Source organism: Labrus mixtus, chromosome 11 (genome assembly GCF_963584025.1).
Source record: "Labrus mixtus chromosome 11, fLabMix1.1, whole genome shotgun sequence".
Lineage (NCBI taxonomy): Eukaryota > Metazoa > Chordata > Actinopteri > Labriformes > Labridae > Labrus > Labrus mixtus.
Window position 1 is genome coordinate 25,818,220 of NC_083622.1, and position 125,529 is coordinate 25,943,748.

The 125,529-nt window shown below is 39.0% G+C and overlaps 2 protein-coding genes across 3 annotated transcripts; one reads left to right on the forward strand and one right to left on the reverse strand.

Annotated features, from left to right (window-relative positions):
- The first annotated feature begins 28,358 nt into the window (after positions 1–28,358).
- ctnnb1 (catenin (cadherin-associated protein), beta 1) lies at positions 28,359–41,588 on the forward strand. 2 transcript variants are annotated; one of them, XM_061051088.1, is made up of 17 exons: positions 28,359–28,528; positions 34,561–34,611; positions 35,246–35,470; positions 35,590–35,843; positions 35,924–36,162; positions 36,489–36,690; positions 36,801–36,945; positions 37,191–37,294; positions 37,442–37,576; positions 37,665–37,868; positions 38,300–38,458; positions 38,687–38,806; positions 38,913–39,063; positions 39,252–39,373; positions 39,500–39,560; positions 40,238–40,488; positions 40,785–41,588. In XM_061051088.1, exons 2-16 carry the CDS (start codon positions 34,599–34,601, stop codon positions 40,450–40,452), a joined length of 2,349 nt encoding a protein of 782 aa, XP_060907071.1. In that variant the 5' UTR covers positions 28,359–28,528; positions 34,561–34,598; the 3' UTR covers positions 40,453–40,488; positions 40,785–41,588. The 2 variants fall into 2 exon arrangements, with proteins under 2 accessions (XP_060907071.1, XP_060907072.1); XM_061051089.1 differs by lacking the exon at positions 40,238–40,488.
- Positions 41,589–42,447: 859 nt separating this feature from the next.
- ulk4 (unc-51 like kinase 4) lies at positions 42,448–116,347 on the reverse strand. Its single transcript, XM_061051090.1, has 37 exons — positions 116,287–116,347; positions 115,224–115,364; positions 114,779–114,878; positions 114,194–114,333; positions 113,944–114,106; positions 113,249–113,350; positions 112,810–112,893; positions 112,558–112,633; positions 112,054–112,209; positions 111,406–111,740; positions 110,491–110,560; positions 109,460–109,526; positions 109,132–109,224; positions 108,722–108,782; positions 108,374–108,585; positions 107,036–107,082; positions 106,832–106,910; positions 100,601–100,708; positions 96,577–96,660; positions 88,897–89,058; positions 88,341–88,526; positions 86,625–86,752; positions 77,773–77,906; positions 77,340–77,461; positions 76,992–77,048; positions 76,395–76,446; positions 76,161–76,255; positions 73,394–73,445; positions 72,564–72,741; positions 70,292–70,384; positions 66,181–66,229; positions 63,800–63,890; positions 57,132–57,298; positions 54,321–54,422; positions 52,156–52,350; positions 46,277–46,365; positions 42,448–42,557 (listed from the first exon to the last, which is right to left on the reverse strand). Exons 2-37 carry the CDS (start codon positions 115,359–115,361, stop codon positions 42,485–42,487), a joined length of 4,140 nt encoding a protein of 1,379 aa, XP_060907073.1. The 5' UTR covers positions 115,362–115,364; positions 116,287–116,347; the 3' UTR covers positions 42,448–42,484.
- Positions 116,348–125,529: the final 9,182 nt, after the last annotated feature.

A 125,529-nucleotide genomic window follows, 5' to 3' on the forward strand; every position in this document is an offset into this window, starting at 1 on the left:
GTACTCTGCAGCAAATTGATATCTGAATTATTAATAGAAAATAATGATTAATTATAGAATGACATTAAACAACATTAAAAAGTGAAATAATAACTGATCCATACAATTATAAGGCATTCATCCTGACAAAGCAAATGAAAAATCTTGTTGGACAGATAAGATGTATGTTTTCAGTGACCCATGATGAAGGCCAGACATATACTATGTGGCCTTCTGACTGATTTACATTTTGCACTATTTAATAATGTACATTTAATTGTGAAAAAATGGGCTGCATGAAGATTTTCAACGGTCAAATTTGACAGAAATAACAGAAATGGCACCAGCTGGATGCACACCAATATTTCCCTTCTTTTTATAAGTTTCCTGTAATTATTATATACATTCTGATGCAAGCTCATTTTCACCAGTGAGAATGATGCATATTACATACAGTTCATTATCAGAAAAAAAAATACATATGAACTTTGATAAATGCCTGCCAAATGTTAAATATTACTGCTTTAACAGTATTGGCACAACAGGTACAGATTCAGTGTGTTACCTTTAAATAGACAAACAAGACTCAATGACAAAAATGACTACTCACTGTTCAGTTGTTTTAATGCGTCTACATTTATAAATCAAACACGCACAAACTGCACTGTCTCAGTATTCTGACATCGTGCACAAATCTCACATATAAAGCGACAAAGAGCCTGCAATTAATCATCAGACTGCTCCAAACAGGCAGAAAAAGAGAAGTAACAGTGTTCAATGTTTCTCTGCTTTTTATAACTTTCCTCTCTTCCTCACTTTCATTTCGTCCCATAAAGCAGAGTTTTCAATTGGCTTCAAAGCTCTGAGCCGAGCTCGGTTGGGGGCCTTCAAAGCCCCCTGTCTGTCGGCAGGTTTAGGCACGGAGAAAGCTTCTTGTTCTTTAAGGTTTTGGCTCACAAATAACGCCAAGCCAGGGCCAAGGCAACGAGCGTGCACCCTGACAGGATAGTAGACTGACTCGTGCATTTTAGTGATGTATTTTGGGGTTATTCCTGCATCTATCTGAGTGAGTACCTGCTCTGTTTGGTTTCTTCCTCTCTGTTCTGATGTTTTCACTGCTGTCTTCTTCTGGTTTCTGCTAAAATATTTGTCTGTGATTGTTAAAAGTTACTGTGAATGATTTCATTCGACTGATACATCTGAAATAGATTTTATATTTGAATTTTTCGCTATGCTTTATTATTTCATATATTTACAAAATCAGCAATAAAACAAGCTATAGTGCATTTTAAATACATTAATACAAGAGGTATGATAAATATTATATTTATTACACTGTGAAAACATCTATTTAATTTGTCTATTAATGCAATGTGGAGGGCAGTGAGTTGCATGGATTTTTGTTAAATTTTTTAGAGCGATGTTGAAAAATGATAGTTTGTTAGACATGAAGTTTTGGTCACAAAGTAATTATGTAGCTCGTTATAACAGTTTCCAATAAGATGTTCCTTTTTACACTCAAGAGATTTTATCAATACTCTTGTAGTGTTTTGATAAACATCCGGATTAGATTTCTGACAGCAGAAAAGTTCAAATAAAACATCAAATACAATGATACTTTAATCGAGCTTGGATCACTGTGTTTCCATTGTTTCTGTCAATCTTCTGTCATGTCTCAAGTGCCAGTAAATTGGAAACTTAAGTAGAAACAAAATCATCAGGTCCCCTAGTTGTATACGGTGAAAAAAAGGGAGGAGACAAAAAACTTCCTCTATCCAATCATTGTCGGATTTAAAGTTGGTTAAACATTAGTTCCGGCACAGTGTGTTACTGCCAGCGAACAGGTGAATGATACTGATGACGTCCAAACAGAGAAAATCTAAATACTCTTTTTCTATACTTGAGTCATTTTGCCTAGAAATGTATTTGCAGTTGTGATGCTAGTATTATTGAGATGCAGTGACATGCTACTTGGTACATTCTGTGGAATTTGATGGAAAAAATGTCATGTTCCTCATGTGGTAAAAAAAAAGCACAAGTCATGGTCATTTTACTGATTTACTGGTTTCTGCATGGTGTTTACTGGTGTGTGTGTGTGTGTGTGTGTGTGTGTGTGTGCGTGTGCGTGTGTGTGTGTGTGGGGGGGGGGGGGTGCATATAAATATACTGCATATACTTGTAATTTTAAACTTAATAATAATCACAACACGCACACACGCACACACACACACACACACACACGCACACACGCACACACACACACAGGCCAACATCTGTTTTAATAAGCAGAATGATATCAGTTTTGACTGAGACTCTAGTGCAAAGAATCTTTTTTTAACAGCAACTGAAATTGAAAACTGGTTGTATTCCTGATGTTTAAAGATGGAGCTCATAATTAAAACAAGTACTCTGTATTAAAGAAACCTGACCATGGAACATGACAGTATTCTCTTATTTCTTGTTTTAGAAAAATGGAGGTTGTATACCAGTTTGTGAACTACCCAATGTTCATATGTTCATGTTGTTTTGTTTACATCCTATCTGTGGTCATACATGGGAAATATGAATAAAAAAAAAGGTATTTATGGTAAGAAATAATATAAGAACACAGAACAGGACACTGCTAATCTGTGCTATCAGACTACTCTATCCTGGCTGCAGTATTTAGGGTCATTTTATTTGAAGTTAAAATCAAGCAGCTGTATTATCACAGTGTTTAAACAGATCCGTTTGGTTCTTTTATATTCATGGGACAAGCATAGTTTTCTTTTTACTGCACCTGTTCTGGAGTTCATCTTATTGAAGCATCAGTCTTGCTCTTTAGGCCTCTAAGGATCACAGGATTCACAGATACCATAGCCTTTTCTAAAGCTGCTTTTATTGTTGGTCCCTTTAGATGACTGCGTCAGCTAAATGCCTAAATTGTTATTGTAAATGGTAGGCCTGCCCACATGTTAGCCCAATAGTCACAGGACTCTTAAGAAGCAGTGCTGCGAAGCTGACCAGATGAGATTGAAACAGGCAGCCATTATAATCAGTCTTTCAGCCTTTTGGAGTAGACATTCTCTGTTTGTGGTTTGTTCTTAATTCAAAGGGAACCTATGTGACCTGCTGGCTTTCACATCAGCCTAAAACCACTGCGCTCCCCCGCTCTCTCCCCCCCCTCCCCCTCTTCCTTTTCTTCATCCCCTCAATCTCAAAATCTCAAAGTTTCTTCCCTTCACTCCCTGCCAGTCTTTGTGTTCTTTTTTCTTTTCTTTTATTTAGAAAATACTCTTCTTTTAAAGATGCAACTAAAAACAGACTCTCAAAAGTTGCATTGAAGTTATGACCTGTGATTGCATCATTGGTTAAAAATTGTGATTGTCAGTAATTGTTTTCTTTCATTTCTCATACTGTTTCTGACTTTTGCTTTGTGATATATTCAATATCATCATTAGCAAACCTCCAATAAGTTTCTGATTTACTGTCAGTCTCAGTAGTCACTGATCTGTTGATTACATTTCTGGTCTATTTTCAATCACTCATAGTTTAGTGCTTCTTCCTCGTGGGGAGGGTATACCTTTGAAAGTCTCCTACGTATTGTATCGTTGTTTGTGTTGCTCTTATTTTTGCTGCATTGTGTGATGAGATCGAGATGGGAGTTGTGCTCACAGTGTTCCCCTGCTCAAATTTAAATATGGAAGGGGTTATGTGAGGAGAACTGCAAGAGCACAGCATGAGTGCAAACCGATGAATGATGGCTGGAGCTACTTTCACAGTATTTAAGGCGGAGTCCTAAAAAAAAGCAAAACCAAGAAGTCGTGACGAAATATTCTTGCATTTTTTAATTTTCATATTAAGCATTTACTGCAGAGGAAAAAAAAAAACATGAATAGCATTTTTGTCCCCTTCCTTATCTCCAAAATGTCTAACTCTTCAGGTCTTGCTGCATAACAGATTTCTCTTCACATTTGGTGAATTATTATGTTAAGTGACTTAAAAGCTTATTCCTTTTCATTTTCACAGTGGAGGGGGGCAGGGAGGAGAGTCTTTCACAGCACGACGAAACTCTGAAAGCTGATGGCCAGTTGTATCATAGTAGGCCAGTAAGACTCTCCAATCCTCCTGCAATGTGTATGTTTTGGCTGTGGGAGAAAACTTGGTTGAACACTAGGTGGGATCATGCAAACAGCACATTGAAATGTACTGAATTAGCTAACCACTGAGTCGCTGTGCTGCCCTGGTATTATTGTAGTCACACCCTGTGTTTCTGTCTCACCTTTTCCCCCTCCCCCATGTCTTTCCTTCCTCAGGACTGTGCTGTTTGAAAGTATAGCCTGTGTGTGCGTGCATGCATGAGTGTGTGTGTGTCACTCTTGCAAACTGTGGCTCTCAGCTCTCCACTGTGCTAATCATATTCTCGCAAGTTGTTAGCAGGAGAGAGGGAGGCAGGGAGGGAGGGAGGGGAGAGAGAGGAGATGAGGATGTGGTGGAATAGAAACAGTAGAAGGGAATGAGGAGGGAGCACAGGGAAAATGAAGAAAGACTGACAGAAGGAGGGATGGGAGGGTAGCGAGCACGCTGTAATTAGCCAAGTTTTGCAGTGGTTTATAACTCAGACACATCGTAAAGGTATGTTGTTGAAGGATACCTGAATTTCTCTCCCTCCCGTTCTCTCTTTTGGTCCCCTCACCCTCCCCTCCCGCCTGCGTCTCCCGCTCTACCTTTAAATAATGCAGTGCGAGAGATGGTTCTTACATACTGAGGAGGTGTCAGCAGACAGTTACCAAACCGTCAGCGCCATTGCACCTACCCAAATGACACATGAGCACAACACACTCCTGTCATCTCTGGTTAGTGTGCAGGTAAAACTCTGCCACACAGAGTAGATAATTAGGCGGACTCATCCTGGTAACGTATAGAAATAAGGCCCAAGAGCTTCAAATAAAAGGTACTGCCACACATTTATACACAAACACATGCAGAAAAGAAACTGGAAATGCCAAATACATTCTGATTTATTGCATCAAATCTAGGCCATTACATCAACGTGTTTTCATTATTTCTCAATTTAAATATTTACTGTAAAAAAAAATCTATTGTGATCTATGGCACAAAACAGTGATCAGAGTGGAAAATATTTCAACATCAAAACTGTTTTTATTAACTTAAACTATGTTTTTAATGAATAGAATATGCAGGTCGACCACCTTTAGCATCCTGTAAATAACACCTTATAAAGAAAAAAAAACAGAACAGATATGATTCAAATGTTTTTTGTCGTTTGCTGTGAAATTATTTGTATTTTCCAGCCATCTATTTTCAAGCAGCATCAATTACTCTGAAAATCTTTAACACAGATTTCAGATTTTTATTTTCCACAGGACAATAATTTGAAGGTATGACCATACTGTAGTGTTATAATCCATCTTCAACCGTTACCTGTCAGCCATGTACAGCTGTGCATCTCTCTTTAAATGTCCTATGTTCTCAGCCACATAGATATGATGGTGCAGTGAGGCAGTTTGTAAATGTCAAGGTGTGATAAACTGTTCAGCTTATAGTAGATAAATTCACATTCAGGAAAACCGTTTTCCAGATGGATGTAGCTTTTTAAAATTTCAAAGTTTACTCTCATTCAAAGTAGAACTGGAGAACTGCGGGAAAATGACTGAAACAAAAATGTCAGCAGGGCTTCATTATTCATCTTTCAACTTTTGAAAAAGTATCACAAGCTGCAAAACATTTGTATAATATTTGCTTGACGACAGTGACACAAAATATTAGAAAAATCGTTTGAAATATCATTACTCATATTTGAATATAGGAATTAATTAGAGCCAAGCAGAAAATATTAATTTCCCTTTGTTTCATAAGCACAGATATTTTCAGAGTATTATGGTCATTTTTCTCTGCCTCCAGGGGGGCCTGGGATGGGAATGTTAGCGTCAGCCAAAATTCAATGTGATTTATTTTATACCATTAAAGCATGGCTGGATGCTGCCAAATCAAACACAACAGCTTTTGTTAAGTCATTGTGTGATACAGACATTTATTTATACAATGTTGTCTCACAGACTGCTCTACCCATTGGGTCACCTAATACATATTATTATATAGAAACTTAATGAGGCCATAATATAACCTTCCAGTCATCTTTGTTTAACCTAGCCTGTCATACAGTACAGATTCCTCGTGTGTCAGAGCCTCTCTGGGCCTCTTCAGTCTTACTTTCACTTTCAGTGACTGCTTTATTTCTCGGCAAAATACAGCCAGACACTTTTTTTTGTCTGGCTGTCAACACTGGATCTGTTGCTACTTCAATAATCTCAATGTCAAATTTGTATTAGGGAAACATCTAATAATAGCCAGTGTGTTAGATGGATGCTCTTGCCAGGGTTAAGATGCAGAGCTGTCACACTGACAGGATCCCTTGAATACAGAGCTGATGAAATGACTGCCTGTAATACAATTTTGGACTCAATTTAATAAACAATAGACGGCATAGTGACTTTGTATTATATTAACGCATGCCTATGCCCTGTCTCTGTGAGGCTGTTTAATTGCAGTGTGACCTTGGGAGTGACACAATGAGGAATATTAAGAAAAGCAAAGTCAGCAAATCATAATTACATTTGGCCCCTTTGCTGTAACAGTTTATGAAAGGGCCGAACTGGAATTCCATCTGTGTACCTGTGATAAGGGCTGAAATAGGAATATAATGTTTAATCTTTCATGTTAATTTAAAAAAAAATAACACAACGCTAAAATGTTTTTTTGGATTAGATTTGTTAATAATTCCAAGTTCAGTGTATGTAGGTGTTTCAAAGTGTAGAACACCTGATAAAGCACAAACGTATGAAACAGTAATAAAGCAGAGCATAATGCGTTGGAATAGATTATTTTATTATTAATACTAAGGGGATATTTCCCGTATCATTTGAACGTAGAATATCACCCACACAGCTTTGTACCCACAGCCGAGGCAGGGCTGCCTTTATGCATAATTCATATTTCCATATCGTCATGGTGATCATGTGCGATGAGTGTTTGCTCTCACAGCAGGGGAGCTGGTTGGTGGTGGTTGTAGAGAGATTGTGTGTGTGTATGTGTGTGTGTGTGGGTGTGTGTGTGTTTGGGAATGTGCATGTGCTAGGTGTGTATGTGTGTGGTGGGCTGCAGGGGTGTGTGTGTGTATTGGGGGGGAGCAAGGTAACAGGAGGGACAGAAAAAGCCCTGAACGAGAGAGGGAGTAGAGAATGGAGAGGAAAAGTGTGACTGGTTAAAACCACTAGTTCGGTATTCTCCTTAATTATCTCCCATCTCCGAGCGGCCCATTTCCTGATTTGTCAAACTCCAGTTATTTTTGCACAGTACAAATAGAAAGCAGGGCTGGGATGGAGAGGCTTGGAAGCAGTTTGTAAATAGATTGTGAGTCAGATTTATTCTCACAAACTACACACCTCTCCACTCTGCTCCCCCCAGGATTTTTTGTAGGCATCTTAATTGATTGCAACCCACTGCTTTCTAATAATATCTAGATAGTCAGGTCATAATTTTAACTCCATCTTCAGCAATATTAGCTTAAGCCAACAGTAAAGCACATACATTACAATAAAATAAAACAAATGATAAAAAAAATAACTTAATAAAGAGAGTAACATTTTATTTAAACAGGTTTATCTACATGCACATCTATACTACAGGTGTATTTAGTACATGCACTTACATTTAGCATTTGCATACATTTTACTGTTTTAAAGTCTAACTTTTTGTGAAACTGAAACTAGTGCATTTATATTTTCTATTGTTGTAAAACATATTTTGTTGTATGCTGCTTCACTGCTAAAACACTCCTACAGAAAAAAAAAGTGGAGGCAACAGTCTTTTAAAAATGACAATTAACAACTTAACAACAGTATAAAAAAACAATATGACACATACAATATTTCCAAACCAAAAACATCCATCAAAGCCCTAGATGATAATAAACCACAACCCTAAAATAAAAACAAACAGACAAGAGGAAGCATAAGTAGTGGTAAGCATTTACTTCCCTCCTCCCTAACTGTCTTGTGATACTTGCTCTGACACTGTACAAATAGCCAGAAAAATCCTCCAAGTAGAACTACTGAAAACTACTCTTCATTGAACACAACTCACAATGACCTGTGAGTCCTATGAACCTCAGAGTCACAATCAGAATTGGGTTTTTATTGCTAAGAATATTTACACATACAAGGAACTAAACTCCAATGATGACCCTGATGACTGACAGTGGGTTTTTATTCTGTTTTTTTTATGATGGTTTTATGGATCTTTTTATACATTCTCAGTTTCCTGTTGTTACCTGATGAACTCTTGTATTTATGAAGGCTTATTTAATGTCGTACACGGTGTTTGTTGTTTCTATTTTCTGAGTCTATGTGCCTGTGTTTCTATATGTTTTTGGGTTTTTTTTTCATATTGTTCTCACATGGCTGCGAAACAAATTTCCCCTTGGGGTCAATAAAGTTGAAAGTTGAAGTTGAAAGTTGAAGTTGACTTGTATGGTGAATATGAATTGTGGTTTGGTTCAAAAACGATAAAGAGAAGTAGATGTAATTTCTGTCCCAAGAATGGATGAGAATATGTTGGAGGAAAGGGTGAATTAAGAAACGACTGCCATGTGACTTCAAACAAAGTGTTTTACCTTCAGGGGCGCGAGTTAGAGAGCAGGTTAAGTGCAACCCCTCGGTCTGTTAACCCTGAAATGAGGGGAAACTCAGAGTTCCCCATCTGAGGGTAAATCAACTCAGAGTTCAGGATTAGACTCAGTGTTTGTTAAACCTTTTTCCGGAAAAAGGGCCCCAGCTATTCAAACAAAGCTACTCCATAAAGAGCGGGCTACTTTTCTTGACTGTGGTCTCTAAACGTCTGTTCAATAAAAACATGTGGAAATGAAATAATCAAGATAACACAAACAATTAAATGTGAAAAGACTGGATTAACACAAGATTTTAAATATTAAAATCCATCCATCCTTGGTGAACTTGAATAGATCTTGTTGCTGCTCTCAATCCTCTTGAGAAGCTTTCCTATACACACACACACACACACACACACACACACACAACTCGTGCTCAATCTTGATATCACACTCTCCCGGTGGACAAGATGGACTAGAATTAATTAGCCCCGCCCGTTATGGACACACACATACACATAAAAGGCAAAGCACACAAATAACCCACACGTTCACCCTTTATGTGTGTTAGTGTGTGCGCTCTGTTTATACACCAAGAAGGAATGAGAAGTTACTCATACTTGGTATTCCCTTGGTGTATCAGAGAAAGATAGCAAGGTGTGTGTGTGTTTGTGTGTTTGTGTTTGTGTGTGTGTGTGTGTGTGTGTGTGCAAGTGTGTATTGGTGTGTGAGTGCATCTGTCCGTGCACATGTGAAGGTTGAAATTCAGAATGGTATTGATTAAACACAGCAGGGGGTGAGTGTGTGAGCACTGCAGATAGCTCACTCACCTGCCTCACTGCAGACACACACACAAACACACACAAACATCAAACTGTCCACTGGCGTCATTAGAAAGAAGCGGCCTGGCTTTCGATATGATGGATAAAATATATCAAGGAATTTTTATTCAGCTTTGAGGGACAAAATATCACATTTGTATTGAAAATGTTTTAAAGAACCATTTCCATCCTTCCTTTAGTCCTGCTGTTGCGTTTGAATTTGACACTGAATACGACGAGTATGTTTTCACTCAGACAGTCATAACCAGAGCCTTTGTCTTTTTATTTTTTACTTCACTTGAAGGACTAAACGCTCCATGTTCAGGGTCAAGCAACTGCTCCATCCCTAAAATCTTCCAAATACAAACTCATGAATACAATGAAGGCGTGTTGAAAATAAATGATGACTCACTGTGTTTCAACACTTTCTGACATGTGACCAGGAAGTGTGTGTTAACCTTATGTGTCACTCTTTGGAGGATCCTTCACTTTGTGTTGATCTTAGCGACCCATAACAGCATGTTTTGTCTCTTTTCTGATCATAATGAGTAAATAGTATTCTAGTACAAAAACATTTCTCTGCTGTCCTTAAACTGTCAAACTTAAAACTCAATGTGAATCTTTCAATGGAAAATAGGCACTTCAGATCTGTTGTACATCACCTTATCTAATCCCTTGGCCTGATTCCAGTGGCAGCAGTTACACACTTATAGAAGCGTAGGAACATCCTTTTTAAATTCAGTTGGCTTCAATACTAGTAAAAAAAACTATACAGTAGGTTTAATACTGTATACTTGTTCTATATTGAACAGGGTTTTTTTTTTGTCAATTTGGAATCCACCATACACTATATTCAAACAATAGTAGATTACATGGTTTTATGGCAACACAGGTTTTTAATTTGTTATTCTAAGGGATTTGTAAACTCACCTAATATCATGTCTCTAGCATGTACGTGCACCAGGAGGCTGACATAAATGTTTTCTCGCAGCAGGGAGCTCATGTTTATGGTAAATCTGACACAACACAAATGCAGCACATCGCTGTAAAAATGTAGGATCCAACCCTGAGCAGAGATGACTTCCATTTAAGTTACCAGCATCTGTCAATGTTACACCGCAGTGTTTAGAGGTTGTTTAGCTGGCAGCAGGAATGTTTGGAGTAGCCTTTGCCACTTTAGTTTGAACAACACAGATAAATAATAATAATAATAAGAAGAAGAAGAATAATAAGAATAACTTTATTTATTTAGCACCTTTTAAAAACACAGGTTTACAAAGTGCTTTGACAAACAGCAAAAACAAGAACAAACTAAAGCAAACACAGAAGAACATAAACAACAGTAAGAACATAACAAATTCAAAATACTAAAAATAATTAAATACAATTCAACAGAAAAGAACCCATAGTGCACGATACCCAACAGACATATATAACCCGACCATCATAAGAACCATCATAAGAACCATCATAAGAACCATCATAAGAACCCATACAACACAAGAACCCAACAACACGAGCTGAGACCAAGAGGAACCAAAGATTTAAAAAGATGTAAGAAACTAAAAGTCATCTCTGTCACTCTGTGTAAATCAGCTCCAACTCTTGACATATCCCTGTGATATTGGTTAGAAAAGCCTCACTATAATATTCCCACTGGTAATGAATAAGGCGCCATGTTTGGAACGTGTGTGTAAAAATGTCTAATATTGATACTAATAAAGGTTCTGACAAAACTTGTGCACACATAGGCTTACACATAGTGATATATTGATGTTTATTTCTACATTTACCATGATACACCTTTTTAAGCACCTGTAATAACTGAAGCATAATACTACCTCTGCCTCTGCTCAAGCTCTTCTTCACTTTCACTCTACCCTTTCACGTATATATTATATTTAAATCGTTTCCTCTTCATTCCTTCTCACCTCAACCGTCTTCACTCATTTGCACCTACACACCTCCCCTCTGCTCGCAGCCACAGGCGATAGATTATGTGGTGAAGGAAAACAGTTTATAAACTCACAGATGCAGCTTCCTCTGCATCTTAATGCAAACAGTGAAACAGCTCAGCAATCAAAGTGTCCTGTGAATGTGCAGGTGAATTGATGTCATTCCCTTGTTTGTCATATTGCCTCCTTCTCTTTATTTTCTCATCATTCACATCTTCTCCTGATGTTTTGTCAAAGATTTGAGCCTGTCATGAGCCATGCCAAACTTATTTTTTCTCAAGGCTGATGAGGAGACCTGCTAAGAGAGGGAAGTAGAGTTTCAATATGAGAGCTGTAATTTCACATCATATTCATGTCATGCCGTTCTCTCTCTCTCTTCTAAGCTTCACATTCAAAATGTATGTTGTTGCACAACTTTTGGCTGGTTTAGCTTATGTGGCATTCAGTTGACATCATTTCTGAGGAAATTTACTTTTGTTATAACCATCTGGTTTTCTACTGCTTTTAGTATTTAGGCTAATTTCTATCAGTTTTACTGGGATGTTATTTGGGTAAAAAAGGCCAGCCCATTTACTGAACTTTTAATTCAGACTGGCCACAAAAGACAACTAGGCCTGCAATTCTGTAGCATTTATGGAGCAGGCTGCCTGTGTTGAAACACATTTCTGTCCTGTTTCATTGTAGCTCTGTCTGTCTGTCTGACTCTATGTACTCCTTTCCTTTTTTTTTCCATTCCCCCCTCCCTCTCTCTCCCTCTTTTTCCTTCTCTCTCGCTCTCTCTTTTCACAGTACTGGGTTTTAATCACTGCTGTAATTGGCAACTCCCTGCTGTGAAGACACACACACACGCTCTGCGTAGCTGCTGCAAATCCCTCTGGCAATGTATATGTGTGTGTGTGTGTGTATGTGTGCGCGTGTGTGTTTGAGTTGTGGGGGCAGGAGAGAGAGATACGGAGAGATAAGGATAATGAAAGAAGGAGAGTTTCAGAACTGCAGGCCAACTCACCAACTCACCAATCTGTCTGCTGTGAGGCACAGTGAGGAAGAGGAGCTGTGCAGCCAAATTGTAATTATCTGAGAGAAAAAAGACATGGCTCAAGATTTATTAGAGAACACAACATTGTGTCAGAGCTACTGTCGAATCTGATGCTGCCTCAACTAAGTCAAATTAATAATTGGCCACATGCTGTGTATGCATGAGCTGTTACTTCCATCGATATATCCATACAAGGACACGTGTCTATCAGCTTGTTGGCACAAAGTGACATGTCTGAAGCACTTCTAAATTACCCTCATGGAATAAAATACATGTAATTATGTGCTATAACAAATAGACTCAACTTGCAAAAAGAAAACAGACCTATTTAAAAAATGTCATGGCTGTTTAAACATAAGCAGATCTTCAACCCATGGTTTGTCGCAAACATGGACATTTGGTTCATGTGTTATCATTAACATCAGTAGCATTGGAGGTATTATTTGTGGTACTACAACTGTTTGGTAAATTCTTATCGAATCAGTGTCTATAGCTCCAGATCACAACAAACGTATCCCTGGACACTGTACAGTAGAGTGGGTCCAGACCTTGCTCTTAGTAATATTATTTACAGAGACCAGTATAAATCGATCATGAGCCAGCACTTGGCAACAGCAGCAAGGAAAGCCTTCCTTTAAAGTTCCATCTTTTATAGTATTGGCATTATATCTGACATGGTGTGCACTGTCAGAACCCTCCCCATTTGGATCTACTCAGAATAATAGTAGGTAAAATCAGGGTGAAAATTCTCAGGAAGTTTTCGGTAGTTTCTTGCAAGTGTGAAAGCGTCATGTGACTGTGTCAGTCAGACTGACTGACAGAAGTAAAGCATAATTACACCTAATACACAGATGGTAACACAGCATTTGAAGTACAGCAGGACACGCAGAAAGAATGTTCTTCATTAATGAAAAGGGTTTGTTGTAATTGCACAGAATATATTGAGGCTTATTGGAGCAGCCGTTGCTGACCAAATCCTGCACAGGGGAACCATGTGACAATAGCTATGCTAAACCCAATGCTAAAGAATGCCCGCTTTATGGTTATCATGGCACATTGGCCGCAAAAAGGAAACTTTCAAGGTTTTGTCTGTGTGTGTGTGAGTGTGTGTTTTTGTGTGTGTCTGTGTCTTTTATGTGGGTCACCCCACCATGTCTAATGGCCCCTTGCTGCGTGTAGCGTCCTGCGCTGAGCTGCTCCCTGCTGTCACACTCTCACACACAAACAAATGCATACACTCGGTGGGGGAGATTCTGGGGTGTCCCTCACCCTAATACCCTCGACAATACACCACCAGTGCATCTGTTGCTCCTGTTTTTAAAGTTGAAAGTTGATCAGTGAGGTGCTAGCACGTCTCTTCACTCTCTTTAGATACTTTTTCTCCTCTTTCCTCTTTATCTCCTCTCTCTGTGTCTACTCTGTGTAACTTTTTTAATTTCATCCCAGACCAAAATGGGTGACTTTTTTAAAACATTTATTGTTTAGCTTTATTAGATTTTTCTCTTACCTTAGTTGACTTGGAGTGGATTTCAACAGTTAGCTGATGTCTTTTCCTCTTTTTTTTTTATCTGTGTGAAATAGAAATGGAGGCTTGGGCCTCTGCAGGCCTCCATCAACCACACACCTGCTAGCAACTGCCTGAAACAGGTGAGCATCTGCACCACACATTTAAAACATCTTTGGGATTTGAGTTGTGTGTACTTAACTAAGGACTCAAGTATTCTAATGCAACAATGGATGAATTATATCAGGATCGTTTCTTACATTTTTGATGTTGTGTGTCAAATCTATTGCTGCTGGGGGAACGTTTATCAGTATTAGTGGCTACTCTATCATGTAACAGATCATTAGCAATGTCAGACATGAAGAAAGAGCGAACACAAAGTGAATCAATGAAATCATTGGGTCTCATAAAAAGCTGAATCTAAAGGCTTATACGGTATCTTGTAAAGGTATTGTTGTTATGTATTATTAATAGCATCATTATTAACAGTAGGTCTTGTGGAGGTTTTATGTGCACGTCTGAATATATTCTTTATAAATGTATTGTTCCCCTCCGAAGAGGCAGTGTTTTTAGTTTTCTTCTGCGTGTCTAACCAGACAGTAGGAAAGTAGTCATTTAAATTCTAGCTCTGCAATTTTATTTACACCAGCATTATGGAATAATCTTAGGAGAGGAGAGGACAGGAGGGGAGGGGACAAGAGAGGAGACGGGAGGAGAAGAGAGGTAGAGAGCGAGAAGGGGGAGGAAAGAAGAGCGAGCGTTGAAATGCTGAGAATTCAGATTAATACAGCGAGAACCTGTCCGTCTCACTCGACCTGTAAAACAGACACAAAAACAGAGAAACTACCGACACGGCATATAAAGAACACGGACTGCGTTAATAAAAAATACATTGACCATTTATGTAGGCTAACTTTGTGTATGCCACAAGTCAAATAAGACAAACCTTTTACATCATACAGACACAACAAAAACATAGCGTGCATATTATTTTGAGCCATTGAGCATTGAAATCATCTCACACACACACAAACACACACAGGCTGAATGTGAGCCACAGAGAAGCCAGCTACGTCAGTATATTTTCACACTGCGGTAGTGTCTCTTTGTCTGCCTGTCGACCAGCCAGCTGTAAGATGGAGGGTGAGAAATATGCTTTTAGCGGACGGCTTCGTAAGACAGGAGACACGGATTTGTCATTTCTGTTTCTATTGGCCTTTGTTGTTCTATTGATTTCTGTCACGCCATTCTTTTACTGGAGTGGTTTGTGTGGTGTTTTTCATTGTTGTGCGTATGTCTGATTATTTGTACCTGAGTCAGGAGGGCGTAAGCATGTGTGTATGTGTGTGTGTGTGTGTGTGTGTGTGTGTGTGTGTGTGTGTGTGTGTGTGTGTGTGTGTGGGTGTGTGTGTGTGTGTGTGTTTATATCAAACATGTATGTATTAATTACATTGACTGCTTCTGCACTTCCTAGCTTTGTAAGCTTAGTATGTGAAATCTGTGAGAGTCCAAACAAAGATGCTAACACATACTAGGTATGTGTTAAAACTTGTACATGCACAGTAGTGGGGGAGGGTGACCTTCTGTCCACCTGTCCATAGCATCAGCTGTTGTTTGTGTGGCCCCATGCACACACACATAGTGTATATACACACTTACACACAGAGCATGTTGAGGTATCTCGAAAAATAGGGTGGCAAGTAGCTCTGTTGTTTCTAGACTGGGAAAACACACACAGACTCACACATACACCAGATATATGCAGAATAACAGACGAGATTACAATGTGATACATTCTTATACCACGGCCCTTTGTGAAACAAATACCACATGCTCAAACTTACAATATAACGAATATTTGTCTCTCAATTCTTTTTTTAAATGTCCCTTATTTTGGTATAAAAAAGAGGTGGCATAAGAGCTGTTAATCATGTATAATGATTAACTTATAATACATTTAGTTGATCATCAGTTTACTCTGTCATTTTCATTTTAAAGCCAGCTTAACCAAATTGGCCCACCTCAAAAAAAAAAAAAACATACAGCAATGTCACAACACTGTTACACATCCAAATACAATAAGCATTTCCCTCTAACCCTTTTTCTAAAGCCAGCACAGCAGTTTAATGCACAAGCCTGACAGTCATTTCATGCAGTTGACAGTGATGCAGCACCTAAAAAGAAAGCCGTTTCAAGGGGAAACCATCGATATGTAACACACACGGCATAAAATAAAACCCTAGAAATGCATGGCGAGGCAGAGAAAGGCACAGAGCCGGAGAGAATGATTCAGATGTATAGAAGGCCTCCGTGAGAGAAGGTTTGCCATTGTGTGATAAACACAAACACAGATGCATTTAGGCTTTGATTCCAGGTTGCTTTTCTCTGCCCGCTGTGGGAGCCGTCCTAAAGAAACAACCCTCACACACACACACACACACACATACTCACACATACACACACACATAAACAAACCATGGACCGGACTGATAGGATTAGAGACTGGTGCTATATTCACTCTCTCTCTCTCTTTCTGTTCCTCTCTCACCCCCTCTCCCTCTCGAGCCTGCCAAGCCTTGATTATTCACAAGGTTAGTTCCTGATTGCCTATAGCAGTAGCAGACTCAGGTTCATTATCTCTCCACCTCTTTTCCTCCTGCTCTCGCTCTCCGTCCTCATGCAGTATTTTTATGCACAATGGTTGAGTGAAAAGGCTTGACTCATACAAAAAAAAAAGAAATTGCACCTGCTCACAAAAAGATTCACTGAAACTCAGTGTGGCTGAAATGTTACATGTGAAATCATCTTTGCTTTTTTTTTTTTAAATCAAAAATGCTCCAAATAATAATAGTCCCATCTCTATCAGTTTATTGTCTTTCCACTCCGGCAGTCCCCCCTATATCTTTATATTTTAACTCTAAATTACCTTTTTGATGTGATAATAAGGAAACTTGATTGTGGTTGAAGAGAACATTTTTTTCTTGTTAAAATAAATAAAACAGTATTCCCTGTACTTTAGAATAGTGAGTTTCTATTTGTCTTTATTATCAGTGGTCTGCACTCAGGCCAAATTCAAAGAATATTGTTGATGCATTTGAGGGCAATATCAACTGCCTCTTATTATTTCAGAAATGCAACACCACTGAAGACAGGCCACTCATGAAAGTATGTTTATGTGTGGTGGAGGATATCAGTGCTGCTGCAGCAGGCTTCAAAAGGTAGCCGTCGGCCAGTCCTCCGCTGTTTTTACAGAACCTCCATAGCTCCGATGAAAACACAGAATATGAAGAATCATTTTGTTATGAGATTCCTAAAATCTCATTTCATTCGTTTGAGTTCCAAGAAGTATATTTGCTTTTTGAGAGTAATTGTTGGGACATTTGTCACAGATTATTCTAACAATGACTAAAGCTTTATTTTTTTGTTCCTGGTTTGTTGTCTGGACATCGAAAGAGTGTTGGTTTTTCCTTCTGTCTGCAGGACAATGTCCCCATTCTGAGCAGAGTGCAAGTGTAGTGTTGACACATGTTAGTGCTGGCTGATTAGTCCACACATAAAGGAACACGCAGCTCCTCCATCAGTATTCAGCCATTTTGTCTCCCTGTCTGTCACACTGGTGGAGTGGATCTGTGTGTGTGTGTGTGTGTGTGTGTGTGTGTGTGTGTGTGTGTGTGTGTGTGTGTGTGTGTGTGTGTGTGTTGGGCTTTTGTTAAGGTAATACAGAGAAGAGAGAGAAGAGCGAGGGAGAAGACACCGTGAAAAATTACATCGACCACGGCGAAGTACCGATGACCCACAGATGCATTTTTCCTTTAATGTAGGCACATCAGAAAACAGTTTCCCTCACTCCACCTCAAAAGTCATGATTTTATAAAAGCAGGAAAACCCCGAAAAAACAAAATGTTTAAAGTGGAATATTGTGAGGAATGTGTGGAGAAGATCTGCTGTCTGCTGTGTCTTAAGTGGATTAACGACGCGGTCAGTGAGACACAGCCAAAGTGGCAACCAGAACCGTTGTTTACAAGCTTGTGTCGCCCCTGTCACCTCCAATTTTCAGACGATACTGATTTGTTTTCTCAGACTTTTTGTCACAATAGTGGGGTGGAGTTTGTGGAAAATTTTTTGTGTAATCTTTTTTGTAAAAAGCATGAAAATTGGCAGACTCAGATCTCACGTATTTACATTCTTTTTATTCAATTAAAGTTTCCAGAGTATTTCTGCTTAGGGTCAGCTGTAAGGGTACAATTTTCATCGTTGTCTACAATTATTGAAAAAAAAGATTTAAACTAAAATACGGCCAAATTTACAGTTCAGTATATGTGTTCCTCAATGAGGCCTTAAACACAATGCAGCATGCTATGATGAAAATAGAGCACTGCATACATTTTCAAATGACATGGATATCGTCAAATCTTGTGAATTCTTACTTTGCAATGGTTTAGATTTATAAAACATGATTACAAATATAAAGAAGATTTGAAATCTCGGATCAAATCAACAAAAAACAAAAAGAAAAAAATCCTCTATTGTACATTTTTGACAAATATGTCATTTTGTCATTTTGTCTAAAGATATCATAGGACAGTGTTTAAAACCATAAACATTTAATTCATCTTATATTACGTACAAGAAAAACCCATTCTACTGTCCATCATACACTAACAAATAACTCTAAGAAATCATGTCAGTTTATTCAAATCATTTATCTCAATGTCATATCATTTTTAATCCACTAAATGTCAATGTTCTATTACAACAAATTAAAGAACCAACAACAGAAATCAAACCCTTTTCTGATCAGATCATGCAACTTAAACATGCTTTAATAATAAAACATATAGATGCTAACAATGGATCACAAGTGATTTATGTAGTTTTTATCGTTTTTATTTCATAGGTGTGTTAGCTAGGGCATTCATCTCCAATTACTTAGACAATGTAAACAAATAAATAGTAATTATTATACTTCACTTGTCTGAACAACGTAGCTCCCCCTCTGGATTTCAGGTGGCTTAACATCTTAAAAGCATCACATTTGATTGATCCATTTTGAATGTTGAAGTACGAGTTGTTCTTGTTTTTATTTTAAAGTTTTAATTGCAGAAAAGTGTTATTTCTTCAGTCATATACAGTGTACAATAATGTGTCAAATGTGACATGCCTTGTATTCTTTTCATCGCTTGAATGAATTAAGTTTCTATCTTAAAAATAGTCCCAGATGTTTGAAGATGATACATATTATCTGCACGATGATTTGATTATGTGATCCAATCAAAAGATGAGGTGAAAAGTCAAAAGGTTAAATAGTTCATCTTGTGGCCTGGCTTATTGTTTACGTCTGTGTTTATTTTGCTGGGTTATTGCTCTACTCTTGATATATTAACAACCACAGAGCCACATATTGACACCATACTATGAAGACAACATATTCTTCAGCTTTTGATCAGACTGTTCACAGAGATTCAAGTCATTTTAAGTGAAGCGTCTTTTATATTTATCAGTACGCTGCGTGTTTCTAATCTCCACAGATAATAAATACATCTTCAGATTTATAAGCATGCTTCATTATTGTTATCTCTACAGGTGATACATATATATATATATATACCTCTATACGTACACACTTAACCCTGCCTACAATAGACCTGATAAGATTTCTTTAGTTTGTCAAGTACTGTGAGTTAGATAATGGTGCTTTGCTTTCATGGCCTTGAAGTCACATCGAGTCAAACAGCAGGATTTGTTATTCTTATTTCTCTCGATTTCTCAGCTTTTCTCTGTTTTTATTTCTTTTGAAAATCATTTCAAAACCAAGCTGCTAAATGCTGAGTGTGATGGCCAATTCTGTAGTTAATGTCTATGTTTTAAATCGTGGTGCCTCTGTTCTCGTACTAATGAAATAATGAACTGCGTGATACATCTTCATGCATCTTAAATCAAACTTCAGCACTTAATTATTATTTGAATGTACACTCAATCAGAGAGAATAAAGTCACTTTCTGGATGGATGATTAAAGGGTAGACTCGCTGATCATTTAGATGATTTTTACTTTTGGCCTTCCTCACATTTTTGTTTAGTGGATCATCATATTTTAAATAAATTGAAATATAGAATGCCTTTGTAAACAGTCAAACAGAAGGTAATTGGTATAATCCAACTTTCCACCTGTGTTTGTCTTTCTTGTCTCCTCCTTTTTCTCGAGTCATCAACAGGAACATAAACAACACCCGCTTCTGTTTGTCTTGCTGCAATAGCAGTGAATGAGTTGTAGATTAAGAGCTTAGCTTGAAGGTGCACAGAGTCTATGATAGCATTCAGACGTCTGTGTGTTAAGCCAAATTATCTTTTACCATTTTAAAAGGAGCGTCTTCTCCTCACCATTCAATCTATCAGCTCCATTCAGTCCTGTTAGCTTTGATTGAGGCCTGTGCTACGGGCTGCTATTCATGTCCAACCGTAAACAGAAAAGGGTTGCCGTGTGTGGTGTGTGTGTGTGTGTGTGTGTGTGTGTGTGTGTGTGTGTGTGTGTGTGTGTGTGTGTGTGTGTGTGTGTGTGTGTGTGACTGTGTGTGTCTATGCTGCAGCCTTTTAAAAAGAGGTGTAGAATCCACAATACTCTTTTTTTTTAACTTTTTTTTTCTGTCCATGTCAGGCTTTTCCTGCATTATGAACACACACTCTCTCACACACACACACACACACACACATAGTGAAGCCGACCTACAGAGGATCAGTCATGCTAGAGGTCGTCTATGGGCCAACTTGACATTGTTGTCCATAAGCTGCTTTGAAGCAAGAAAAGAAGTTTAAAGGACAATTCCGAATAGTTTGTACAAGAAAAGGCGTTCTCCCGTCACTTTAAGGTCGGTGTCGGTGAGCCGGGCTTTGTGAGGGAGGAGGGAGGGCGTCGACACAATGTGAATAGAAACTGCAATTGATTTGCTAATGATAGCGTATTCAGTTTTAATACGATGGATCTAACAACCTTATCCTTCTCCGTATTGGAACGTTTGGAAGCAAATTGGCTTCGTAAATTGATTCAAGTGAAGGTGAACTGGAGCCAGCCGTGCCTGATGTCGTCTCACACTGCGGAGAGATGATTTGAGATAAACCTGATACAGTTGTTCATGTGTGTTTTGTTTCTTGGAATTTCTGAAGCTAACCAAACTATAATGTTTCAATACTTGGTAATATATCTTTGATTACGGTTCATCAAATGATTAAAATGTAATCAATGCACTCCCCTTATGTCAGCAGCGAAGGATTTCTACCTGCCAATATGTTCATATCTAGATTTTTACAGGCAGACTCTCTCTCTGATAAAATAATATTGTATTTACCTGCTTCAGTTTGTATGTTTATTATATTCATCTGATTTATACATCATTTATTTATTTGTAAAAAAAAAAAAAAAGAAGGAGTGTTTTATTGTTTTGTGAGGATGTTCTCGGCTCACATGCTTCTTCTGTTGTTGAAAAGGATAATGAATAATTCAGCTGTGGTTATCTGGTGAAATTAAATAAATCAGTTATCTTCTCAAGAATGCACAATAATGAAGTCAATGAGTTTCTTTTTACATTTGACTTTTTTTTTCCCACATTCAGTCCATCCAAAAACTGCTTTAGCGTGCAGAACAGGTTATCTTAATACTGGTAACATAACTAATTCTTAATAAATAATAAAACTAAAAGAAACACACATCAGCCATTTCATAGGTAAAAATCACTGAAGCACTATTATGATATCCTCTGGTGTTATTTCCAATCAAGCTAACATTCACACTCTATCATAGCTTGTTGTTAGTATTTTAAAGTTCATTATGATATGGAAATAATAAAAACAGTCATTGGGACATGCTGCGTATGTGACACAAATGGCACATAAATCCAGATGTGACTGGCTCTAATGAGCATCTGTTGACGATAATCCAGCTGATAAATGACTTTTAGAAGCTTTAAACCCTTCAGCTAAAATATCTCTGCATGTGGAGTTTAATTTCAACATGACATCATGAGATGTAATGAAGTATCAGGGAGCAGTGTGGTAGCTTAGTGCGGCAGCATCGTACTCCCAGTGTCATGTTGATTGAAATCCAGAGCACGGCCTTCCTCTCTGTCTGTCTTCTGTTTAAGAAAAACAGAGAAATGATCAAACAAACAGACTGGTGCAGGTACTGTTAAGAGTGATAAAGCTGGAGACAGCTGTGAACACAATCAGTGGCCTTCCTCTCTGTCTGTCTTCTGGTTTGAGTCGCCATGTTGTTGCTCTGCAGTAACAGTGGGAATCTCAGCATGAATGTACAGGTAGATCTCAGTGATCGCACATCACACAGCTGCTCCCTGTTACTGTGAATGGATGTCATTGGGTTTCAGCTGTTTCTGACTCTCAGACCCTCAATTTCCTCCAGCAGAAATCGGTATGAGTGTTGTCTGTCTGTCTGCGCAGGATGGATGCGGGTTGGAGGACTTTTTACCATGGCAACGACTAATGCAGTATGGATGCAGGGACTGAGCCGTGCCTATTGTTGTAATAATGCAGGATTCATGGAGGGCAGGTGAAATGCCATGCAGGCTTTTCTTTAAAATGAGTAAGGAGTGCTTTTGATGTCGAGGGTGGACAACAATAAATCCCACTCGGCTCTGCGATCAAATGGGATTCCTGTATTAGTTCAGCACCACAGCTTCCTTTCTGTTCAGCTCTCTCTCAACAGTTTTAGGCGACAAAAAAAAAAAACCTCTCCGTCATGGCTTCCTATATATTTCATTATAGCCCCAATTCACTTCTCCTGCACATTGTTTCCTATATCGGCTTATACTGCCCAATCCTCATAATCCCACTGTAGTCTGAGTCAAATATCTAGTCCCTGCAGTGTCCTCCCCTCACCTTCTTCAAGGATGGGATTTCTGTTTCCTCCTCTTCACACGCTGGATTACAACCAAGCAACTTTGAAAAGTGACACCTAACAGGTTAATGCAGGGTTTTGATTAGTCCCTTTCTGGTTTACACTGTGTTCTGGTCATGTTTTTGGCCCTAAAAATGTGTTATATTCCACGGTGATGCAATGTTTGCGTGTCATGTGTGAAAAGACATCCAGACGGTGCTGAAATATGCAGTATATAGCAAACTACAAAAGTATAGACATCAAGAGTAGGGCTTCTTGGTAGTTGATTTTAAAGCTAATTCATCCATGTTCTGCAGATCATTGCAGGCCTCATTTTCTATCTTTATCATGACATCTTACATACACAACTCAAGTTGTGGATTATGCATTCAAATAAATACAGTATACGTTGTGACACTGTAAACACATCGAGGCGTCTGCAGCTCTACAGTTTCTTCAGATGTAATTACTTGTTTGGTTTGAAGACTGTGTGAGAGTCAAGAAGGCCATAAGTCACAACCCTCTTCATGAGAGCTTCAGTTCCAAACAAACATTCCTACAATGTGGCTCTGTCTTTTGCGCCTCCCTGACCTGTGCTGCTGTCGTGTGTGTGTGTCCCTGTGTGAGGGGGTGTTTGTTTTGTCTGCCCCTATCTATAGCTCTGTCCTGCCCCTTTCTTTCACAGTTAGAGAAAGGAGCCACACCCCTCAGGCCTTGGCCTAGTGCGTGTGTGTGTGGCGTTTCGCTCTCTTGGGATTTGGGGATTTGTTCTGCAGTCTCTGTTTCTCAACAAGAGCGGCTGCTGCACAACAAGCAAACACATCGACTTCTTCATTAAATGAACACAGGAAGTTTGACAAAAAGATGTTATTTACATTAAAGGTAAACACGCATACACATATTGGCTTTTGTACGTTTATTCTTGTAAAAGAAAACAATCCTCATCATGAGGCACTCTGCCTACTCAGTCCTATTTTAACATCAAGCCTGCACACATCTTATAGGAAATAAATGCATTTACAGATAGAGGCATGTTAATGAAAATATGCAGTATAAGGAGCATTGCACATGTATATGTTAATGCAAACAAACACATGAGATTGTACATAAACACATATGAAAACAATGTGCCCTTGCCCTGGAAATATTAACCCCCAGGGTGGCCGACACCTTGGGAGACAAAACCCCTGTTTTTTAAGCACTTGTGTTTGTTATTTCTGTTATCCTGCATGGGCTCTGTGTTATTATGGACTCGCCCACTGTTCAGTGTGAGCAGAAGTCACATACAAACCTGTACTCACGTCTGCAGTTTCCTTACAAACATGCTTTACAGTGAGCCAGATGAGTGTAACAGAATAACAGTCAGTTTAGGTTTGTTTTGGATGCACACAAGAAAAACAGTGAAGGGGGGCGTTTATTCGGTCAAAGGCTACAGGGATATTTTGTTAATAATATAAACCTGACAGTTTTATTATGGGAATGTTTTTTTTTTTTTTTACCAGCGTCATTCATTTTAAAAGATGATGGGTTCATTTTTATCAGTGAAGAGATTTATACTGTAAGCTCTTACTTAAAGTGAAGTGACCCTGAATTGGTGCAGTACATGATGTTGGATAGCAGCTAAATATCATCAGCGAATTCAATTGTTGTATAACGTACTTGTTGAGATATTTCCTGCATTGTGAGCTTTCGTCACATTTTTTCTGACTACTTAGAACAAATATTTATTGAATCCTATCTGTTGTACCCATAGACTGTGAATATATTCTTGTACGTCTCAAATTTGCTTTATATCTGACACCATATTTGTGCACATACAACAAATTAATCTTTAAAGTCACATTATGTTTCATCTAGAAAAGTGCTGTCTCCATGTTTATACCAATCTGCATTTATCAATAAATTGCAGGTGTGAATTCTCATCCAGTGAACTCCTCGTACGCCTCAGTGGAGCTTGAAACGGCCTCTCCAGCTGGAAGAACGAGTGCCGTGTGGGCTCCCTGAAGTGGTGCAACACCGGGTCATTGGAGAGCCACAGCGTGTTTGGGAACAGAACAGTCTGTGTTTTTTTTCCCCCAGCCTGTTGGCTGAAGGGCCGTTTCACAGGGAACGTGGATTAATCTTTGGCGGGATTTCTCTGGGATCAAACTAAAATTGGATGTTTAACCTCACGTGTCCTACAGCTGAGTGTTTTCTGCTGATAGACCAGAATAGAGAGGATTGAATTTGACCCACATTGGGTTAAACATCACATTCTCTCAAATGTACTTAAACTAACTCCATAATGAAAGGATAAAATTAATGTGAGTACACACATACTTTCTCCAGAACCTTCAAAAAAATATGGAAGTCATTTCATAATGTTCCATTAATGTTTCCCTCTATGTAAAAAATACGCTGTTGCTGGGCCTCTGTTGTTTCCCAATAAACCACTTTATTATGTGTTATAAATAAAATATTTTCAACCCAACAGGACTGATGAAGTCTCTGCATGTTTCCCCGTTCACTTGATGTATGCTTAAAAAACGAAACATACTTTTAAAAATCCATGTTACATTTTGAAGGAAAAAAAACTGAGCCATTACCTGAGACCTCCTGACTTAAAGGCTAATAAACTGCATTATCCTTATATTGGGCTGAATGTGGATTCACTTGACGTTGCATTTCACACACACAAATAAGCAGTGCATGTGGTTTTAATAAAAATGCATCAATGTGATCTGTTTTCTTATTATCAGAAAATCTTTATTCAAAATAAGATGCTGCTTTCAGTGAGATCTTTGTCATAGATAAACTTGATGCGTTGAGAGTTTGGAGAATCATTTCCACATATCACAGTTTAGACTTGAGGATAGTTTGAAGTCACGGTAAAAAAGAATTTGAACCTTCAGTTCATAGTCTTGATCAAGTTACCACAGCAGAAAGTTTACAGTCTGGTCTGATTAATGCTTCACTGCAACCTCTCTTAAAGAAACAGTCATCTCCTGATGTCATCATTGAAAGAGGACATCATGTTATCACTGGGATTGAGCTACATGTGAGGGCATTGTATGATAAATAATAATATTATAATAAATACATCACAGAGATGTTTTCATAAACCGTGGAGAGAAACACAATGATTCAGGATGAGTTAACAGCTCTGGTCCACAGTTCAGTGCAACAATACAAAATGTACAATATTCATACATGAAAATATGAAAAGCATTCTTCTTTAATACTTACATAAGATATAAATCATGATATAAACATCTATGATTTCAGAATAGTTTTGTTAATCTTACTTTCCTTATTCAGTCAACTGAAGTTTTATTTATCAGTTTGAAAAGTGGGAACACTTTTATTATTCAGAAAATTATTTTTACACTCTATTTTTTAAGAGATTGTCTTTATGATGAACTGATTTAAGGGTTACCATCTTAACTAAGCATGACTTTCTATCTTTCTTTCTGTTTAGAAATCAAATCTACAATGATATTTTAAAATGTATTTAATGTAGAATCCTTTTCCTAATATTTGCACCCACAACTACTGGCTTTAGTGTTTAATGTTGAGGAAATAAAGGGACATGTAGGAGAACAAGTGCCAATTTGAAAGAGGAAAAAAACATGTCATATTTAAACAATTTTTAGAAGAATCCATCGAGTTATTGGTCATTGGACTTTTTCATCACACTAACACTTTACCTTTGGACTGATATATGTTAATAATCATACAAAATGCAACCCAGAATATGATGTTTTCCTGTTTTCTGGAGTTACTCACTGTGCTGTGATTTCATACCTGCCTGGTTATACCAGCATGTTCCTGTGAAATCACGTGACTGCATGAGCCGCGCCATTCGACTTCACAAACCACGGCTGTATATTTCACTGACTGACAGCAGTAATTCTCACCGTGGTTTGAAAGCCATTCAAAAATCAAATCCATCACGCTCAGTTACGGTAATTTTCCATGTTGCAATCTTATGACACAGGGTGGACACATTCTAGGTAGTGTGCTCACATGTTGTGCATACTCACTGTGTTGATATAATTCATGTTTGTCCCATCCTGGGACTGCTGCACAGACTGTTTTGAATTAGAGTTTGGCTTTCAGTCACCTCTTCCACCCACATACTGTAAATAATGGTGAATGAAACAGCCTGCAGGCAGATGACAAGAGAGGATTTTACCTTTGTTTCCCAGGATATTGTTAGCTGTTGAATGAAGGGACAGTGTGTGGGTATCACATTACCTGCCTCCATCTTTTATAACAGAGAGATTAAGGGGCCTAATTATTAAGGATCTGCTATGTATATAAATCTCCTATGTATCCATCCTCTAGCTTTTGTTGAGCCATAGAAAGTGGCTGAAAGTCATCAGAAAAGGAATAGCCAACACTGTGATCTTATGATGAAGTGCAGATCACACTGTTCACTCAGCTGTGCCAGTAGATCACACATCAAGTGAATGTGGACTTTAGGACTTGAGAAACATGAATCTCATTCTATATACTTCTAAATAATTACCCCTTCTTTAATGCGTGCGATGTTTCATCAATAAAGCCTGTAACACAATTGCTTGAACTCAGATTCTCTAACATTATAAAACGGTGATAATGCACTTCCTTGACTATTAGCTTGTGAGACTCAGTATAAATCAAAACACTTTATGTTGGAAACAGACAAGTCTGCATGACTCATTAATTCATCCATTCCTTCATCTAAAAAAATGCAGAAGTGCCCAAACCTGAAGACTGACTTTAGCTTCATTCCTTGTAATGACAAAAATGTTAATAAAGGCTGATGGTTAATGAATAATTTACTTGCATGCAATTTCATTCCCTGTGTTTATTTACTTCCACTTTACTATTATAACAATAATCTGTGTCCGGTTAAACTTTTTATGTTTGCAAGGTTTATTGTGTAATTTAACATTTGATCGCCTAGATTTTAAAATTGCAAATACATAGAGTGTGTACAAGCTCAAATTAAAATAACATTTTGTTGCTTGGAATTGACTTTCCATGTTTCAGATCAGTATTTATGTCCATTATTGTGGAGTAACTTGCTTTTAAACAAGTGATTGTAATTGTTCCTTCTCTTTGGTTAGGGAATACTAGTGCCCTTTTTCTTTTGAAACGCTCACTCTGAATAGGTAGAAATATATAGGCCTATATATATATATACATATATATATATATATACTATATAGTCTTTTTTCCAACTTCAATAAGTGTAAAATGGGGAAAGGAATCGGATTTCCCCTTTCTAGTCCGCCGGAACTTCATTCAATTGTGTATTCATACTCATGATGTAGACAATGATTTATGCCTGATTTTTGTTCTAAAAATAAATTAAAAATCACATCCAATATATGTCATTTTGAGATTAATAAAATTCACGCATCGACTCGTGAGATTGGTGCGTTTGTGACTTTTATTCAGATGTTTGTGTCTATTTTATTGTAGCGCACGGCAGGATATGTGACTGCTAGAGGTGTTCTACGGTCTATATAAAAGAGCCGCCATCTTACATTTTTCAGTCTCTGCTGTTCCGGCCAAGTCAACATTTACTGACTAACGGAGGGAGTGGACGAGGGCTCCCGGCTACACTCGTCCTCACATATTCCTCGACTTTTACATTTCTGAGTGGTTTTTACTCACCGGGATCCGAGTGGACGGACTTTCTGTGTTAACTGGGGTAGGCTTCATCATTTAAACTATTGGCTTCACCTAGTTTCTCCATCTTTTATGACCGGGCTGAACGTCAGCAGGAATGGATCCGCTGGTAGTGTGCGGGCCGACCGGGGATGCTGCCGCCGCCGCAGCTGCCTTCATGGCAGATAATTTGGATGAGTCTGCCGCCGTTTAGTAGGAAAATACGCATTTTAAACGCTACATTAATTTAATTTATAATAACACATCCTATGTTTGGGTTATATAGACCGTAGTTACCAAGTAACGTTAGCTTAATGCAGCGGACGGACTCACAGCTGGCCACATACCACCAGTCTGACTCATTCTGCTCGGCGTGTTTGCAGCTGGTTTAATTGAACAAAGTCGAGTTATTGGATAAAGATTTACCCCCGACATCGTGGGCATGTTTACAGGTTTATGTTGAAAAGTCAAAGCGATCAAAGCAAAGTTGAGCCAAGACGACCATGAAGGGCCACGAAAACAATCAGTCCGAAGTTTAGTTTCAACTTCGTTAAAGGTTGTTAGAAACTTTAAAGGACAGTAAAGTGAGTTGATAACATAACCGCACTAAACTTTTACTTATGATGGTTTTTATTGTATTTTGGCTTTAAGGTTATTGAGAGGGTGTTTTACAACAGTCCATTTAAACAAAGACCTAAATATCCTCCCAGTCGTTTTGCTTGGAGAGGAAGACGAGGAGGAGCCACAGCGTGAAATCTGAGTCAAGAAAGTCGGGGCCAACAAGCAGCTATGGGGAACAGGGAGGGGGGGCAGCACTGTTATCTAGTGTGTGTTGTTGGTCTCTTTTACATTTTATTAAGTGTTATTTCCTATGTTTACTTTCTCATACAGTACTTTCGCACATCCAGAGCTGTGTTTGGGGGAACCACGGGGTTAAAGTTGAATTACATGACCTTCATGAAGATGGAGAAAACAGCAGAAACGATGGTTTCGTTAAAGAAGACGTGGTGGAGGGACTTTTAGATGTTTTTACACATCTAATTACATTTTAGTGTCATTGGAATGATGTTTCCGTATGAAATGGAGAGATTGGGGGAGGATGATGTTGACTTTTGATATGTTTTAGTTTTCAAAGCTTTGCAGTACATCCGTTTTTTTTTTAACAGACTTGAGTGCAGGGTGGATTTTGTTAAAATAAAAACTAAATTAGTTTAACCAGTCTGGTGTTTCATGTCCCAGAAATCGCTGCATATTCATTGTCTCTCTGTTAGTTGTAGAATTGCTTATTCGTAACAAACCTCGTCAGCAAAATGTTCTTTGTGCATTAAAATGTTTTAACGGAAGCGTAGGTGTAGGTTTCCTCTGAGACAGGTAGTGGTTTGTTGTGAAATCATTTACCTGAAAAACGGATGCCGAGAACCTCTACTGTGGTATCTTGAGTCCACATGAACAGGATTTTATTTTTTTATATCCACGCTAATACCATCATGGTGATGGTAATTTATATAATTACAAAATGACGTTTTCTTATTTAATCAATTTTCCCATGTTACAAGGTAATGAAGATATTTGTTTAATAAAGGTTAAAACGACAAATAAGTTAAAAAAAATATATGATTTTTTGTTTTTGAGAATACGTCTTGAAGAAGTTTTATGTCCATATATTTTTAGATTGGTAAAATGAAAAGTTGCTGGGGTTTTCCTGGAGCGTCCTGTGTCTCAGTGGGCACCCATCATTTTGCAGTGGAGATGGAGCAAACACTGCAGCGGCTGCAGGCATTGAGCTCATTGTTTTGTTGGCAGCCAGCAGTGAGTGCTGCTGACCCTGCACATTATGTGGCAAGCACTGAAAGCTGTGGCAGCTCCCGTCTCACTGCCGGGGCCAATAATGCAGCTTGTTTGGGTCATTTACTCATATGGATGTATTGAACTCTGTGTTTTTTCACTTGAGAGGAAGTCGGCTGTGCTAGAGTCTGAGATGGATTTAACTCTTTTGAAGTCTTATTATCAATACACCCCCCCCCCCCCCCCCCAACTCAATCACTGCACATTTCCTCTTATCAATTCATTTTGTGGCAAAGTGTTTTGAGAAGAGACTTTAAAACTAGACAACAAATGTCTGCAGTTGAAGATTAAACTGCTGTTTAAAAGAAATGTTTCATACTCTAAAATGTTGTTTTGTTGACATGGCAACAAGAAACTTTGTCGTTTCTACATGTGGTAAACCTTGAGTCTCAGCTTGCTCTAATTTGATGACAGAGGGCTATTTTCTTTTTCATAGAGAGTAAATAGGTTTGAGAGTTCATTTTTAGTTCATTCAAATTCTAATTATAAATAGATATAATTTGCAACAATTATTTTGTCTTTTTTTCACCCACATTAAATATGAAAGAGAAGATACTCGTTTAGCAGAGAGCCCTTCAGCCAGAAGGTGCGTTTAGCGGCACGATATCTCCTATACAGATTACTTCCACACGTGCTCAGCTAGCTGCTGATGTGTTTTAGATAATTGGTTAAACTTTGGCACTTAAACTATGTGTCCGCGGTCTCAACCGGAAGGTTAGGGGTTTGATCCCCAGCTCCTGCAGCAACATGTCCGATGTGTCCTTGGGCAACACACTCAACCCTTAATTATTCCCGCTGCTTTGTCAGTGGCGTATTCATGTGTATGAATGGGATTAGTTACTTTACATAGCAATCTCTGCCCTCGGTGTGTGAATGGGTAGGTGTGACATGCGGTGTAAAAATGCTTTGAGTAGTCAGAAGACAGCTATACAAGCTCACCATTTATCATTTACCATATGCATGATCTCCAGCGATCTCTTGAGTCCATTTATTTACAAGGTGTTACGTGTAATTATTTTGGTTGATAGTTCAATTTATCGCAACACAACAATCTGGGCAATAAATAACTTTCTAACTAATTTTAACTATTAAGTGTAGTATCAAGAAAACCCCCAGCGTGTATAACATGAAAAAACACAGGTTTCAGCAGAATGACATGTGTATTTTAAACAGTCCTCTTTACATCCGTCATCAAACCACTCGTTTTTGTGCTTTCACCGGTGAAATACAATAATAATCTTCGTCCATGCCGTGCTTTTGATAATTGAGACAGTACCACATTGTGGTATTTAATAAATATTTTCTAACTGCCCTTCTCGATATGAAGTGCATGTTTTTCTTGACTTTGTTGAAAACAGGCTGAAGCTCTCTATTCTTGGCCTTCCTGCTTCGTGCTGGAACAGTTATCCTGTCATTTGAGTTTTGTCCTGGGACTACAGTCCTGTGGTTCTACTTAACCTCATAGTTCTGTGTGTCTGTGCCCAGGCACAAAACAGCTCCATTTACACAAGGGTGTAAAGAGAATAAAATGTTTTAAATATTTTTAAATACTCCTTTGTATAAATATTGTGACTTCCTTCTGTTACATATACCTTGACTCACCACATACCCCAGCCAGGAGAGCTATCTAACTCTGACTGTTTTGTCATGACTGTTGGTCGTTCATTAGTCATCTGGTTTCAGTTAAGGCTTTTAGATGGACTCTGCACAGCTCTACATATGGGGCTTCAAAGAAACCTGTCTTTGAGTTTGTTGTGGCCAGGCCGGGTCCTGTCATCTAGGAACTTTCACCGAAATGTTTTGTTTGTTTTAACGGTCAGAGTCTGACTGTATTGAAAAACTATCATTTGTGTGCCTCAATTGGAGACCAGACTTTGCCTGTTTGCCCATCAAAAACCGATCGTTGGCTCCGTTTTCAAAGCCAGATGAACAGCCTACATTTTCCACAAGTGCAAATGATAAATGGTTCCAGTGTGTGCTTTGATTGAATGTTTGATTTTGTATGCTGCTTTGTATGGTACAAAGCATTTTGTATGGGGCATGTGGCTCCCATTAGGGCAGGGCTAGGTTATGCGAGGGCAGGCCTGCAAATGTTGGAGGATGGTGTGTGAACAGTAAATTTCTGTTGGTGCCTTTGTGGTTAGGAGACGCAGTCTTGGAGCCTGACTCAAGATTGAGCTTTAATGACAAAGCTGAGCTGGGGCATTGTGGGTGCCAGAGGAGGAAGTAATCCAGAGCAAAAGTTTAGAATCTTTGGGTGCTTCAGCCCATCTCCACTCTCTAAATACTCCAACATATTTACAGGCTCTCACAATGTCTGCCCATCTCTCTCTTTTTTTTAAAACAATTTCATTTAATTCAAATCTATTTCCATCTTCCATAAATATCCTGTATTTGTACATGAAATTGAAAAATGTGAGGATATTGAAAAACACCTAAGAGTAACTGCAGAGTCGATCTGACTCAGACAAGCCACACTCTGTGCAGCTTGAGCTTGGCAAAGAAATAGGAAAGCAAAAGAAACCTTTTGAGAGTTGAAAACATGGCTGACTGGTTTCTCTAAGCAGCAAAAACAAATAAGTAGGTTTCTCTAGAGGAACAGTACAGAGATTCACATGGACACATTGACACAGCCTTATGAAAGAAATGTTATTTTTTGAAGAAGATTATTCAGTTTTGAAGTAATGTCTCTGGTTAGTATGTGAGGCAAAAGTTACACACAGCTGCTTGAAAGAGAAGAATTACCTGATGCCCGTAGTTATCGTTGCTTAGAACCTTATTTAATATGAACTCTACATCTGTGGCTGAATTAATGATTTGTCTGGCACAACTGTGTTTCATGCAGTCTTTCTAAGTTAATTGGCTATTTCACTGACGAGAGGTGATTTCACATTTTGTTTCATCCTTCACAACCTCCAAAATCAAAATAATGTCATTACCCTCAAAACGCAGTGCGCCCTTTTCAAAAATCTTACAGATACAAGATAAATCAAATGATAATTCTGGTGGTCATTTTTTTTATATTTCTGTCATCGACATCAAACCTCCCCTTGTTGCTACATCTGACCTTACTTCAGTGACAAAGCCTCACACCTGTTGGATCGAGCCTCGCAGCAAAGAAGTGTCTGTTCTGAATTTGAATCTAACACGTTGACTGTGTACAAATGAAAAGTAACCTTCCCCATAAAACCCTTTGTGTTTGGTATTTGTCATTTAGTTTAGAGTTTACCAACACAAGGCTGGAGTCATATTTACACTTGAACTATTTACTTGTTGCTGATGTCAAATGAAGGCCAGAGGAAAGCATAAACAATGTGTAGTTTGGTATATTTCATGTGTAATGTAAATTGTTTTTGTACCAGTGTGTCTGCAGGTCTGTGGTTTGATCTTAGTCTAGTGCTTTTTGATGAGGGTTAGTGGGTTGTTAGTCACCTCTGCTATCACGAGTAAGGTATGAATGAAACCATGACTCTTCTTTTCCTCTGGTAAGCCTCACTAGTATTTAAACATGTCCAGACTGGTGTGCTGTAAGTGAAAGGGATTTAGTCTGTACTTCACTTCAGAATTCATTAAGGACTAACCACGGATTTATTTGGAAAGGGTTTGACAAAAGGATTTCTGAATCTGTGGATAAACAACTCCTGTTTACTGTCTCTTTTTAGCTGGGATTTTCTTTTACATTTTTCCAATTTCCTGCTTTGGGTTGTTACTGTCTTAACATTTGTCTCTGACTATGAATTGAAAACTCCTCTGTCTAAATTTCCTTGTTTTTCTCTGAATTAATCCCCTCTCCCTTGCTCTACCCCTCCTGCCATAGCCTGTGTTTATTTTCCTGCAGAGTGTGGGTTCAGCTTCAAAGCCAGCTCAGGAATGTCTATGCCCTCCTCCCTCCTTTTCTCTCCACCCAGTTCTCCACTTCCCCCGTCCTTCCTCACCTAAATAGTTGCTAGCTGCTACACTTAATGGTGGCTTTGTGTGTGTGAACTGCTGTTGTTTGCACGCCTAGCTTCAACAGAGGAGGAAATCCAAGAGTGGGAGGGGGCAGGAAAGGAAAGCAGGCGCTTGACATTTTCTCTCAAACTAATTCTGATACTTCTGCTTTGGTTCATTTGTGTTTAATATATATACCTGATGTTTAAGTGAAGGAAAGAGGACTAGAAGTAAGCAGTAGAGGGCAGGAACAATGGAGGGTGAGACTTACTAATTTAATTTTCCTTTTTGTTGTTACAGATCAGGAAGCTGTGTTGGCCGCAGTTTGAGAAAGGAACATGGCTTCCCAAGGTGAGTTAACTGTTTGAAGTTAACCGTGTGTCACACATACTCCTGCTTTATAGGCATTGATCTAATGATTTGGACTTTTCAACAATGTGTTAAACTTTGCTGCAGTTTAAAACGGCCCCTTCCCCTGCTGCAGATTTATGTTCTCATTACAGCAAAGTGAAATTGTTATTGATTTGAATTTGGAGAAGCAGATCCCCTCAATGATGCATCACACATGGAAGAAAATGGGTTAAAACAACAGCCTGAAAAGCAGATCAAAAATCGATCTGTTCCGGTCCCACTCATAGAACGTATAACAACGCCAACTTCAATTAACAATGTAGAAATGACAACGTTCAAAGGCTTGTGTTTTTTTAATTACTTGTGGGCTTTTTGCCTTTTATGAGTTAGGACTGCTTTGAGAGTACAAAGAAATAAAGGAAGAGAGTGACGAATGACATGGACTAAAACACATCGGGACCAGGAGTTGAACCTGGGACCAGTGCGACAGGACTGCCACCCAGCAGTCAAAAGTTTTTACATACATTTTGACACAAATAATTGTGGATTCTGAGACAACATTAAAAACTGCTTCTAGCTGATTTTTTCCTTGCTTCCTTTCCTTCCTTCCTTAAATCTTTGTTTCTCTTTCCAGCTGATCTGATGGAGCTGGACATGGCCATGGAGCCAGACCGTAAGGCTGCAGTCAGTCACTGGCAGCAACAGTCTTACCTGGATTCAGGCATCCACTCAGGAGCCACCACAACCGCCCCCTCTCTCAGCGGGAAGGGCAACCCTGAAGAAGACGATGTGGACAACCAGGTCATGTATGAGTGGGAGCAGGGCTTCAACCAGAACTTCGCCCAGGAAACGGTGCAAGGTTGGTCAACTTGCCTAGAATTAATTGTTTTAAGCAAGATCAAATATTTGACACTTTCCAAAATAAGCAGCTTGCATACCAAAGTGTGAAACCAAACAACCTGCTTCTGTCTCTTGTAGACATAGATGGTCAGTACGCCATGACGCGTGCACAGCGGGTGCGTGCAGCAATGTTTCCAGAGACTCTTGAGGAGGGCATGCAGATCCCCTCGACACAGTATGACGCAGCAAACCCAACCAATGTCCAGAGGCTGGCAGAGCCCTCGCAAATGCTCAAACACGCTGTGGTCAATCTAATTAACTACCAAGACGACGCTGAGCTGGCAACCAGAGCCATACCAGAACTCACCAAACTTCTCAATGATGAAGACCAGGTGACTATCCATGAAACGCTTGTCTAAGTTTGTATTCCATTTTCTTTTCTTCTGAACTAACACGTGTCCATCTTCCACAGGTTGTTGTAAACAAAGCGGCCGTGATGGTCCACCAACTTTCAAAAAAAGAAGCTTCTCGCCACGCCATCATGCGCTCCCCTCAGATGGTGTCTGCTATCGTGAGGACCATGCAGAACACAAACGATGTGGAAACAGCTCGCTGCACCGCAGGGACACTCCACAACCTGTCCCACCACAGAGAGGGCCTGCTGGCTATTTTTAAGTCTGGAGGAATACCAGCCCTTGTTAAAATGCTGGGGTATGTGTGTGTGTGTGTGTGTGTGTGTGGGGGGGGGGGGTGTACTTGATTCAGGGGCTTTTTTATCATTAATTTCCTCTTTTTGATGTTGTACAGTTACCCGTTACAAAAAAGCAGAAGCATCATTGTTATGCTCTTATTAATAAAAATGGCTTTGTTTCATGTTACCTACCACAAGAGAAACATACCTTTTTTTTAATTGACTCTAAACTCATCAAAGGCAGAGGATATTTGAGGATGGAGCTCAGAGAATCCCTAATCTTATATCCAATTGTGGTTATTTTCTAGAGGAGCAGTAATGTAATAAGCCTCTGTTTGTTCTTCAGTTCACCAGTGGACTCTGTCCTCTTCTACGCCATCACCACACTCCACAACCTCCTCCTGCACCAGGAAGGAGCCAAGATGGCCGTCCGTTTAGCCGGGGGTCTACAGAAAATGGTTGCTCTGCTCAACAAAACTAATGTCAAATTCCTGGCCATCACCACCGACTGCCTCCAGATTCTGGCCTACGGAAACCAGGAGAGCAAGGTAAGGGGTTAGGGGGAGGAGTGAGGTCAGATGGTAAAAGTTACTTCTTTGAGATTCGACATTGGCCCTCGGGACATTACCTCACATGTTTTGTTTTTCTTTCCTTGTAGTTAATAATACTGGCCAGTGGTGGCCCCCAGGCGTTGGTCAACATCATGAGGACTTACACCTATGAGAAACTGCTCTGGACCACGAGTAGAGTCCTCAAAGTTCTGTCGGTCTGCTCCAGTAACAAGCCGGCCATCGTAGAAGCTGGTATGTTTACTATTCTATCATTAGAGATGGCAACATGAGCTTATATTATTAAAAGCATTGTAAACAAGCTGTGTATGCATTGAGGATTTGTATTCCTTCTTGATTTAAACGCATGTACAACAGGGACACAAACAATCAGAAAATACAGTTCTTCAGTTAACAGTTCAGATATGAAATGTGTTGTGGTGTTGGGACTTATCATGTACGATAAATCACAAGTTCTCCATCTTTGTTGTTTTGTTCAGGAGGCATGCAAGCTCTTGGACTCCACCTTACAGACCCCAGCCAGAGACTGGTCCAGAACTGTCTCTGGACTCTCAGGAACTTATCAGATGCTGCCACCAAACAGGTGATAAGAATTTCCCCTTTTCCCTTGTTAAAATATGTAAGGAAAGATGGTGATAAGTGACCTAATAGTTCCCACTTCATCTGAGCACTAAACATTCACAATGCCCTTTATATTGTGTGCTCACCTTTCCTCTGTGTTTCTCTGCAGGAGGGAATGGAGGGTCTGTTAGGAACTCTTGTCCAGCTGCTTGGCAGTGATGACATTAACGTGGTGACATGTGCTGCTGGCATCCTGTCTAACCTGACCTGCAACAACTACAAGAACAAGATGATGGTCTGCCAGGTGAGCACCCACATGTACACTTCATGTACTCTCAAACTGAAACTAAATCTCTGGTGTTTCCATTAATCTGTGATTCATCTCTCTGTAGGTTGGAGGAATTGAGGCGTTGGTTCGCACGGTGCTGCGGGCTGGAGACAGAGAAGACATCACAGAACCGGCTATTTGTGCTCTTCGTCACCTCACATCCAGACACCAGGACGCTGAGATGGCACAGAATGCAGTCAGACTGCACTACGGACTGCCTGTTGTCGTCAAATTACTGCACCCACCATCACACTGGCCACTCATTAAGGTACAGACACATGTATACACACACACACACAACAGCCAGCCGCAATCTGCCACGTTTGCAAGCTTTCATACTGACGGCTACCCATGTTTCTAGTAAAAATTAGTTTACACTTGACCTCACATTTTTTCTTCCCCAGTCCAATGTAGAAGCAGAATGTGTCTGAGTCCTGGCCTCTAGTGTATTGTAATGTTTATTGATGGGCATGTAAAAAAGCATTTGTTGAGTTCTGGTCTTATTGTTGCAGAATAGAAAAAAAAGCTTGTTCCAAATTACAAATGGGGTCATTAGTAACAAGTTAACTTTTCAAATGAAAATAATAAATACATTATGTAATTTAAAAAAAAAAACTGTGTATGCAACTCAGAAAATAACTTGAAGCTTTTTTTCTTGATCACATTTTACTGACTGAAGTTGAAATGTTTCTTCATCAGGCTACTGTTGGCCTCATCCGTAACCTGGCTCTGTGCCCTGCAAACCACGCTCCTCTGAGGGAGCAGGGAGCCATCCCCAGACTGGTTCAGCTGCTGGTCAGAGCACACCAAGACACGCAGAGACGCACCAGCATGGGAGGCACACAGCAGCAGTTTGTGGTAGGTACACACACACACACACACACACACACACACAAAGACCTCAACAACAAACCACATTGTGATACAATTAATGGGATGTGCAGCTCAGTATTGCCCTGCTATCATTCAACCCAGGAGAACCCAGAGATCAATAATTGAACCCACTCACTGCATGTTTATTTTGGAAGGGTTCCTGACGGCGCCACACATTTAAACTCAACTGAGCTTTTTTTTTTTTTATATCAGGAGGGAGTTCGTATGGAAGAGATTGTGGAGGGCTGTACAGGAGCACTTCACATCCTCGCCAGAGACGTGCACAATAGAATAGTCATCAGAGGACTCAACACCATTCCACTGTTTGTACAGGTAAAAACCAACTTCAGATATCTGTTACTGCTTGCTGCGTTCATGAGTGAGCACTGTGAGTCTGAAGAATTATTGAATGTAATTCTGTTTGTGTTTGTGTGTGCAGCTGTTGTATTCTCCCATTGAGAACATCCAGCGTGTGGCAGCGGGAGTCCTGTGTGAGCTGGCCCAGGACAAAGAAGCTGCTGAGGCCATTGAGGCTGAGGGAGCCACGGCCCCTCTCACAGAGCTGCTACACAGCCGCAACGAAGGAGTTGGTATGTTCACAACACTTAATTTGAATAATGCAGCAATGTCGATTTGGGGAAAGCCAGTACAACTCTGAGATTAGTGCTTATGATTAGATAAAACCACCAATGTAACTAATGTAGGGATTAGATTTTTGTGATCTGTGAGAGAGGTTGTTTATTTGTATGACTCACCTGTCATCTGTCCCCCTCTTCAGCCACCTACGCTGCTGCAGTTTTGTTCCGTATGTCAGAGGACAAACCCCAGGACTACAAGAAACGCCTCTCAGTAGAACTCACTAGCTCGCTCTTCAGGACAGAACCAATGGCCTGGAATGAGGTATAAAGCTCTTTAAATTCAACCATGTGTTTTTTAAATGACTTGCCAGTCTATTTTCATAGAAGTCAGGTGCTTGTGCATTCTGAGGTGTAAATAAAGGCCTCTCTTCTGTGTGTTTCTCTGCAGACTGGAGACCTAGGTTTGGACATTGGAGCTCAGGGAGAGCCTCTAGGCTACAGACAGGAAGGTAGGTGACCTCTGGCTGGCTTGGGGTGGGGGGGGGCTCCCAGGGAAAAACGCAGGAGGCGATGAAGAAGTTACAAACACACAAACGGGAAGGCTGCACCAAAAATTGTTTTATTTGATTTTTCTTTCACTAATTGGCATACAGTCTCAGTTCTAGGTGGTTGTGTCTCTCCTGTTGTGTTTTTTTCCTGATAACATGGGCCTCCATTGCCTCCCCTCAAGTAGACACAACAGATCTGTCACAGTCCAATGTCTAAGCCCCATTTTTCCATCTTTGTTACTGCTCATGAAAACTTGAGTCATTTGTGGAGGGCATTCATACTTTTTATTGAAGACTGAGATAGGAGGAAACCTAATACTGCAGGACCTTTGGACTGTGTACTGATCAGTAGGCTGAGGGTCTGACCGTCTTCTGTTCCTCCAGCACTAACTGCTTTAATTGCCAAATAAAAATCAACTCTTGAATTTGTAGATAAATCAGACACAACAAGAGTGAAACTCCAGGTGTCAGTTAAACGCACCACGACTCACAGAGCGCAGAGTGTGCTGGAGGCTGGACAGTGTGCTGTGTTGTGTTTGAATGATCGTACTACTGTGTGACCGCTTGGTTTGTTAACATGCTTCTAACAACTGCTCTGCTTCCCCCGCCTCTCCTTCACCTACTCCTTCCACAACCAGACCCCAGCTACCGTTCCTTCCACTCAGGGGGTTACGGAGGGGACCCGATGGGTATGGAGCCCATGATGGACCACGATCTAGGTGGGGTCCACCACCCTGGCCAGGACTACCCTCCTGTAGAGGGTCTGCCTGACCTGGGACATGCCCAGGAACTGATAGAGGGCCTGCCACCGGGTGACTCCAACCAACTGGCCTGGTTTGATACCGACTTGTAAATACCAAGACCATCATTACACTACACTTTCTACTAGGTAAGAATCCTTCACACGCATGGGTCATGTGTTAGCTGTTATAACAGCGGACCAGATGTAAAAATAGGTGCAGACTGTAGAGGTTTTCTGTCTGGATTAAATGTTGGGGAGGGGGAGGGGTAGGTTTACTCACTGTGGCTGCTGCATGTTCAGACTGCTCCTAATTACAAAGCTGTGTGATGTGGTGTGTGTGATGTTGCACTGCGTTTGCTCTGTGTGTGTGGTCTTAAACAACGCCTGTGTCCTGTCTCCTTCCTCTCACCTCCCTGTTTTTCTCTTATTTCCTTCCATTGCAGCTGTATCATGTGATCTGGATGAACCTGCATCGTGATTCGCCCATATGGAGGAGGCGGGGTTTCAGAAAGTGCCTGAAGACGACTCAACAACAACAAGCAGAGTTTCCTGTCTATGGGAACTCCATTGGGACAAACTAGATTGAAATGCGGTTCTGGTCTCTCAGCCTGGAAGAGGGCTGATTTTAAATCCTGACATAACACATGGATTCTGATCTCAACAGTTAATATTTTTGAAATTCCCTTTTATGTATTTTGTTTAACATTCTTACTTCTTTTGGTTGTTATACTTTTTTTTTTATTCTGTTTTCCTCAAGTCTGTAATGGTACCAACTGATTTTAGCTTGCTTTTTCTTTTCATTTTTCTGAATTATTATACTCATCTCTTGTTTTTGCAGTCCCTTGTATTTTAAGTCTCTGGTAGTGTTGAGTTTTTTTTTAGTGGTAATGCTCCATTAAAATAAAGAATCTGATCACATTTTAAATGGTGTCCAAACACTAAAGTTAATCAGTTGAACTGTATTCTGATGATCAAGTGTAACATTGTGTAGCTTTTGTATAAAAAAACATGAATTGGAAATCATGGTCCAAATATCAAGCTATTTTCTTGCTTTAAAGGTGGACACTGATGTGTCTCTGCTGTTCCAAAGGGGGTGTAGCTGACCTAGCTGGAGGGGTGTTGCTGTAGAAGGACCAGGTGGAGAAGGGATCTTATTGGTCTGCTGTTACTTAAGGGAGGGGGTAGCGTGACGAGCTGGTTGCTGTAGCCTGCTGTGTTCTGAAACAATAAAATGGACTGTCATTTCACCTGGATGACTCTTTATTATTTCACTTACACCTGACCCGAGTTTTGATTTACACTTAATTTCTAAATACTTCAGCCTCATCACATGTTTTCATGCAGACAGCTCCTCTAATTTTAAATAACCCTTAAACTATACTTCCTATGCTAAAAATGACCACAGTCTTAAACTTTTGGTCTGTGCTACCATGCACAACATCCTTATCTGTGGGCATCAGAAGTCCTGATAACGGACGGTTCACAGTAAGTGATGGTTATATAAAAGCAGAGAGTGACCATTGTAGTAATTTAAAATTCTGTGATTATGTCACATAGAAAGATATATAAGATGTCAGACTCGCGAATTAAAGTCCAATGGTGCATGATGGTTTTTATTAATGGTCTAGTGTAAAGATGAATCAAGCAGTCTGCTCTGTGACAGCCTGAATTAACTCTGGGGCTGTAATACTGTGTGCTCGGATGGACACTGCATGGATGTTATGATTGAGCTGTCAAATTATTTAAGTGACACAATATTTATTTCTGTCACTGATCCAATTTGTAAATCTGTTGAGTCATAAAGAGGCCTGAAGTGAGCACTCAGCACAGAGTCAGATCCACTCGTGTCAATACTGTGAGGTGTCAGTCTCTGGAACAGCTCAAACTGATTCATATGAAGAAAACATGAATTCAAACAGTCACAAGAGTCAATAACAAAGAACATTGATGTGTTCACATCCAGTACAATTAATAATAGAATTAAATCAATAAATAGAATCTGCAAATAACTAATGACAATTTATTTCAAAACTGACATGTATTGACAAAACACACCTGTTTGTTGTACAGGCTTGTAGAAAAGATTCCTGAAATCTTAGTGAAAAAAAAAAACAGTTTCTTGAACATTTGAAGATGAGAAGCTTTAGGATCCAGAGGATGGAGGTGGACAGAGGTGGAGGATTTCAGCAGCAAGCGGAACAACATCAACATGACAACTAAAAGAGAGAGAGAGAAAAAAAAAGTAATGTAAACTGTTATTTCACTTCAGATTTCAAAGAGCTAATGTTTGGGAACTCTGTTTGCCTGATTATTGAGCCTCAAATAACATCTCTCCAAAAATGGTGCAAATGGAAATATAATCACTTTTTTACTGAATTTGATACAATTCTGTATTTCGCTCACATTCTTCTTACATAGTTCCTACTTTAAAACACAGACTAGACTTCTGAATACAAATTCATCTTTTAGTATTTTGGGAACACCAACTTCTAATGTATTCAACAAGGTGACCAGGTACCTCAACTATTACTACGGTACTATCTGCACTCCTGATCACAAATAAAAACCAGTCCTTCAACATATTTAAAACACTAACACACTAGTTGATGTGCAGCTTTCCGAGTGGAATCTATTTTTATTTTTATTAAATATGTGCCTAACATGCTGGATGACCAACAACAAGCTGGTCTACTTATAAGCCCACTGTTAAAGGTCTCAGTGACAAACTGCATGGTAAGCAACAATCTGTTTACTTGAGTTTTTATTTTTTGTTCTAGTTGGTATGAAGTATAAAGTGATATTATGAAAGTCATCACGGCTCACTTCTTAATAGAAAATTGGTCAAAATGTGGACACTAAATTGAGCCACTTGTTGTTTGTGCCAGTTGAAGCACGCGCCATGACGAAGCTGTCGCCTGTAATCTACTGAAGGAGGAGTTGTTTTTTCAGGGGGCCTGGCTGTTCAGAGTGACAGTCAAACATATTGAGGTTATTTCTAAGTGTGGCAGCTGAGAGCTCTGGAGCAGCTGTGTTCATGCAGCATGGTGCTAAACATACAGAATGGATAAAAGCCCTGCAGCCCTGTTCTCCAAACATTTCATTTCTTATACATGTCGTTTTTTTCTTAATTTCTTCTTTATGCTGTTGACACGGCGATAGTCAAATTGCTAATGCCATTATAAGGCATTCTAACACTGTTGTACTTAAATACAAACATTATAGTAGGGTAGATTCAGACTTTGTTTACATATGGTATCATAATGACATTTTCATCATATAGGCCTGTGTAAAGCTGGCTTTATGAGAAAAACATTTGAGTCTATATTCTATACTCGCATACAAACATGTATTTAATTCTGTCTGTTAAAGCATCCAGTCTGCTCGGACCCTATCTCCTCTCCTACCTTCCTCTCTTATCTCCCTCCTCCCCTCCTCTCTTCCTCCCAGCTGTCTTTGAGGGCAGCCTGACAGCCAGGCCGACAGAAGTCCACCCTCTTACTTGATTAAAACTTCCATAATTAAGCTAATTAACACAGCTCCCGGAGGCCTGAGAAAACCTTGGAAGTTTGTAAATTTGAGGAGCATAAATTGAGTCCATAAAAGTTTCAGGAGGAAACTTTACATTCTCACCCAGCAGCTGGAGTGGAGGATAGCTGAAAATGAAGACTAGTTTTAGATGACAGTTAACGGCCATTACAGGACCGTGCCAGCCTCACACAAACAGACTGTGTACTTTGTGAGATGGAGCCAGAACTAAACAGAGAAGCAGACTCCTCACTCGGGTTTCTTCCTCCCACAGGCACACAGTAGGATTTATCGTCATCTCTATAAAACACTGTCCTCAATACTTGGACCATGATCTGCTCTCAGCGAACATGTTTGTCTGACCTTACATGAACAGAAATACAGTAAGACGACTAAATATCTGACCAGGTGAGGTCAGATATTTCAAAAAAAAATTAACATGTGGTACAAAAAAAGACTGCAAAGGATAAAATACATTTTATAAACACATGCCATAATCTCAGATTAGCATGCGATAGTTTCACTTCTCATATGGAGCCCCATCGTTTGGCCAATAAGATGAAACATGCCTCTGGGAGCGATGGTCAACTTTTCAGGTATCAAGCCAAGACTTCCTTTTCTGTAATTTGTTTATCAGTACTCTAATACTTCTGTCAATAAATCAACTCTATAGCTGTAACAATAGCTTTAATTCACTGTGCATGTACTGAATGCAAACTGTCTAAACAGCAACTTCAGAGGCAAGAATGGATTTGAGAAGCCACGTCAGAGAGCATAGCTGCACATGCATGAGATGACCTGTTCTCAAAACTGTTTTTTTATTGTCTGATTCACAAACCGAGCTGAGCTTCATTTAGTTCTTTATCTACTCATGCACTAAATGTGTCTTTTGAATGGATGGAATTAAAGACTACTGAATGAAATGCATTTGCACTCCTACAAACTCAAGCGGCTTTCTACCTACTAATCAGAATTCATAGTATTTAAGAGGTATTTGGGTATCTTCAAAAATGTTCCGTAGAAACTGCTGAACTCCCTTTACAATGTGTCATCACATAAGTTTAAAAACCACAAACAGAGGGCTATGTTTTTGTTAAGCAGCACTCAGCGTCCTACTCTCTCTGTACAGTTTAAGTTGTTAATGTAAGCGTATAAATCTGGGGTAAAAAATCCTTCTTAAAATGTAGCTGAGTGACGAGTCCTTGTAGTTTTCTGAGCTCTCTTTGTTGTCTGAGCAGACATAAGTGGGCTGAAGTGCTGATGGCTTCATGTTTGACTGAACACAGATCAGGTTTTGGGCCTCAAGGCCTTTCTTCAGTATGGAGGTCTATGAGTGAAGCTCCTCCCTCCCCCTACACTCGTCAGGCATCAGGTTTTAAAAAGGCATTCCTCAGGTTGCCATGGTGAAGGCTGAATGACATCATTTTAGGATCTCAGCACAGACCTCCTCTCTCCTACCCACTTTCCTTCCGTCTCCTCTCTCTGGCCCAACTCATCTCTTCCTCACAATTAGACCCCCCCCCCTTCTTTTTACTCCTCTTCTCTCTCCTCATAACTCCTTTCATCTCCTGCCCTTTCTCCTAAAACCTCTGCTCCCCTCCTCCTGCCGCTAAACCAGTGGGTGTGTGCCAGTCTCCGCCACTTCAAAGGCTAGTGCTGATCTCTGCTTTCATCTGCTGGAGAGGGAGAGGAGAGAGAGGAGACTAGAGTGAGGAGAGGAGAGAAGAGTAGAGGAAAAGTGGGAGACAGAAAGAAAGAGGTGGAAAAGAAAGTGAGATGAGGATAAGGAAAAGAGATTGAAGGGAGAGAGAGGAGGAGAAATTTGTATGGAGGGTGACAAAAGTGGATGAAAAGGGGCGACCAAGGAGAAAAGAGGGGGAGAGGGAGGGGAGAGTAGGAGAGGCCTCTATAGCAGGACAACAAGACACCTTTATTATTGATCTTACAGGATGTGTGTGTGTGTGTGTGTGTGATTGGGAGAGTTTGTATATAGAGCGAGTGAAAGCTATTATTTGTGTGTACTCGTCTGTTTGTGTTTGTGTGTGTGCACTCAGTGTGTGTGCGACAGGTCTCTTTGTCTCACACAACTAGAGATCAAACAAATCCTGGTCACCACAGAAACAAAGCTCGTATCTAAAAGAGGGAACACACATACTCATGAAAGAGTAAGATTTAAAGATACAGGTGCACACATGCACTATATTTTAGATTTTTATTTTCATTAAAAAAGATGATGATTTTGATTTTGCATATTTTCTTTCACACTTTGCAGAACTGCATGTACACACTGCTGACAGAAAAGACTGCCTTGCTGTGCATGTACTGCAATGAACAGCTGAATATACAAGTGTTCCTAACATACACACACACAGTACATACATACATAGAGTGACATTTTAAAAACACAAACCTGTTGGATGTAGTTATATCCCTCAGCAGACTGATGAGCTCCGTCCCTTCTGGACATTCAAACCAATCAGATCGCTCAGTGGTCTGCACCTGAAGGACAGAGGGAGACATGCTGAACAGAGTGAGGGAGGCATACTAAAGTTACATTCACCTACCCCCCCCAACCAAAGTTAATACTTAACAAAGGAAATGTTAAAATGAGTCCGAGATAGGTGATAAAAAATATTGAGCAGTTATTTTTTGTACTGATGAAATAAGACAAGACGCTCTAACCAATGTACAGCATTAATAATCAATAACAAGACACCCACTCACAATACATGTCTGCCTCAGAAAAAATAATTTTCACATTCTCGATCCCAAAGTGTTATGAACACAACATTAAAAGAGTCACTGACACATTTTATTGTCACTGAATCAATTTGAAATTTACCACCACCAACTGCAGTAACATCACACTCATTTGTCAATGTCAGTACAAAGAACACTGATCAAAGGGTTAATTTGCACACACACACCCCTCTATTTTTCTTTTGTTGTACAGATTTTGTATTTGATCCTTGCACTCCTTGTCAGTAGTGGTCACAGGTTTTTCTCACCCTATGAATGTATTCTCTTATTCTAGTGTTAATCTTGTGAAGCACTGTTAGCTAAAGATGAATCTGTCTTCTCTCTGCATTTCCTCAATGTATTTATTGTTTAAATGTTACCATTATTTGACCAGGTAAAAAAAACTCCATGAGATTCCAAATCTCTATTCCAAGAGTGTCCTGGACAAAGACAGGCAGTAACACAGCTAACACATTTTATGAGGAACAAAGAGCAGCCAATAAACACAATTTAATATAAGGGTCATTACTATGATACATCCAGATGAACCTGCCCCCCGAGTCATATAAAATCACCTGAAACGCATCCAGGGAAACCAGCACATTAAATTATAGGTATTTTGTCATTAGTTTCCAAGTAAAGAGGGCAGCAAATAGAAATGTCTTTTTACCCAGTACCTTTAGAAAATACAGTAAGAATAGATCCTGTCCCGACATGTCTCCCCACACCCACACAGCAACAACTGCTCCACAGACTGATGAGTATGTGTGTCTGTGTGTGTGCGTGTACACACTGTATTCAGTTTGTTGTGAATAATAAAAACAGTGTTAAGCTAGTGCCAGGTGTGTGAGTTAGTTTTATTCATGCGTGTTTTTGTGCATGTGTGACTGAGTGGATCTGCACTTGAGTACAGTCACTGTACTCTCTCTGATCTTTGGTGACATCATCACCTCTGTCTCTGGGGTGACACAGCATTGTTGTTGCTAGGAAACAAGGTTAGGAGGAGACAGAGTTACTTTCCAGTCAAAACACACCCATGCTATTGACTTCCCCATAATGGTGATGGGACATTTACGTGTTCTTTCCAACCATCTACTAAACACATACACCTACTTATCATCCCTGCTCTCCACCTCGTCCTCGTCCTCCCCCTTCATTCTCCTCTCTTCTTATCTCTACCTGAGCAACACTCTGACTCAAAAGTACTGATTCAAAGTTATAGGAGACAGAGACACATAGACGGACAGAGAAGACAGACAGACAGAAACCCTCAGTCATCAGTTTCATTGACGACCCTTTTATGTCATTAAGGACAAAAATGTCCACTAAATATCAGATTTTAACCCTTTAAATGCCAGTTTGATTACATAATGCTAATATTTTTTACGAGAAAACACAATTAGTATTTAATATTTGATAGTTTTGATCAGGACTGAAGTTGATCAAAATATTCATGCAGAAAAAAGTAGAAAAAAACATGAACCTGTACTATTTTTAGAGCAGTTTTTGGAAGTGGAAATTTTTGTCCATAATGACTTTAGAGGGTAGTAATTGTTTTAATCTGATGCTACACAAAAACTAATAAATCATCAAATTCAATATTTAGGCTAATCTGACATATCCAAGACTGATTTAAAAAATCCCCCAGCCCCCTAACATTTGTTATATGGAAAATAACTATTTTTTGTGTGTTTTTTTTCCCATAAATACACAATGACATCAAGTAAGCATCAAGTAAGAAAACTTGATTGACTGGTTGGTAGTTTTCCAACCAGTCAATCCTAAAAATGATTGACTGGTTGGTAGTTTTATGCAGGGTTGAAGTTGTTTAGGAGATTTATGCAGAAAAGGGCTGAAAAAAATATGAATCTGTACTACTTTTATAGCAGGTTTTTTTTGTGCCATTGCACTAACACAGCCAAAATGATGGCCAGATTGAGTGGACAAAAATGTCCTTAATGATGCATGAGGGGTTGTTGCCTCCAAAGATTGTATAAAACGTGGACGTATAGTCTCAGTGACATCACCTTTTGGTTTCTGAAGAAGAGTTTTTAAGCCCAGTGACGGCCGTCGCCATGTCAGAAATATTATCTCAACATAACTCTCAAGCAATCTAGAAACAGGCAAGGTTGTGCAGAGGTGTGCCGCAAACCTCCCAGGAAACAGCTACAAACACTTAACAGGCTTCATGGAGTCAGAATGTGTGGGTTACCTGACAATAGTGAAGGAAAGAATAGTACGTACATAAGGCATAATACAGATATGGAGTAAAAAAGAAAATAAATACATCTGCACAATACACATATAATAAGGGATAAAGTCACTTACTACTTCTTCATTTTAGAGATCTGACTTATATGATAGGATTAATGTGATGATTTATGTATAAATTATTTTTTATTTTCTGTGATTCTTTAGTCCAAGCAGTGAACCTAAACAATGCAGCACAATGTCTCTCACAGCATCACAGACACACCACAGTCCCTCGCTTTAGGTTTTTCTGTTTTTTAATGAACACCTGCCCACACGAGGGATTGAATCTGGTCTGAAAATCACAATAAGAAACAACATCACTGTAAAACCAGCATGAATCAAGACAAATGGTTGCATTAGCCAACCTTTTCATTTGCATTCCAAACATACATCTGTTTGTTACAAGGGTAACAGAGTATGTTGAATTCGGATCCAGTGTTATATGAGTGTGTGAGTTTATAAAATCCAAAGTCCAAAGTCAAAGAAACCCGACCTGAGTAGTCACGTCGGCACACGTCACAAACTTGATTACATTTTGCTGTCCTAAATCTCGTCCATATATTTTCTTCATATGTCGTAATGTGTTCTTTTTTAATGATTTTGTATCCAAAACGTTCTTCTTATTATTATTATTTTTAAGGTTACAAAGAAAGTAGAACATCTGAATGTGGTTTCCGACTCTCACATTGACCCACACAAACAAAAGGTCTCCATTGGGGTGGTGTTTACATGTTTCTTGTCATCCTGGTTTTGCTGCACTTTAAGAAAGAGTCAGATTATGTCAGTGATATTGTCCAGCTTGTCAGAGCTGCCCTTTTTCTCATCATTGAATGGTGCATGACGGATTGAAGTGTTTCGGGCTCAAACATGTAAAAGGTTACAATAATTGGATATAATATCTTTTGACATTTTGAAGACGGCGCTGAGACATTTTGTCCTCTGGAGATGAGACAAGGAAGCTTGCTTAAAATAACCAGGTTAGTGTGTGAATTATAGAAAAATATAAAATAATAATAAACATAATATCTTCTAGACAAGATGACAGTACAGTTTAATTTGTGGATGGTGCTAAAAGGTTAATCTGAACACAATTCTATAATACGAGAGTTACAAAAAAACATTAAACACCTGTAAATAAAACTGCCTTAAAAGAAAGAATACATCTTTTTTTTCCCTCGACACCTTCTTTTCATCTTATTAGCAGCCCCTTTACGTCTTTCAGAGTTGTGTATGTTGAAAAGAGTCGAACATTTCAGTAACTCAGACTTGATTCATTCCCCCTCTCACCTCCTTTGCAGTTTCCAAGCTATTAGCAGGATCTTTGATTGAGATTAGCAGAGCCCAGAAATCAATGAAAGATAATTAAAAAGCCTTTGTTAAAGGGCAGGCACTTGTCTGAGTGTGTAGGAGTGTGTTTGAGAGTGAGTGTGTGAGTCATTGTGTTTCTGTATGTGTGAAAATGTTTTGGATTTGAGGATAATGAACGTCTGATGCATTCTTTCAAAGGTGTGCATTGCTCTCTGCATACTGATGGATGATTGTTAAGTTGAAAAAAACAACTTAGCAAGCAGCTATAAGCATCTGTTTCAGTTTTCCTCTAAAACTTTAGATACTGGACTTTACTAGAATATATAGGCACAATATTAGGGGGAAGTATTTACGCAGTACATCAAAGGTACTTTACTCAAACAATTCAAATCTAATGAGCAAGAAGTTGAGTGAGAAAAGGTGGGAGATGTTTTTTTACTTCTTCTGGGAAATAAATAATTTCTGTTCCCGGCCTTGAGCTGCTTAGTGACTCATCTGTTAGGCACACATAAATAGCGTGAAACACACACACACGGACGTGTACACACACACACACACACACACACACACACACACACACACACACACACACACACACACACACACACACACACACACACACACTGTTTAGTGAGTGTCGCTCAGGGTGGTGTGCAGGACATCGAATACACATCTCAGTGGTACTATAGCTGTTGGCACACAGAGTAATGAGGGAGTTTTACAAGGGGATACATTTGCTACACGAGACAGTCAGGAGAAAAAAAAGAGGAAGAACTGTGAGTGTTTGTGTGACGAGTGTTGAGTTTTTGTCTTGGTGGTTCAGGTGGGTGGAACTAATTAGTCAAAATATAAATAATACACACACACTGCACTCACTCATGAGGTAGTGTTCAGGAACAGCCTTCTGTCAGACATTATGAGCTCAAGGTGACGTCTGACCTCGTTATATGTGTAGAAACTATTCTAACCATACCCCCACAGCCAAGTCAAAAATTAGAATTAGAAATACAATGTAAAGAGTTCATAGAGGTCTGAATCAACCTCTTTCTAAACTGTTCAGTTTGACTTTTTACATCACTGGACCCCGCTGACAACCCCAAGTTGTTATTGGACGATTCTGCAAAGCCCTGGGTTGAATTTAAACAGAACAATATTATACTTTTTGAATAGGTTATTTAACTATGACACCTTTACAACTAAAGTGCTGTTACATTTTGGCAACCAATCTCCTTGTTTTAAGTTTTTAGAAAATCACTGGGTGCAAATTTTCTGCAGCAGAAACTTGAATTTATCTCCTCAGAGAGTTAAGCTGTATGACACATCGGACTTGTGTTGTTTGAACTTCTCTTTGTCTTTTCATTTAAGTGAATGGGCGGCCAGTTCAAATTTTCAGCCAGATAACAGCACTCCTTTATCTACATTTCTACCTGTAGAGGAGGAATTGTTGCAGCAAAATTAAACTGTTGAGTGTCTACTGCGATATGTTAGCTGCAGCTGCTTCAGCTTGTCCACCTGACGTCATGTAGCTAATGTTAAAGGGAGGTAAAAGCTACACTTAATCCTACAATTCTGCAGTGTGCTCTCTCATATGAGTAAGACATCTCCGTCCTTTACTACAAATCATCTCCAAATTTAACAATCAGACACTGTTGGACAGACACTGAAACTGAGAATGACAGGCAGGTACAAACCAACACTTTTTCTCCCTGACTGTCTCTATCCCTCTGTCATTCTGGTTCTGGTGAAACTTCACTCTTTTTTTCAGAATAGCAGCCCAGCAGGGCTGTCTCTGTGAGTATGATCCTCTGTACTGATTCTGTTTGTATTACTCCAGAGCTTCAGTAGGCAGTGTTTGTATTTTAGAGGTCAATATTTAAACCCCTGAAATAAAAATAGACACAGAATTAGATCTATTCCAACGCACATTAGAGCTGTGATATGACCAGAGCTGACACCTAATAAGACACACACATACAACATGACACTTACCAGTCGTTTGATGATTCTAAGTGTTGTACGTTGGATTCTCGGGGTCTCTGTGTGCATGCGTGTGCGCAGCTCAAGTGAAAAGTTCTGCAAACAGGACGGTGACAAGCAGTCATGACCCTCTCCACCATAGAGCTGGATCAGAAGGTACAGACACTGAAGAGACTCATCCCACACCTCCTGGTTCTCAGTGGACAGCTACAAGAGGAGAAGGTCACTTAATAGAAGGCAGTACTTACAGTACTTATCATAAATGAACCATGAAGTGAATAAAACAATAAACTCATACTCCAACATATGAGTTTGAAAATTAATAATAAAAACATTATGTGCAAAATGTATACATTTAAAGTGACTTGTAAGCATAAAATCTTGCTTTAATAATAATAATAAAAATAGATAAAATGCTTGATATAATCACTGCCAAATGAATTAACTTAATGTGTTGAATGAATAGAACTAACAATGCATCAATAAAAAGCCCACTACTCCTCATAAATGTATTTTATTGACAGAAACAAGTTTTACTGTTTTAATATTCAGGGATCATATTGACGCTTCTGCCGTCTCTATTGCACTAATCTCCCACGGGGCAAAGGGGCTGCCTCGAGGCTGGGGGTGTGTCAGCTGCCCTCTTAACCCTCTCATACACAGCCCCACACAGACGCCCACCCAACACTCAATGTGTCAAGTATAAGTAAAAACCTCTATTGTGTCCCTTGAGACCTCCTCTTCTCCTCCTCCCACTTTCCTAACCCCTCTCCTTTACATCCTCAACTTCCCATGATGCCTCACAGCACCATCGTTCCCCTCGATTCCCGTTGCCTATGAGTCTCATTCTATCCTCTCATCTCTATTTTATTCCTTCAACAAACAAGAGTCCCCAATCCTTCTCTTCTCCAACTCTTGACGAGTTTCAGTTTTGTTCTGATACATTTTTATCTCACATGTTACAATGTGAAGAAAGAAGACAAGAGACATAGTCCATCATTAAACAGCAACTTATCTAGATTGTGACACAAAAATAAAAGTATTTGAGTCAACTATTGTGAGATTCTGAGTGCAGACAAAAGCTGTAGTTTTGCATCAAAATATATTTTTTAATTCAAACAATATTCAGTCATAATAATTTCAGATTTTAAATGATTCTCAGAAGACGTATTAGTGCCAGTAGGTGTGTTGTATGACTGGCTGTTGAGATAACATTTCCCTGAGTGGAGAAGCCATCATTGTACCCGTTCTTATCTTCCTCTTTGTCAGATTGCATCACTTTCTGCGCGGGCTTTTGCAGAAATAAGAGCCTTTTCTGCAGATTTTGTGGGATTAATATTTGCAATAACTTTATTATAATTACTTCGGTAAACCAGAATAATCATATTCACTAAAACAGACAAGAACTTTCTTATGAACATTCTGCTCTTAGTAACCAGGGACATTAGCAGAACACAAAACTGGAGAAGAATGAGTCAGGAAGGATAAGGAGATAAAACTTGTCTGTGGTCACAACATGCACAACTATTTCTCTTTTTTGGGGGCTGTCTTGCTTTTACCTCTCCATGTCACCTGTTGTAAATTTCATTTGAAGCAAAGCGACTGATTTCTATTCACAATCACTTGTGTCTCCTAAATGGACCGGTGGATTTCCCTGAAGTTTAACTGACTTTGTGATATAATGTGACAAATAAAAGTACCTTTATTTTATTTGAGCAGTGTACGCTTTACATGCACAATACATATGGACTTAATCTTTGCAAAATATAAAGTAACAAATAAATGTTTTCTCCTTCCTCTCTCTCTCTCTTTCTGTAATAGACACGCACACACAAAAACACTTCCTCACCTAAATAAGCATATATACGCAGTTTGTCCTACATACATTAAGACATAAGTACAGTACACAAGCATACATGCAGGGGCAACAGAAAATATTTATGTATGTATGCATGCAAAGCATTAACGCAGGCACACGCACACACACACACACACACACACACACACACACACACACACACACACACACACACACACACACACACACACACACACACACACACACACACACACACAGACACACACACAGACACACACACACACACACACACACACACACACACACACACACACAGACACACAGACACACACACAGGCTGTGTGAGTGTTGGTCTCACCATGTGGATGAGGAGTGTGCTGAGTTGGCTCAGGGGTCGGTTCTCTAGGAGCAGCTTCTCTGCTGCCTCCATCTCCACTGCTGGACAAGATAGCCTCTGGCTCTATACGCTCACACACATGCACACACACAAACACAGACACACAGACATATACACACACACACACACACACACACACACACACACACACACACACACACACAGGTGCTAAATCATTTATACAGATTTGACAGTCAATAATGATGGATCCAGAGACCTGCCAGGACAGATTCTGTCAAATTGAGACAGACAGAGAGAGACACACCGATTCATAGACTAAGAGAGGAAGTCGTTATTTGAACAGGTTGAACACTTTTGTGTATGGGTCGCATCCAGTCGTTTTTTTTTAACTCATTAAGACACTCCCTCATTAGCACCTCTGTCTCTCACTTTGGCTTATTTTAGTTCAGTTCATGCCTACAGTAGAACTTCAGGCCAATTAGTGCTGCAATAATGTGATTAATACTGGCACATATTTTCTCTCCCTCTCATCCAAAGTCATTTCTTCTCTGTTCTGCTCCCTCTCTCCTTCCATTTTTTTTCCTCTGTAGGATATATATAATCTCTGACTCTCTCTCCCTTGACCAATGGAGTAATAGTTTGGGGAGAGCGCTCTAGTCACGTCCTCCGTCCTTTATCAGACCTTATTACCCAAATGAATTTGGTTTGGGCTGAAGTTTTCTTTTTAATGAGCTTTGCATTTCTCACAGAATTGATTTCCGCTGCACATTCTGCTCGCTCCAGTTTCTGTCTCTGTCTCTCCTTCTAATCTCTCCATCCTTCTCTTTCCCTCGTCTGTCCTTCTCTTTTCCACCCAGTTTTCTACCCGGCCTCCCTTCTGCTCCCCCCCACCCCCCTGTCCAGGCATTAATATGTATGCGTTGGGCTGGGGTGCACACTATGGGGAGATGGGGGCTTGTGTGTATGTGTATAGTGAGCCTATGTCAGTGTGTGAGTGTGTCTGTGTGTATGGAGGCAAGCTGAGGACAAAGCCAGTGGTGATAATGAGGCCGCAGGGACATAGCCAGACAGGTCCCTCTGTGTATGCCTGTAAGTGTGTGCGTGTGGATGTGCGTGTGCATGTGTGTGTGTGTCATGGACTCAGGACCTTATCCACTTTCTCCTGAGTCCACAGCTTCAATATTGCGGTTGCTTAAACCTGCTAGCTTCCACTGCACACATCAATGGATACTCACATACACACATTCATTCATTCAAGCACACACACATGCACACACCTTTAGGGACATGATGCAAGGGCAACATTTTGAGGGAGTTGACTTTGTGAATCTGTGCTCAACACAGATGGACCTGGTAAATAATGGTGAATCAATGTGGGGAATGCAGCCGTATATACGAACTTACCAAACATGATGCAGCAAAACACATGACACATGGCTAACAACCATTTAAAGAATATCAAAATATAGTTAGTTACAGATGGCCAATGTCAAACTTTTCTCCACAGCCTTGACTGCTGAAGCTGAACGTGGTTCCATTTTAACTTCTCATTATTTTTTGATACAACTAATGGATATTTAGGAGCCTTATCAATAAGTATTAGTCTATTAGTACATGAAATGCTTATATACCTAACACAGAGTTGTGGAGGCTTGCATGTGTTTGTTGGAGGCTCAAAGATCATGTTTTGTTTCCTTTTTTTCTTTTCTTACAGCACCCTATAAAACTGTCAGTGTGGTAGCAACTGCTATCCACCTTCCCTAAGCTATGTCACTGGGCTATACTTTAAAATACACTGCTTAAACATGGAAGAAATGAAAGATAAAGCTGGAGGTTAGGTTTCATGTTTTTCAGTGCAATGTGTGATCTCATTCATTGATCAAAGGTAGCTTACATACTGTTGTTTGAAAAGGGGCAGTGCATTAATTATGAAGTTTTTAAATGTTGACAGCTTTTCTTTCAGGGAGCACATTCAGTGGGTTACTAAAAGCTGTTTTACTTAATATAGAAACAAACCTGTTTCTCATTTAATGTAAAACAAGATAACAGTGGTGTCTGTCTTATTATTACCTGTCCTTGATTATGGTGATGTGCTGTGAACACAGACTGTAAATAAACATGGACAAAGCCTCAGTGGTGCCGACCATTGGTTAGTGAACCATTGGTCAATGGCGGAGGCCATATTGGAAATGCTCTCTCAAAGGGGTTAAAGCCTCCTGAAAAAAAGCTTCACCACGACCACATGTCAGTCAGGCCAGAAGGAGTGAGGAACTGCAGGTATCGTGATGCTCTAAGATGTATTACAAACTGTTGTTTACTTACTCACAAATGTACTTCATATTCTAAAGTTAATTTAAAGTAAGTAAGTAAAGTAAGACTGCTTAAAGTAATGCACTGGTATATCTCCATGTATAAAGCCATTTTGGGCAAAAATCCAGACTAACTTTCCTATCTTTTAAACTTGAAGGACGGACTCAAAACCTCTGCTTGATGGACACAGTTTGTCATTCCCAAAGTCGGAAAGAAGTTTTAGGGTTTTCTGCACCTTTTGCTTGGCGCAACCTACAATCTGAATGTTTAAACTTTTAGTGAAAAATGTTTTAACTGATCTATCACTTGTGTTTTACATGTACTATTTAGATTTGATTGTTTTTATTGTTGAAACTGAGCGTTTCTGCGATTCTTGGCCAGGTCTCTCTTAGAAACGAGAGCTCTGAACTCAATGGGGCTAACCTGGCAAAATAAAGGTTAAATAATAAACAATACAATCTAATATTCCAGTTCCCATCAGATTTGTTTGAGTCTTCATACCTGCAGTGCAGAGCGGACAACAACAGAAGTGTGTTTTAGGATGTTGTGGAGCAGTTCCAGCAGGGCTTGTAACACAAGATGGCTGACCTTCCTCCCAGATTGTCCCTCTCCATCCAGGTGGACTAGAGCTGCTTCCGAAAGGGTGCTCACCACCATCTCTATTAGGCCTGCACAGTGGAATATCCATTCAATAAATCAGTGGGTTTCAGGATGCTTGTTCCATTAAATACAAACAAGAACATTATATCTTAAATTGAGTACATCAAAATGAAAGATGACCACATGCTCATGTTTACAAAATTCACATACAAGACATGAAGCACTTTAAGTGGCATTAACTGACATTAATTAATATAAGCCCCCAATGTATGTTGTGTTTTAACTAATCAATGAAACCAGTTCTACATTCTAAACAACTACTCATTACTCTCTTTTCTACTTGTATTTCAGAGGTATAAAACACCTGAGCTCCACTGGAGTTAAAGTCTGTAGCTGCAGGCTCTAGCTGGATTCTGTCCTGGATCAATACCCCCCAAAGAGGATGAGGGGCGCTCCCTCCAAAGCTGCTAAGCATTTCATTGTCACCAATTGGCCCACCAGAGGAAAATGGCCAAATTTGACAATTGACTATTCATCAAACTTTGAAGCTGGGGTGTTGAATTAATCTGTGACAATGACAGCATCACCTCCTAGTCCACCGAGTTGGTGGAACAGCACAATATAAGTCATTGTAGATGCTCATCTATATATATACTCTGTTCTGCTCTTAATATCTCTTTCACTTCCCTCACACCTCCCTTTATCGCTCCCCAGAAAACCACCCATGTAGAACATGTTGTAAAGCTGCTAACCCTTGCACAGCCATGAATAAAAAGCGCCTACAAAAGTGCAAAACCATGTTCCTTTGCTTGTTAAATTTAACATGACACAGAAGATACTCTACATTTTGCAGCTCCATCTGTGTAGTTAGCATTGGTGGGCTTCTGTCCCTGAGGCGTTCCGATCACACATCTGTGTAAGTTAAGACTACATCAATTCTGTTCTGACATGACATATATATGAATCGAATAAATGTACATCGTGCCAATCAGTAAGTCCAAAGTTATACTTCATTTCTATGCACAAAAATGTAGCAGTTAAGTAACAAATGAATCAAATAAGTCGTAGCTGGGGGAAAACACACCCAGTGTTATTTTCTATTCCAATAGATCTTTATTTAGAATGTAGACGATGTGAGTGTGTTTATTTTTGTAAATGGAGGAGCAACGCTGCAGACACTAGAAAGCTGTTAAGTTAGCCTGCTGTCAGGGTGATGTACTGTTACTTTGTCAAGCTGCCTCATAATTAAGTAAATGGACTGCTCTGCTCTGGACTGCTCAGTCAAAAAAGCTCTTCTAATGTTAATGTGATCCGACAGTGCAGTCCTGCTCAGATGAACACTCTGCTCTAGATAGAAGCTCATGTTTATGTTAATGCTATTATTATGTGGTTATCTGTGAGGAAGAACTGGCTTCACTTCACACAGCCATCTGAACCACATCACAATGACGATTGAAGAAAAGTTTCAAATTCTTTCCCTATACTTTACTGTTATTTACTGACCCATCAACGGGGTAGCTGCAGAACTACCTGTAATCAAACATCAAATATATCTGTTTGGTAACTTAAGCATTTGGAGCATTTATGGCACAGGGGGCACATCATTTAGAGCAGTGTGTTAATACTGGACAACATGTTGAGACAGACGGTGAGCCAGGCGAGCAGTGATTTTGTGGTTATAACAGGTGATAATCTGAACCATTAAGATCTAAATGTAATGCTTAACAAGTCCTGGTTTTTCTGACTAGCTGTCTGTTGTGATAATCTGCTAATATTTACAGTCTATGGCTACAACACAGCAGCAAAAAGGCAAATACTCATATTTGAATGCTGACAATCTTAACCAATTCTACAATGACTATTGACATAATAATACTATTTGCAAAAGTTACAGCACATAACACTTAAAAAATGGTGAAAATGATTCTGCATTGTGAAACTATAGTTTATGCATATATGCATTGATTTGAAATGGGCATCAGAGACAAAGACAACGTCTACATGAAGAAGATGTCAACAGGACAAAGGAATAAGTAAAGGCACATTTACTACCATTGTTTATTAAATTCAACTTCTTGCAGGCTTTTTAAGCACTTCATTCTTTTTGTTGCCATTGAACATGTCATGATTTTCCAACTGTTGACATGCCATGACATAAAGTAAATAATTCAAAAAGTGATTAAAGCAGCAAACAAAAAGAACATGTTATTTAAAAACAAAATAAAACAACAGAAGCAGGGCTTTGGATATCTGCCTGGTGTTGCACTAACACAATTCTTGCTGCAGTCATTACAGATACATGGTTTGAACAAGGATCAGAACTATAACCACTGCTGATTAGTTACAGATAACTAAGACCATGTCTGTCTCAAATAGGGTAAGAGTATTACTAAAAATAAAAAGGTGTACAGTGTAATCCATTGTTATCGTGATGTGACTCCATGGTGTGGTTTGGATTCATACTGTGGGCACCACGTGTTTATGGTATCATGGAGCTCTGTGCATGTATGTTACTGCATGAGACTCACAGGTACACACGAATATCTCGATTACTTCAAGCAACTTATTCAAGTCAACGCTAACAAGACAGTTTTATCCTTGTTACTGCTCTTTGTTTTGCCCATTTTAAGACTTGATGAATACTTTTTGATTGAAAACTACTGTGCTCCGTTCTACTTTAAGACTTTAGGTTAAAAATAGTCATTGTACAATGCTTTCACTATAGTCTATTTATACACCAGTGCAAAATGAGTACTATTGGGATTCAACAGGAGAGATGGCTCAGAGCATTACTGTCTGAGCAAAGTAGAGATGAAGTCAGCAGATCCACACTGATCATATTATTAATGTATTAGTTTATGAACATGAAGTTTGTAAACAGTTCAATAATGTCATTGTCAACAGTATGTGTGAGGCATCACGGTAAGTCTCTTTCAAGGATGCAGTGAAGCATGATAAGGTCAATTTATGTGCTTCTTAAATAATTAAAAGCAAAGTTCATTTCACTACGTGAGGATGTAATCCTCTGAGCTTTAACTGGTAGCTGCTGGGCTAGTTTGTTTTGGTCCCAACCTATGACTCACAGAAGTGGCCATTACTGTATTCTGAAGAGCACTCAGTTTGAAGCATTTGTGTATTAGTCTAGTTAAAACCTGACTGACTCTACAGGAGCACAGCCACCAACCTAACAGTGTCTCATAAATTAACACTCTGCTTAAAAAAATACATACCAAAAAAAACCCTATAAATGAACTAATATGGCGTCTCTGTTTTCCTGTTGTGGATGTTCCTGCTCACTGTGATTGCACTTCAACCACCAACCTTTCTTTGCTGCAAACAAGCGATGAACAGCATAAATGGCATCCCAAAAGATGAGATCAGGGGATGTTATAGAAAGGATACATTATAGAGTTTTTTTGCTGACTGTATACTCAGCAGTATTTTGGGCTCTAAGTTTAGCTAAGGAGATGAAGCAGAGCTATGCTGTGGCTGCTTGCACAAACTGGCTACTGTAGCATGTAGGCACTGTGACTGGTATACTGTCTATATAAAATACATCTCACATTTACTGTAAAAAGGGATTGACTGAGGACCATTGTATGACACTGTAAATCCAATGACCTCTTGGATGCTTGCTAATATGTAAATATTAACATAGAAAACAGAGCTTAGTGGTATAAATTACACCAGGAGGCATTCTTATTGATCGGACACATATGGACAAAGTGTGAAAGAACAATTATAATTTTTTGAAGACATCGTTTGGGGAATTGAACCTGAACTTGAACTGAATTCTAAGAAACAATGTATAAAAGCAAGTTACACAGTGCCGGTAAGTAGAGCAGAGGCAATTATCTAAGATTCCTCTGAACTTGTCACAGAAGGTCAAGAGAAATAACAAGGATTGGTGGCTGATCAAACTCAGAGAGCAAAGACCAGTAAGGATTCTGAAGACATTTGGGTACCCTGAAGACTTCTTTAATTAATGAAAGGATAACAGTTCTTAAATGAAGTGACACCTTGTCAAGTCTGTAGTCAGGATGCAAACTCTTCTAAAATGTTGGTGAGAACTTTGGCTGCTCTACATGCTCTAGATGTGTCCATTTCCTTATCAAATCACACAGCCTGCTTGTCAGTGTACCAACAAAATGAGTCTCAAATTAATTCTCAGTAGAAAAGCTCTGGGCTTCACATCCTTATATAATCAGATTATAGCCATGAGTCCCTACATTAGTCTGCTACATGTTAACAAATTAAAACTGAGCCATACACAGTGATATTATCCTTTTTTCCAGCAAATGTCTGACACTTAAGTTATCCCCCCCTACATGTCAACCTCACATTTAGTCTACTATCAACTCATCCCTCCATCTCAGTGCCCCTATCCAAATTCTATCTCTCTATGTATCCCATTCTTCATCTCTGTCACCTCTCTGCTATCCCTTTTACCTCTCGTTTTTTCTTTAATTTCTTATCATCTCTTCCCCCTCTTTTCTCTCATGCTTTTTTAGCCATTTTCTTCTTTCTGTTGTTCTGTTCTGAATCATATCTCTGCCTTTCTCTCTCTCTGCTCCCTCTGTCTTCATTCCCCAGGGGGTATTATCGCAGTCGGAGGCAAATCTGCCCAATTATAAACCTCATCTCCTCTCTCTCTCTCTTACACACGCATATATATATACACACACACACACGCGCGCACACTCATAAACACACACTGGATGCTTCTGCATCCGACCCCCTTCATATACACACACTCCTCTCAGTCTAATGCATATACACAAAAATAAGCAGCACAAGCACAAAAAACCATCTCCCTATTTTGCTCCTCTTCACTGTCTATTTCATTGCTTCCTAACACACACAGTCACACAAACACACACACATACATGCTCACAAGCCACCCCTCCCCTTCTCTCTCTGTCACACCTTAAAAAAGCCAATTATACACACTTCCTCCCTACTCCTCTTCTCTGCTCAGTTTCCTCTCCCTTCTTTCTTGCCATCGCAACACTGATCTGGAGTGAACCACAACTAAAAGATGGAAGAAAGAGAAGAGGGGGAGATAGGAGAGGGGCCCAAAATAGAGGATAGGGAAAAAGGTAAAAATGGAAACAAGAAAGGAGGAGAGAGAGTGGAAATTATGAAGCTGAGTAGATTGGAAAGTAGGGGTAAGGGGACGGACAAGCGGAGAAAATAAAGTAAAAATAGAAAAGAGTAAGAGAGGAGAGGAGAGGAGAGGAGAGGAGAGGAGAGGAGAGGAGAGGAGATAGCATTAATTGCTCAGGCAGTTTAGTGCTAGGTTGACGGTTTCTTGTTGAGAGGAGAGCTGATTGGTCGATAATGATGCTGACTACTGAACTGCTGCACTGCTGACCCAATGAAATAGAGAGAGGAAGAGGTGGCAGAGATTTTGGGGAGGCAGGTGGAGAATGGACAGAATGAGAGACAAGTGAAAGACAGTAACAGAAAGAGAGAGAAATTAAAAATGAGACATAAATAGATTCATGAGCTGCAATTACAGTTCTGGACTAAAACACACACACGCACGCACGCACGCACGCACACAGCCAGCAATGTTTGTGAATGTGTTTTTCCAAACATTACTAATTTACTACATTCAGTATCCAATTCTAGACTAAGGCTGCATCCCTATGTGTATAATCATCTTTGCCTTGCTAGTCATTGCTTTTTATTAAAATGCTAAATCCCAAACTTACTGTTTAATGGACCTTAACCGACCCAACTTCGAAAAAGTGTTCTCACTCCAAGACATAAACCTCAAATTTGACTTCCCCCTCAGGATTCACTGCAATCAATAGCAATTGACAGGCAATTCTAATATTATTGATTTTCTGAGTTTCACTATAAAGGACAAAAAGATTGCCTTTGCCTCATTCACACACAAACACATACACATATACACACAGAGTCAAGGTTATTGACCGGAATAAGCACAAATCTGCAGCATGACAGCAGGTTGAGGAAAACAAGATGTCAACAAGTAACATGACAATTACTAATGCTGGTGGAGTGGGTACGTGATACATGAGCACTGAGTAGTGGGGTCATTGACAGCAGGGCCTCTAGGACTTATGTTGTCATTCAGTAATAATTGTACTAGTGACTGGGGAAGAATGACATAACCAGAGGTTTGTTTATCTTTTAAAGCAGAGATAGGTTCAGTCTTCCCTCTCTCCATATAGAATAGATGTTTATTTCCATTTGCACAGGTACAGGACAGTACAGGTACATTGGAATTCTTGTGCGTTTCTCCCTGAGTCAGCTTCTACAAAAAAGTTAAAATTATATATAAAATAGAAAAGCATTATAAGAAAAAAAGTAAAAAAAGAAATAAATAAGTTGTAGTAACAGCTAAGTAATTTAAAATAAAATGTAGAGAAGTTATACACTGTATTAAAGAAAATATATAATACAAAAATATAACAAAGGGGAACACTACAATGAAATGAAAATGTAAATATGTTTTCTTGTCTCTACTTTCTACATCTCTTATTGCACCTGAGGTTATTGCACACATATTTTGTGTACTATAAACCGACATACTGTACCTTGTTGGTATAGTGGCTCCACTCCACTGAGATTACACAGCAAGGCAACTGCATTCTGGACCAGTCCACTGTTAACATTACTGCTGTTTGCCTACAGAAGGTAAGAAAAGACAATTAGATTACTGGTCAGCTTACAACAACTTGTACTACATTTTCTCATCTAACATCTAACTAATTGTGATCACTTGAGATTGTTAATATATTGTAGTGTTTCCATCAGACATTACACTCACAACACAAAAGCCAGCACTTACATATCAATCCACATCTAAATTTAGAATATGTCATTACCAATCCAGACGGGACCACGGTACTGAGTTTGGATGAGTGGCTGAGAGGTGCCAGTTCATCTCCTAAACTTTGTCAAGACGCTCAAACAACAGGACAGAAGGATAACAGACTGCTACTGCTATCCCTCCACTAGATCCTTTCTGTCAGTCCTGTTTGTCACACATATGTGAAAATGTTGACTGGACACCAGACGGCTGGCGACACTAGAGAAGACAAGCGTTCTTGTCATTTCACTTACTAATTTGTCTACAGCATGTCTTGTGGTTACTCCTGAGTATTCGTGAAGTTACTTTATATAATGGTAAGCAACTTTCCCATATTTAAAGACTTAATTTTGTCAGTGTCAAAAATGTGTTAATGTGTTAATGTTAATGTGTTGTTGTTAAATATAATGTTTGGGTACTGTGTATAAATTACATGTGTTAATGAAGCTCAGAAATACAGCTATTTCTGAGATAGAAAAGATGTTGATGTTCCTTTTGAGAAGGAATAATATGCTCAATTTACGGTAAAAATGGTTATTAGGAGGACACAATGTTGAGCAAAAGACTGAATTAATTCTGTATATTTAAAGATGCTGTCATGATGACCTGTGATAATAGGTTAGCTGCATGCACAAACAAGTAGCGAAACTGCAGTCTGAACTCTCCTCCTCCTCCCCTTCCCCTCCTTGGCTTTCTTTCCCTTTGTTTCTACCTCTTCACTTTCTCCTCCCTACAAATCTGTCTCTCCTTCCTCCAACAGTTATTCACATCTCCTCTCCCTCCTGCCCTCATTTCACTATTTGATCCTCTCTGAGATACACCAGCTCTGCCTGCGGGCTCTGTGCGCATCAGTGTGATCTGTGTACGTGCTGATAAGCCTGCCTGCTGCTCATCATGTGCAGGAGCCTGAGGCTAAGACAATGACATCAATTTGCACCTAGGACAACCTGCCCGTCAGTTACAACGAATGACAAAGATAATCTATTTTGATCTTTATGGACTAATAAGCTGTGAAAGGACTACTACGTACATCACAGAATGCAAAACCACCTCACAAAGAACAACGATGGAAGGCAAACAAAAATGAACATAGTGACTTACTGTCCTGCACTTTAAAGGATCTACAAAATACACCTCTCAAGTTCTGCAAAAAGTATTTGACTACAGCCCTCTCTGTAAACTCTACGGCCTCCTGATCCACAAAAACAAACCCATATAGAACCATGGTCCAGCCAGCTTTCTGAAGTCCTTTCATGTCTGAAGCAGAACCACTTCATCATCTAGACAAATACAATTAAGTGAGTTTCTCCATGACAAGTGTGATCACCAGTGACAGGTGAAATCAATCCAGATCACAGTGTTTCAGGCAGCATAAATCAATCCAAACGTGAGCAATACAGACTGCACTAATGGATCCTTACATGAGCGGTTCAGACAGGAGTAAACAATCAGGAGAGGAGTTAATCAGGCCGTGTGGAAAGCAGTGTTTAACATTCTGCATCAGCTAGTCGGGGCTGGACAGGCAGCCAAGCAGAACACTGATTATTTAGTGTGTGTGTGTGTGTGTGTGTATGGTAAAAACCCTAAATTGTTTTCTGCAGCACAAGTGAGTTTATTTGCTGAAAACAGATTGTGCTGTATCAGTGTTCATTAGATAGTGTGTATGCAAAAAGGGTCAGGTGAAATAAATTGTTTACTGAAAACGTTGTTATGCTCGGCTGATAACAGACTAGCGCTGTGTGTTTATGTAAGATCTTAATAGTGGAGTCCATATTCCCACTCTATTAACCCTCCATCCTCTCTAAGGCTGACCTGCCAGTCAATTACACCAGCCCTCTAATAGGTCAACACCACTCAGACTCATTTACATGAATACATGGAGGAGGGCTACATGGAGCGAGGGAGAGGAAGGTTGTTACTGAGTTGTAATAAAATCTAGCAGTAATGCCATGAAACAATACAAATTGTGATACCAGAGTTTGATTAACTGATTGTAAGACTGTTTAGCAGATTGACTGATTCCCTGAGTGACAGAAAAAAACAAGCACCTTTCCGATTGGCTGAGTAAAAAAGTGATTCATTGATTAAATGAGATTGGTTTCTAACCATGATGAGTTGAAGGACTGTTGGTAGGATCCTGCTGTGTTTGATCAACCTGAAAAGGAAGAAGAAAAATACACATTGAAGCAAAAGGTAGAGGGACCAGGGTGAGAAATTAATTTAATTTAGAGGCAATTCACCGGCCTGTTCACGCATGCACACACGCCTGCATGCACATACGCCAGGCTTTTTCATCTTCATTAAGGTTAGAGTTCCGCTACAACAACTCCTGCTTGGCACCAGTGGAATTGAAGAGAGGAGAAAAGAGAAGACATGATGGGAACAGATGAAGCGAGACAAGGTGAGAGAGGAAAGGGAAGGACACGAAAGGAGGAGATGACAGTTAATGAGAAGACGAGGTAAGGGAAGATAACATTTGGAGGAGAAATGAAGTACAGGATTAAGAAGGGGGGAAATATTGTTGCGGAGATGGACAGAGGAGAGAAGAAACAGCTGGAAACAAGGAAAGAACAGGAGAGATGAATTCACATTTGCAACCAACTTCTATGAAGCTGGTGTATCAAAACAGTTGTTCATATTCTGACATGGACACATAATGAACTTGTGTATGTGTGTCTGTTTGCATCAGAAATCAAGAAAGCATTCTGAATGTTATGGGAACAACGCCAGCTAAAGTCAGATTGGTGTAACTATGTCAAAGGAAACAAAACTCGTCTGCTGATTAAAAAAATGTGTCTTTTTATTAATCATGATGTATAGTTCGTCCAGCAGGAATCAAACCACTAACACAAACCTGTGTTTGAACAAGATGTGTTTAGACTGTTCTGCAGTTAAGTTAGTGATATGTTTTGGTAACCATATTATAATAATGATGTGACAATCCTCAGAACCATCACCATATGAAAAGATAATATGTTATAAATGTCTCCTTGAATGACCTCAGGTTGAAAGTATGTTTTCAACAATATTAATGCCGTATATTGGATTTTTTTTAACTGAATTGTTCTAAGAGTGGTAACAAGCACCAACAAATCTGTTGCAAATGACTTAAAGAAACATGGCACTGTAGACACTTCCTATAATTCTGTAGTTCCCTTTTAATTGGCTATTTGATCCTCTTATCATAAAGTACCGTATGTTTGTTCCTCTAAACAGTCTGGTCCTTTTATGAAGGGTTAAATGTGTCTGTGTTTTTGTGTGTCTGAGTGTGTCATGTGGGTGTTTGTGTTTGCTGTGGTGATGGATGGCCTCCCATTAGGTAGGCGACAGTCTGTGAGAAGAGAGGACAGGCCAGGCCAGAACGACATGATAAACTGGAACACCTTTAAACTGGCAGCCATACTTCAATAAACACAGCAGCACACAGCAGCAGACATCAGACGAACCAGGACACAACAGACTGTCTATAATACTACACAGATGAGATGACCCTCACTGCATGTCGTACATCATCAGCATAAGCCTTGTATCACATTAGATTTTAAACTAATAAGCTTGATTAAACCTCTGCTCTGCTCGTCATCTAATTCAGCTGTCATATTAGAAGCATACTCTGGGATCATTTTTTTAAAAGGCCGTCATGGACTTTGTTATTTTTGAAGAAAAAATTACATTTAACGTCACACAAAATTAATTCATGATTTGAATGTTTTAGTGGAATATCTTCGGTATATTGCAAGGCACTAGAAAGTTATTCACAAGTGTTTAAATAAGAGTAAGTCAGACTGTGTACATATAATAACAGAATATTATTGTGTAAAAACTCACTTTGTTTTTCCAAAAGGCTTCAGTAATTAGATGGTGAATTGGTTTTTGCAACAAGGAGTATGTGTTGAAGTTTCAATGAATGAAAAAAAAAACCGGAGGAATTGAGAAATGAGCTGTTTAAGATAAGAGATTATTCTGCCTATCCAAACTAGTTCAACTTAAGAGAAAATACTACCTGACACTAGGTTGATAAGCACTGCATGTGTTAAAGTATTAGAGCACATTCACACACATGTGGCTGACAGACACGTCTTAGAACATTCAAATACTGATACTTGAGCGCACACATGTACCACACTGCATGAGGTTCTTTGGCTAAAGGTCACAGTAAATGTAGTTGTTTGAAGGTGTGTCTGGGCTGTGATAATGCAGAGCGAAACAGCAGGCTGCCTTCCCAACGTTAATGTCCCCAATTTACCATCTAATTACCGCTCGGCTGGCTTCATAGCCACACTTATCTAACCAAGACCCAGGCAATTTAATTTCTGATTGTATATCCGCAGTGATGGAGGGAGAGTTGTGGAGAGAGGGCATAGAAAAAGAGTGGAATGTGGACTAATGTTAATAAATTAGAGATGGTGAGAGAAAGAGATCGAAGGAGACGGGGGAAAAAAAAACGTAAAATATTGTTAATAATGTTAGAGGAAAAGAAAGGAGATGGAAAAAAAAGAGATGTAGAGAGAAGAGTGCTGACACCAATTTGAAAAGTTCACATCACGCTACTTGTGTCAAGGGAAGAGGGGGGTGAGGAGGAGAAGGATGGAGACGAGAGGGAGTAATAGAACTGATAAGAGTAAGAGGGGCGTGTTCAGCAACGAGGGTGAACTCTGAACTGAGGGAGGGGTGGACGGAGCTGGAAAAAGGGGGATATTTGTGATAAGAGGTATGTCGAGTTAGTATTGCTCAAGAAGATAAAATAAATAGAGTAGGGAAGTGCGAAGGGGAAAACACAGCAGAAGGTTTATTATGATGATTATTGTAAATAAATCATTAGTATTGATTAATGAAAGGTTAAATGTTGAATTTGAGATGAGCTTAATTTGGCCATTTCTGTGCATCTGCCAAATGACGGATTAATGGACAAAAAGTGATCCTGAGTGAAAAACAGCCACAAAGTTTGAGGATAAATTCTATTTTTGCCTACGTTTTGAGAAGATGCACGCTGATTCGTGCAGCCTCTATGATTATTATGTTATCCTTTCTGTCCAAGCACACCAACCTTTGTCCAGATTTTCTCTCCTTTCAAAGGTCAATTCTCCTACATCAATCTAACTCAATCTCCCTGCCGAGCCCCTTCGTCCTTTCTTCCCTCCATCCATTTTCTATTCTTTCTATTCCTTTTACATTGTCGCCTCTTTTTTCCCTCACTTTTCTGTCTCTGTCTACAGCTGAGAGGAGAACATAGATAACCAGACAATTAAGACTTACTGACAGCTGCTGTCAGAACACATCTGTCAAACACGCAAACATCAGACAGGCATGTACACCACACACACACATATGTACACATACACAGGTGAGTCTACTCATGGAAAGAAAAAGGATCAATAAACTGGCTGTGCAACAAAACATCTTTTAAATTCCTGAATTGTTAATTTTTCACATAATGCAGGTGTAAATTCTTCTTTGAATCAAGCACATTTTTAAATGTCTTAATATTTGAAGAATGGGCAGTACAGTTTGTAAGAACTTTAGAGGTATCTAGTGTATTAAGATATATCCACCCAGCATGTCAAGTCTTTACTTGTCTTAGCTGATACAGCTTCTTGTGCCTGCCACTAAACTGATTACACATGTAGAAAAGCGCAGCTTTAAGAGGGTTGAAAAGGGTGTAGCTGAATGTAGATAAGCAGCAGCTGAGCTGGTGATGCTGTTAGCTCTCAATGTGCACCAACACCATCAATAAATAAATATTCAACAGTGTGTATTTGTGAGTGATACAGTGGGGGGAAAACATCCCTGCAAATAGTGTGTTTTTGCATGTGGTTTTAAAAAACATTCATGGTGTTCCACAGTGCTGCTGTGGGAATGACTGGCCTTGGCATTGAAACACTACACATAGAGCGCTTAAATGTGTGCAGTTTGGTGTCTGCCTGCCAGGACTATAAAACAATACCAAAGTGTGTATTTGATTTAAGACCAAGAGACAAACGGAGACAAGATATGTACTGTCCACATTCAATTTCAGTTACTATGAGGTTGGAATACAGAAGGTGGGAGGTGGGTTCATTTATTATTCAATTGAATTATTTCTTATTAACTTCATCAAATCATGATTAGTAAATTTGGTTTGAAAAGGTTTAGTAAAATCATTAATTTGAAACCTCAACAGTGCTTTGCTGTCTCCATGTGTAATTCAGGTGAGTGTCTGATCGAGTGTGTACATTACCTGCACATCTGTCCGCTGTGTTCAGTCAGCGATAGCAGCAGTTTGAGTGCGTAGAGCGGAACGGGCTCTGCAGCTCGAAAAAGAGACTCATACCTAGACACAAACATGCAAGAGTACAACATTTGGCTTTGGTAGTGTTAATAATTGATGTACTGTTCTGATCATTAGTAACAGGGTGTAAACTGGAACAGATCTGCAGAGAGGGGTGGAGAAGAGGGGGAGGGGAGAACTACAGTTTAAATAGGGGAAGGAGAGAAAAGAAAATATGGGTGGAAGAGCAGAGAAGACACATTTTGGAGCCAATGGGGGAAGAAGACGGGAGAGTATGGAGGGGAAATGGGGGTTGAAGTTGAAAAAGAGGTGACGATGAAGCAACCATGAAGAGAAGAACATTTTAGAAACGGAGATAGAAACAATAATGCTATAGGAAGAGACATTATGGATCCATATATTATCGAGGAAACCAAGAAAAACAATCATGTCAATGTCTGTTTTTTTTTTTTATACCTTTGTTACTAAGTATGATGATGTAAATGTCACTTAAATTGTCTGTCTATGTAGATTGCAACATGCCTGTCAGTGAGCTATATCTAACAAGCACAAGGATGTGACATGGACCCAAAGAAGCACAACTCAAGACACAAAATACTCTACAGATAGTATAGTAGAGTAACAATAAACAATAAATCATCCTTATATCACTAGGATCCATAGAAAACGATCTCCTGTGGCAAAACATTACAGATTGTTCAAGAATAGATGATTGTTGAATAATAGCTTTTATTTCAGGAAATCAGAGCCTTACCTCCGTATAGCCAAAAAAACCAAAAACATATAGGAGGGAAAATTTACTTGACCTGTGTTGAAAAAGAGGGTGAGTGGGGATAGATATTTTCTGTTGACCGTCACAGTTGTAGTCAAGTCATTTATTTTGCTTTGTATTAGGGCTGGGCAATATATCGATATATTTTCAAACAAGATGACAAGACAATATCGTTAATATCGATATAGTTTATGTTGCATTAAAATAACATTATCTGTAGAGCTGCCAGTTCACCTTTTTCTCATTTCTATATGTCCCTCTTCACCCTGCTCCTTCTCTCTCCCTCTCTGAGCCAAACTCAAAAATATGAATGAATAACAAAACACACAACTGTGTTTATTTTGTTATGCAGAAAAGGACAATTTTGTATTTATTTTAAATTTTTTATTTAATTATATTACTTTTTAATTTCACAAACAGGTAATTTATTTTTTTATAATTTTTTTTTTTTCTTTACTGTTAATAAAAGAATATATCGCCATTCAGCTAAAGAATATTGAGATACGAGTTTTGGACCATATCGCCCAGCCCTACTTTGTATTGGATTATTTTCAGTCTTTTATTTGATAAACAGTTAAAACTTCTTGACTTTGATTCTATTTTAAATTAACGTGTCTTAGTTACAAACCCAATTAGGGCCAGATCTACTAAGAATGGATTGCGCCCGCTAATAGCACCATGAATTGCGCAGAAACAGCACCCACAATCTGCCCCATTTTAACATCCTATCCACAAAAGAACTAACAATATTCCAATATTCCAATATTATATAAGTTAAGACGCCCTCAAAGTTGTCCTGCTCTGGGCAGTTTACTCTTGTTTTGCGTATTAATGTGGAGAAAAGCTGTCTGCACCTCTACTCTGAACAGAGCTGTTTTTCCCATATAAATATGATGAGCCAGGAGGGGAAACTGTTTCAGGTTTTATTATTCCCTTATTAACATAGATGCAAATGAGGCAGGCACATCTTGTACGCTTTGTGCTTGGCAGTGAAGTTTGCGTGCATTTCACTCCTTGCGCGTGCTTTGTGAATTTCATCTTTTTCTCTCACATGAACAGGTTTAGTTAAAGCAGCGCAGTCCTTTAGTGGATCTGGCCCTTAGTCTTTAAGCGGCAGTTTTTAAATATAGTCTCTAAAATAATATCACTAACATGTAAGGGCTTAAAAAAATGTCTTATGGAACGAGTAGCCACTTCTCCAGCTGTACAGGCTCTAATACTGTGTCACTGTTCAGGTTGTATTAGAGCCTATAAATAGTGGGGAACTTACACAAAAGACAAGGTTGTACCTCAAGGAACATTGTTGGTTGTCAGAGGGGGGAAAGGTTGGTGTAATACTTAGAAATAATAATAACAATACGATTGGCCCAATAAGTAGAGCAGTTCTTCTTTTGAAGAAACAAAAACTAAAAGTTGAAAACAGAAACACTGTCAAGCCGTCAGACAAACCTTTGAATCAGAGACTTATTGATGAGAGTCAACATCTGATTACGAGAGCTTCCATTTTCTCCTCCTCCCTCCTTCTTTATGTCCGTCCCCTCGTCTTCCTCACCTCCATCACTTTCCTGGACCAGCAGGACAAGACTGAGCTCGGACAGGACCCTCAAAACAAACACTGACCATTCCACTGGAACACACAGACAGAAGTGGGAGAGTTTTCATATAGTGTACAACAAGTGTTAAGGCTTAATAATATAGTAGCATTCAGTAGCAGCTTTCATGCCTGCACACACTGGGTAATAGATCTCCTACTTGCATTTGTTTCCAAGGGGACTTACATCGGATATCGGTATTGAAGAACTTCATAATATCACATGGTTATGACTTCACTTGATATATTTCAGCATTTCCTTTAATGAAGTCATTAGAGCTCAAAGCTAAGACAACATTCATGTACTGGCTCCAAAAACAATTATTAGCTCAAGACCCATTACACCATAATAGTTTGTGACCATAATATTATTAACTGGATAAAGCAAGTCTTTAGTCATGTTATTGATTTGCTATATTTTATCTTTATCTATTATCAGTGTTTCATCTTACTATCCTATTTTCTGCTTGTATGCACAGTATCTGGATTTGTTTTATAACACTGAAAACAAGTGGACAGAATGAAGGTCCCCAGCTGGGCTCTTCTCATCAGGTCTTGCCGATTTGCCATTTCCTCTGTTCTGCTCTCTCCACTCTCCTCCCTCACTCTGACATTTGCTTCTCCTTCCACATCTCCTCTGTCTTGTTCTCTTTTCCTTCTTTCAAAAAAGACCCACCATCTTTCTCACCATTTCTGCTGAAAGCCAGCGTCGTCAGAGGAGGCAGGATGGCATCTACAACCTTTAAGAGACAAACATAGACACTTAAAAAAAGAAAGTATGACTTTAATAAGGCTTCTCTAAAAAGGCTTTTTTAAGTGTATTTATTTGGACAAGAATGATCTATTGTACCACTGGTCAGCTTGAAGTTGTTTTAATGTGCATTCACTTCAATCTGTACATTATGTCTCTGTTCCAAAAATAACTTTTTTTGTAAAAACGAGCTACATTTCATATCTGTAAAAATGAATGAATGGCTTTTATACGTAGAAGTTTGTATTCAGTTTCACTATTTAACATACGATTATTAAGAATAGCTCAATGTGGTCTTTCCTTCTCTCTTAACAGAGGAACAAAGTGCATAAATAAATCAATGTCAGCCAACTTGATATACAGACAATGTAAAAACAGGATATATATTCCATTAAAGTGAACAGAAGACACTGTACTATATTAATTCAGGAGACATCAACCACACAGACCAGTATCAGAGGATCAAATTACTATGGAAATGCACTGTTGAATGAGCTCTTTGATCAAACACACACACAAACAAATGTACTACAACTGTCAAAGCCCCTTTTTAGGCATGAATCTAAATTGCATGAATTTGCATGATTACTAATATTGCCATAGAAACAACACTAATGCTGAGCGAGTGTGTGAGGTCATTACATTGAAAGCCAGAGAAAGGAAACTACAAAGGATGTTGTCCACCACTTAATGGTTTTGTATTAATATCACAACCTTCAAAAGGCTAGGCAGAGTGTGTGCGCATGGAGAAAGGCTCAGTGCAATTTACATAAACTGTGAACTATGGCTGACGTGTTTGTTCATTGTTGGAAATCCTCTTATAACGGAACAGTTTTCACCACTTTGCTTCATAGCAATAGAAACAAAGAAAGATATAAAATGTTAAAAATGTATCATGTTGTGGATGCTTAATATTTTACCTTTCAATTTTTACAAGTCAGAGGAAAAAGCTGCAAACGTTTGCTCTTTTTCATAGAGTAAACGACCAAACAAACCTCATGTGGACATTGTTGATGACGAAATGCAAAAAAAATACACCTCCCCAGTATCCCTGCCATGCTGAAGCCACTGTACATTATTCTTTCCACAGCAAGTAGGCTATTCGCATGTAGCTTCTGGATGCAGAGATGCTAAATATATATGCTAAATATATATAAATTGTCCCTATCTGCCAACACAATGATTTTTTTTATGAGGAATTAGGGTCATAGTTTGAAATGTTATTTAGTGATGTAAGTGTTACAACGAGTCAGGCATTCAATATGTTTTTACGACTGTATCCTCTGTACCGAATACTAAGTACTATTCTCCCTGTGCCCCTAAAGTGATTTTTTTAATTAGATTTAACATTTGGTCTTTCTCTCTAAATAAAAAAAAGTAAAGAACTGCCCTGCATGGCTACATGAACAATAATTCAGATTTCATCCTGCTCTTAGATGTCCCTATAAAATAAAATAACATGGACAATGTTTATTATAAACACATACCTGCAGGTTTGTTTGTAGTCATAGTATTGAGGCACATTCATCACACAAGGAGATCACCAGATTCAGCTAGTGACCGATACTATTGGATATCCATGAATCTCTGGGTCTCATACACTGTAAGCTGTTATGAATTACTTTTTTAGATCACAAACTCTCACTGAAGCAATGTCAAAGCAAGTTTGACAAAAAAAAGTACCAAGACGATGAATGCATTCCATCGTTAGACGTTCATAGCTCGTGTTTTTGATTCTAGAGTAATATTAACTTTATTAATAACACCAAAACAGTGGGGCTTCAATATCTTATTACAACATGGTGACTAACCCCCCCCCCAAAAAAAAACCCAAGGGTACTCCATAAAGGTCAAGAGTTAGAGAGTGTTTTAATTGTTTTTCAATATCACAGTTCAATGAAACCCTTAATGAACTTCAAATCTCTGTGAATTTCTTCCAATCAATACTAAGTTGACCAAGGTAACGCTAACATGGCTAAAATGTAGATTAATTAATTAATTAATAACATTTCTTTTATATTGTGAAAGGGACTGTGTGAAAATAAAAGAGGGTTTTGAAGTTAAACTAAAGGAAAACTTTACTTTGCTACAATGATGATGAGATGTAAATGGACTCAATTACGAGTGTGTGTCCTTGTCCAGCAGGCAATAAAAGTTAATCTGAGTTGGCTGGTGGTAATTAAAGTGTCTTCCTGTGTTATTGACTATCAGCAGCAGCAAGCTCCCTCTTTGCTCCTCTCTGCTATTCCTCATTTCTCTTCTTTTTTCTCCCTCTGTCCTGTCTGCTTCCTGCTGCTCTTCACTCCCGTATGTCAATAGTCATTAAACACAATCTCACCATCCTCCTGGTACGAACATGTACACACAGAGACACAGAGACACACACACAACAACCAGATGAGTCTTTGTTGGTCCAATAGTTGATTAGTGTCTTTCCTAATAGCGCTCAAGTTCACCCTCTGTCCTCGGACCACTAATAGACAAGTTTAGCAGACTGGAAGACAAACACGGAATATAAAACAAATACATATGATGGAAAGAGCAAAGTGGAAATAGCAGTCCATCCATCCATCAGTCAGTCAGTCAGTCAGTCAGTCAGAGACTTAAACAGACACAAACATACATTGGGATAGTTCTGTATTAGACAAACGCACAATGAGACAGACAGGAAGTCGGTAACATAATAGTTTGTATGCACACTTACAACATTGTGCTGTGGAGTGATGAGAGCATGGTGCTGACTCAGGACTTCAACTATGGACAGAGAAGTCCTGATCAACTCCTCACATACTGCTGCACCTAACAGGGAATCAAGAATCCTTCAACTATTACAACAATCTGTAATACTGTTATTGTTTTGATACTGCACTGTTTTATTCAACATGTTTAAACAAATCTCTGCTCAAATAAAATCTTTGGAACTGAAGAAGTAACATACCTAAAGCAATGGTCAGATTTGTTTCATTTGACTCAATAGAGGTGATGTAATTCTGTGTGAGAAAGGATGAAAAAGACACATTTACTTATTATTTTTCAGACATGTCCTGACCACTGTGTGTTTTTATGATTTTTTGAATGGATATCTCTATCATGTATATCTCTCTGCCTTCATTTAAAGGCGTGAGAAAGACATTGGTATAGTCTTTTCGGTTAGTTTTTCAGATAAGACTATACAATTAAACATTTTTAAATACATTTACTGGTTTTTGGCATTAAAAGCGGTCAAACATACAGTACATTATCATTATCAACACATGACTCCCCAACCATTGACAGCCAATGTTCAAGGAATGGGAGAAAAAGTAAAAAATAAATAATATATAATAAACAAGAATATAGAAGAATATGTGAATCCAGGCAGCTGCTTTGAATTCTGGAAACACTGGATATGCAACTCTACAACACGTTGTCAGAAATGTTGAGATAATACTGATTAAATAATCAGCTTTTGTAAAAGCACTGAGTGTCCTTGTCAAACAAAATAATGAAGCTATTTTAAATGTTGAAGGACATGACTGTATAACTGAACACATACCAGGAGCGATCCAGTTTTAGCAAGAAAATCTTCAGATATAATTTGAGCTCTAAAGACCTGTGAAGAGACAGAGAGTCAGTCAAATAGAAGGAGAGGTGATGAGGACACAGAAAGTGATGAAAAAGATTAAGAGATTTAGCACACGTGGAATTCTTTCTCCTGCAAAAATGTTATACACACACACTTAAATGACAAACAGTGTCACAGCATCGAGACAGTTGTCCAGACGGGTACCCGGACCTACACTAAGGTCAAACCTAACCTAACAACATTAAATATCCTGTTTATGTTAACAGGTTTACACACATTGTGAATAACCTTGCAGGACAATAAAATCAATAAACGTACCTGTGATGAAACAAGTTCAAGCACAACAGACATTGTTGGCAGAGTGTGTTTAAGCTGTCTACTCTGAGCTGTGGATGGGTGTCTCCTCCCAATCACACCTTGTAATGCACACAAGACATCCTCTAGAGGAGAGCATATGAGACAAGGGGACACAAAGAAGGGATGAGAGTAGAGTGCTATGGAGTAACCCTCTGTAACATAAATATATACTTAATTACACCTAGAAACTGTTCAAATGCAAAAACAACAAGAATTGTATTTTCACCATATTTTACAGAAACACGTCATTTTAAAAACTTGATATTCCATTCATGTTTGTACAGAATCAGGAATATATAGAATTTCTCAAATGTTGTTACAGATGAGAATGACAGCGTTGAGAGGTGTGTGTGTGTGTGTGTGTGTGTGTGTGCGTGTGTTTATCTGTCTTTACCCAGTATTAGTGCTGCAGAGCTTATCAGATATACAGTCAGTAAATCCAGACACTGAGAAAGATATCCGGATTGACCATGGTTCTCTCTGAGGGGTGTGGCTTTACGTAGGTCTCTCTCAAGGTACATTACAAGTCTGGAAAGAAAGACATGTATTGCATTTCACAACATTTGTTCACAGTAATTATACATTCATACATTAAGGATGCATGGTGTTGTTTCCTGTTGACTGCTTGTAGTGTTTTGGGATCATTTCTACTGCTCACATTTGCAACTCAATGACTACATGATGAAATGATGCAAGAACTATTAATAAGATGATTTTCCTCAATGAGCTGTACAATTTTAACGGGATGCATAAAAAGGGATGAGATAAACAGATTGAGCAGCTCTAAGTTTGAACAACATTTTTATTCCTGTCAGACTTCTTGTATTGAACAGTAATCAATAAAATGTTGTTCACAAATTCAGTATGGAGCAGAAAGGTTACCCTGCTAACTGATACATAAACAGCCCCACATGTGTAACACAGACACACACACACACACACACACACACACACACACACACACACACACACACACACACACACACACACACACACACACACACACACACACACACACACACACACACACACACACACACACACACACACACACACACACACACACACACACACATTAATAAGTATTCAGACACATGCAGAGAGATTCTGAGAGGTCATATTAGTTAACAAATATTGATTCTAAGCTTAAGAGTGGCAGTGGTGCAGAGGCAGTGGAGGATTACTAATGCAGCATGTTCTCCTTATAAAGCTGCATAAAAGATGAGCTTGTAGAGTTTACAGTTACATGGAATTGTGCACTCGGGTGTTACTTTATTACGGATTCATTGCATTAAAGAAAACTAAAATTGTACTTCATGGTATGTACTGTTATAAATATAGTGAAGAGCAAAGTCAAGTTTTGCTAAAACCATGAATCCAGTATGACCTCCTTGTTATTGTAGATGTATTTAAATTACTAAAGAAATAGTATTGGATCAACATTGAACACTGAAAGTAATGATAACAACTTGTAGTTGAGAAAAAAAATATGGAGGAAAAAAGGATTTCAACTGATAAGGCAGCAAAACATTAAAATGTTGAGACCATGGTCACAAGTTCCTTGAAGGTCCGCTGCATGAATATTTTAAAGGCTATCAAGTTCAACCAGCACATCTTGCAAGAAACTCCAGTCCATACCCTGCTGAATGTTCATTAGTACTGTGAAGGATTAACGTTGGGTCTTTGTAATATAGCAATGAGTAAGGTCTTTTTACCTGCTCTTTAATAATATAAAAACAATGAGTAAGGTCTTTTTACCTGCTCTTTAATAATATAAAAACAATGAGTAAGGTATTTTCCATTCTTTTTCTACAGTGTCTGGAGAAAACATTTGTTATGAATTAGCGTTATACAAATAAAAGTGTGCTTACTGCTTAAGTTATCTCTAAGAGTGCAAACAAGAGTAACAGCTGGGGGATGAATGCAACGTGACAAAGTGTGTTTTGGCATCTGGTCATCAACAGTGAGAAACCTGAAGATAGTGATAGACCGTTAAAGGGTAATCAGAGTTGCAGTTTTTGGAAACCACAACAGAACTGGGAAAGAGCCGGTGCTCCGCTGGTGCCATCTTTAGCCCTCCTATAGGCATCTCCACAACCTTGTATTTTAGGTGGGTGCCTTCAATTCACGAACACAAGAAAATAAGAATACAGAGACCAGAGAGGTTGACCAATGGACCAGCTTTCAATCCCACCAACCGACAGACATTATTTTCCCATGAGCTCTTACAGTGTTTACTTGCTTGAGTCATTCTGTACACAATGTCTTCTGTAAATGAAACTTTAACTTCAATAGACTTTGAAAAGCAATAATAAACAGGTGTATGTTTTTGACCCTATCAATCGAGACAAGGTAGTATGTTTTAGAAATAAATGGGTTGTTTGAGTGACCCTTTCATTTGCTTTAAACATAAAACAGTTTTCAACAAAACAAAGTCAACATTATCTTTTGACTTCACTAGCCCTGGAAACAAAGCAACGTTTTTCCAATACAAAATGCCTATAAGTATATCTTTTTTGAAACATTTATGTCTTTCTTTGCCTGCCTTTCGCTCTGTCTGTCTGCTCATTTGTCTTCCTGCTAGACTTCTGCCTGTGTGTTCTTCTGTTAGTCTTGCAGCTATTTTTTTCCTGATTGCTAAATAAAGAGAGACAAACTTGCCACCTCTCTGTCACTCACAGTGGGACACTCACAAAGCACTCACACACAACTGACCTACAAGTGGCCAGCTCTGCGTGTGTCTGCGCATGTTGAAAGCCATCACACTCCACTCCCAATGGCAATTTTAACACTTCCTCACTGAGGCCTGTGAAAGTTATCCCCTATACTGACAAAAACACACACCCGCTAACACACATATTTTCATGCCACTGAGGAGCTAATTAAACACAACGTGCCTGGGTGAGAGCAGGACGGAGGGAAAGATGTGTTTCTGTGTGTGTGTGTGTGTGTGTGTGTGTGTGTGTGTGTGGTTGAATCATGCAGAGTGCTCGGTGGGAGAGAGACAGGCAGGTCATCTCTGACAACTCTAACACAGTGAAAAGAGGGAGAGCAAGTCTGAGAACAGAGTGTGTGTGTGTAAATAGAGACAGAGAGAGAGACAGAGATGGATAGGCAAAGAAAAAGAGAAGCAAAAATAACTTGTATCTGTTTTAGTTTCATGTAAAAAATGAGGATGTTTTGAGACTTTCAGGAATGGAGTAATTCTTATATCTAAATATTAGAACACAAATACAGTATAACACGAGATCATCAAGAATGACACAGGGTTTCACTTCAGTAGTAGTTCTTCATGGTTTTGTTTTTAGGCAGATAATGCAGAAGAAAGTGTTGCAAACATTCACCAATATATGACAGACACACAGTACTTAATGCTTATTAAAAACTTTTAGATTCAAATGATTTTTTTCTTTCTTAGGGTGCTCACTGTAGCTCAGGTGGTACAGCAGGCGCCCCAACCTCATTAGTCGCAGTTTCTGCTCCTGACCCTGACTACAACCCTATTCAGACTGCCGTTTCAAGCCACGATATTTCAATCTATCAATATTTATTTGTATAGCGTCAATTGATAATCAATTCTATCTCAAGAGACTTTACAAAAAGCAGCTAAAAGAGCTTACTCATTGTTATCTACAAAGACTCTACATTAATCCATCATGAGAAGTTACAGTGGCAGGAAAAAACTTCCCTCTAGAGGCAGACATTTTAGGCTAAATCAGACTCATGATGAACAGCCATCTGCCAAACTGTGCAGGGCTTGAAAAATGGGATAGAGGGAGATGCAGGACGTGACGTTTTGCCTTCAATCAATATGAATGTACAGAGACGTGATGGTGGCCTGAAAAAAGGGCTACTGTTAGATTAACGTCATCTCCCACTCTCTCCTCCAAACATTTCCTGGCTCTCTAAACCATCCTATCCGATGAGGAAAACATGCCACATAAAATATAAAAAAATAACATTTTTTATTTTGTTTTATTTTTTTAAGATTTCCTGGAAAAATTAATAACCAATTTCTTTAAATTATTTACAGCAAACCCCTCTTTATCTCCTTTATGCATGGAATTGTAAGATATAAGAGTTTATGAATTTATAATGCAAAATGAAATCTTTGAGGATACTTTCTACAGATATTCAGTATAACCTTATTACTGTTATGTATTACTAACGTAGGTTACATCAAGAACACGGCTAATTTAATTATGTGCATCAAAAGTAAAATCTTGGCAAAATGTGAAATTATTTCTGTTGCCATAAGAGCTCACAGCAGATGTCAATCAAAGTTTTTCTGCTTCTGTCCATAACAGGTCATAAAGACATATCTTCAGGCTAGCACTTTATTTTTCGGTGGATAAAATGTTGAAGCAAATTGCATGTGTTTGGTTGTGTCACTTAGTCTGTATGTAATTTACTTGTCCTTACTCTTTTATTAAAAATGTAATGTGGCAGCTCACATGTATAATGCCTAACAACGATAGAAAATAAACAGTGCTCAGACTGAGAGAGAGAGAGAGAGAGAGAGAGAGAAGGAGAGGGAGAAACAGTGAGAGATAGAGTGAAAGGAACAGCGTTTGGATCCATATGTCAGTAATCTAGGGCATCTTTTTCAAACTGAATTACCAACTGGCCATAAATTACCTGGGGAACTGGTTGTGTTCATATGTATATACATCATGCATATGCATCTGAGCATGTGGGCTATGCACATTCACAGATGCAATTCAAGTTTGTCTGGGGTGAAACTCAGGACAACCAGCTAATGAACCACTTGAAGTTCCAGTAAAGTTACAACATAGAGCAGCATAATCTGAACTAAATGTCCAGGGTACATACGTTTATATTATCATTCCCTGGGCTGCTGTGCTAGTTAACACAAAGGTTATACAGAGTACAAGTGCCTTCAGTGCAGCATTTTTGTGAAGGAAGTCTCCCTTCTTCAAGAGTCAGCTTTAAATAACAGCTAATGAGTTGAAAGGGAAATGGTCTCTGAGTGCTATAAAAGAATGTGAAATATATGCTTTGAAACACCCTACAAAGACTACAAAGACAAGTTTGGCCAAATGTTTTGGTTAATGATCAAAAAAAAATCTAATTTTATTGTATAACATGCAAGCATGTGAAACTCAAGATTTTTTTCTCCAATCCCAAAGATGCTGATTTTGCAAACCTAATTTTTACATTTAAACAGTGTTTTCAGGTTTAATTGAATACTGTGCAATGAAGTATTGGAGCGAGCAACAATCTACCTTGTAAAAATGAAAAGTTCTGAAACGGACAGATGTTGTACCATGCCATCAACTTTTTCAGCTAGGGATGGGTATCAAAAACTAGTACACCAGGCTGCTCCTGGTGGCCCCCTTTTGGCCGGGGAGGACGTGGTTTCCGCTGCTGTGCCGACTATGTCACAGCCGACAATGCCGCCTCTCAGACAGGGCCGACTTCCTGTCCCAGATGAGCCACTGTAGGGCCCGATTCCACTGCTGATAGATTGCTTGATCTGTTTGCAGGAATGTGTCAAAAGCCAGGGCGCCATCCACCCGCATTCAGTATGAGAACAGGTGTTAGCTTTTCGGCCTGGTGTTTAGTCAGGAATGTGGACACTGAGCACTGCTATGTGCCGTGTGCCGTCCATCCTGGAGTTCTTGCAATCCCTCTTGGATTCTGGCCGTTCCCTCTCTACCCTGAGGGTTTATGTAGCTGCCATTTCCTCTCGACAAGTTCGCGAGGTTGGTTTCCCTCTTTTGGAGGGGGAACTATGAGACTTCGTCCACCACAAGGCAAGAGAGCACCAGCTTCCTCCTCGCCATTACTACAGTGAAGCGAGTGGGGGAGCTCCACGCCTTAGTCTGTAGATCCTCCATGTCTGAAGTGGAGCCCAGGTGACTCATAGGTCACTTTGTGGACGAAGACCCCATTTCTGCATGAGGTTCTGTCAAGGTCAAACCTTGATCAGCCGATTCTGTTGGTGGAGGGTTCGAGACAAAAACAGGTCAGCGCTGCTCTGCCCAATACAGGGCCTTACGAGCATACGCCGGCGATACGGCAGGTATATGTTGATCAGACCAATTATTTGTGTGTCATGGTGGTCCTAAGAGAGGTCGTGCTCTCTCCAAGCAGCGGTTGTCCCACTGGATTGTGGATGTGATCAACCAAGCATATCAGGCAGCCCTGAGAGGGGTGCCTCTGGCGGTCAGGAAGGATGAAATAGAACGAAAGTTACGCATGTAACTACAGTTCTATGAATCCTGGATGATCGCCAGAGCTTCTGGTCACTCGGAATCGTCGTGTCTCGCAAGAAGATTGTGGAACGGATCCTCTGATGACACCGGAAGATATAGTCCAGTCTGGGTCATCAGGGATCACACGTGACTTTGTTGGTATAGCTAGACCAGGATTCATAGAACTGTAGTTACATACATATTTTGTTTTATTCCACCCACACACACTACAGCATCCTTGATGGTTTGGTGTAGGGTAGGAGAACACGAGAATCCACAGAAACTAATTAGCCCGCAACCCAACAGACTGAGTAGAGTTATAAGTAGTGATGGACGATATGACCTCAATCAATATCACTGTACTTTTTTTTGTTTTTTCCATTTTATCACGGTATTGGAGTATTACATTTGATTGAGCAAATTAATGCACTGTCACATACTAAGACACCCCTTCCCCCCTTAAGGAAGCCTATTTAATTGGATACCTTACTCTGCATGAGACCAGAGAAAGATGCTATTAAACGTCAAAGTGGGTTTAGATCTCAGTAGCTTCTAACTGAATCTGTGTAGTTTAAGTTTTATTTCGCTCCTGCAGTTTGTTAAGCTGCTGCCAAAACCACCACATTTCCTGATATGACTATCATAATAAAAGCATCTCAACAGCTTGTAAAAGTGGGACATACATTGTGAAAGATGTGGCAGAAATAGAATGTGTTCATCATTGAAGCAGAGATACAATTAGGGCAGATTTTCAACAACCCTGTTGGAAGTTTTAGTCTTTACAGCTGCTCCTTTCACCACGAGTTGCAGCCACAGCCTGCTTCTTTTAATCATCTTGGTCTGAATGCAAGCCAGGCATCAATTTAAACACACCTTTAAGCAGGTAGACCTTTTGTTATAGAGATGTGAATCCGTTTCCAGCAAAAAGCACCACCCACAACCAGTCTCTTGCATTCTCATTGGTTCTGTCACCAATCAACCTCAATCATTCTGTTGTAATTACTCTCATCAATGATCTTTTTTTTTTGTGTTACATCCCCAAACAGACCGTAAGAGATGTGCTGCAGGCACATGAGCAGTGACCATGTGAGTCTGCTGGCTCTGTTCTGAGTGTCTGAAGACTGGGGGACTCAATCTGAGCCGTTGTCTTTCACAAATCACTTACCCACCACTGTGGCTGATAGTTAAAGCAATCTGATTTGCTTGATGTGTGCACTGCAACCAAGCGTGTCTGTTTAAACCGGTGATGTGGCAGAACGTAATACCTGTGATGGTACTGATACCGGTTTACTGCACCCCTCTAGTTATGAGTATGCTTCTCTAGGCCAAAACTCAGCACAGTCAGTATGATGGTGCAGGAGGTAAACTACAAGATATAAGTAACACATCACTTTCAAAATGTATCCATCTGCCATAACTGTTTTCTGAACAGCAGTGTTTCCCATTAATTAACTAGACCGTGGCGGCCCGCCATAGTCTAATCTGTCGCGCCATAGTCTAATTTGCCCAGCTAGCGTCAGCGAATTATTATCAACTATAAGAACATTTAAAGTACAGTTTATCCCGTTAAATATGTGGCTGCAGTAGCCTACACCGGAATGTGTGATTGTTTTATGTCCGTTCCCTAAAACGGTCCGTCTGCATAGGCTACCCCCTGCAGAGTGTTACGACTCACAGCTCTTTGGAGCTTTTCAATCGCTGCGCAGGTTTCGGAGTTTTTAAACACAATCAAAGACGTTTGATCACTTTTTCAGACAAAGCAGCATAACTAGTTGTAACCCTAGATTTCTAAATCCTAGCTGCTGCAAAACAACTTATGAAAGAGGAGAACAAATCCATTTCACCTAGTTTACTTATAAGTCTAAAAATTATGTCAGAGCTGTTCTTCCTCATTATGTCAAAAACATGCATTTAAAGATAAAGGTGGGTCCGCAGACCGCACTTGTGAGGGAGAGAGAGAAAGCTATACGGGCGAGCGAGAGTCTGGGAACGTGCCATTGCGCATGTAAGTGGACGGACAAGAAACAAAAAGTTAAATTGATCATTACTCTACAGTTTACATGTTAACCTGTGAAGTAGCCTACATGGCAGACTGCAGTCTCAGACTGATGGCGTCCAAACTGCTCAATGTGCGCTGAGTGGTCCTCTGTCTGTGCGTCTGCACATCACCCTCATTGCTTATTAAAAACTATAAACTGGACTCTGAACCTTCAGTGTGAGGTTTGATGTCTGTTGAAAAGTTCTGAAATCGTTTGAGCTGCTGTTAATACTCTAAATATTTATAATACTGAACATTACAATTAATTAATAAAATATGCTTTTGCGCAGCAAATAGTATGACGTCATCAAATAGAAGCATGTGGAGAAATTATCCAAATTTGGACACGAGGATGAAAGGAGAGATAATCATAACTGAAAGAGGAGTAGGAACAGTATGCCTGCTTGAGGGTCTCAATGGGCCAAGCCTAAAGTGATTTAACTTCCATGGGCATTGGATTTCATGTTTTGACAATTTGTGCACTACAAGAGCACAAAATTGTTAGAAGAGTGAACAAAGTTTTTCATAATAAAAATAATAATAATAATCTTAATTGATGCATTTAACTTTAAAATGTACAAATTTTTCTCCCAGGGGTGCATGACCCCGGACCCCCCTAGAGGGTTCAGTGTCCCCCCACCATAGTCTCATGAAATCCTGCGGGAAACACTGAACAGTGCAGGTAAACAGTGTGTCTCTTTAATTAACAAAATGATATAACACCTGAGACTTGAAGCCTCCTCCGAAGAAAACATGGTGACAAGATGACCACTGGATATAAGAGATGGTCAATTTCCATGTATACACATTCAGACAAGGAAGTGACAAAATGTGGCCAACTTTCTAGTGCTGGCTGCGTGACATCTTGCATATTATGTCTTACAGGATGATAAAAGAAGATGTCAGTGAGAGAGAGGCCGTGTCTATGTGTGTGAGTGCATGTGCAGCCCTGTGTGCACCCTGTGTGTGTTGGTGTGAATGAGTATTTACCTGTGTTGACAGCAGTACTGCAGTGTGTGTGTGTTGTCCTTTATTAGTAGCAGTAGCAGGAGGAGTGTTTTGGCTCTCGTTATTGTCGATGGACTCTCTAGACAGCGTAGCACCTTCAACAACAGATCCTACAAGACACAAAGACACACATGAATAAAGTAAAAGATCCTCACTGGGTGTGAGTGTGTCTGCTGTTGTAAAGAATGTTTCGTGATTTAAATACAAGCCAGCTGTGTGGAACAGACTTTACCAATGCTAAGTAGCAGCTTGATAAGTAGCACGAAGAGAGAAAATGTTTGTCTACCACATACAGCGCTATGTTCAAAGTTTATCTCATCAAAAGATATTACAGCAGTATATCCATGTAATGTATTCAAATGAATATGAAATTATTCAGTTTAACATTTGGCCTAAGGTGTCCAGGAAAAAAAATAATTTTCTGTCACTGCGACAACAAACTGGCTTAAAGTTAATCAGCTCAGACTTCACATTATCACATAACACACATACACACATACACACACACACAGACACGCACACCCCAAACAAACTTGTATGCCCACAGCTACTTTAGACATACAGTTCATTCACTCAGTATAAACTCAGCAGAAGCAACGGTTTGGAAAAATTATGACTGGCCAACATTCATTACCATTATCATTATCACCAACACCATACACACGCAGGCTGTCTGTGTGTGTGTGTGTCTTAATGTGAAATAATGTGCATGCTTGAGTGTGTATGGGGAGACAGAGAAAGTTAATTAATTTCAAAGCCCAGTAGTGTGTGTCTAGCTGATAAGTCCCTCCCCACTACCCATAATGCTTTGCTGAAAGTAGAAGGCTGCAGCACATTCATTCAGCCAATTAGCCCAGATACTGACACACTCTACAAATTAGCGTATTTTCATGCACACACACACTCACTCTCAGATGTATGCACACAAACATACACACATACACACACACACACGCATACACACACACACACACACACACACACACACACACACACACACACAAACAGACAGAGTTCTGTGTAAACAAACTCTTGGACTGTCTGTCTTTGTGCCAGGGGAGAGAGTGTGGGGGGGAAGGAGGGAGGTGAATGCATATCAGTGTATAATTAGAACAGAGTTGAAGTACTAAGTTTGTATTCTGCTGTTAAATTGGAAATGCTCAATGCAAATAAATTCAGTTCAGAGTCAATTACCAATGCCAGGCTCCAACTTAAAAACCTTCAAATCAATTTTAGCCTCCTCTGCATTACCAAGATTAGCACGTTGCATGCACACTCGATGGGCTGTCTTATGAAAAATTAAGTAATAATTCCTGACAAATTAGTTCATGCACAGTTCAGCATTAGTTCATGAACTGTATGGAAGAGACACAAAGAGAGAGGAAGCACAAAATACAGGTTTTTTAAGAAAATAGAGCTAGTTTCACTTGTTCTTCATGTCATTGTGTATTCATCTCTTGGTGACTGTGTATAAACCTCACCATAAGTGGATTTTCCTAATCAAACTCTCCAAAATTCATCTCTTCCCAGTGTTCATATAAACACCCAGACCTTCAGTGGAATTGCTCTGTTGCAATTTGAATAAAATATAACATTTCAACAATGTTTTTTTCCTGGTGCAATAAGAATTCTGTATATTTTTGTGTTAACATTTCGCAAGATAATATGAAATTATTTTGCACATCACTACACACTTACCTTGCTCTGTGTGACACGGTGCGTGTGGATGCGTGAGGTTAGGAGGGCACTAGCCATAGCAGTGAGAAGATGTTGCTGCACCCTGGCCCCTGCTCCACCTACAGCCTCCAAAATAGCTGCAGGGCCACATGTGTCAATCACTGCCAAGAAGACTGCTGGGACCACCCGGGTTAGCCTAGAAAGAGACTGGAGACATAAACAAAAAAATATGTTGCATTTGCCCTTGATTTTAAGTAAGCACCTTAACAAAAGGAGAAAGTGACTGTCCTAGGGAATATGTCATAGAGTGACAAATGATCTACTAATGCATTTGTAAATTCAAACCATAGATAACAATAAATTGGGGGTTCTTTGAATAAATGTACACGTAGCTTATATAGCCATTATATAATAATATTAATATATATATTATATAATAGTTAACCACCATAGTTTTGCCAGCCTAAGCATGCTAGATATCTGTTTGGGTTTTTAGACCACATTGAGATGGTATTCATATGATTTACTTGTACACATGACTGTGTGTGATAGTGTGTCTGCATGCATGCTAACTTACGGAAATGGCAGTGACTCTGACAGCCTCCACAGTGGAGTGAGTAAACAGGTACCAGAGGGCGGAGCCTATCTCTGGAGTAACCAAGGGGTGGGAGGGGCCAGAGATGGAGGTGGAGATGTTCTCTATGGCTTTAGCAGCCATGTGATGAACTATGGAGTCATCCTGTAAGACACACACTCAACACTTTAGAACATATCCATTTAGAAAATAACCAACCAGGTGAAAACATTTTGAATTTTTAACTATAGTTGATTTTAGTTGCTATTGAAAACGACTTTTTCTAAACTTTTCAAAAGCCAAGATTTCTCTCCACTGAAAAATAAGAAACAAGTGCTACAAAAATTGAGGAGTTGACCACGGTTAAAAAGTCAAAATTGGTACAACCCAATAAGTAAAAACATTACATGTCACCACCTAAAAGTCTTTGCATAGGAAATGTTCAAATTATGTGAAATGTGATTATCCTGTTCCTTGGAGACCTTAGGCAAGTGTTCATTGATGAATCGTCCTTTAGGATGAGTGTAGACCATGAAATTGTGAAAAACCTGCCAGCTTTAAGTCCTTAATGGCAACACCTAGACATTGACCCAAAGTACCTTCATTGTAGTAGCCATGCAAATAGATCACACAGACCACAGGACTACAAGGTCTTTCTACAGTATGTGCTGAAAAGCCTCTTATACTAATCCACAGGACCAGTACAAATAAGTAACATTAAAACCACCAAGGGTTGGATATCTTTTTTATGTGCACAAATATAGCAAACATTAGATGTTGTACTTGAGTGTGTATGTGCACTTGCATCCTTAAAGTAAAACATATCAAAGTGCTCTATATAAAATATAATGCTATTTTGTGCAACATATTTCCTGGTTCATTGTCAAGTTTCACACTTAGAACTCGATTACTGAAAATGTCACAAACCACAAGGCAGAAATGAACAAAGAGCCAACACAATCACAACCTGACAATTAGATCAGCTCTCAACATCCCCTCAATACAAAATGAGAGAGAGGGTAAGCCTGTATGTGTGTGCTTGTGTGCAAGTGTTTGTGTGTATACTGTATGTACCCACACCTTTGCCAGAGTGAATAGTTATTTAGTTCAGACAATAGGGCCTGGCTAATGAAATCTCTGCGGCTGAGGAAATGAGTTTTTTCTAGGAAAGTCATTGTGGAGAAAGACAGGAAGTAGAAGAGAAGTGATTGCCTCTGTCAGGTTATTATTGTGTTTCACTGTGTTACATCACGCAGACTCTACTATCCCGTGATACAAGATACAATGGAGACTTTCATAGATGGAGTTAACTGTATTTTGTGGTGACGGTTCATAGTAACAGCTGAAACATGAATTTTTCAGAGACAATTTATAATGCTCATTCTAGAGGTGGTGCAGTCGAGATGAAATAAAATGATTCACTTACTTAACTATTGTTTGTCACATGTCATTGATAATGGACCAAGATATTTAGAAAGTTTTAGGTGATAAGGTTTTCTTCTGTTCATTTGTGGGCACAGTAAAAAGTACAGTTTAAACTAAATATAGATCGATTGTGAAGTGCCATATGATCCTGCTCCTCGAGGTCTCCAACACCATTGCAGTATCCTAACAGTAGATGTAGATTATGTTACTGGATATATACAGTATATATGTATATATATATAGACCAATATATATATCTATATATATATATTGGTGTTGTGTTGAGCTCTGGGTTTTTCCCATATATCACTATAGAATTTACAGAGATCCTATCTATCTTAAAATGCTCCCAATGTACTAACAGCATAATGTCCCTACTGTTCTAACAAACATCTTAGTATGTCAAAACCAAAGCAAACCTATGAATTGAGAAAATCTTGATTATCTAATTAAAACATTGATGTACTTTATCTCTGACATTTTAAAATGCATCAATGGCCAGGCCTTGTATGATTCCTGGCTATTTAACATTTTATTTAAAAATCAAGCACACTTTATATTCAATGCCATATGGGCACTCAAATCCTAACTGCTTGAATAGCTTATCTATTAATCCAATATAAGACATCTTATTGTGCATTCAAAACCAAGGGACAACGTAGCAAGGCAACATAATGAATCCTCCGGCACCCCTCTGGGAATCAGTAGAGTGGTCTGTTCCAGCATTCCCCATGCTGTGTGGGCCAGCTCACTAATGAGCCCACGGGGGAGCACCCACTGTCTGTGTGTTTAATAGACTGTAGCCCTGCCAGGGACTACACAGAGAAAGCAAAAGAGGGCAAGACTAAAAGAAAGGCGCAGAGAGAGAGAGAGAGAGAGAGAGAGAGAGAGAGAGAGATGGGTGAGGGAGATTTCCTTACATGTAGTGAGAAACAAGTAGCTCAGGATATAGAGTCAATCATTGAGACGATAACAGAAAAATGGAGGCGTCAGGGATAGGAAAAAGTATGCTCTTCTTACAATTTCTGCAAATATGAGAAAAAGAAAGTTCACCCAAGAAACACAATTACTATATTATAATCTGTGTTGCACTTCAACCTTTCATTTCTAAATGATAAACCAAATATACATTAAGGACATTATATTAGGATAATTATGCTAAAATAAAATCCAAGACTGTTTTATCTGACACAATTAAAATGTAACAATATAAGTTTAAAAAAACATTATCACAATACAATAATGTTTGGGAGCTGAGAGTTGGTCAGTAATCAACCAATTAGACCAAATTAAGGCATAATTATGACATCCAAGGATTCAGGGACTAACATCTGGTAGATTTTGAGTGAAAGGTTTAGCCTTTTAGATTTTTGTAGATCTAATTAAATGATATACCCTCTCTCATACATCCTTACTTCATGCTTCTGGGTAGGAACCTTAAGACCAAAAACCTTGTTTTGATAATCTGGATTCTAAATTGGCATTTGCTGTGGGAAAAAAACAGCACCTAGTTTTCTTGATTTCATCCTACTGACGTTTTCCAGTTTTAACAGGATTTTCTTATTTTGTTTTCTCAAGCGTCAACAGGACAAAGTGGGAAAAATTGAAAATCTTCCTTTTCCTTTAGGAGAAGGCTGACAGATCAAATTTATGCCCTCTGAGCTCCTCGCTAAAAAGAGTTGGAAAAACCTCAGTTTTCAGATGAAAGAGTCGCAAGGCTGTGAAGATATGGAACAATAAAATCCTGTCTTCAAGTGTTGATCAGTAGATTAGTTTTATATCCAAACATGTCTGCACCTGGCCTCTGAGTCTCAAACAGAAAAAAAGGCACATCACAAAAAACTACATCACTTGATCTTGAAGCAGGATTTGTGTGAGTGCCTGTGTGTGCACAAATGCATGTGTTCACATGTCTGATGTGGTTTCCCTCTGTAATTAAAGTCCTTTAGAAGCCAGTGCACCTGGTTTTGAATGAGCCCTTATGGCAGATACACAGACACCATCTATCAGCCTCACACAGCACATCTAACACCACTAACAGACAGACTCAAAGAGAGAGACGGACTGTCTAATTAACTGGTTAAGAGACAGACAGTGGGACATAAAGAAGGAGACACGTGGATAAAGCAGCAGAAAAGAGCAACAGGTAGAGGTGCAGTGTACAGGTAAAAGTTAAAATCAATAAATCACAGTCATTTTGGATTGCACACTGGGCCTGAGTAGTTTTTATGTGTTTGTGTCTACATGCACATGGAGGGGTCACGGTATGTTAGAGACACAAGGGTAAGACCCATGACCATCTTGTAGAGTCCCCTCTGTTCTCCTCTCCTTTGTGGAAGATAGTGATAAATCATTAATAGGCTCACCAATACCGTGTGCCTGAATGTGTGTGTGTGTGTGTGTGTGTGTGTATGTGTGTGTGAAAGGGGGATTTCTGCCTTCTGCCCCCTGGCTTCTATCACTGTAATACTGTTCACACCCACTCTCTCTCACACACACACACACACACACACACACACACACACACACACACACACACACACACACACACACACACACACACACACACACACACACACACACACACACACACACACACACACACACACACACACACACACACACAGATTTTTCATCATAGGCAGCAGAAGCATCATCTTGTTCAGGCTCATAAATAATTTCCTGCAGCTCGAGTTTGGCCTGGAAACCTGCCTTTCACTACATGCCATCCAATCCCCCTCTCCAAGTACAACTCTCTCTTTCCATATCTGACTCCCTGCCATATTCTCTCCCCCTCCCAGCACACTGATCATTCTCTCTCTTCCTCTCTGTCACTCCCTGCCATCCCCCACTATCCCCCTCTCCAGTGGTAAAACCACCATGCACTCTTTGGCTCCGCACAGCCCCAAGTCGACCCCTACGTCGAGCACAATGATCTCTATTCCTCTCTAGTGCTTTACTTGTAAATCAGGAAAACTCTCAACAGCAGCGGAGGGGGCTGGGGTGATCCAGGGGGTCAGGAAACACATCAAAAACACACTGCCTGGAGCGCATTAGACAGGGTCTTGGCGCTCTATCTCAATGCTGTCATGCAATAAACAGTGTGTGGCACTGCATTTACATATAGCACATTGGAAGACAATCGTCCTCTCCAGAAAACACTACACAGCAAAGGCATGACTACATATTGGAGACGCCACTGAAACAATTAACCAAGAGTAGAAAACATTTATATTTCATTAGATTAAAAAATGATCAAAATTCTACTAATTTTTCATAATTTCATTATCAAAGAAATATACAATTTGTCAGGTGAAGCTAACAGCACAACAAGTGTTTGTGTCTGTTGAAGTGAACTGAACTGAACTGCCTATGTTTGCATATAGCACAATGTATTGAGCATCACAAGCACTATCTTCTCTCTCTAAATGTCAATTTCAAATATGATATGTTGTTAGTAATACACTATTATAGTGCAAAGCACACTTCCACAATTTTGCATCTGATGAGCTGGGCTTGGACAGGACATCATCTAGAATTAAACTCTTTTGACATGTTTAACCCCTGATTATAATCTATTTATAGATTTTCCCTAATATTTCCAGTCTATTATCACTGGTGAGTTCATGTCTGATATCTCTTAAACCTGTGTGTCAGTTAGCATCAACTCTCTGAACAGTACAATTCTTGCACTTAAAGTGTGGCTATAAGCACTAGTATTGGTGAATGTTTAGATGTGTCGAATGCTGCACAATTCTTCATGGACTTCCCCCTATATTTCTTCATATTTAGGAGAGTAGGTACAGGCTTCTTTTTATCCATGCACAAGTACTTCAAGTGATAAAAAAAGCACATTCAAATTCATGAGGCGCTCTGCTTTGCTAGGTGTCAACTTTATATACGACAAGTCTTTTATTTTGTCTTGCTTTAATTTTGTTGACGTACACTATTGTGACATTGTTTCGCTTTTGTTAAACAAACAAAGATGAACATTAATAGAGCATGGTGTAACAGAACAGTTACTCCTAAATGGGACTGTCAGTACACACAGCCTTGAGGCTTGGGCTATTTGTCATACAATTTGATATCATTTTCAAAATAATTCTCATTATGACAATAGATGTAATTTCTTTGCCCCTTTCAGACAGCTAGACAGATAGGTAGTCAAACAGAATGTCTGTCTGTCTGTCTGTCCGTCTGTCTCACATGTTGGCCAGCTTATAGTTAGTATACTGACAGAGATATCTGTGATGGGCTAAAATAACATGATGAACCTGTATCTGCTTGGACACTGTATCAATGCAAGAGTGTGTAATTTGTTTTGAGAAGAAGCCGAGTAGTCAACCAGTGAAAAAATCTCAATTAACGGGTGTGTTGGAAGCAGAATATTAGTTGCCCTTCGAGAAGCTTATCACAGCTGTTCATGTATAATGAGTGAAGGCACGCTCATAGCAAAACGTGGCACAGGGAAATCCATTTGTACACCCTTGTTAAAGGCTGTTGCTGGAGTTTGGTGATAAAGTAACTAGCTGGAGGTCAAGTGCTTAAGTTGTGGTGACAGACAAGCTTGGTACTAGAATGATAAACTTCAGATTAGCATTAGCCAGCATTATCAGCCAAGTTGCAGGCCAAAAACCTCTACTAGTTGAAGTAACACAAGACAAATTAACCTAGGGGCAATAAAGGTTTCATTCATTCATAGTGTATTCAATAGAAACATTGTGCCATCTACTTCTATCTCAAAACTTTTTCTAGCAGAAACTCCAATGATAGCACTGATTTGATGGCAAACGGATTGTGAAAAAGGCTACCAAGCCCTAAAACTGGCTTGGACAAGGATTTATTTGCTTTATGTCTACACAAATATTGGCTACATTTTTGAAATTATTTTATTAGAAATTATATTTTATATTTTACTAGTACAGTCGTAAGGCTGGTTTGGAAGTACAGCTTGCTGTGTGACCCCTTTGTTAACTCCAGGAAGTGTAATGCCCATGAGACAAAGTTAGACGATATAGACAGCTCAGTAATAAAATAGCAAATCCACTCGTTCATCCACAGGAAAAACAGCTAGTCAAAGAGAGAGAATGGAAAGAGGAGGGTGAGAAGGAGAGCTGGAAAGAGAGGGAGGCAGGGTCTGGCGATGAGTGTCTGGTCCCTAAGGCTGTGTATGTGTGTGTGTGTGCTTCAGTCAGCCTACCCTCACAGCTCAATAATGATAAATAAGTCAACCTCCCCTCTCCTCCCCACAACCCCTCACCATGCTCCTGTCACACACACCCCTCCTCTGTTCATCTGCCCCCACCTCCAAACACTCCCAGTGGTAATGAAGCAACAGTAGGTACTAGCTGACAAGTGCAGGCCAGAGTTTCATCTATATTCATTCTGAACCACAGTGAAACCCCCTCTAACTGTGGGAGACAAAACAGCATCCACCCATGTGCTTCGCTCCCACTTCTTCTTCACTTTATATTTCAGTCTCACCACCCAAAATTGTGCATATTTAGCAGCTAAAAAAAAGGGGGAACTACAAAGGAGAACACTATAATTATTGTTTATCATGGGATATGGGGGCACTGGCTCAACTGGATGCAGTAACAAGCTAATTTTTGGTTAAAAAAGTGGAGCCAATTTCAAACCCTGCCATGTCTGCCTGGTACAATGTCTACAGTGAATAACGGAGAAAACAGCGTATCTTACTGAGACCTAGTCCATTTTTAATCACCAGTAGATAATTGACAAAAATGACGTTTGTCATTTTGTTCACATTTGAACCCTCCATGGTCATGTCATATATTTTTGGTGATAAGGGACGTGTAATTAATTATAAATACAGAGAGGAAACAAACAAAGTGAGAAAGCCAGCAGAAAGAAGAGCGATATTCATATTTTTGCTTGTATTTGTGCTCCATCTACTGTACGCTCGTGTCTGGAGGGTCCTAATTGCTGCTGAGGTCAGGCTGCTGAGCAGTAAAGGGTGGTGTTTGATGCAGGTAAAAAGTGTGTGTGCATGCATGTGTGTGGCTGCTCTGCATGCCCTTGACTTGCAGCTGGCAAAACAACGCTTTAGGCCCCCATAGCTGCCTCATCATTACTGTTCACAGGGATCCCCTGCCACACACACACATACACACACTAACTTGCAGGCACACACATACACACACACTTGCAGGCACACACAGTAAGAGAGACTTAGTCACAGCTACACAGGCACAGACACAAAAACAGACACACGCAGACATACACAGAGACACTCACCCCTTCCCGCAGGCTCCTCATTAAGCCAGTGTAGGCGGCAGCGGGAACGAACCATAGTCCCTCTGGGGAGCCTCTCTTCTCCTCCTGATAGAGAGACATAGCAAAGAAAGGGAGATAGGGGTGAGAAGAGAAAGGAGGGGGGGGGGGGGGGGGGTACATATTGGGGGGGTAGGGGCAGATGAAGAGCAGAGCAGGAGGAAGAGAAAGGCAAAGAGATAAGGTGGAGGAGATACATGAAGAGAGCAGTGAGGAAAAGGGCAAGAAAGGGCCAAGTGAAGAAGGAGAAGGGCAATAAGGAGCCATGACATCTTCATTACTTGGTTACCATGCCGATGAATGAACATGATTTCATAACAAACTAAAAACAACTGTTTGTTTTACCAATTCAAATATATATTAAATAGTATTTATGTTTAATTTATTAGTTGTGGAATCAAAGGTTGCAAAAAGGAGATGAACAAGCATTATTATAAATTCACCTCGTTAATAAATCTCTCAGCAATAAGAAGATAACACGTTCTCTTTTAATCCAAGGAATGTTTATAAAATGTTTAAACTGTTCATCAATATTTCCCAAAGACAAAGGTGATTGCTTGAGTTGACAGATATTTGAAGTTACTTAAATGGTTGTTTACAAAAGGCGTCAGTAACATATATTTTTGACAGTTCAGTTACTCCTTTGATTATAATAAACGTGTGAACTTATTGTTATGACTTGATACAGTACACACTGTTACACAAGCACAGCCTTACAGTCCACAATAGTCAAATTATTTCAATTAATATTTGATTTCCTTTCGTTGAAACACTAACCAATTCTACTGCTACTTTTTGAGGCTCTAGGCTACATCTAACCTTGAGCATAAAGTCAGCTCTGGAGGCTGCAGCTAATCGTTGTCATTGACTGGTGCTGCAGAAGAAGAGAGCAGCAGAGCAGATGATTTTATCAGGGGACACTTAAATGGCTTTTCCACATTTTGAAAAACAGTTTCTCCTGCAATTAAATGGACAAAGTGATTCCACCTGATTTAGACAGAAGGAAATCACACTTTGTGCTCAGGCTTTTCATTAGAACTGCTTGAAATGACATTTTTAACTACCAGTGATGTTGATGGATGAAGGGTTTCAACAACATGAGCTGCATGATGCCTCTGGGAATGTAGTGATGTTTTCTGTAGTTATCAACTATTTTAGAAAACATCTTCACTGTACCCAACTATGTCATATTTAATAGTCAGTTCACTTTTCATTTCAACATTTAAAACCATAGTTAGAGGTCCTATAAAGCATTATGTTACCATGGTGTTTGTATTGGTGCTAGTTATACCTAACTAGAGACACTGAACAGGAAACCCACCCTTGAGTAAACTTGTCTGTCCAGAGGGGGGAGTTTAGAAGACTCAGCAACAATCAAATAACTACATCAAACAGGAGGACATTCACAGTCCTACCAATATCAAACTTGTCCTTACTATTTCTTTACATGAAAAAACAGTTTGAAGGAAAATTAGATATAAATGTCTTTATTATAGCAGCCAATGTGTGTAAAGATTATAGCTATATATTAAAGAGTGAGGCAGAGAATGTCTGCTATAATGACTACAAACAAGTGAAAGCCCATTTCAAAATATATTCTCAAAATAACAGCAGGAACAGGGACATTACAACACAAGCAAAGTGAGCTCTTCTGTGCTTCAGTTACAGCTTCCTGTAAAGTTATACAATTATTCAGACTTTTTAGATAAACCTGAGAGCAAACCGTTAGTTTGATGAGCCCTCTGAATAAAAACGTACCCTGTGATTTCTATGTAGTAAGGAAAGGAGAGGCCAGAACTTGTTTATGGTCTTCAAGTTGTATAATAGGCTACTGTTTGTGACTACACTTTGTCTTCATGAAACCTCCGTAAAATTAAAACCAAATCTACTCCCGCGGTGCTTTAAAAGGTTATGAGAGGCATGCTAAACTGTTAAAGAAAGAAAGACATTTAAAATATTGAATAAAGCTTTGTGTATTTGTTTTACTGTTACTGACAAATATTGACCCTTGTGCTGTTAAAATAGCTGCCCCTGACTTCTGAGGGAGGAGAAAGAATCAGTTAATTATCGTGTTATTTTTTGGTAAGCACTCTCTGGCCTTAGAGGAGAATAACTCTCTCTTGCAAGAGCTGAAAAGTCAATTTATTAAGAGCTTCTCCAGGCAATGATGAGATTTTCCATGGCTTCAGGAGAGTATTACGTGTAATCAGGCAAGGTGATTGATTTTTGAAGGTTATCCATCAGTCATGTAAATACAAATCTTACACTTAATCTACTCGGCCGGCTAGATTGAGGTTAACCAGAAATAAATTGGGATCACCTTTTCTAATGGAGTCAAACGAGGGCCCTTCCACTCTCTCTCTCTCTCTCTCTCTCTCTCTCTCTTGTAATTTTCAGGTCTGGGGGTCAATTCGCTTTCAATTCAATTTAGTCAGCATGTAAATTTAAACTCCATTACCTAATGGCAGGGCACTCAGTTTTGTTCTTTTCACTCTGGTATGATCTTTCTCACCGAATAAGAAAACATTTGATCTTTCTCTCTTCATTTTGACTCATAATCACTAAAGAAAGCAGTCATTCCACTCACTTCAGAGTTAGTGTAGAGAAAGTTGTTTTCATTATGACCTTCCACATTTAAAAAGCTTTCTCTTCAGGGCTTTCTAAGAGTTCTGAGGTGTAAGGTACTAAATGAATACAATGAATGGGAAAGTTAATATTAAGTGGTGTTTGCACATCATTTTGCAAAGCAAACACAAAATGAGCAACAGTCTATTAGGGCTTTCACAGTTTGCAGAAATCTTCTGAAAAGCTCCGGATATTTCCAGGAGGAGCTGTATATGACTTCACCCGAAGTTTCTCAGGCCAGACCCCTAGTATTTTTTCCACAGAAAGTCCTAGTGAACTGATGTGAGAACGCTGCGGGATATTCTCCTAAGGATTCAGCTCGAGCCAATAGGAGGGGGAGTGACGTTTCTATACTGTGACTGATGCAGGGTGCATAAAGTGTCTGCACACTATGCACGTAATTAAACAGCTGCCTAAGTTTTCTGTTCGGCAGTATGTTGATTAGAGTCCTTAAACTAGCATTGTGTGTCCATAAGTTTGAGCGACTGAGCTTCTGAAGGAGCACTAGAGGGAGGGCTGTGCTTTTTTAATAACAGTAAAACAGAAAGACAAATTGTGCCGGAGAAACAAGTAGGTGTACATTTAAAGTAACATTTAGGTCCCAATATAAGTCTTTTTCTACAGAAGAAATAGCTCCACAACCTTATACTTTATAGCTGACAAATAAAACAGGAACAGCATGCAGTCAATACATTTTTAAGAGGCTGTTTTGTTTTTGTTTCAGAAATCTTCATCAAAACACACAAACCCAATCTTACAGTGACTTTCAAAGCAAAATGCTAAATTCAAAACCCTAAATAGAATAATAAAAACAAGTCGACTGAGCTAATATATAACTGAAACATATTTGAAAATAACAAAAAATGTATGTATTTTATATTGCTCATTAAAATTGTGTGGCCTTAAAGGACATTCATACATAACGAAATGTGGAGACCTGATTGAAATGATTGTTGATTCATATGTTCACAACAATAGCAGTGGTAGTTCTGGTTTTGTATCCATTCACATCTGAATACTGAATCTGTTTTTGCGTCTCACATCATTCAGAGGTATTTTTCACTAAAACAGAGGTCAAAGACTTGTAATAACAAATGATCAGAAATATAAGAATTAGGACAGGAAACCTTTATCACATGTCGCAGACCATCCCTTCTTTTGTACTACCACTTAAACTGTAGGAGAGGTGGAAAATACTCTACAGACCTACTGCCAACACTGTTTTTAAAATAAATGCAAACCAGATCATATACAGTGTGAAACTTTGTGTCTGGAATGAATTATATGATTATTTTGGATCACTTAACGGCAGTAGCCCTTACTATCTCTTCCTTGCTACTGGCTTCAGTTATGCATACTGTACCTGAGAAGTGATGAGATAAAGGAACTCCCCCAGTGGTGGCAGCAGGAACTGCTTTACTTTACTGTTTCTCAGGTTCTCTCTCAGAAGCTCTGTTAATGTGGACACAGCCTGGAACGAGAGGAGAAAGGGAGAAGGATTCATCAAGACAGCCACTTCTGTTGTTTGGTACGATGTTACGATTATATGTGAGTCTAATGGGTGTGGATGTCTTTATTTTACCTGAGCCTCTAACCAGAAATGGTTGGTAAACCTATAAGGTCATTTTCTGTCACTATGTGGGAGACAATATTGTTTTTTATTTTTATTTTGAATCTTTGAATTAAAATGAAAAATAATCACAAAATTCTATAAACCAATTTAAACTAGCCTGCTCGATTGACCTCAAATTGTATGACAAGATAATTTACAAGCTCTTCATCAACAGCTCTCCAAGAAGCTGTCAATAACATTTAACCAATTGAAATGTTAAAATCTCATAAAGTAAGTCAACTTCATCTTTTGTCAAATTATGATACACTCCTACAAACAATCCTTATAAATATGTGGTTGTGAATATATGTCAACCAGAAAAAATGTACTCTCATACCGCTCACTCTACCTTATATTAAAATAAGTTTATGTTTGTGCTTTGCCTTTTATTAGAGAAGAAAATATTGTACTCATAAGTGTGTACCGTAGGAAAAAGCTTAATGGTCTTTCCTGTCTGTAAGAATCAAAGGTTATTCTATGATTATTATATTAAAAGAAAATTGGGATGACAGCCTTCCACATCCTTGCTCCCTATAAGTGGAATGAGTTGCAGAACATGTTTAACCAAAAGGACCATTGTCTGACTGCATGATTAAACTTTAAGCCTTAAATATTTGAAACAAAGTCTGTGACTGGTTCTTATTCAGAATGTTTTCTTCTACGTTTGTTTGAACGAAGCAGAAAAGATGTTGAGAAAATAAAAACAAATGATAAAAAAAGGGTTGAAAGGGAAATAACAGAAAAAACAAATAAATGGAATGGGCATCTACAACAGAAATCTAATTGAATGCCACCATAATGCAGACACACACAAAACAAAACATGGTACACACCTTTATACTTGAAAACACACAGGTGTATTCTGAGCATTTAAAAAACTATGCCCGTGTAAAGGTACAACAACTCGTGCAAACACTTCAAGAAATAATCACCTCAGTCATATACACAAACACACACAGTTAAGTATATGCAGACTCAGGCTTCCTGGCTGGCTGCTTCCTGGCATTAGCATTACTGCCAGCTTCTCCTCTCTATGATCTGATGCAAGTTCTGCCTCTCTACTCCATCTCTCCCTCATCACCTTTTCTTTTTTTCCATCTCTCTGTTCTCACTCTTTCCCTTATTGTCCTTTCTCTCGACCTGTCTTCACTCTTTCTGCTTTTGTGTTTGTATATCACCTGCTCTCTCTCTCTTTCTCATTGTGTAGTGAGATGTGGTAACAGTATGTTAGTTATGCTTTCTCTTAAGTTTCCTTTTTGAAGAGGACTTATTCCTTACGGTTATTTTTGCCCAACAACCATGGTGCAGCCTGAGCCATAGATGAGCATGGTGAGGTACCAGTTAGCCACTGGAATCCTGAGCAGCTCTGAGCATTGTCAGTACACTTTGAGGCACACAAGAGGCCAATATGTTGAAGCTCACCTTTTACTAAGCGTACGTTTTCATAAAAATAATGTAAGAGTCGTAAATATGGGCTGTAAATATCGCTCGTTTTTGTTTTTTTGCTTATTTCCAAAATTGTAATCTGCATTCTTCTCTCTCTCTCTCTCTCCCTGTTGGAGCTGATCATGCAGCTGCTCCCATACATAGAGGTTGCTGAAAGGAAGCCCTGTGCACTGAGCCAGAGTCAAAAAGACCCACACACACACACAAGTATATTAATTATCCCAGCTTCAACATTCTCTCAGATCAAGAAATGCAAATGAATGCACACAAGTAAACATAAACATATGCACTTCATTAACCATAAACAACAGTAGTGGCAGGGAATAAGACGATGTCCCAACACAACACAAAGGGCTTTACACACACACACACACACACACACACACACACACACACACACACACACACACACACACACACACACACACACACACACACACACACACACACACACACACACACACACACACACACACACACACTAGTATGACACGTACACATAGTGCTCATGAGTTGTGACTGTATGACAACCCTTGGGAAAGCCGGATGAATAATGAAAGGATACAAACTACAGGTTCTGGGACTTAAAGTTGCTTTAAAGAATGACTCAAAGCTTAAACAAGTCTTGTCTTTGCAAAGATGAGAGAAGAGACGGGTGTACAAAGCAGTATGGTAAAATTGCAGTCAGAGGTAACACGTATATTTTCAGATACCCAGCTCTCCACCTATTTTCTAAAGAAGACAGAAGAAAAATTGGCTTCTTACAAAGAAGCCCCGAGATCATTTTATAAAATAGATTTAAATGTCATGGTAGATGTGAAATCTGGATATCAAAAAGTACAAGACGACAACAAATGCACTGCTCAAATATTCTAAGCAAATCTATGTATCTTTTTTTTTTAAAACAATTTTGTAATTCAGTTAAACACTAATTTAAGAGATGCTAAACACAAAACAAAGGAGAAACCTTCCTGAGAAAATACTACTGCTATACGTTCTGTTTGACCATGAGACAATGAATGCAAACTGTATTACATGTTTAGATTCTTTTTAAATCAAATTTTCACATTTTCCCCAAACCAGATTGCTTTAGCTCTAATCCTTTCCCTATAAGAGGTAGTCACAAATTCTTCAAGTATAGTGTCTTCCTTTCCTGGAGCTAATGCCCTCTGAATGTGTGTTCCTAAAGATGGCTGTGAGCCTTCAGAATGCATTAGACTTCATGAAACATCCCACACAGTAGAGGCTTTACCGGCTAAACCGCTGTAAAGCCACAGAAAACTTTATAAGGGAAGATAAGTGAAGGGGAAAATGATATTGAGTTGCTTTTGAAAGCACAAAGTGTATGTTAGTGACACTAACCCATAAAATGGTATTCTCTTAATTCTATTGGAGACAGGACAAAGAGTGAGTTAAGGACAAAGACAGACGGACTAAAGAAAGAGAAAGGGACAGTGACAGAGACAGACAGGAGTGTTTGTGCGTGTGTGTGTGTGTAATTTTTTTTGGAAGGGGGGGGGGATTGATGGAAGCATATAGCAGTAACCATGGTAACTAAGCCCAGCCCTGAAACTCCAATCAGCAGGACAGCAGCAGGAGAACCCCTGCTGAGAAAAAACACACACAAGTATCTGTTGTTTTATGGTCATCTGCATGTCCACGCACACACTCGCAATCAACACTCAAGAACAGCACAGACACACACAACTTCATATGCAGGACCCCTGCTGAGTGACACATGAACACGTCTGAAAAAGCCTCTGTACACTTAAAAACACAAGAAGAGAGAACCCCTGCTGAGTCTATAGATAGACACAAGCGGCCATGGACACAAACTGAAACACAAAGACACACTGGCACAACCGAACAGCTTTGTCCTTTTCTTAACAATTTGTCATCCTACGGTAGCAGCAGAAATGTTAAGGATTGTAGCGGAAAAAAATGTTCCGCCATTTGTCTTTTACAACAAGCACCCTGAAAAACCACTGCCATGCCACTGTCGGCCATTTTGTAAATCGCCGTGACGACTCAGTAGCTGTAAGGTGTCAGAACAAGTGTTGGAAGAGAAGAAAAGGACAAACCAGGAATGGCAGCGGATGTGAAGTCGGAACCCCTGTAGCGAGAGCGGATTTCATTCAGAATAAATGGTTGTGAACGAACAGAAAGAGAAACAACGGAGAGTAGAGAGAAGGTGGAGGAAAGAGAGAGACAGTCAAAAGAATGTGTTTCTGTTTAAGGTTAAAGGAACACTTAAGTTAGAGAAGCTTCAGATGTTACAGTATGTCCAAAGTTCAACCCTCTGTCTAAAACTGTGTGTGTTTGAGGCGGGGCAGTCAGGTGTCTGAACTTTTGTGTCTCCAGGACATTTGTGTGTAAATAAGCCTGTCCTCTTACTTTACAGATGATTATTCTATTACAGTTGTATTTTCAAAATGCAATTGTAGCCAGTATAATAGGTACACCAAGCCAAAGCTGCAGTGCTGTAAAAATGTTAAATTCATGAAGATAATAAACTTTTAAATAAAAAAGGTTTGAGCTTTAAATGAAAAATGACAAACAGTCAAGTAGTTTTTCTAAACAATCGGCAAACATATAGTATATACTGTATATTATATATTATATATGCATACCAACCACTTCCTGTTGTCATATTAGCATACTCATGACATGTACTAGAACTCTTCATGTGGTTGAAAACAGTTAAACCTTTTCAACTAAGCGAGGCATAGTCCTCCTCCTCTTCCTGTAGACCTGATCAAACATGTACAGTCATCATTGGGGAGAAAAAAAATTTTTTGGTCCTTTTTTAATTTAGTTATGTTAATATAATTATTAAAAAGCTCCAGTTTTTTTTTTTTTTGCGTTGGACTGCTGCTGTCATCTAGCACCATTTCTCCCTAACATCCACATGGTCCTTCTCCTGGCAAATATCAGCTCATTGTTCCACAGTGAAGTCAAAATAAATAAATAGAAATAAAAATAATCTGAAAGAAATATTTTTTTAATGTGTCCAATCTAAACTTCAGCAGTAACACAACAAACTGCAACTACCTTCAATCAAATATTATCTTAACTTTATTACCATTAGAGTTGTGTTTCATGGCATAAAATAGACAAGATCAAAAACTCTTATGTCTCTCCATACTGATTACCATACAATTGTTTTCAAATAAAGCTCCCATAATGATACATCTCTATTAGTAGTTAGTTAGTAGTAGTTTATGACTACAAACAGAACACTATTAAAACTCATTCTACCAGAGGGAGGACGTTGTGGATATGGGAAAGAGAGAGAAACAGAGACAGAGAGAGAGAGAGAGAGAGAGAGAGAGAAAGAGAGAGAGACAGTCTCTTGTGAAAGAGTTGTATTGTAGGTTTTTAATGCCACCTACTGGTAAACTACTGGTATTACTAGTACCGGTAGAGTGAGAATGGAGTTATCTATGGAAACATGTAGGTGACATATGTGGGCTTGGACCAGTCATCCATCCAACGCCTGCAGCTTGTCCAAAATGCGGCTGCTCGCCTCCTAACAGGCACAAAAAAGAGGGACCACATAACCCCTGTGCTATGTTCTCTCCACTGGCTTCCTGTTCGCTACAGGATTGATTTTAAAATTTGACTTCTGGCTTTTAAATCATTAAATGGCTCAACACCTCACTACCTAAGTGAATTTCTACATGTTCATGCTCCATCCAGAGCACTAAGGTCCTCCAACCAGCTGCTCCTGGACGTGCCCAAAACAAGGCTCAAAACTAGGGGCGATCGAGCCTTTTCTGTTGCAGCTCCGACACTTTGGAACAGATTACCATTTAAAATAAGATCTGCTGCCACAACTGAGCAGTTTAAGTCACTTTTTAAAACCCATTTATTTTCCTTGGCTTTTACCTCTAGTTGAGTGTTTTATCCCAGCAGCAGTGTCTATTAGAACTTTTACTATTGTTTTGTGTTTTAATTCACTTTTAATTTTTGCTTTTACGTGTTTTTAGGATGTTTTGAATGCAATGTATTTTGCCTGATTTACTGTACAGCACTTTGGTCTGCCTCGGCTGTTATAAATGTGCTATATAAATAAAGTTGACTTGACTTGACTTGACTTGACATTTCTCCAAACAGCAGGGATAACAACCTAACATTTAGCATTTTGAGCTTAAGCAACTATTCACTCTATGTATTACACACTGGATTTGTGTGTACTAATTTTCCCTTGTTGTAAGCATGTCTTGGGCTTCTGCTCGTATTTACTGCCACCTCGTGGTGCAAACTTGTACTGCGGGTTAAAGGTTCTTCAAAAGTTTATAAAGGTTACAGAATGCATAACGTTTGACATATGTCGTTTGCCTATAATATGGCCCTTACAATTGACCTTTTTTGGAGTTAAAAACAAAGTTAATTTCTTTTTATACTCAGAGATATGCTTAAGTCCAGACTGAGGAAAGTCCACACTAAATGGGAGCTCGCAGTGAACAAAATAGAGTGAAATAATAGCACTGAATGTGTTTGTAGTATGTGTGTTTGTTCGTGTTTGTTTCAGACCTCAGAGACAGGACTTTCCTCTCCAAGTTGGGTACAATGCAGAGCGAGCAGACCCATCAATCTGAGAACCTTGCTCTTCCTGTAAAAAAAAAAAAAAAAGATAATTTAATTAAACAAAACGTTTTTTTTCTGTATATTTTCAATCCTAAACTTTGAATGCATACAATAATGCTTCCTGGTTTATAGAAATATATAAACACTTACATGTCCCAGTTTGGAGCTTGTCGTAACTGATGGGTCAGTACTGGAAGCTGCGTAACAGAGAGATGAGTTAAGAGGGAAAAATACAGAGAGAAAGAAGAAAGTCTACAAGATTAACAAACTCATCTGTAAGAAAATTACTACAGTATATGTGACTGCAAAACAAGGGTACTAGAGTCTTTATGACAATGCATAAGCTTACTCAAATTTACTCTGAATAAAACACTTGATTTAAACACTTCATCATGTTGAAGGTTTGAGAGTGAATAGGACGCAGTAGAATGATTGACAAAGTATTATTACACAACATTAAATCACTACTTATATGTCTTAAAGGTTGTTTTTTGCGTAAACATAAAACACAATTTAAAAATTTTGCTAAAATTAATTTATATTCTCAAATACTTTCTTTCTTTCTTTTTAGATTGTTGGGCCTTTAATGGAGAGACAAGACAATGGATAGAGTTAGAAGAGAAAGGAGCAACAGGTCGGATTCGAACTCGGGCTGCCCGCCTCGAGGACTACAGCCTCTGTACATGGGGCGCGCAAACCCTCTCAAATACTTTCTGTTAAAACAAATGTCATACAGGAAGAAAAATGACATTCAAACACAATAAACAGTCGTTTATTTTTTAGTTTACACAAAAATTAAGGAATTTTATACTATGCATAGAACAGTGACAACTACACTTCCAGGTAGTGATGAGGTTAAAAATATTCCCTCAAACTTTAAAATGTATTTGTTGACTAAATCCATTGATTGTGCATAATTATCATGATAGGGATTTTAAGTAAGGCAGTAACTAGTTAAATGCGATTAAGGTCTGAAATTATTCCTTTTTTTTTTATTGCCTGCTATTTGTCCCTTTAGGTGCACCATGGATAAGCCTCTGCAGTGTCTCCCTGTGGTCACAATAACACTGCTGCATCTTTGAATGTCTCATTTCACTTTAAAAAAGTTCTAGACAGCTCAGCTGACATGTCAAAAGTAATATCCACTTCATGACATCAAACATTTCACTTTCCTACCATTCCTTTTAGCTGTTTTCATTTAGTTATTGATCTGTTATGAGTTCCTTTTTACTTAGTTAAGTCAATATTGTCACCTTCGGTCTACCAGAAGGTTCAGGGTTGAATTCAAACAGCAAGTAAAGTACTCTCATATTAAGAGAGTAAAAACATTCAAATGAAAAGCCTAAACATTTTACATTTTAAAAGGCAAAGTAATGGAATTTCAAACGGGAAACATTTTGATTATTCACAATTTACTATTGCATTTTAGAGATGAATCACAATACAAATGTGACAGCCTTAATTTAAAGTGAATAGACATTTTCCTACCAGTGTTGAGTTAATCAGCCTGTTGGCAACAACTTTATGCCCAGCCACACAGCAAAGGTAGCACAGCAGGTTGAGTCTGGAGCGAGTGGCTGTGGAGGGTGGGGGAGGAGGAGTGGAGGCAGGAGCAGAAAGATTCTGGTCTTCAAGGGATGAGCAGAGCTGCAGGAGGAAGACAGTCCACTCTTCATCACTTAGAGACTGCAGCTTCTCAACTGGAAGGGAGGAATAAAGACAGCCATAAAACAGACAGGGGCCTATGACTATACACTCCCTTGAACCTCTGCATTTCCTCATCAAATCTAAAATCTCATTTGTTATTGACTCAAGAAAAAAACTCATTTACCACACCTGAATGTGCCGGTACACAAAGGGTTTTGGGATCAAATCGCACTGGAGGACTCTTAAGAATCTGGAAAGTAGAAAAAGAAGTCACACAATGAGCCTCAGTATGAGCTCTCTCGTCTTCATATCAGGTTCAATGTAGTTATGTCCCTGCTGTATAGTTATCATGTTATCAAGTAATCGTTTTTATTACAATGAAAATTACACACATACACGAACAAATAAAGCTTTCTCGTTTGGTACTGTTAAGCTTTTACAATTGTATTGTGTAAGGAGGTTATACTAAAAATGAAACAGGAAAGGCTTCTCACAATGCTCTTACTACTGAAAAGGTGTAAATGTCATATATATGCATTTTAATGTCATAAAACACCCTGTAATCTGATATAGCCTCAGTCAATACTGGATGTCTGTACCTTTGGGTTGTCCATTATTGGGGTGACAGTGAGATCAGAGTCAGTATGGAGAAGAGCTTTCACCTGGGATGTGATGTCAGTCCCAGTATTGGCCTAAGAAGATGGGAAAAAAAAGATAAGGATCAGAAGAGTCAACCTCAGCAGCAGAGAAGCATTTACTTATTCTCCAGCAGAGGGAAGCAGAGAGCAACATGCCTTTAAAGTGAAAATATTTTAGTCTTGAGTAGGACACACAAGTGACCAGTAACTCGTATATTTCATTAGCATGAATCACTCCTCTCTGCTGAGTCCTTCTTTTACAGATTCAAGAATAAATGATGGCAGTGACCTGAGGTGCAGGGGTCGAGTTCGGAGAGCCTGAGACACTGCAGCTTCTACTCAAGTTGGCACGGGAGCTTAAAAAACAAAGAAGACAACATCAAAATATATTGCTAGTTGCATTTAACTATTATTGTTATTTATGTGAACAAGACCGACAATGACGTAGCTTATTTGGAAGAACAGCGCATAGGCAAAGGTTCAGTGTGCAAATACGATGGAAGCCTTGTACATATTCTAAAATGACATTTAATGTTGCTACTGTATCACTTTTATGTCCGTACTGGACTATGGGGAAGTCTTATACATGCATCCCTCTTCTAAAATGTTCAATTCTCTGGACACTGTGTATCATGAGGCTTTGAGGTTCTTAAACACTGGCGTATTCTTATTTACAAATCTTTTTAAGGTGTACTGCAATCCTCACCTACATCAGTCAGAAGATAATTGGAACTTCTAATCTATGGTCTCAGGATCCTATCCTACTGTCTGCTCCAAAAGTCAGAACTGAACTGGGAAAAAAGGCATTTAAGTTTGCTGCTCCCAAAAAGAGCTGCTTCTTAATGAGCTGGCCTCACTGGATGCTTTTTAGTGGATGTTGAATGAAATAGAGGCAGATACATCTACCTGAAGATGTTCTGCTTAATTTATTTATGATTGTAGTCGATCTTGACGAATATTCACTGTTTTACTTCTTTTATGACTTTCAATGTGTTCATGTGGCTTATGTTATGTTTGTAAGTATGGCTGCTAGTTGTTTGTCGGAAACTTCACCTGTGTTGCTGCCTTTCTTGGCCAGGACACTCTTAAAATAGATTTTTTATACTCTTCTTATCTCTTCTGTATTTTACTGTACACTTTAGGGAACAGTATTTGTAAGTTTGTGTGTGTTTGTGGTGTTGGTATTAAGTTGAAGTGTTTTTAAAATACTGGAATATCTTACTGGCCATCAAGAAGCGCATTTGGAGGAAAAAGGTGACAACTCTTACAAAGTCTAGCTTCAGAGACGTGTACACAAAGCAAATACACTGGACTGAATACCTGAGCAGAAATATGGCCTCAGTGTTGTCCTCATCCACTCCACTTTTTGGTCTGAGCTCTGATACATTATCTGCAGAAGAAAGAACATACAATAACATATTTTTGAGGATGGATCATGACACTTGCTGACAGGTAAAAAGGTGAAGGAAAATTGTCTTAAAATCTTAGTAAAGAGTTCAAAGCCATGTGCAGCCAGAACTGCTTTATTGTGCCTCAAAAGTTGAGGAACTCTACTGCAGGGATGACAAACATTGATATTCCCTCATATGGGGTTAATGATGACCAGGACAGACTATTTTAAACTTCAAACAATTTAGCATTAACTCGCAGTTACCCTTCCTCTGAGGGGAGCAGTGGACCCAAGCCATTCTAGTAAAATGCTCTCCAAACAGATCCCCTCTCTGTTGGGGTCAAGTTATCACTTTTTACTTAAATTTTTCACAGATCTGCATGTCTCTCACTAGAGGACACACACGTGTAAGATGGAGCAAGTATACCAAACTGGGAAAGATATGAATGTTTTGAGTTAATGAGAAAAACACATGTGTCTGAGATGTATGAGATCACTGCACTTGTATATAAAGCTGTAAAAAAACACCATATAAGATACTCCTTGTTTGTGCAGGAGACCTTTGTTGATCCTGCTTGTCCTTGCAACCATATTAGGACATTTGTGGTGCTGCTGCTTGGAAACAGCCTCTCTCAAAGCTATGCTGGTGATAACAGCCCATAAATACAGCAAAAAAGTGAATAATGTCCAATCAACACTTTTTATATGAACCTGTATCTCGCACACACATGGTCAACTGTTCAAAGGACATTTAACAAACTACTAGTATAAAGTTTTCTGATATTCCACTCTGTGTAAAACATTCACACATTATTACCAAACACAGACATCAGGTAATGTGTTACCTAGTGTGAATGACTTATTGGGTTTCTGGGTGTGGCACATCAGGTGGGCCGCAGATAGCTTGGGGTTATCTTCTGTCTTAACCTCCCCTCTTCCTTCTGTCTCCTTTCCCGCCTCATCATCCGTGCCCTGGCTGTTCCTTGAGGTCCCACAGGTTGTGTGTCTTTCAGAGTGTTGGAGATCAGTCTTTCTGTCTGATGGTCCGTTCATTGTTGCTGTTGTCTGTGACAAGATTAATTTCTTGGTGACCCTATGGGTTGGCAGGGGAATGGTGCAGCGGCTGTTATGAAGCTTTTCTGCCTCTCCTGGAGAGATAGGTTCAGGGATCCTTGTTTGTCTGTGAAGATATTGTAAAAACAAACAATAACACGAGTTATTCCACTGTAAGGGAATCAACTGTACCAAGAAACTTTTTGGCAACTCTGCATGCTGTTTGTTGTACAAATAAAGGCTACACCCAGCGGACTAAAAGAGGCTGGACTGGACTTAACCAACACTTACAACACCAAGTCCGTACTGTATACTGTATATCTATAAATAATGTGTACATTATGACTCTTACGGAGTCATTATGTAACATAAAATGGCTAAAACAAAAGACTCATAGGCCATAGGAACTGTAAATTAAAGACAAATAATTATGAACACACCTCAAGCTAACAGAACCACCACCCTCAAAGCCATTATTTTCCTCCTGATCCCCTTCTTCATCCACATCCTCCTCATCTTCTTCTTCAACATACTGCTCTTCTTCCATTAGTAATTCTGTCCAGAAAGGATGCTCTAACAGCTCTGGCCAGTCCATCCTAAACAACAACAAAAAAAAACAAATAAGAACACAATAAAATGACACTATGGTTGACATGCCGAAGGCAATCTGAAATCACATTCTACATTAAAGTCCAGAAAATGTCACTGTCTGTGCGGTGTTCAGACAGTAATCTACTTCAAGAGAAATCAAGCTCCAATATGCCCTCAATAATTGATAATATGGACTTTTTATCTTGTCATTATCATACTAAATTGTAAACTACCATAAGACTTGACACCTGTCACATGGTTTACTGGTAGTTGTTACAGTGGCAGTAGAAAAGACTTGTTAATTCTGTTTGTGTGTCTGTGTGTGTCATCACGTCTGTCTCCATGATCATGACCTCTTATCTGGGTTTTTGTTGAGCAAGCGTTTTAGAAGGTTCTGGAAATCTTCACTTGGAGGACTGGATGAAAACACTGCAGAAAACAAAACAGAAGTTATAAATAAGCCAAAAATGACGACTTGAGCGAGGTAGAGCTGTCCTCAACAAACTACCAAACAACGTTGAAGATTCGTTTGTAACATCACAAACTGTGTGTCTTTGTGCGAGCATGTGGGTTTATGCATGAATGTGAGCGAGTGTGTGTATTACCTGTCGGTCTGGGAGGTGGTGGTTCCTGAAGTAAAACCATCTTGGTAAGTTCAGTGTAGCTATCAGCATAGAAAGGAGGTTTACCTGAAATACAGACACAGGTTTAGTTTCACAAAAAACTACAATATACTGCACATTGTATATTTGAATGTGTCATGTCCTGCTCTGATCCCACAGTCAGATTGGTATTCATGTATTTAATATTTGTTGGCTGGTCTCTCATTGTTATTTAGACCTTCTCACATTTCTCATTTCGCATACTGCATATCCTGTCCTTATCGCTTTTGTAATTGTCTTTCACCTGCCCATAATTATTCTTCCCTTCTTAAAGTAGAAAGTCTGTGCTCCTCTCTCTTAATGTCAGTATGTCCAGTGTGTGTGTGTGTGTGTGTGTGTGTGTGTGTGTGTGTGTGTGTGTGTGTGTGTGTACAGTAGGTACCAGTGTACATGTAATAGAGTATGCAACCCAGAGCCCACAGATCAGAGCTCCTAGTAGTTTCTGATCCCTGCAAAACCTCTGGAGGGCTGTAAACTGGAGAACCTGGAAATATAAACACATACATATATTGGAATTAGAAAAATAATAAGCGTTCTTATCCTTGGTCCTTATATATTACACTGTAAAAGGTAATATTTAATGAATGATTGAAATTACTTATTTACTTCTTCACTTAGTTTTCACAGTTCACTTTCTCCAAAATGTGTTCAATTATTTTGATATAACAACCATGTCAGCAAATGTATCCCCTCCATCTTTTGCTGTCTGTCCTCATGAAGTCATCAAACTAAGAGTTGTTTTGGATGTAACCTAAAATATCTCGTGGCAAACACAACCACACCTCTTCAGTGACATCATTTCACTGACACATCAGTTCATGATGGGATTGTATATTCACTACTGATGTTTTTGTCTTAGTTGAGATGTTTCAGTCATGTGAATAAATGATCTTTCCAGTTTCTGTCTTCATTGAAACAAAAGATGTAATGCTAAACAACATGTCAGCAGCAGTAGGCTGTGTCTCAATTCAACTGAACCCTTCACAGATTGCACCACACGTTATACTGGCTTGGTTGTAAGCTTCACAGTCAGCCAACAATTCCAAACAAACCAACAGAATAAAGTGGTAATCTGACCTTGTAGTCTTTTCTGCATGTCGTCAAAGTTGTCTTTGGTATCTTGATCTTCTTCACACTCAAAAGTAGAGAGCATGGCATATAAATCCTCCCGTGTCTGCCCTTCCCCCTTGGACAGACAGAAGTTACCTAACTTCAGAATACCACTGCCGTCCAATAGGATCTATGGGAAACAATAGGAGAGCATTGTATCACATGATATTCTTTGTTATACAAGTAGTTTTGTATCAACAGGAATTAAGACACAAACCTTGGCAGGATTCAAATCAGAGAAAATGATTCCTAGCTCATGGATGTATTTGAGTCCTTGAACCAAGTCCCATCCAAACCTCCTCACCACATCTTCTGAAAGACATTCATCTTTAACTATGACTGACTCCAGGGAACCACCTGATAGAGAAATGGGACAAACAGAGAAAAGAGAGATCAGCATTTATGAGGAAATGATTGACACAACAGAGCAAGCATGAGAGAGAAAACGTGAAACTTGTCACATTGTTTTAAATTATTTAAGGTATTTTGATGCTAACTTGGGCTCAGAAAACTTGACAAGGTCCTTGCACGAGATTAGCTTAAAAGCCACTTAATTTATTAAAACTTAGTTGCTGCTGGGTTGTTAAGGTTCTGAGTGCAAAGTGAAATTAACAAATTTCATTAATCTGTTGTAACAAAATGTAACAGTATTAACTATTTGTGATGTCATTCAGTTCTAGGTTGCTTAAAAATGCATTTCTCATTTCAGGTCCCACATCAGTTAATGGTTAAAAAACAGCACAAAATAATTTCCATTAATGGTTCTTGACTGATATTAGAAGTGCCGGAAATAATAACTGACCTGTGCAGAGCTCCACTACCAACCAGAGGTGGTTACTTGTCTCATACCACTCATAGAAGGACACTATGTTAGGATGTTTCAGATCAAGACTGAGACGTACCTTACAGAGAACAAAACAAGACACAATTTAGTGGGTACTAAATTAAAAAAAAGACAAATTCAGTAGTCTTTTATATGTACTTTGAATAGATTACTTTCATAGAATGTGTGGGGGGAAGGGCACATAAGTCTAATGTCAAAAGATAACTTTGTGATGAAAATAGATAATTTCCCTGTTAACAGCATAGGAGGTATAACAGGTCAATATAACTCTTAGTAGTTATTTAACCAATATTAATTAGAAATATCAGGCCACTTTCAACACCTACATTATTTTAAGACGTGGTAAAAATGTTAAGTAAGTCTTGTCTTGATATGTTTATACATTTTTGAAGCACTGTCCTACATGGTTAGTGATCTCCGGTCTCTTGGCTTTGTCCGTGCAGAGGATGGCTACATAGTTCAGATTGCCCTTTCTTCTTCCTTTATAGACCACGGAGCTACTGCCCTTCCCAAGTTCCTCATACAGGATGAAGTTCTCCATCTACTGTGGAATGGACACAAGAGGCCAAAAGTTATTATTCATTAAATAATAATCAATAAGCAAAATCTATGAAAGGGAGAGGCGGAGTAGTATGTGACATCATAGGGGAAAAGAAGCAGAAAATGATTAGACCCAAAGCCGAACATACAATTTGTATCATCACCTTAGCTTTAGAATAAACAAGCACTGATATACTTTGACATTAAAAACAAATGTATCGTTAAGTCTATGACTGTACAGGAATCAAGGGTGCCCTACAAAAGTCACATTTTCATTCATTGCAACAGTTTCAGATGAAAATGGAAAGTTAGTGTTTGTGCAATATCTTATATTGTTGTTTCCAAAAACCTTTAATTTTAGGCATTAAATAATTACAGACTGCATCTCATAGCACTTGCATCCTGCAGATTGTGTATCCCATGTTGGATGGTTACTGACTAACCAACACTTGCGTCATAACACAGGAACAACACGTTTTGAAAAGCTTGTCGTGAATTGATTTCACAAATGCTAAAACACATATACTTGAAAATAAAAATGAATTTCAAAAACTACTGAAAATTGTTTGAGCTCTTACAAGGACGAAGCTCAACTTTAGCAGACGCTTGCACTTTTGCACAACTACTGTGTAGCTAGTAAAGTTACATTGACTGAGAACATAGAAAATGCGCTGGCTTGCCACAGAGAAAACATTTTGAGTGAACTTAAATCTTCTATCGTCTCAAGTGTTTTGTCGAAAATGCTGCTCGTTTCGTTTGGTCTGGCAACCGCTAACGTTACCGTCTTCATAAAGCAGTTTGTTTACGTGAACGACAGAAGGATACTGCAACTGCTAAAAAGTCAAGTCAATTCATGAAAACTACATGTTTTTACAAACACGGCCACAAAAGTTTGTAATATTTTTGCATTTCTTCGTATTAATTACCTCAGAACTTCACTTCAACGCGCCGCTGTTTGTTGGCGGAAGAGTACTGGGCCAGATCATTCCAACTGGAAGAGGGAAGTCGGAATTTCATGAGAATAAAGAAAATCAACTTGGGTCTACTCACTAAAATCATTTGAGTGAAATACGATTTAGCTATATTTTAAAATATATATTTTGTTATGTACGCGCAATTCATGTTTTTTGGTTTTTATTTCAAAACTTTTACGAGTCTCTGCCTTAACCTAACTTTCTCCAAATGGTATGTTCCGGCCGGCGTTGCTAGGAGACAAGACTATACAACAGAAGGCACACTGATGAGCACATGTAAACGGTCGTTATCAAGATTATTAGTAATCACAAAAATGTAATTTCCATTTAAAAAAAAAAATTAAATCCATTCTTTTTTCCAGTTTAAAAAGCTCTTAAATTGATGCTTGATTGTTCAAAAAATTAAAAGCCGTCTCATACTAGCCACACACACACACACACACACACACACACACACACACACACACACACACATTTATGTGTGGTTATTAGTTGTTACAACTACTTTAAAGTGTTAAATTTCGATATTTTTTTGGGTTGTCACACATGAAAGCCCCTGTAAGACCCGTTTAGAAGGGTTACAAAATATTTTATAATGTTGTTATTTTGAAAGTTATTTTTTTTCATCATGAACAATCCATTTATCATACGTATCTAATCAAAATTTTATTTTTGTTGAATTATAGAAGGAAAACTCCAAATAATGTGGTTACATCTTAAGAAAAACAACATGCATGGGGGTAAGAGTGATCAGTAAATGGAGAAAGAATAGACTACGGAGGACAGTCTAAAATGTCGCAAAACATTAAACTTCAAATGATAAAATCTTTATATTTTACAGTCTATGGATAAAATTAACTTTCTAAACTATATGCAAATCCAACAAAAAATGCAAAGAGTACCATTTCCGTGAGATCGTTATGTTCTACAAAATAAAAGCAACTAAATGTAAATTAAATTTTAGAAAAAAAAATATAATTTAGAAAAGTGGGCATTTTGGATAACATGGTTAAATGTCTTGTGGTCCAACTATTTTGTGCAGCCTACTTTGTGTCATGGTCTTCCACTACACTTAGATTGCTCAATCAATAAACAATAGGAATTGATTTATGAAAGATAATTTAGAAGATTACTTTCTGTACTCCTTTCATCTTAAAACAGCTGACCAGCAGAGCACTTCCTTATACCTCCAGAGCCCTATATTATAAGGCTCTGAATACCTTGAATGTCCCCTGTTCCGATCTGTGTGCTAGGACAGAAAACCTCACTTTTTCTTTTTCTTTTTAAGATAAAGTGAAATGGTGGACACTTTTATTTATCAATTTTGATTTTGATTGTCTGCTTATCTTATTTTCATGGTGACTTAGGCTACCAAACTGCATCTATAGTCTAGTCCAAATTCCAAAATAAGTTACAGATGATATTAACAAGTTAAGTAGCCTAACTGTGAACAAGATCTATTGGCACCTTGAGATTATAACACAGCAATAATAATAAGAAATGTTCTTGAGTAGAATTTTATCTAAAGGCCAACAGTCTCAGCATAACACTGCTTTGTCATATTTCTATCTATCTTCTATTTCTTCACTATTACTCTTTCCATGCACCACCAAGGAAAGTAGGACATTCAAAGCGCAACAAATAGTTGTCTTCTTGAACAAAAAATAAATAAACTTTTTTTTAAAGCATTATTATAATTTATTTTGAAGTCACGCGTACCGGATGTAGGTTCATGTTTTTGTAGTTTGACCAAAGAGTTTGACTCAGCTCCACAGCATTGTTTCCATCAAGCGATTCACTCACTCTTGCAAAGGAAGCCAAAAACAGCTGAAGGTTTTTTTTTATTTTTAGCAGGAACTGTTTCGCCTCAGCTCAGAATCACGTTTTCTGTAGTCTTCCATTCACTTGACTTGTTTTTTCGCCAAATCTTTACTTGATATTCCGATACCGGTGTTGTGGGACAATCTGCTCCCCCATCAGATTGTGTTTCCTGTAGTGCTGTTCTCCGCATGTTTAGAGTTAGCTGGGGTTAAGATAAAGTTGAGGTTCAGTTTAACCATCTCTAAAGGCAACAAGTTGGCCTGTGAAACCTTTTCGTGCAGGTTGAATGTAAGAGGCACAAACTTTTAAAGCAACACCGGAGCATTTTGTCTCGACTACATTGTCGCACTGGATTCACTGTTTTATAGCGTGTAGCAAGTCGCCACAAAGAAAAACGGAATTATTTCGCCTTTTAATGGAAGTCGGAGTTTTCTACTTAAACGGTAAGTGTTTGAGTTTGATGTTGTAAATATATGATATGAGTTTTGATGACTGGAGCAGGTGCATCTTGCTTTATTACGTTTATGGAAACTCACATGAAATGTTTTCTACACTAACCTTTAGGGAAACTCATATGTGTCTTGTTGTGTATCTCTGAGAAGACTACAGTCTGATGTTTGTCTATTTGTCTTGCCACACTTTGCCTGACTCAGAAGTGACAAATGTGCAGTCTGGAGAGTTTGTGGGCACGTTTTAATAAGATTGATTTCAGGTTTAGGTCTAATCCTCTCACATTAAATCTGCCTCCTCTCATTAAAAGGGTCTAAAGTCCCCACAGATAAGCAGCCCTGACTGATTACCACAGTCACCTCTAACTGTGTCATTAATGCCCAGTTACATGTGTATTATTTCTCCTCTGCTCAGTCTACATGGATATAGATTGATCATTTTAATATGTTTGAAAACCAATGTATAAGTCAGAGTAAAAAGTAATTCAATTAAATAACTTTACTTTCCACTTCAAGTTGACTTCAATGTCATGTTACAACAGTTTGAAAATAGCAGCCTAAAAAACTGTGATAGAATTGTACTGTGAACCCAATAAGCCAATATGTTTTGTGTCCTGAGTTGAGTATATAGTTTCATTTCATTTCAAACCTTTATTTATTCTCTAAAAAGACACTGAGGTTTCAATCCTTTCCAATGCCGTCGAGATTACAAGCACAGTAAAACAAGCAAAATCAACATGCATACATCCCCTGTACATCGCTTGGTGTAGGCTACTGCACATCTCTGCAAGGCGATTTCTGTTAAACTGCGAAGTTCAGGAAAATAGTTAAATCCATTAGCATACCGCAAGTTCCCCTCTTTAAAAAGATCATATATGATTTCACTTTTCAAACCAATCTCAAATAAGGAAATTGAGATAATTAGTCTCATTTATCTTGTCTGTGGATTTGTAGTTGAAGAGGCTACAACATCACATCATAACTTCAGGTTGAAAGCTACAGCCTGGGGTCAGTGATTTTGATTTGACTTTTTCTACTCTGCTGAGGAGGACTAGATTTCTCAGGCTGCCCTGAGAGGCTAAAAAAGGTTCCACTTGGTTCTGCCAACTAACAGCACATGATCAGCGACGGCTCTGTGTACCGTCTCACTGCGAGCACACACACTTCTGCGAATGATTTCACACACACACACAGAAGCTGGACCTCAACAGAGAGCTCACATATCAGATAAAGTGAATGACAGATGGGATGTGGGGGGTGTTTGTACTTATCTGACCCCTCTGACCAACACACACACACTTGTGCTTATATCACCAGGCCTACCTTGTAGCAGGTAAATCAGTTATTATAGGTGGAAATGTGTGATGTCAGTACTTTAATATGCCAAATCAAGTCTTATTCTTAAGGTATGAACGGTGTGTGCTCATTTAATGGCTTTATCTAAAGAACAAAAGAGAATCAATTGGCAACAGTGAGTACGGCAACTTCTAGTATTTCAGCAGACAGACCTCTTTGTAAAATGATAGGAGCAGTTATTGGTAGTTATGTCTTTGAACGACAAGAATTGTTGAGCAACTTTATAGATTTATGGTTTGCTGAGTTTCACTATGAGAGTTATACTGATTTAATGATTCACTCCACTCACCATACTTACCACAATACTGGGTTCACGAGACGATCTCACCACAATTTGTTTCATGGTTTTCCATTTTTCAAAGGCATGACTGCTGTTTGCACACCAGAAATGCCCATTCTCATATAGTACCTCCAGTTAGTCCGGAAATAACTTAGAAACAGTCGTCAAAATTGTCACTGCTGATGCATTTTTTATTATAGTAGCAGAAGAAATGTTTTCAATAAAATCTTGAATATTTGTTTTAGCCTGTAGTGTCTTTCCAAAACCGCAGTTAACATTCCTTTTAAATGTATTTGTTAATTAGCCTACATTAGATATCTTATTGCAATGAATCAAAAGGTTTTAGATTTGCACACAAGATGAGCTATTTTAGGTGACAGAGTTATATTTCACTATTGAAGTCAAGTGACGCAGCTGTCTGAGTGACATCATGTGTGACCCTAACCCTTCAGGGTGAGAAGTATGATGAGCTTTAATGTCACTATTTTACAATCAATGCCAGACAGCTTGAGCTCACATGTAGCAGTCAGTTCACTCAGCACTATGTTGCTCCTGTTTTTACTGGATATCAGATACTCAAGCTCCTCTTTCTGGCACCTCCTGTTTTGAAATGGATAAGGATGAAGTCAAATCCCCCAAACTTTGCCTCAGGTCTCACACTGTACCGGTTTGCCCTTACCAGGCTGCACGTTTTTATAAAAGCAACAGAGCTGAAGGCTGAGAGATTTAGCAAGACTTTTTCTGTTGTGCCAACCTTGAGGATTAGCCAACAGCCTCATGCCTTGTACGGCCTTTTGAGGCATAGTTTAAGCTCTCTACTTTGTTTTTGGTTGTTTTGTCTTTAAGAACAATAACAGTGTACATAACTATTTTCTTAGTTGTAATCTGCTGCCTTTCATAACATTACTGCTCCTTTACCTATACATTCGTCTACATCTCGCTCTGTCATTGTATCTTTCCCTTCCTCCATGATCCTTTTGTCTGTCAGCTAACAACAGTTTAAGCTAGCTGCACTGTCACACCCATCACCTCTCTTTGCTCTTGAAGAACAAAGTACATCGTGCGTTTCAGTCAGTTCAGAACTCTTCTGCCATGAGGTGTTCAACTCTGACATGACATAGAGAAAGTTAGAGGATTTAAGAAATGATGTCTCAACTTCCTTTGACTGATCATGTGACTTATTGGTCTTTCAAATCCTGCTTCCTTCTCCTCATCTCAACTTTACTTCCTCTCTGCTTTTCCTTCCTGTTAAGACTCTTGAAGTGAGATTGTGTGTGTATCAGATTATCAGAGAACCAGCTTGAAAGATTGAAGTCTGCAGGGAAACAATGAGCTTGTTGCCACATACATTTGTCCGAGCTCAGAGTGAGAGGCTTTGACATGAATGAGGAGGGAGGTGGTAGCCAATTTTCTCCACAAAGTCTCTTCTTTGTCTACTTCCTTTTTCACTTGAGCAATTTGTCGAATTAGACACACCAGTATACTGTAGATGTCTCATAAGATGATGCAAAGTTTATTCTTAAACTTCCTTTTGTTTACATTTTGTCTCTTCCCATGGTGCCTTGCTTCAATAGGTCCACAAACATAGATCAGTCCATTAGTTGATCCTTAAGTGATGTGGCATATTGTCAGCCCCACAACAACTTCATAAAAAAAAGACCCAGCTTTTGAATAAATAAAACTATCATATGTGCAAGCATGAGAGAGGACATCTTATTTGAAAATGAAAACATCGATGGCATGCCATAGGTGCCAAAGACCTATTCATATTTCACTTTTTAAAGGTCCCATATTCAGCTTTTTCTGGTTTTATATGCTCTTTAGTGTGTTTTCCAAGTGTCCTGTGCATGTTTAGGCACATCTATGTGCAAAAATTCAAAGTCCGCGGAAACGCAGCTTCTCCTACGTCCTCCTGTTAGCTGTAGCATTAGCTGCATGTAACGCTCGGTTCTAGCCCCCCTCGATAAAAATTTGTCAGTGACATCATTGTCAGTGTGAGATCACTGATCTAAGCCCATTGGCTCGTTGTGGCAAGCCCTGCAGCTCATGTTGAAATTTCCGAGAAGCGTGCTGAGCAACTGACCAATAACGACAGAGCGGATCGGTAGACCAATCAGAGCAGACTTGGCCCACGTGGGGTCTAACAGTGTGGGCACAACAGAGTGTAGCTGACGGACTCAGAGCGTAGAGGGAGCAAGGAGGAGCAGTACATGAAAACAGAAACTTTTTTCAGACTTTAGCTATTGTGAATGTACAAAAGTAGGTACATAGATTAAATATACGAACCCCAAAAAAGGGCAGAATATGGGCTATTTAAACGGCCCCTTTCCCTTCTTACATGGTGTTCTTACAAAAGGGAAAAAAACAGTTCTGAACAATGTACAGATAACTGTTGCTGTAAAATCAGACCAAAGGATACCAAACGATTTACAACCTCTGTCAACCTTTGCTACCAACTAAACATGCAGGGCTTAAAGTACAGGGTCTATTAGGTAGGCTAATATCAGGTATATTTTCTACCCATATGATCGGCATTTAATACCAATGAACTAGTAAATGATCGATCTACCTCACTGTACCCCTTACTATAATGTATACTGCAGCTGCTTGCTGCATAAAGATGTATATAAATGCAGGAAAATAAAAGTTTTAAGCTCAAAACATATAAATATACAAGCAATAACCTCCAGTGTTGAAAAAGGAATCAAATGTGACGTACAAAAAAACTGCAGTCCCTCAAGTGTCCGCTTGAGGCTGGCTGCAAAAGCCTCGCAAGTCTCAGTTACACCCATTTTAAAATTCCAACTTTGACTGCAGTAATAAACATATTTATTGTTTCTAGATGGACTGAAAGTTAGTTTGAGGTATTCCAATATGGCAAACGACATTGTGGGGCTTCAAAACTCTGCTGAAGAAAACAGTGGTTGAGGTCACTTAGACTATACGTCCATGTTTTATACAGTCTGACTGTGGTATAAAGTCTCAGGCTCATTGATTGAAATTGATGATTAACAGGATGGTGTGTGGACCACCTGCCCTGATCTGAAAAATATAGTTTGAAGTTTGAATTTCACATAGAATAGGTTCAGAAGAAGAATAAAAACTTGTCCTCTTAGATTATTTAATCAAACAGTGCCTCAACCTGTGTGCTTTTATTTAAGGCTAATGGTTAATGAAGCTGTTTCTGCAGGCTCATGTTGACTTGATTACTCTACTTCCTTATTTCTTTTAGCTGCTTTTAATTGGCTCTTTTAAAGCAGTATATGGTGGTCCCCTCCTTGGTGACATTATTGAGAGCGCGTTGTTCATATTTTACAGCCAGCATCTCTTAGTATCTAATAACTAAGCAGTTACATGTTACCATGCATTGGCAGCTATCTATCACTAAAGCGCTGACCTGTATCCAGACAGAAATTAGTTTTCTATATAACATATGTCCTGAAGTTGGGTTGAGATTCCTGAGTGTGTGAAGTGTCTCAAAGAACGTTTAGAGGAAACTGAACTGTACAGCGTTTCCATTGTTCAAGCTCCAGTTGAGTCAGTCTAAGTACACCCTCCTTCTCATCAGGTGACCAGTGTGAACGCTTCTATGAAGTATGACTGTCACCGCTCCATTAGCCAGGACACAGAGACACACTCAATAAAGTGCATGAAACGAGAAATACTCCCAAGTCAAATGGCCCTTTAATTATGAACTGTTGAAAGTAAGGAAATCCCCTCTAGCAAGGTCAAACCTCTCAAATCAGCTGCTAGAAAGATGCACAGAAACATGAGTAAGTGAAGTTTTGACTGGCTGGAACAGGAGAACTGGAACAGCAGAAAAGGCTGATGTTTGAGAACCCTAAATTCCTTGATTTGTATTTTTATTATGCCTCTTCAAAAGAGGGTTGGCAGTTATTATAATCCAAAGGTGTGAAAACACTCAAGAACACTAAAAGAGTGTGCTGAGCTTGTATTGACAAGTATTGACAGAGTTTTGAGAGCAGTTGCTGAAAGATGGTGCAACTCTCCCTTTGTGACTGAGAATGACTCTCTGTGGGCTGTGTTGTAATGTCCAGCTTGTTACAGTTTAAAGCAGGAGAGTTGGGAGTGACTTATTAACAGAATGCATTGAGAAATCATCTGTGGGAGGGATACATTATTGTTTTACTTTTTCTCTAAGTGGGTAGACATTCATACATATTGTCTCTTAACTTATGTTTTAGGGGACTCAATAAAAACAATTGGGAGTGAATTGATTGTATTTGATTCATTAGATGTTTTCAACTCACAATTTTGTCTAAATATATTAAAAAATGATATCCTTGGCTGACCACAGTTTTTGTTGTTTTGATGCCACTGTGCATTATTTAAATGTTTCTAGATCATGATTCCTGTTACTTGTCTTTAAAGTCGACATGAAATGATAAATACATTTTCCATTTTAAATATTCCTTTTTTCTGACAAATATATTTCAAACAGGATTATCTGAGTGTTTTTACATAACGGTATAACACTTCCTGTTCAATGTTTCAAATGTCTGATGGTTCGTCCTGCACTCAGTGTCGTTTACTTTTTTGACCAATCAAAAAGCTTTGTTGAAGCTGAGGATCTTCATCCCAACATCTTGTCCCGCCTTCTGTCTTGTGATTGGTTCTATCCCATTACATTTGGAGACACTTTATGACCCAGCAGTTGGATACTGTCACGTTCGTGACATGGGGATTTTTAAGAGTATTTTGTGTATCAGCAGGAAGAGGATGTAGTAAAACTGATCAGTAAATCTGCTGCTATATTGTGTTCTTGATCACTCTTTTGAAATGCTCCACATCCTTTCAAACTCAGCCCAGCCCTGTTATTGTGAGCCCTGCTGAAGTACAGTACAGGGCGGGACTGTTGTGGCCTAAACATGTTAGATCATTTTACTGTTGATCCGTGTGCTTTTTAACTTTAATTTGGCAACACAGTACCGCACGGTCAGCATTACTGCAGTTCTAACTGCATCATTCATTCAAGGACTGTGAAGTGCTTCAAAGGATCCAGGTTCTGACCAACGTCAGCCCTATCATGTGTCTGCAGGCACAGTATAGCTTGTTGTCATTAGCAACAGTGTTTGGGCATTACAAATCCCAAAATAATGGAAACTGAATGACCGCAATTCTACTTCCCACAAGCCACTGGGTAATGACTAAATGTGTCTAAAAAGGTGGCTGGGGAGGAAAAGAAAGATGAATGAAGGTAAATACAAGAGACATAAAGAATTAAGAAAGTAGATGAACAGAAGGTGAAGTGCAACCGATCTTCAGCTG

What these genes read in the sequence shown, in the direction of transcription:
- ctnnb1 (XM_061051088.1), top strand. An exon ending in CGCCCAGGAAACGGTGCAAG is followed by an intron (nt 35,471 to 35,589) that starts GTTGGTCAACTT and finishes TGTCTCTTGTAG; the next exon opens with ACATAGATGGTCAGTACGCC. An exon ending in TCTAGGCTACAGACAGGAAG is followed by an intron (nt 39,561 to 40,237) that starts GTAGGTGACCTC and finishes TTCCACAACCAG; the next exon opens with ACCCCAGCTACCGTTCCTTC.
- ulk4 (XM_061051090.1), bottom strand. Translation starts at nt 115,361, where the DNA reads ATGGAGAACTTCATCCTGTATGAGGAACTTGGGAAGGGCAGTAGCTCC. An exon ending in TGAGGAGCCTGCGGGAAGGG is followed by an intron (nt 89,059 to 96,576) that starts GTGAGTGTCTCT and finishes TGTGTCTTACAG; the next exon opens with GATGACTCCATAGTTCATCA. An exon ending in TTAGAATCATCAAACGACTG is followed by an intron (nt 46,366 to 52,155) that starts GTAAGTGTCATG and finishes TCTGTCCTTCAG; the next exon opens with GTGCAGACCACTGAGCGATC.